Here is a 121,896-nt window from a genome sequence, read left to right as displayed (position 1 = left end):
TTTCGCGTTTAAAGATGTCAAATATTCTACGCCCATTGTCTGCTAAAATGCAGACTAATAGAAAAATGCATCACGTACTGTAATATAATACATGCTACAAGGAGAGGATAAAAAAAGATAATAACACACATGCATTTTAACAATAGTTTAATATAAATATGGATTGATCGAACCTTTATGATGATGATTCGACCACCAATTGAATAATTTAAATACATTTTGTAAAGCACAATTTCGTACATGTCTATCGCAACGCAAAGTAGCATCTAATTTATTTAAAGCAGGAACGTCATCATAGTCGTTATCCAATGTCTCGATAATAAGACCGATTCTTTCATCGTCTTCCAGTAAATTTGCCAATCATTCTCGTTTTTCATGTCCTTTGACGTACACTCGAGAAGATGCATCTTTCAACGTCACGGCGTCAGTGATTAAACGTTTGGCCTTGTAGTACGGAATGTTTCCATCTTTCCATTGCAGATTGTGATGTTTTCCAATCAACCATGCAACTTGAGATCTCTCAGATCTCGTGAGCAAACGAAATGGTGTAAAAATATAATGAGAGAGTACAGAGCCCTTTGTCAGAATCACAATTTCTTTCACGATAAACTTTCCTCCAACGATAAATCCTTGGAGATCCACAAACGTTGGCACAACCATAATGAAATGATATTGGCGAGAACTACGACGGACAACTAATATCGATCATCGAGTATCTCCAGTTTTATAATGTTATAATGTTATAACATTGGAGGAGATTATTCCTGATTCATGTAATTTTGCGGACAACATTTGTCAACGGGTTATATTCGACAATACGATCGTGCAAGATGAGGCAATATGCGGTAGTATTTGCGGGTACGTCTAGCTTACATTCAAATTCTATTCTTACGTCCACGGTAGCATTTTTGACAGACTCGTTTTGTCGTGAGTAATGACCGTGAGAGGACCGCACTCTAGAAATTTTGCCATGGTAAATAATACATTATCATTATTGCATCCATAATAAGATTTACGAAAACGTGCATACATGTCGAATAGGATAGCGTATCTCTTTTTATCAAAATCCAAATTTAAATCATCATACGGATAAAAATCAGAGTTTAGATAGAGTTTAACGTTTGTCAATTTGCAGTCATCGAATTTGGTAATATCTTTCGATGCGACATTTTTCCTATCAGTCTGTAGTGCAAAGATTACGTATCGCGGTTTCTTCAGCTGAGAGGCAGTTTTCACAGTCCACGAATGCTTAGTCGTACTGTGTAGCAAAAGAAATTCGTACAGATCCCACAAGCGGAAACTCATGTTCAAGTATCTACCGCTCTCCAACGCTCGTAGCAAGGACAGTTTACTAATTTCGTTCAATATTACGTGAGGCATACGCTATTGTATTTTGTGTAATTCAATCTCAGCTTCAGCAGCCTGAGCTCCAAATAGACAATTGTTGTCGTTGCGTGAACGTATTAGAATCAATTCATGACGAGCGTTAATCACAACGCGCTTATAATCCTCGCAAAATCCAAGCAACATGTTGAGCGGCACGCAAAAATTGAAGTAATCTTCGCTACCATTATTTGCAACTAAATTCCATGCAGCATTGTGCAAGATTTTACTTCTCTCGTGTGTAAGGGAAATGTAGTTTTTAATCGTGCAAGTTTTTCCAACGTTTCTGTTGCGATCAATTTCCACACCGTTGAGTTCATATCGAAGTTCATCAAACATGAATGCAACGCAATTATTTCCCAATATCATTAGTTTATCCTTTTTTCTTATCGTTAATTTTTCTTCGACGTAAAGGAAGCTTTCGCACGATAACGTGTACAAATCCTGATACTGTATAGGTATCCATATCTCATCGCTATATCGAAGTGTTGTATTTGCGTATGGATTGTACGTATGAGTTTCAATCTTTACTATACGGTCGTCAAAGATCGGTTCGCTTCCAATGTTCAAAATGTCAATCATTCTTTCAATTATTTCGTACGACAAATTCCAAAGACTTTAAAAATTCACAATTCAACGCGCTGAGCTTCTTTTTAGCGTAACCAGACATCTGATTATTGTCACCAGACACCGCTCGCCTCCTCGCATAAGTATTGTCCCTCGTAAAGATATCGTCTCTCGCGTGCTCCGTTTCATTCAACACGAGCATACTATTTTTGACATCGTCGTACGTGCAATCGTACGGTAATTTCCTCTCCTCGAAAATCGAGCAATCTACCCTCCTGAGCCACAACACGTATCGTTAAATCAGTAATGCTTTGCACGACGATTGGTAGATAAATGATTTGCGCGGGCGTTTCCGATATCTTATAGCCCGGTGGTACTCTCGGAGAAAATTCGTGTATCGTGTATACGCGCTTACTATTGCTATATGCACCAGCGGTCACACTGCATTCTATACAAATAATGTTTACGTTAATAATATTTATCGGCACCTGATTCGTACCATTTCCTCGGCTGCAATACACGATTTGAGAATCCCAACAACGATCCTATGTTGTTGGGCTTATTAAAATTTATTCTGTATATGCATTTAATTTCACTTTTCAACGTATTATGATTAGCGCGAATCACTATTGGATATTTCTCATCATTGTTATTAACATTGTTGTGGGAATCGTATTGTAAAATTGCATGCGTTAGATATTCATTTATACCATGCAATTCGTACGATCTTTCGAGAATCGTAATTTTCTTGTCGTCGTTGTCAAAGTAAAATTTATTATTCGAGGAATTCACGTTTGGTATCGTATGATAAGTTTCAAAATCCGTTAAACCAAGTTCGTAATCATCATCATTCAAATCTATAGCTGGAAAGTAGCTTACGGCAAGAACGCTACTCTTACCAGTCAACGTAAGTGTCATGTCGAATACTGAGTCACGACAGTAGAGTGTTAGGCTTTAAATTTAATCGTTTGAAGAAATTGTAGACACAATTGTCCGCAAATACTCTGATTATAATTTTGATAAGACGCATGATTGTATTCAATTTTTGTTACATTCTGTCCAAAATATTGCACCAATTCTTCAGGCGGTCGAAGATTTCCAAAACTGTCAAAATATACAACATTATCTCCCCTCTTTGCGTATGCTACCTAATGAGTACTAGGATCCTCAACGTTGTCCAAATTGACAATGCAGCTCTCGTTTCGTCGCACGCCGCTTATCGATAAATTATTGCGCATGAAAACGCCACTAAAGAAAGGTATGCGCATACGTCTTGCACGTTGTTCCAATTATACGTTAGTTGTTACACCCGCAGGCATTTTTAACGTTTTTCTTCTTAGCAGTCGTTGAGAACCCCCGTCCACGCTTGTATGGAGCGAAATAAAGTCCACGACCTTCCATAGCACGATTGTGACGTTGAATTTCTTCGAATTGGCGTTGCGCGGCTTTGCTATCGTTTACAGCCTTTGCGATTTCCGCTGCTCCACCAGCCAAAGAACCGACTACTCCCAACAGTAAAATCGGTAAAATACCACCACGCTTCGCTACTGGAAGTATTCGTTTTTTCAACATCTTTTTCTTTTTCGGTGATTTTTTCATCTTCATTCCCATACCAAATTTCGTTTTTGCCTTCATGGCCGTCCAAACAGCCGTAGCAGCCGCTCTTTCACCAAGAGTCGAATCCCTCGCGGTAATACGTTCCCGCGCCTTCACAGCTAGTATATGATCCGCAACGTGTCGTTCACCGAGATCGTTGCTTCGCGAGTAAGCTATATCGTGGTCGCGACACGCAGCGTCCAATGGATTGATACCTCGATCGCCTCTAGCCAATCGTTCTTTTAAACGAGTTCCCGATCCGCAAAACTGATATCCAGGAACATGTAATTCGATAGGAAGCGCGTTTATCGCACGATTCAATAGATCGCTACCTCTTATAATTCTCACTGACATTCGTAGTAATCTTTAATAAATGGTGCTGGACCATCGATATGTGTTTGCTGCCACGGTAAATTATAATGTCGCAAACATCTACAATACCGTTGTACTTCAGAATCAGCCTTTATATGTTCGGGAAGTTTGTCCTACAGTCGTTCCACGTAGCGGCTAAATTGTCTCAATAAAATAATCTTTGGTATATATTGCAACTGTTCAGAGGTAAGCTCGAGAATTTGACAGTCGTCCGACAGATGAAAAAACATTTTCAATACTGAACGGTTTCGATTCGATGCACATCTATAAATAGGTCCTTCCATGACTCATTCTCAAAATGCGGTTTGTGCGGCAAGCGACGATAATCAAAGTTATAAACTTTGATAATAGACTAATGCTTGAAAAAGAAATATGCAAGCATGGAAACATGTTATCAATTACTATACGCGGTATTATTTGCGGTCCTTCAAATTGTGGTAAGACTAATGTATTGATAAGTCTAATTGAAAGTCCGTACGGTGTTCGCTTTGAGAACCTGTACGTATACTCAAAATCGCTTCAACAACCGAAATATCAATATTTGGAAAATTTATTGACACCGATAGACGAAATTGGTTATTTCACATTCTCTAATAATAGTGAAGTCGTTGCTCCAAGCGAGGCGCTTCCGAATTCTATTTTTATCTTTGATGACGTGGCGTGCGATAAACAAGATACGATAAGAGAGTACTTTGCAATGGGTTGACACTCGAGCGTCGACTGTTTCTATCTTTGTCAAACGTATGCCAAAATACCCAAACATCTTATACGCGACAATGCGAATTTGTTGATTTTATTTCAACAGGATAGTACAAACCTGAAACATGTGTACAACAATCATGTAAATACTGACATGTCATACGACGATTTTCACGCATTATGCCAGAAATGCTGGCAGCACAAGTATGGATTCGTAGTTATTGATAAAGACAGCTCGCTGACCAATGGACGATATAAAAAAGGATTTAATGAATTTGCAATACCGTAGAGAGGTTAGTCGCTGTCGACACATCAGTCTAACAACGTCTACAAAATATCCATTATGATAAACAATAATGATGCTGATGATGAACGTGAAAATATTGTGAGAGAGATTGCAAAAACGAGCGAATCAATTCGCAAAAAATATCACGCTTTAAAAACTGGTAAAATTGAGGAAGACGTCGCTTTGGAGAGACATTTTAAGCCAATCACTGAACCTCTAAAACAAATTGTTGAGAATACTATCGATGTAGAATTTGATGCATTGAAAGTGGAGTCGTTTGGTATACCTAGAGAAGAACAAGAAAGCATAAAGCAGAAACGATCAAACATTTCACTGACTTATGAAAAAATATCAAATGGGGGACGGAAACGATCAAACGATTCATTGATAACTTCTACACCAAATCAATCAAAGCGAATGAAACAATCGATAAAAGCTGTACAACAACCTCAAATAATTCTCGTCTCTTTCCGTCGAAGAAATTTTTGAGACCACACCCGAAGCGGTTGTGACGTCGGTTCAACGTCAATTACAAACATCCGAGGGTCAGAATATGTTGCGAGAACATCTTGGTCCGCTCGGACAAAGATATATCGGAGCAATTTTGGGTCAAGATGTAAATAAGATGGATTACGTATACGGTGTTAAATTTTCCGACGAAGGAATGATGCTCAGCGATAAACATTTCGAAGTGGATAAGAATAATAATATAATCATCAATGGAGTAATATGCGGGGACGCCGGGTCTCTACGAATTAATTTTCAAGAGAATTCCCGACGATGTTGTATGTACAGAGAACGATATGCATAAATATAAAAGTATATTACTGGCGACAAACGCGCATAGACGTGAGAGTAATGTGCGTAATCCAGTATTAGGCAACAAAGGATACAAATATAAATATATAATCGCTTCATTATTTCCTATCAAAAGAAAAATTGATAAAGGTATAAACCCACCACGCACTATGACATTGAGTGAGAATAAAATTGAATACGTGCATTGGAACGATCCCAACGAATTGATAGATCGTTTGCGACTGCTGGAAGCTTCGCGTCGAGCAGGTAACAATGCTCATGACAATGAAATCATGTCAATTATCGAAGAGCTTCGCGAGGCGGGTCTTATTATAAATTAAACAACATGTTGACGATACTAGTCATTCTGTCAAAACATTTCGTATTGAAATGTCAATTAATAAATTTGGAGTATCGCTCGGTATGTCGAATAATGCATACTATGAATGGAACGGATTACTAAGAACGTATGTACAAGATAATGCTCTGTGTCTGACTAGCGCCGGCTTCGACGCAAAGTTGCGCAAGATACGACGTGTAGTGCAACCGGAAGATGATAACGATGCTGCTAACAAACGGTACGTTGAAACGAATGTTGAATTTTTAAAGAATAGACAGAAAGAAATTGAGGAAATAATTATTGCGCTCGAAACGCGCGTGCAAACGCTTCAGATAATGATGCATGAAATGCAGAAAATGCTTCAGACACGTGTGCAAACTACATCCGACTCAGGAAAAGATTCATAAAGATTTATACATGAACTTTTACATTATTATGAAATATGCCACGATCAAACACGCAAGAAAAGAAAAACAACTCTGAAAAGCGACAGCTCGTGGAAGAATTGCACGCTCCGGCGAGAAGAAATTTTCCGCGTAGACGCGTCATAGTACGCGGATACGACGACCTGTGGCAGGCAGAGTTGGTTGAGATACGTCTTTATGCACGAGTCAACAAAGGTTTCAATTACATACTCACTGTTATCGATGTGCTGAGCAAGTATGCGTGGGCCATACCGCTCAAAAGTAAAAGCGGAAACGAAATGTCTGAAACGATTGCGAAACTAATTCGCGATGGTGGAAGATGTCCGAAAAATTTTCAAACAGACAGAGGAAAGGAATTTTACAATGCAAACATGCAAAAACTCATGAAGAAACATAACATTAATCATTATTCAACGTATTCCATCATGAAAGCCTCGATCGTGGAACAATTCAACTGCACTTTAAAGAACAATATGTGGAAATTGTTTACGCTAAATGGTAATTACAAGTGGATGGACGCTTTATCCCAACTCGTTGCAGAATATAACGCGCGAAAACATCGCACTATCAATATGAGACCTATCGATATCACTCTAACAATCGCTGATAGACTTTTAAATACAGTATACAACAATGTAAAAATTGCTGCTCCAGCGAGATTCAAAGTAGGTGATTCGATACGTGTGAGTAAATTCAAGACCATTTTTGATAAAGGTTACACACCAAATTGGTCGGCCGAAGTGTTTAAAATTATCAAAATACAGAATACTAATTCCGCGACATATATATTAAAAGATTCGCGCGGAAATCCAGTAGCCGGAGGATTCTACGAATACGAACTACAACGCGTTGCTAACCCCGACGTATATCTCGTGGAAAAGGTGATACGTAAAAAAGGAGATGAAGTTTTTGTGAAATGGCTGGGACTTGAAAAATCGCACAACTCTTGGATACATAAAAATAATTTATTATAAACATAATAAAAATATACATAAATTTACATGAATGAATGTATATATATAATTTATATTTACAATAAATAAATAAATACAATTATTTACAATAAATAAATACAATTATTTACAATGGTATTTTATAATGTCCCCACGGTAACGTATCAGTAGTTGTAGGTACGATATACCGCTTGTCGTCGTACGGACTTAGAGCAATTTTTGTTTCGCGAATGGTGTATACCTCGTGCAATTTTGATCTTATACACGATTGACTACGCGTCATTTCAATCTCTTCGTTCAAACACCGCGTGTAATCGTCAAACGTTATCGTTCTCGCGACAACGTTACTCTTGACGCCTTTTATCTTTTTCGTATCCTTCTTATCATCCACCCGCAACGCATACATTTTTGCTCTAAGCTCGACAAATTCGGTCATTATGGTACCGTTGTTTTCATCCTTCATTAGACCCGGTACCTTTTTATTCACGAGCGGTATATCACATACGCATTGTCTATCGCATAGTCGCTCGTATCAAATCTGCTGATATCGCGTTTCATATTCTCGTACACATCGTCGCACTCAATGTGATATATAAGACTATCCGTATCGGTGTACATGACTTTGCATCTCTCCCGATACATGGGTACCATATAATCGTGGTGAAATTCGTACAAACATGTCTTGGATATATCGAGAATACACATACCCACGTAAATTGGTTTGTAGAATTTCCCCTCGAGTTTACGTAATTCCACAGCGATTAGATTTTCCGAAAAAACGCTCCTACTATGAAAATTTGGTTTTGCAATTAATGCCTCTGCACCGTACCTTCCGTCCCATTTTGTTAAAAGTTTAACATCTACGCGATTGCGCACATTTTCCATCGTTTTGCCAAACACGGCATTATTCATTAGTTTGTACAAATTTTTTTCAAATTCATTTTTCGCCAGTGTTCTAAATTTTGTGTTGAGTTCTATATAAGTACGGAGCCACGGAGATTGAGTGAATTGTAATATACGATAAATTTTTGCAACACGAAGGCCGTGACGGGAACATTGCTGCAGGTTGCGGTAGTGTATCACATAACGCTTCTTATCGTATAAGGTTGCGAGAAGCTTGTCCTCGCGCTTGCCAGGTGGTTTGTCGCGTGTCGGACAAAACGGTAGGTCAGTGTGCGAATCGTAAAGATGTTGCGGATACTCGAGGTCGACTTCGAGAATGTAGCCTGTAGACGAATCGAGCGCGATCGATGATACATCAAAATTGGAAACATTATCGACTCACTGAAAATCGGCATAGGGCAATGGTTGACACACATCCCATCCGTATAAATTATTAACATCGAAATACATCAAGTACGTTGATGGTTTCGATGAGTCATACGACTGCATGTACTTGTTATTAGCACGCGCTTACCTGTTGGAACATTGACTCAGACCACCGCGTATACCTCGTTCGATAAACATAACCATGTCAATGTCTGTGAGTAATTCAAATATAATTTTCATATGCTTTAACATGGTGTCCCATGTGTAGCCGGGAAGAGTATAGTAATACACGGGGTCGAGCCCATAACTCTTGATACAACTCTCGCGGAAATTTTCAAAAATGTCGGCTAGTAACAAGACATCAGTTTTGAGGTATAAATCGCTATATTCGCCTAGTGTTCGAATTGAGAATCGCTTCCACACAATTTCAGCGTGCGCGTAATCACCATCGGATACTGTGTTACCAGTCAAGGAGCTGTAAAATGATTCTCGTGATGGTAGACATGTAACTTACAATTTATCTACGCAGTCAATGTACTCGTACGGGAAGACACCTTTTCTTGTCAGTAAATTGAAATCCTCGGCGAATAAATTTTTAAATTCCATTTGTAAAATTTTGAGTTTGTCCTTGCTCAGAAAAGATACCAATTTGTCGAGACTTTTCTAGAACCCTGTTAAGGGTCTTTTGTACCCTTAACATGTTTTGTAAATGAAATATATTTTTCTTTTGTTATCGGAAGTAAATTGATTCCCCCTTCGAACGCTGTGGCTATTTCCTCGATTATAAAATGAGAATCATAACCGGATAAATTGTGAAATACCATTGGAATGCAAAAAGATTCTTTGTAATTTAGATTGCAATTTGAATGCGCGGGATCTCTGTATCGTCCGATCAAATGACAATAATCGCGTACGCGCGTATCATCTTCCACAAATGGTTTCTCACATATATGACACTGAGTCGCGCTTCGAAATTCTTTCCATTCATTTTGCGATAAATTTACCATGGGGACATTGGTTGTTAAAATATTTTCTACACGTTGTGCCAAATTTTTAAGTTCGTCGGCGAACCACGCAACGCAATTGACTTCGCGACGAGAATGATACGCGGATAACGAATTATCGTACGAACAATGTACATAATAAGCGATACTAAATACTTGGTGATGTTGATAAAAATTTTCTTCTTCTTTTTTCACCAAAACGCACTCCAGGTCGGTATACACGACGAAAGGTAGTCGCTCCTTCCTGTTGTAGTTGGCGAATGCGAGCCGCCTGTCCTTATCGCTCGGTAACCGGATAGCGCAATCGTTCATCTTTCCACAGTCTACTGTATGCGACTGTAGTTTCTCGTCCGAGTGAAAATAGTGCATGCATCTGTAAAATAAAAGTTAAAATTTTTTATATCCTTGTTTTAAATATTTTTAGATAGTTTTATTAAATATACATACCGATCGCAGATATATTTTTTAACCTTGCATTTGCTGAGTTGCATACTAACAAGCCTGGATAAATTCTTGATTCACGCGAAATGTCCGATATCTCGCGCATCTTGCACGTAGAGCAAGTTGACGTTCTTGTCCCTCTTTTGCTCCGTAAGGCATAATGGGATAATGTTTTCATTTTCGATGTTATACACATTGATTGAAATGTCATTATAAATTTCAAATTTTTTAATTTGATTAAGAGTGACTGGAAACTCAATATCTTGGAGATTCAGTACTGTTGTATAATGCGGGTACGATGATTGTCGGTCTGTGTGTCTTTCAACTGGATACAGAGCAGCCACCACCACTCACGCAAAACGTGCATTGTCTTGAGATTGCACGTTAACTACTGCTCGTTTCATTATTATCTTTCGCGGTAATTGCACGCAACATCCGGCGCGCATAGGATTATATTTATTTATATTTACTGTCAAATTTAGTATACGCGATAATGCCCATCCGCTATCGCGTTCCTGAAATTCTTCGAGCGATGCAAGGTTGGGCTTGACGACTCGCCGCTCATACCACTCGCGTAAATCGGATGTATGAAAGAGTTCAAAGTTTCTCGTATTGATTGATTTATTGGCGCGCTTATCGCCCGCCACAAACTCGCCGTTAAACACTGTATTCACTTTCATACTGCTGTGTTTTTGCATAACGTTTCGCGCGTGCTCGAGCACAATGTCGCTCGCGTCTTCCAAAAATTGATGAGGTTCAACATGATTATAATTTATAACCGCACCAGTCAAGATACGACCTTCGAACGCCGTATCGATCTCTCGCCAAATCAATCCATTTTCTCGCGAACTGCACCCGCGTGTACGAAACACTTGCGCAACACATTTTTCAGTCCTTCGAGTCGCGCGATTCGAGCAATCAGCGATTGTCGATTTCCGATCGATAATCATGGTCGTTTAATTCGACTTTGTTCTTCCAACGACTCGATACATTCGTTATATTGCGCCTCCCACGTAATGTACTCCTCCACTGAATTTACCCGGGTAAATTACTCCCACACAATTTGCTCAGCCATGTTTTTCAGACCGAACAAGATGCACGACTCGAAAATAATGGAGGTACACCTCTTTGCAGCAAATTTATATCGCGATTTATAGACGTTTCTATCACGCATTTCGCGATTTGTCATCTAACGATGTTACGTTATGTGACGTTATGTTGAAAAACATTTTTTTGCTGTATTTCGAAAATTAGCAGCTGCACATCGGCGCTCGAAAGTTTTGCAGTTTCAAATTACATGCAGCTACGGATTTGTCATATCTCGTTAGATTGTCACCTATGGGCCACGTCATCTCAAAGATTTGTCATATTTCGAATATTAGCAGCCGTATATCGGCTCTCGGAAGATCTGCGGCTTCAAATTACATATAGTTGTCATTTTGCGATTTTTCATGCACACTTTAAACATTTTAGTAAGATTCGTTAACGCATGGATAATTTGTAGTTTCAAATTACATGCAGCAGCGGATTTGTCATCTAACGATGACGTTATGTCGAAAAATTTTTTTGCTGTATTTCAAAAATTAGCAGCTGCACATCGGCGCTCGAAAGTTTTGCAGTTTCAAATTACATGCAGCTGCGGATTTGTCACGCACACTTTAAACATTTTAATAAGATTCGTTAGCGCATGGATAATTTGTAGTTTCAAATTACATGCAGCAGCGGATTTGTCATCTAACAATGACGTTATGTCAAAAAATTTTTTTGCTGTATTTCGAAAATTAGCAGCTGCACATCGGCGCTCGAAAGTTTTGCAGTTTCAAATTACATGCAGCTGCGGATTTGTCACGCACACTTTAAACATTTTAGTAAGATTCGTTAGCGCATGGATAATTTGTAGTTTCAAATTACATGCAGCTGCGAGTTACTTTTTGATAATTTGTCACGTACATTTAGAATATTCAGGTGTGATTTCATCAGAAAATGTTGTCGCACCTCGACGCATGCAAAATTTTAAGCGCATTCAGCTAAAATCTTTGGAGATGTAATTATTAATTAGCAGCTGTATATAGGCTCTTGGAGAAAAAAAACTTGCTGCATCAACAATCACTCTCTCCACATTACAATTTGTAGTGTTAAATTGTGAACAATAACCCCCTCCACATTGCAGTGTGTAGTGCTAAATTGTGTTTTAATACTTAAAATTTGGTATCGTGTCAATCGTTTGTGGTCTCCGCTAAAGGAAGCAACATGAATTATTACGTCCCGATTATGGACACTCTGCCAAAGAAAGAGTAAGTTTTATTTTTTTAAATAATATTTTTATTATTTATATTAGTTTTAAATAATATTTTTAATATTTATATATATTAATATTAATATTATATTTTTAATAACATTTTTCTAAAATTTTGTAGCATTTCATCCGAGTCTTGCCGCGGGGGTCGTATCTTGGGAAAAAGGTATGCTCTAACCCCGACATCATACAAATATTTGGAGATTGGAATAAGCGTCGGAGCTATGTCATATGTGGAATTACTTGTTGGTGATAACCGAGGCAATCAAATAGTATTGCCTATCGTTACCTGGCACTCATTGATGCAGAAACGTGCCGATATTGAACGACATGTGCAATCGACTGAAAGTGAGCTATTATGGATCTGCGATCTATCTATCCAAATGATTACATTGACTGATTCCAAGATTGTTAAATTAACATTATTTAATAATTCTTTGTATATGCATCCGCAAACATTGGTGCATTTATTCGATTTTGAAGACTGTATCGATCATATGCATTTCTGGCTGTGTCAGAATACATATATTGTTAATAAAAAGTTTAAACAATTTGTTAGCGTTTTGCAACGCAACAATATCACTGACGTTTACGATGCGGTGAAAGTGATACGTGAGAGTGACGCGTTTGACGGCAAATCACTCGTAGATTGTGAATTGTTAACATGTGCTGTAAATGATTTACTCTATGATGTTTGCAATAAATAAATTACCGTTTTTATTACTAATTTTTATTATTTCTTTCTTCGCCTATTCTTTATAAAACGTATGATGTATATAATTGGATCTACATTCATTCTGCTAAAGATGTTGAAAATGCTGATGTAGATGAGACGTGATACTCGAGTTAGAAGAAGATGAGACGTGATACTCGAGTTAGAGGGAGATGAGAGATGTGAGATTAAAATATATATATTTGGGAGGAGCGTGTGCCATAAAAGAGTTTGCGACCATCCTTGTGACAATTTTGTCGCATCTGATAAAGCGAGTTTGGAAGAAAACGCGAGTTTGCGGTCATCCTTGTGACATTTTTTCTGTTATATCTGATAAAAAAAACTTTGTGCTTATGGATGACTTGATGGACATTTCATCCGATTCGTTCGAGTCGTCCGATTCTTCCGAGTCGCCTGATTCACTCTTGGTGAACATTTCGTCCGAGTCGTCCGATTCGATGGACTTTTCGTCCGAGCATTCTGATTCGAATGTAGAATCCTTACACGATAGTGTTCTTGACGGTGATTCTAGTGATTTCAGTGATGTTGTGGAACCTATTATTCGTACGTTAGATGATGTACAAGTTCGTACATACAATGAAATGAAACGGCTGTGCATTATATCTTTTTTTTATAAACCTGGAATTTCTGTTAAACATTGTATATCGTGTTTCATGCGATTACCGGAGAGGTCACAGATTGGGAGTGATGTGGTGCGCACACATCAAAGTGAAATTTATCAACAGATCCATGATTTATATGAATGCGGTAGATGTCTGAGACCGCTGTATCAATTAATACCGTGCAATTTTTGTCCGTTTTGTACGAAAGAAGACTAATGCATGAAAAATAAAAACTATTATTGTGTAAGTGTTGCGATAAGATGCAGTGGAGAGAACACTCTGACGCCCTCGGCGGCTCTGTGACTTCTGTGGTGCAGTTTTTGCAAAATCGTGAAATTGGTTTGCCAAAAACTCATACGAGATCGCTAAAACTGTTTTTCGAGATTCATGATGATATAGACTTTTTATGCGATGTGGTCAATGAAAATACCGATATAGAACTTTTACAATTTGAAGATCCTGTTGTTCCGGAAATAAAGTGTCTTCGAAGAGTGAGGCTGCTACTGATAAAAAGATTAAGAAGGATAGATTTTTTAGAAGAGAGAAGAAAGCGACTTGCCTCTCACGCAATTAATTCACGCATGTGCTAAAAAAAGAAATTCTGCATGATTTGTGTATGTATTTATAATTTTTATAAAATTATAAAGATGTTAATAATGTTTTTTTTCAGCCACTGCGGTGCGCTCTCCCTCCCTCCTCTTATTTTAATTTTTTATCTTTTATATTATCTATTTTATATTGTATATTTTATATGTTTTATGCTATTCAATTAGAATTATCTGTATGAATGCCGTGTGGAGCGACAGTCCGCGTCAGCTTTTAATTTTTTTTATCAGCTGTGAAGAGTAAGCATTCGTACTAACTCTTATGTCATGTTCATTTCCTACCCTATTTTTTTTTCACCGAGACGTTACCTAGCCTCCACTGGAGCTGACATAAAGTATCTGACTGTGATCCAGTGAGTACATTTGTGAAGATTCTAAAATGTCGCAAATTAGATCATTTATGGAGGCGATATTTGAGACGGGGTACCGCCACCTACGGCTACCCGAGTGGGTTCCTTATCGCCGGTACCATCGCCGCGCACTTCGAAGAGCGCGAAATATGGCCCGCGCCCTATTCCAGGCACTACTGGAGGTCCTGTTTGGAAATGTAAGTAGTTTTTATTATTATTTTTATATGCTTTTTTATTTATAATATATTTATAAAATATTTGTTTTTTTTTTTTTTAGATTTTCGAAATAGGCGCCTATCCTGTGCCTGGGTATATAAGCATCGCGCACATGGAGGAGGTGCGCTGGGTGCGGGCCTATCGCAAGGAGTGCGCGGAATGGGAGAATTTGTGGGGCGATGGCCCCCACTCCCGAGAGTTAGACGCGGAGTATCCGAAAATGTACGTGGACATTTTCTGTCTCCGCAGGCTGTTCGGAGAGGAGCCCTATCGTAAGTATGTTCAAATTTTAAATATTTATTTTAAAATACTAATAAAAATGTTCATTTTCTTTTCTGTTACAGTCCCTGCTTCCGCTTTTTAGACGCGGAGTAACCGAAAATGTCGACGTACATTTTCTGTCTCCGCAGATTGTTCGGAGAGGAGCCCTATTGTAAGTATCTCTATATAATACGCTCAAAAGTTTGTGTATTTTTTTTTTAAGATACTACTAAAAATGTTCATTTTTCTGTTACAAAAGCAGCCGTCGCGCGTTCCCCCTCATCCTGCCGCCCATTATTTTTAGTTTTTTAAGTTTTATATTTTTATATTTTATCTTTTTTATATTTTAAATTTTATATATATATTAGATTTTTTATATTTTATATTTTATATCTTTTTATATCTTTTTATATTTTTCAATTTTATATATATATTATATTATATTTTACATTTTTTATATATTTTTTAAATTTTTAAAACGCACACACACACACACACACACTATATGTATACACATACACATTTTTATGATTAAAAAATTTTATTAATGATAAAATACGTGTGTTGTGTTTTGCGCCTTCTTCGTCAATCCCATTCTTCTTCTTCCTCCACTTAGTATTAATTAGATAATATTTAATATATATATATATATATATATATATATATAATTAGATGCAATTAGATGTAATTAGATAATATTTAATATATATATATTAGAATATAAAAAAGCTTAACTACAAAAATTCTCTGCGTTCTCGCGTACGCCTTAGCCTCCGTCTTATCGCGCTCCCGCTATCCTTTCCCCTCATCCTCCTTCTTTCTCTCTCACACTATCTTTCTATTGTGCTCTCCTCCTTTTTCCCGCCACATCATGTCCTCATTGTCCTACGCTATGTACAATGCGCATAGCGCTCTCCTTATCCTATCCTATACCGCGCGTCTCCGTCTACCGCGTTGCGAACGCCTATCGCGCCGTCTCTCTCTATTCATCTCCCTACTCGTGGACCCATCGGTTACGCCGCGGACCTCTCTCTCCTCTCCGCTGACCCCTTGTCTACCGGCTGCGCCGCGGACCTCTCTCTCTCCTCTCCGCTGTCCCCTCGTCTACAAACCGCGTCGCGGACCTGCGTGACGTCATCCTCCCCCGCGCCCGCGGTTCCCTCCGCCCCCGCACCTCCCTCGAGCACCTGGGTTAGAATCCCTACTATATCACTACTATAGATTTTGTTTTAAATGAAGATTATCTTCAAGCTATTGATTCTTTAAAAAACGCTTTAACATCTTATCCAGTTTTACGTCTTTACAATCCGTCTTTTGAAACTCAATTACATACGGATGCAAGTGCTTTAGGATTAGCCGGTATTCTCTTACAGAAACAAAGTTTAGGCTTTTGGGCTCCGGTGGCTTATTATAGTCAATCTACTAATGACGCGGAAACTCGGTATCATAGTTTTGAGCTTGAGATGTTGGCAGTTGTAAAATCTATAGAGAGGTTCCATATTTATTTGTATGGAATTCAATTTTCTGTAATTACTGACTGTCACGCTCTTGTATACGCAATCAATAAAGCTCATCTCAATCCGCGAATAGCCCGATGGACTCTAAGACTACAATCATATTCTTTTTCAATTTCTCATTGTCCTGGAACCAAGATGTCACATGTAGATGCACTTAGCAGAATCGTATCTTTAGTAACATTTTTACCTCTTGAACGAGAATTGGAATTCAGACAATTATTAAAGATCCCATTATTAAAGATATTGCATTGGATCTCGAATCATCAGAAAATACTAAATCAAACGAAAAATTTGAGATTATTGATGAATTAGTATTTAGGAAGGGACCAGACAAATCTCGTTTTTATGTTCCTGTTCAAATGAAAAATAATTAGAATTTATCATGATGACATGGCACATTGTGGTACGGAAAAAACTATTCAAGGCATTCTTGAAAATTATTGGTTTCCTTCTTTACGTAAATATGTAAATATGTATATAGAAAATTGCATTACCTGTTTATTAGCAAACTCATGTACAAATTCTCGCGAAGATGAAATGCAAATAATAGAAAGTCCATCATCTCCATTTTCAATTGTTTATATGGATCATTTTGGTCCAATTACAGAAACCGAACAAGGTTTTAAATATATCTTTATAATAGATTCTTTCTCAAGATTTACTTGGTTGTTTTCTGTTAAACATTTAAGTTCAAAAGAAGTTATATAAAACATTTATCTTTTTTTTTCTCTATGTTAGGCAATTTTAAGAAAGTTATTACGGACAGAGGAACAGCTTTCACATCGCAAGAATTTAAAAAATTTCTTGAAGAAAAGAAAATTATTCATACCTTAATACCTGTAGCTGCTCCTTGAGCCAATGGCTTGGTCGAAAGAGTGAATCGATTTTTAAAATCTTCTCTTTGTAAATTGACCGACGAACTTCAAGATTGGTATAATAATTTAAATACAGTTCAATACGTCTTGAACAACACATTTCATTCTTCTTTAAAATCTTCGCCATCTAAACTTCTTTTGAGTTACGATCAACGTAATCATGAGAATGTAATTTTAGTAAATAGTTTAAAGAAGATTGCCGAAAAAAAAATTTTATGTTGTAAAAATGAGAGAGAAACTTGCCGACAAATTGCTTTAGATACAATTAATAAGATCAAAAATTATAATAAAATTTATTATGACAAACGGCACATTAAACTCAGTTTACAAAGCGGGAGATTATGTCCTCATAAGAGACACCATAAAACCTGGCGTATGTAAGAAACTTAGCCTAAAGTACAAAGGTCCGTACCTTGTGGCGAAGGTTATAATGTTCCGTCTTTCCCGACGTCTCGGACAAGCTCGCCGGTTCCAGGATTCGGGAGAAGGACAGGCACGGCTGGTGATAGACTTCTGTCTCTCTTGTATCTCTTAATTGAGTTTATTGTGCTCGTACATGGTTTCGTCGATAACAGTATTCACAACTATTTACAATGGCGGGGGAAGGTATGTACACGGGGCGATATGTACACACAGGTGGGATGCGTCCCGGTGGTGGACGTCGTGGCGGTTCAGTCGGAGGCGTCCTGATGGCGGACGACTCGACGGTTCGGTCCGTGGCGTCCTGGCGGCGGACGGCCTGCTCTCTCTCTCTCTCTCTGGTCGCCCGGAGATGGGCGGGTCAGTGGTTTTCGTCCGGAAACGGACGGATGTCAACGTTATTCGCCCGGAGACGGGTGGTTTGCGTGTTGTCGTCCGGAAACGGACGGTTTTGATCTCGTGCACGGGGCCGGAGGCCGGGGACGCCCGGTCGGTTCAACGAGAACGCTCGTCGTCCGGAGGATCGTGGTAGGATAATCGATGGTGTCTGGAGCCTCGAGAGAACTCTCTTGAGGAAGGATCAGGACAGGACTAGATGCCGGCTCTCTGGCCGAGCCGGCTTATATAACCGCTGGTCAGCCTCCCACTCTCGGTTCTGGTCCGAGTAGGGAGGCGATCGAGTGGAGAGACTGGAAGCCCCAACGTTGTATTGACTGGTGGCGCCAAAAGGCGCCGATTATTTTGCAGGGACGGCTGTTCGGTCCCTGGTGACTTTGTTACACCCCCTTCTTTTATCGAGGGTGAGGGCAAGCGATGTGCTCTTCGTGGCTGGCCATCCTTGGTGAACTGGATGAGCCACCTCCCATTGGGTGTCCGAACCTTGTATCGGCGGGATGTGTGCCGCGTGGTACGGCACCTGGACGATCTGTCCGTCTCCCAGAGTTACGGGTACGGGTGGCGGCGGTAGGCGGATCGGAACAGGCGGTGGTGGCCGTCGTGGTCGCGCCGGTGGAGTTGTCGGTGGCCGAGTCGGTGGTGTCCGGGCTCCTGTTAGCGGTGCCGGTGGTGTTGGCGAGTGGATCGGCCGGGTCGGGGCTCGCGGCGGTAGCGCTGGTGGTTGCGCTGACGTAGTTGGCGGGCGTGCCGGCAGCATCCGAGCCCGAGTTGGTAGCGCTGGTGGTCGCGCTGACGGTGCCGGCCGAGCCGGTAGCGTACGGGCCGTCGGAGGCGTCCGGAGCGGGGCTGGTGGTGGCCCCGATGCGGGCGTTAAGCGGGCCCGTGGGCATGCGGATGGCCCTGATCTCTCCACGCGCTCGCCTCCCAGGAGGGAGATTGAATGTCGGCGTACGGGTGGAGGCTCTTCCAAAAATATCGCCCTCCTTTGGGCCTGCTGGTGGTCGGATCGCTGGATCCGGATTCCAACGCGGGGCACCGGGTCGTGGGTGCCTGGCTCGTAGGTCGCTCGAAAACGGGCGGATTTCCTCCTCAGAGTCGGAGCTCAAGGTTCCGAAGAGCATGGTGATTTCTTCTTCTCGAGGCATCTTGGCGTCGAATGATAAGTCGGGTTCAATGCCCGGCCTTTTATTTTTTCACTCGCGGTTCCTTATCGGTGGTTCGCGCCGGCCTTGCGATCCGTGCAGCGTGCCGGCGGGCGTGTGCATCCCGTAGGTCGACGATGACGGGTGAAATGAGGCGGCGGACGGTCATTGGTCCTATATAGCGGAGTGCCAACTTGGCGTTGAATCCGCGGGCTTTGTCGGAGAGTGGTCGATCCCGTTTCCACACTTGTTCTCCGATGCTCGGTTTCCAGGCCTGGCGTTGCAAGTCGTAATGACTTTGTTGTTGTTGAAACGCCCTCGCCAAGTGGACCCGGACGACGTCATAGGCCTCCTCCAGAAGGCGGTGCGTGGTCTCCGATGTGTTTGTGGTTCGGGTCGCTCGCCGGTCCGCCGGATGCGGCCGGACTAGTTCCCGTCCGTGAAGTAGATAGGCGGGAGTGTATCCGGTAGCCTCTTGTCTCGCGGTGTTGAATGCGTACTGCAACTGGGGCAGGAGTTCGTCCCACCGTTGCTGACGCTTGCCGACGTACTGGGCGACCATGGTTTTGATGGTCCGGTTGGCTCGTTCCATGAGGTTACACTGCGGTGCGTACACTGGTGACGTCTGGTGGGTAATCCCGTGGTCGGCCAGGAATTTCTCGAATTGGCGGGATGTAAACTGCGTCCCGTTATCTGATATCACGATGGTCGGACAGCCGTGGCAGTAGATCAACTGTTGCGTGAGCGCTTGGAGGATGGCAGTGGTGGTGGCTTTGCGCAGGAGTGTCAGTTCCAGCCACTTGGTGGACCGGTCTTGTACCGTGTGCCCTGCGGAGGAACGGGGCAAAGGGCCGATCAAGTCTATGGCGGCTTGTTGCTACAGGGCGGTTACTAGTCACGCGTGTAGTCGTCCGGCCGGCACCTGTTGGGAGGCCTTGTGTGCGGTGCAGTTGTCGCATCGATTGATGTAGCGGGTGATGTCCCGAAACATCCCGGGCCAGTGATACAGTTCGGCCACGCGACTGATCGTCTTGGCCACCCCCAAGTGCCCGGCCGCGGGGTCGTCGTGCAGCCATTGCAGTACTTCGGTCCGGCGGTCCGTGGGGACGCATTCTTTCCACTGCTCGTCCGTCGGAGTTTCGCGAAAGTCGAGCGAGTGCAGGATGTGCCGATATAGCTTCCCGTCTCGGAGTTGGTAATCCGGGAAATCTTGGGGCCATCGACGGACGTCGCGTCGGAGACGGTGGTACCAGGTACACCGGCGGGTTTTCTGTAGTGTACAGGCTTCGGGTTGTCACGACAGCGCGTCGGCGACTCGGTTGAGTGCCCCTTTTCGGTATCGGACCTCGAAATCGAACTGTTGTAGTTCGAAAAGCTATCGCCCCAGGCGCCCTGTGGGCCGGAGGCCGGGGACGCCCGGTCGGTTCAACGAGAACGCTCGTTGTCCGGAGGATCGTGGTAGGATAGTCGCTGGTGTCTGGAGCCTCGAGAGAACTCTCTCGAGGACGGATCAGAACAGGACTAGGTGCCGGCTCTCTGGCCGAGCCGGCTTATATACCCGCTGGTCGGCCTCCCACTTTCGGTTCTGGTCCGAGTAGGGAGGCAGTCGAGTGGGGAGACCGGGAGCCCCAACGTTGTATCGACTGGTGGCGCCGAAAGCCGCCGATTATTTTGCAGGGGCGGCTGTTCGGCCCCTAGTGATTTTGTCACAAGGTTTTGAGAAAGAACAGATACGTAATATCTGACATTCCTGGATTCAACCTTTCGTCAAAGCCTTACAATACGATTTTATCTCCTGATAGACTGAAACCTTGGGTTAAACCTGTCGAAAATTATGATACATGATAAATCTATCCACTTATGTATGTATATAAAATAAGGTTAATGTATTTATGAGTTTAGTTATAAGTTTACTTACTTTTATTTTTGTGAAATCATTTTCAAATAATTATTTACTATCAAAATTGTAACCTCAAATCACTTTAACTTTCAAATCTCAATGTTGATAACATTTTATTATCACAGCACAGTATATACATATACTTTAAAACTTTCGAATCGAACGTCGGCTCAGAATGGCCGAACTGTAAGATATCATCTATGATGTTGTATATTTATGTTCGCATTTACTTACTATTCTCCTATTGGCTACTCTAATATGTCTGTATATACGTTAAATTAAATAGTATTTATATATTCTAAGTACGTTGCTTAACAACAAAATAACAAGAGGGTTCGTCACGTCATTTCACGCTGCAGATTCGTCTTTTATCGATATCTGCGCGAGTGATCGGTTGTGTCTAAGATCCTTTCCGTGTTTTAATCGATTAAAGTCCTATAATTATTTTAAGAAAGTTGTGTTAACTTTTACTTTCTTTTTTATATAAATAAATACTTGTGTTTAACATTCTAAATAATAGTGAGTGTTATTTTTGTACAAGTTCAAAATATATTTCACGGAACATTATCGATAATATCTTTCTCCCGTGGAAACATCCTGACGACTTTATTAACAGATTGGCTTTAATTAAAAACTATCTTACATATATATGTGTGTGTGTATGTGTATGTGTATTTATACATGCACGAATATGTATACAAGCAATTATGTTCATCGCGCGATTGCTTAATATGGCTACATAAAAATGTTTCAATAATAACATATAACATGTTATTCGTAGTATATAAAAATATTGCACGCAATTACGCAATAACTAATAAAATATATTAATTAATTCATATATATGAAATTTCTTATCTATAATTTATAGATATAGCACGGACTTGAACCAAACGATAAGTTTACCATCATTGTCGAAAAGTGGATGTAGCAAGGACATAAACCAAATGAGAAGTTTTACCGAGAGTATCGAAAAATGGATGTGGCTAAGTGTTTCCAATGCCTAAAAGTGGATGCAATGGCACTGCTGCACAACATGTAGAAAGTGTTTTACAAAAAACGCCGACATGGCCACTCTCAGGTTTCTCTCAGCTCCGTAAAGTTAGCCGAACCACTTTGATTTTTTTATAATTAACATTAACTAATCGTTTGGTCATTGTTTGGTGATGATTGGTTATCCAATTAAAACGTTTGATCATTCATCATTTTTTTAAATTAAATAATTAAAATTTTGAAGTAAAGTTAGCCGAACATTTTTATTTTTCATCCAATCGAGTTAAACAAGAGCTTATTCGATGCAGAATCGTTAGACCATCACGAATAAATTCTTTACAACGTTTGGTGATCCATAGTTTATCCAAAAAATGAAAAAAATCATGTGCGATAAAATGACGACGGGCGACGTATAGTGACATGGGGTGCGTTCGGGGAGACACTGCCTAGCGCTATTTAATGCTATCACTGTTCAGGGAGTTAGCTAGTAGCACTACCAATCCTACCGTGACGTCGCTGATGATAGTGTTTTACGTCATCATTTTGCGCAATCAACGCTATTCCTTCCGAGATAGTGTGTCGATAGCGTTTGCGTTGGTAGTGCAATAGTGAGTTCCTCGAACGCACCAGTAGTATTCAGCATAACCAATTATTATAACTGACCGATATAATGCATAATAAAGAAAAATTCAGCGATATATATACATCAATATTTAAATAAATATGACAATCTCGACTATATTTATAAATTATTTACAAGATATTTATAATAATTATTTAAATATTTTATAAATATTTATATTAAGATATAACTTTTTTTCTTCCAAAAAGACAAATTCAATAAAGTCTTCAAGTGATATCAAGAATGATAATATATCTTTATGTTTGGGGAATATTTTAATCATTAATATTAGTAAATCATATCTAAAATGTGAAATAGTATTTGGTTAGGTTTGAAATTGGTAATATACTACGCTATTGCTATTCATAGAGCTTGCTACCGGTGTCACGCTATTGGCTCCGCGAACATTTTTGGTAGCGTTTGCGTTGATAATGTGTGATAGCGAGTTCCCCGAACGCAGTTCAATATAGTTAGCAGACAAATTCAATATTTCGCATTTTCTATTATTGCATTCGTTTGGGAATCATTTAGGCAAGTTTAGGAAAGCATTTTTATAGTTTGAGAAATAACAGTTTATTTATAATTAATAAAAATAAGTTCGGTGTATAGTTAACAGAAATAATTTAAAAAAATTTTTTTTTTAATTGACGTAGAATTATTTGGGAAACACTTCTGTAACAGTCCCATAGTTTGGGAAATAATAATTTCAATGTAATAAATAAATAAAAATTTCCTCTGTTCATTTTAGCAAACAAATTTTTTATTTTTCATTATTGCAATCTATTGGAATCATTTAGGAATTGTTTGAGAAAGTTTAGGAAAAGAGTTTTATAACTCTAGAAATAATGATTTACTTATAATTAATTAAAATTAATTGATTACGTATATAGTTAGCAGACAAAATAATAAAAATTATTTTTTCTTTAATTGACGTGAAATTATTTGGGAAACACTTGTGTAACGGTCCCATAGTTTAGGAAATAATAATTTCAATGTAATAAATAAATAAATCTTAATCAGAATATCCTTTTTCACCATATATGAAAAAATTTCTTATTTTATCGACTGCGTGCATTTGCGATGGTAATAACGCTTTATATTTTTAATGTAGTTCCGATTATGCATACTTTATGGTCTATGCCTGTTACTTTTTACATTTGGTACTTGGTACACAGGAAGTGTTTTACCCTCAAAATTAATATTTGTACGGCATAATTGTACGGTTTGTACTCTCACTTGTGAAGAAATATTATATGAAGCAATTCTCTCTATTTGCTTGGACACATGTTGCATTACTTATTGTTGTGACACAGAGCTATCTCATTATTCAAAATATATTTGAAGGATTAATATGGTATGTATTTACTCTATGTATCAAAACTATTACTACAATATATCTTTATACATATGTACATATAGATTTACTTTATCAATTATATCAATTGCCTTTAGGTTCATTATTCCCGTTAATATGATTATGGTAAATGATGTGATGGCATATATGTTTGGCTTCTTTTTTGGACAAACTCTTTTAATAAAATTATCTCCAAAAAAGACTTGGAAGGGCTTCATTGGTGGTGGTATCTCCACTGTCATACTTGGATTAATGGTAATATGTTTTTCATGCAAATAGTAAATGAAAACTAAAATTATTATGTGCTAATATGATATTGCTGTTTAGATATCTTATGTTATGTGCCAGTATCGCTATTTTGTCTATCCTATCGAATACAGTGAAGCTTTAGGAAGAATGACTATGGATTGCGAACCATTAAGTTTGTTCCAATTGCAAGAGTATACATTACCAAAAAGTCTTCAAGTGATATCAAGAATGATAATATATCTTTATGTTTGGGGAATATTTCAATCATATGATATGTAAGTACTCAGTTGTCATTTTAATATGTGCAGTTAAATGGAAAGTCCACTTTGACGTTATATCCATTTCTTCTACATTCATTATCAATGTCAGTATTCAACTTTGTAATTGGACCATTTAAAGGATTTTTTGCTAGTGGATTTAAACGGGCGTTCAAAATTAAGGTAATTTAAGGTTATATTTTATCAAACCTATAAGTTATGTATGATATCCCTTGTTTGACAATTACTGATTTTAATAATGACTATAGGATTTCAGTGATGTAATTCCTGGTCATGGTGAAATAATGGACAGATTTGATTGTCAGTATTTAATGGCAACATTTGTGAATGTTTACATTTCTTCATTTATTTATACTGCATCACCTCAAAAGTTGTTGCAGCAGATAAAGTAACAATAAAGTTTGTTGTGCCTCCAGGAGGGGGGCACAGGATTTTTCGGGATCCGTTCAGGTAAGGCCGGGGATACGGCGGGCAGTGGCCTCTTTTTATTTTAATATTTTTAATTGCTTACTTTCTTCGTTTTATTATAATAAATAACAGTTTAAAAGAAATCAATGGTTTGGTATTTTGTCACTGCTCCCAGCGTACGTATTTACACTCGTGTGTATTATTCGTTAAAGAGAGAGAGCGGTATCTCTCGTATACTCTGTCGTACAGGTAGTCTGATACGCGTCGGCTTATCTCAGGCGCGCGTATATCTCTTAGTTATTCGTGTATCTCGTTCTATTTAATAACTGTCCGTGACGATTATTCCTCGTTAGGATCTAATCAACGACTGCCCGTCGCTTCATCGCGGCGGGTGCTGAGCTTCCCTCCGAACTGCATGGTTTTTCGGAGGGGGTCCCTTAGCAACATGACCAAATATGGTTATGTTGCTGAATTCGCGTTTTAGTGCAGGCGAGGAAGTTCAAAGTCGAATTTCCTCGCTTGTACTTTTAGCAATTCGGCGACACCTTTCCGGTTTCGTGTTCGCGCTCGGTCTCGGGCGCGCGTGGCTCGCTGCGTCAGCGGCTCGCGCGATTATCGCTTCGCTCGCGATGCATTCCTGCATCAATATAATTATATGTATATATATAGATATTCATTAAATCTGTAGCCTTTTCTGGGGCTATAACACCCCTCCCCCGTTGGAAAAGAAAACGGAGGTACAACGTTTTCTGTTGTAGGGAATTTATCTCTTTTTCTTAAGTTTTAAATTTCCCGATATATATATATATACTATATGTTTTCTTTTATATTATTTTCTTATTCTAGTTTACAATTTTGTTTGTTTTCGCGTTTACAATATTTAAATATAATCGTTTTTCTTATCTAAAATCGCGTGCTTAGGCTACGTTTTAATATTGGTTTCGGGAGTCGATCGATCGGTTCGGATCGCTCCTCGTCGTATATCCTAATTAATGGTCGCTTTCTTCTTTTATTTTTGTTTCTTATGACTATGTAAAGTACAATTAATATTATTATTATTGTTATCGTGATTGTTCCGCTTGTCGCCATTGGATATACGAATTGTTTTTTCGCGAAGAAATTTTGTTCGTTACTTTTTAAATTGTTGTCTATTTCTTCTAGTTGTAATTTTAATTTTGTCAGTTCCATTCGGTGTTGACCTATGTCTTGTATCTTTTCTTTTCTTTTGCGTAGTGGATTTGTCTGATTTCTTCGAAGAATAACCCTGGATTATGTTCAAATTCTTGTATCTGATATGAGAGATTCGTTTCGTCGTCTTTCATGTGACCTTTGCTGATCCAGCAGGCGAATGTCCTGTAATATCATATTATATTTCATTTTATTATATTTTATCTCTTGGGTGTCGCTCGCCTTCTCTGACTTCGCGGGGTTCGCGCTAATCCAGCGGGTGATACACCGGTAATATTATAATGTTAGTTTAGTCTCTCAACGACTTTTGTTTGAGGCAGATCACACGGTTACATAGACAAGATGCAACAATTTCTATGGCACTGGAGTTTGCCAATGTGTCGCGAGTGTGATGGATATCGGGATGATATTCATTCCGATATCTGCCGCGATTGTGTTAGGGGTCGCCTACCGGTCGCGGGTCTACCGCCTCCGATAGACCACGTAGTGCGGGCGCGGAGCGCCGTTCTCCGAAGTTCCCGGGTCGCGGGGGGTACTTTGTCCCTCCGCGTTACGTTCTCGGTGCCTGGTGTGAGGTTGTGCGGGCAGTGGTGCCCGCTCTGGACCTAATGCATCCCGTCCGCATGGATCTGATGAAGGTCCACGACCAGTTTGACTTTTTCGAATTGAGATGTCGCCGGGGGAAGGAGGAGGAGGACTAGGACACGGATCCTTGAAGAAGGTGAGTACTAGTTTTCTATATATGGCTTAAGCTTGTTTACGTGTAAACGGGTGCTTTTCCTTCCTTTCATTACCGTGTAGTTAATATTCGAATGCTTTTCGATTATTATGTACGGTCCGATCCATAGAGATTCGAGTTTTTTCGATCTTCCGCGTCGTAGCGTTTCATCATAAATGAGTACTTTATCGCCGATTTTGAACTTTGTTTCTTTTGCGGTTCGATCGTAGTGTTCCTTCGATTTCAGTTTTTTCTCTGTGAGATTATCTTTTGCAACTTGATTCGTGGCGCGTAGTCTTTCTTTTAGCTCTTGCGCGTAATCGTCATAGTTGTATGTCGGTTGTGGTGGTTTCGTTAATGCTGTCGGTATTTCGGCTTGGTGTCCGTATATTAGCTCGAAGGGCGTGTATCCTGTAGCTGTATGTGGCGTAGTGTTGTAGGTGAACATCGCGAACGGAATCCATTCGTTCCAGTCAGTCTGATCATTATTAATATAATGTCGTAGATATTCTGTTAATGTTCTGTGCGATCGTTCTAACGCGCCGTTACTTTCAGGATGATACGCAGTCGTCTGAATTTTATTTATTTTTAATAATTTACACGTATTTTTAAATATTTCGCTTAAAAAATTTGTGCCTTGATCGGTTAAAATTTTTTCCGGTATTCCGTATTCTAAAATTATTTTCGTGGTAAATTCTTTACTCACGGTGTTCGCTTCTTGATTTGGTATCGGTATTGCTTTACTAAATTTTGTCAAACTATCTTGAAAAGTTAGTAAGTATTTATTTCCGGTATTAGTTATCGTTAATGGACCGATTATATCTAATGCACATTTTTCGAACGGTTTACTCGGTGTATCGGTGATAACGAGGGGTGCTTTAAATCGTCGCGATAATTTATTTTTTTGGCAAGTGTTACATTTTTTAATGTATTGTTCGACGTCTTTCGTTAACCCGGTCCAATTGTGCGTGAGGCGAATTCTGTTTATCGTCCTCTTGATACCTTGGTGTCCTCCTGTGGGTGCATCATGATATTCATATAATATTTGTTTCTTTTCATCTGCGCTATAGGCACGTGTCGCATCGTTGCTATCTTTCTCGTCCTCTTCTTTATCTCTTTCTTCGCTGCTGATATCGTCCATCTCTTCGTCTTCGGCGGTGAGAATCTTTTCTCTCTCTTGCTCGTCGTCGTCTCGCGTTACGTTGCGGCTTAGCGCATCGGCGTTCGCGTTCGCACGTCCGGCCTTATGTATTATCTCATAATCGTACTCTTCTAATTTTATTCGCCATCGAATTAATCGTGATCCTGGATCGTTCACGTTAAATAACCATATGAGAGGTTTGTGATCTGTAATGACCTTAAATTGTGTTCCGTACACGTAGGGTCTGAAATGCTTTACAGCCCATACAATAGCTAATAGTTCCTTTTCGGTAGTGCTATAGTTCTGTTCCGCGCGGTTCAGTACTCGGCTGGCGTAAGCTATCGGTCGGTCGCTGCCTATCTTTCCTTGCGATAAGACCGCTCCGATCGCGTAGTCGGATGCGTCTGTTGTTATATTAAATTGTTCAGCGAAATCTGGATATTTTAATACAGGTGCCGTTATTAATTTAATTTTAAGTACTTCGAAGGCATTTTGTTGCTCTGCGGTCCACACAAATTTTTCGGTTTTCTTTGTCAATTTCGTTAATGGTTTAGCTATTTTCGAGAAATCTTCTACGAATCTTCGATAGTAACCGGCTAGACCTATAAATGATTGGATATCTTTCACCTTTTTTGGCGTCGGGAAATCTCTTACCGCTGTTAGTTTAGACGGGTCAGGAGATATTCCATGTTCTGATATTATATAGCCCAGGTACATTACTTCTTTGCATAGGAATTCGCATTTATCCGGCTGTAATTTTAAATTATTAGTTCGAAGTCGTTGCAGCACTTCCTTGAGTCGCTTGTTATGATCTTCGAGGCTTGCTCCGTAAATGACGATGTCGTCTAGATAGACCAGGCATTTGAGTCCTTGTATTCCTGTCAATACAGAGTTCATTAATCTCTGAAATGTCGCCGGTGCGTTTTTCAATCCAAAGGGCATTCGGTTGAACTCGTAATGTCCATACGGAGTTGAAAAGGCGGTTTTAGGCTTGTCTTTTTCGGCCATTGGTATTTGATGATATCCAGATGCTAGATCTAATGTTGTGAAGTATTTTGCGTTTCCCAGCTGGTCCAGTATATCCGTAATATTAGGCAGAGGGAAGGAATTGCCGATCGTCAAGTCGTTGAGCTTTCGAAAGTCTATAACTATTCGAAGTTTCGGTTTACCTGATACGTCAGTCTTTTTTGGTACTACTAATAGCGGAGCATTCCATTGACTCGCGCTGGTACGAATTATTCCGTCTTCCAACATTTGTTGCACTTGTTTATTTACTTCCGTCTTATGTTTCTCCGGAAGGCGATACGGTCTTACATTTACCGTTGAGGCGTCTACGCGCGTATTTATCTCGTGCGCTACCGTCGCAGTGCACGACAGTGGTTCTCCGTTCAGGTGAAATATGTCGCTATATTCATCACATATCCTTGAGAGTGCCTGTCGTTCTTCAGAGTTGAGATGCTGTGTTCGCAACAATTGTCAGATACGCTCGTTACGTGGGGTATTTTTATCGTCCGTCCCCACGGCTATTGTATAGATACCGTGCGGGTTATCTTTATCGATGTCGTCTATAGTTACAACAGGTGTACGTATCTCAATAGTCTTGTCTGTTGTGTTGATAACGCTGATTGGGCAGAGAAAGATTTCGGTTCTACCAGACATCTTCCTATATATATTCCAGGGGCTGTTTCTTTCGCGCGTACTATTCCCGTTTCGTTTCGATTAGTCGCGGCTTGCACGATGGTTTCACTGCGTGGTTTCAAGATAATTTTATTATATGGTTGCATCTTGAGTACATCCGTACCGATTTTTAACTCTTTATTTTTGTAATCGCAGGATACCTTTTGCTTCCTTAGGAAATCGATTCCTAGTATCCCGTCGTATTCCATGGGGAAGTCGTCTTTTACTACGTAAATTGCATGTTTAATGTCTTGTCCGGTTAAATTAATTGTTGCATGCATCTTCCCTATTGTATATACTTTGTGTCCGGTTATTCCTATTAACGCTAATTTTTTATTGTATATCAATGTTTCGCCTTTTAAATGCTTTACTTTTATTAGTGATATGGTCGCACCGGAATCGTATAGCATGTTTATGCGCCCTGTCTTCATTTCGCGTATGGGCATCGTTACGACGTCGAGTCCTTGTTTATCTCGCGTCTGTCGTACGTGTGTCACCTGATATTCCAGCGCGCGCTTTGCCTTGCTATCGCTTCTTTCTTCTTCGTCGTTACTACGCTCGGAGTCGAAACTCTTTCCTCGCGTCTTATAACGCGTTCCTTTTGAATTATTTTGAATATCGCTCGATTTATTCGCCTTATTCGGGTTTTTTCGATCCTGTGGTTTTCCTTGCGGTCGGCCGTTTAAAGACTAACACTCGTCGCGATTATGTCCGCGCTTTCTACAATACTTGCAAAATTTTTCTACCACATTGACGCGTGGTCTTTCGGGTTTCGGCAGAGCGTATCTGCTCATTCGACAATCTCGTCCATAATGTCCTATCTTGCCGCATTTAAAACATGTTGCATTAGTATCTCGAGGCGGTCGCGAGTAATTCGAGTCGAGTTTATTTTTATTTTGATAACTGTTTGTTCTCGCTCCCATCGACTTGATAAGTTTTTCTTCCGAGCTTGCGCCGTTTATCGCCTCTTGCAATGTCGAGAAGCGTTGTGACCGTACGAATACTTTCAAGTCGTCGCGTAGTCCGATTTGATAATTAATTAACGCTTGGTCTCTGATAGTTTGCTGAATCGTGCGTTTTTGTTCTAGAGTATGCTCTTTTCCTTCGGTCATAGAGTCATATAATTTCATAGCTACTAGATCGACTCGCTGTCCAAACGCGTAGGCGGTTTCGCTTGTTTTTTGCTTTAATGAATTAAATTCGACTTGCAAGTGTGTCGTGCTTTGTTTCGTTTGATAACAAGCTTCGAGTTGCGTCCGAAATTCATCGAAAGTGCGTATATCGCGCGTTTCAAAATCTTGTCGCGCTCTTCCGCGTAACTTTGTATATAATATCGCCTGCATAAGAGATTCTTCGTCTGCCGGATTTGTATTTTGTATTGCGTATGTGCATGAATTCAAGAAATCTTGCAACTTGTGTCGCGACATTCCGTCAAATTCCGGAATCATTTGTCTCGCTTCCTTTAACGTCAGGAAATTGGGTGCCATACTACGTCGGTTTCTAACGTCGCGATCGGTCCGTCCGTAATATATGCTTTCGGAAAGTTCTTCTCGACGGCTTGTATTTTGATCGCGTTGCTATAGTTGAGCTACTTGCTCTGTTAAGAATTGTATTGCGTAGCGCATTTCTCTTAACATTGCGGACGTAGAGTCGTTTGTCGATTCTTCTCGCGGTTGTATCGGTTGATTAATTGTTCGTCGCAATCGTGCGATCTCGTCGTCTACCGCGTCATTAGACACGTTTGCGGACGTAGACGCGCGGGGATTTTGAGCTTCTGCCATCTCGCGCGTTCGTGCGTAGATTTCTTCGGGATCAAAAATCTCGCTCTCGTAAGATGTCAATGAAAATTCTCGCCAGAGTGATACCTGGCTTGGAGTTCGACTAAGATACGGTCTCGTTCGTCTGGTTGAGTCGTGTAAATCGTCAGTGGGGTCAGTCGGATTATTTTCAACAAGACTCGCGTCGAAACTCGTAAATGGAAATTCGCGTTCTGTTATAACATTGCTCGGTAGCTCTATGTCACTATCACTCGAGTATCGAGTTTCGAGGTTCCGTCGGACACTATCGCGTATGTCTCGGAGCGCTTCTACGGCTACACTCGCGGGACTTAATTCGCAATATTTTATAGTTCGATTTGCTCGTTCGCTAAGCAACCACGACTTATTTGCTATCGGTTTCGGTACGTTTCTTCCTTCCGACATTCACGCAAATTTAATTAAAATTAATTTGGTTCGGACTTACAGTAGTAGTATCGCTCGCATATTCGCTCACTGTCTCGGTTTTCGCTGACGTTGCGTCCTTCGCTCGGCGGCTGATAAGGCTGGCGGTCGCGTTCCGGCGGCGATGCGTCGTCGATGGAGTTGTCGTAGGTTTGGCTTGGCGGCTCGCGTCCTTGCTCCAATCCTGCGATGCTCTGTTTATCTAGCAGTCCGTAGTCATCTGCTCTGCATGTAGTTTTTCCTTGGCTTCTTGATGTCCGTCAGTGTTTGCTAACTTTCTGACGTGCCTGCCTGTTTACGCACTTTTTATTTTATTGCAGGTCTTGCACGACGGTCGAGGTGCCAACTCCGTGACATCCACCGGGGGTGTTCCCTGGATCCCACCGCTGCCACCAGATTGTTGTGCCTCCAGGAGGGGGGCACAGGATTTTTCGGGATCCGTTCAGGGAAGGCCGGGGATACGGCGGGCAGTGGCCTCTTTTTATTTTAATATTTTTAATTGCTTACTTTCTTCGTTTTATTATAATAAATAACAGTTTAAAAGAAATCAATGGTTTGGTATTTTGTCACTGCTCCCAGCGTACGTATTTACATTCGTGTGTATTATCGGTTAAAGGGAGAGAGCGGTATCTCTCGTATACTCTGTCGTACAGGTAGTCTGATACGCGTCGGCTTATCTCAGGCGCGCGTATATCTCTTAGTTATTCGTGTATCTCGTTCTATTTAATAACTGTCCGTGACGATTATTCCTCGTTAGGATCTAATCAACGACTGCCCGTCGCTTCATCGCGGCGGGTGCTGAGCTTCCCTCCGAACTGCATGGTTTTTCGGAGGGGGTCCCTTAGCAACATGACCAAATATGGTTATGTTGCTGAATTCGCGTTTTAGTGCAAGCGAGGAAGTTCAAAGTCGAATTTCCTCGCTTGTACTTTTAGCAATTCGGCGATACCTTTCCGGTTTCGTGTTCGCGCTCGGTCTCGGGCGCGCGTGGCTCGCTGCGTCAGCGGCTCGCGCGATTATCGCTTCGCTCGCGATGCATTCCTGCATCAATATAATTATATGTATATATATATATATATTCATTAAATCTGTAACCTTTTCTGGGGCTATAACAAGTTGTTTGTTTTACAGTATTGAGTTTTTTCCATATTAATTTTTTTCTTTATACTATTAATATAAGGAAATTAAAAAAAATTCTGTCATACACAGTAGTAGTAACAATTTACACAAAATTTCTATTTAATTTTCTAAAACATTTTTTATCAGTTTTAATTATTACAAGATGCAAATTAAGAATGCTATTTTTATGTACTCTGCTTAAATCAGATATCTTTGTAATAAGCAGATCTCAATATAATTTATATTTGTAATTGTGCATTTAAAATTATAATTGTGTCTTATACAATAATATTTATAGCAATTGTTATATATATATATATATATATATATATATATATATATATATATATATATACATATATATGAATATTTTTTCTTGTTTGTTTTCTATATTATTTATAATAAGTTTTATTTTGGCATACGCACACATTATGTACCCAAGAAAACATCTTCATTAATAACTGTATATATAATTACATTTTTTATTTTAATTTTTAATTATAGTAAGACTATTCATAAAGTTAAACTCTTGTAAGAAGGAGAAATTAACATTAGATTATGTTAAATTTTAGAAGATACAAAAGTTATGTGCATTTTTAAATCTTTTTTTTTCAGTAAATCAGGTAAATTTTAAAGTTGTTCAAAAATTTTTACACTTAAAGTTAGACTTTGTTGTTTATAAATCAAATGTCAAACTATTTTTTCACTAAAAACAAAAGATTTACGAATGCACATGACTTTTGTATCTTCTAAAATTTAATTTAATTTAATGTTAATTTCTTCTTTTACGAGATTCTAACTTTATGCATTATCTTACTATAATTAAAAATTAAATATGTAATTATTTATTACTGTTATTAATGCATATTAGGTCAGACAAAAGAACGACTAAAGACTAAAAACAAAAGACGGTTGAAATATGCGATTTCATCTGTTTCCTTCGTTTTTTTTTGTTTTAATTATTACACCTACCGGCTTAAATCTAACCTTATTTGACGTCAAGCCTGTCTTGTACAACAAAATTATAATTTTATTCATTAGCTATAATTAGAAATACAGTTGTTATTTGGTTAAGTTTCTTTTGTGAAATATTTGAGTACCAAAAAACATTTTATATGAATATATTACTGTAAAAGTAAATTTTCGTTAGAAAATGATGTAATAGTGTAGTTGTAATTATTTACAATTTTCCATCCTCATAACACATCTGCCATATATAAGTGCTTTCCACTTATACCAAAACTCAAATAATTCTCACTTGTGACATCATAACGTAAAATGCATGTTCCTTTTCATTCTGACATACGTGAGATTCAACTGAGTTTTGTATAAGCTCAAGATTGTATGCTTTACTGGGTCTTATTAACTCATATTAAAAGTGACATAGTGAACTTGTGTTGTTATATGATGATTTTTATCAAAATAAGCAAGTCGTCAAAATAATGACGTCATTGATCTGAGCATAAAATACTTATTTTACTTTAGACTCAGTCTCAGTTGAAAATGGAAAACATTTTATCTAAACGATAATTAGCTGGACCTTATTTAATGTGTTGTTTTTCTCATACCTGTAATGTTAAGAGTATAATATTTTTTCTTTATTTTTTTAAATGGTACGGCCTTGTAGTGTTTCCAATGAAAAAGCAATTTTGTTAATTCAAAAATATATCCAATATTTTAATACCAACAATTTTCCTTCAAGTTCTGCGAAAATATGGAAAGACATGAGCAAAGAGCTGAATGGAAAATGGAAGCCACATTCCATTTATACTCATGTGAGAGATAACAAAAATGGAAACTTTGAAACAGCGCATAAGAATTTGGATATAAATATCCAACCTCCTTCAAGACCAGTGATCAACATTATCGAAAATGATATTATTGACAGTTCAGTAGAGGATTATGAATCAGACGAATCTTATTATGGTGACGAGACTGGAGATTCTGATGTTGATACGTTTCCTTTAATTCTTTCACCAACTGAGTGGGAACAAATAAAACCTGATCAGACTTCTGAACATCAGCAAAAAAATTGAAATCTCGGGTTTGGCCAAATGTAATAACAAAAGCGTTTTGGAACATATACAAATTTCCATGTGCTTTTCTGGGTAAATGGTCGTACATACGCATGGATTATAAGGATGAAAATAATCCTGTTAGCTCTTCCTCTAGTTTCTATTTAAAATTTAAAGGATTATGTAAAAGTAAGAAATGTGGCAATAAAATTGTTGGTGTTACCAATGAAAAACCGGACAACAGAAAACTACATTTGAGAATTACAACATGATACTCGCAATGATTATCACGAAGAAGTCAAAAGACCATTAAATAGTCCTGAGAGGAAAATAATTGGACAACAACTAAAATAAAAAAGATCCGCAGGACATCGGCAGAAATTGCTTGCGGAGAACATGGAATTTGGAGAAAACGAACCTCCGTGGGTACAACAATGTCATATCTACAGACAAGTAAAAATGGAACACAACAAGGAAGAGCTTGGCATTAAACCAAATGTAAAAATGGACATGATAACAAGCATTCGCAATATGTTACAAGACATTCGATATGGCAATGCTATTCGCGAAATTGGAGCAAAAAAGTTTTACGTTTTTTACTGCAGTCCAGAAATATTTATTGAAAAAGAATATTGCCGAATAAAGAAGAGATCATCTCAAATTTGTCTAGATGCCACGGGTACAGTGGTGAAGAAATTTAAAATTTATCCAGGACGAATAACTGGCCACATATTTTTATACACGATTACCATTAATTTTGAGAATAAAACACTTCCTGTTTACCAAATGTTATCGGAAAAACATGACGCAGTCTTCATCACATTTTGGCTTCAAGAATGGATACGAGCATATAAGGCGACTATACCAGACGAAGCTGTGGCTGATCTAGGACGTGCTTTGTTGCTGGTCATGTGTGAAGCATTTAATCGCATGACACTAAAAGAATATGTTGACGTTCTTTTCAAATGGGCAACAAAAGAGAAACATAAAACACCTCGGCCATTTAACACTTTAATAAGAGCGGATGTGGCTCATCAAATGGCTGCTATCGCTAGGTGGAAATGTATAAAAAATTTGCGTCATCCTGTTATTAAAGGATTTTATCTAAGAACAATCGCCTTAATGATTGATTGCCAAACAGTGCAAGAATTTGAACATATATTTAGATTGACTTGCATTGTTGCATTGCATCCTGACCAAGACAAAACTATAACAGTTTCTGGAAAAAAAATGTCATGCATTGAAGCTAAACGCTTTCTGGAAGAGTACATGGCTGAACGTGGACAGATTATAGAAAAACTGGAGACATTGATAGGGAACATAGAAATTGATGAAGAGGTTGAAAACACTTTAAATTTGGCCGAAGAAAAAGATACTAAGAATTTAACCGTCACTCATCAATGGATCAAAAATCTAATTTCAATGTCTACACCTTTTGATCAGAAAAAGATAGAGCGCAAGACTGTAAACGGTTTTTATTTTCCGGAATTCATACAGCCACTTGAACGAATTGCGAAAGAATTTCCTATATGGACTGCAGCAGCCCTTCCTGGCAGACAAACGCATGCGTCAACAGCTTATCAAGAAAAATATTTTGCTGAATTAAGAAATAAAATTTTTGAAGGCATCTCTTTGCCATGTTCTGCAAATCGATTTTTGAAAGAACACATTGATGACTTGTACTCCGGTGCTAATGAGGTAGCAGCAAAATTTAAATATTTTAATCACAGACGGCCAGTACTATCTCCACATTCCCCACAGGAAGAATCAACATGTTCAGCAGATCAATGTTCACCAGGTTCCGTAAACGAAGGCTTAAAATTACCACAACAGTCACATGTAAAAATAAATTTGAACTCAAGTCTGTTGTGCAAAAAAGCACATATGATAAATGACTCTGATTTAAGAAGTGGTGAAGCATGGAAAGGTTATGTCAATGAGGACAGTTTTGTTGTTACGGAACTAAATTCTGAAAATGAAGAAGAATCAAAAAATGTTCAGAATATTTCTCAAATTCTTTCTGAATTACTTGACCTTCAAAGCGACGACATCATTGATCGAAACAACAATACTGACTTTTCTACAAATTATGAACAAGAAACCAAAAATGGATCCGCACTGATTACTGAATTGTTAACCTCAGAAATGCCTGTTTTTTCGAGTACGTTATTATCTGATCATGATTACACAAAATTATTAGATGAAGTATTGACTGAACTGCCTAAAGATGATCAGCAAAATTTGAATTTAAAAGACAAACCTGCAAAAATGAGTTTTTATTTTCAGTCATATCCACAAATACGATTTCTCAACGACAGACTTGATAATGGAGGAAAAAGAGGTTTTCTTTTGAAAAATGGATTAAAATTAGGAATTATAAAAGTTAATAATATTGCAGTAGATCTTCAAAAAACTTGCGGATTTGATGCCATCATCCATCTGTTGCAATTTGGTGCACTTCATGATTCTCAATATTATCTTTATGTACAATCGTCGAATAATCATGCATTGAAATTTGTATGCAAATTTATGAAGCTTGGTCCAACCATGGAAATACTTCGTGAACGCATCGTTATTTTAAATAAATTTTATCCGCTTGAAAAAAATCTTGAAGCTCCGTCTATCAAACCATATAAATTGATTGCAGAAGATTTGATTACTACAATATGGAAGTATCATTTTTTGTTCTTCCGAACCGACTGAGCCAAGTGCAATTAAATCATCAGAATGTAATAATCCGGAATGTGTTCTTTCATTACCAACGGATGTGGCATACTTTGAAATAAATATTAGAACGATTAATAACAAAGGTATTCAAACATTACAAGATGTCGTCTTATTCAAAGAACATTTTTACAATGTTAAATGTCAACAAAAAAATTGCCCAGGAATAGTCATTGAAACGATTCGTCCACATTTTCACATTTTTATTGATTTGGATAAGAACTCGACACAAGAAAACACATGGCCTCAAATGTCAATTAGCAGATGTTCTAGTTAAATTATATTTTGTAAAATAGTACCGATATATTTATAATAATATAGATAGATCTCTCTTATTAAGTATCGTTTTATTTACTTATTTTAAATTTGGTTATTATTTTCAGCTTAATAGGTATCATCGAACACATTCTTGGACACTTTATTGGTTACTGTCGAAAACCTTCAGGACGATGGCTGAAATGTGATGATATGGAATCAAATGTGGAAACATGTAACGAGACAACAGTAATTACACCGATTGGAGCCATTTATGTCGCGTCAACAACAAATAATTAAAAATAATTTAATATATGAATTTATATAACCTTTTGCCATTAGTTGCTGTATTTTCATATACAAATGTTATTACGTTTTGTATTGATAGTTAGGTTTGATTAGGATCTTTTTCAAGCGGCTAAAATCAATAGTATAAGTTGTCTCTAGATAGATATATAAACAGTTATATTTAGCCACTGTACATATTTATGTATGATAGTATGTTAAGTCACTGTATATATTTATATGTATGATAGTATGTTTAGTCACTGTACATAATAGATAATAGATAATAGGTAATAATAAGTATTAGGTATTAATGAAAAAGTTAAAACTGAGCTAGATACACCTTTTATATTAATCACTATATTTTCTTGTATGAATTTGTACATTTTCATGTACAAATATTAGTATATTTTCATATATCGTTCATTACAAAACACTTATATTTTTTTTTATTTTGTTTAAATACAATAGAGATTAAATGTAATCTGCATGTTTAATGTAATATATTCATTACAAAAATATATAATGTATACATGTATTTGTAATTGTTATATGTATTATACATATATATAAGAACTGCAAGAATTGTATTCGAATATTATATCGAATTAGATAAAATTTGAAAATTATTATAAAATGAACATAACTAAGTTCTTAAGTTACTTTTATATTGCATATTATATATGTAACAAAATATAATGAATAAAATTGTCTTATGATTATAGAATAAATTTAAGAAATTATCTTTTATTTAATTTGTGTACATTAAGTTTTTGTTGCTATATTATTCGGATAAATTTATCTTAAAAGTTATTACTAAAAAACGCACGAGATTGATCCATATGGAATATGAAAATCAAGACATTACAATGCTATATAAAATGATACATTTGTAGAGCGATTTATAATATTAATAAGATTTAATTTAAATTATAAAATACGAGGTTTTTATTTTTACTTTTTCTTGATACTGTTCCACTGCTAAATAGCAAGTTTCAAAGCATTGGTTTTATTTCTTTATAATCTTAAATTTATATACATACATATATATATATATTGTGACGTGACGTTTTCTTTCGTCCGTCACAAGGGCCGAAAGGATCGGGAAGGATTTTCACGGGGCCTGCGTCCTCGAAAATTAGAGAGAGCGCCCTGCGAGATCTACTTTTCTTATTTTCGCGCGTTATTTGTGAGTTTGACGGCAGCAACCTATAATCGACAGCTACGCGAGTCTGAGGAGCCTGATTGTGACGGCGAGCGGAGGCCAAGGACTGCGGAGAGATCACGCCCGGTAAGGACTGTACATTTTGCTTGATAATTTATAAACCGGCGGGAACATCGGCTGCCGTTAAAGGGTTCAACTCCGCAGGATCGTACCGAGAGCGAAGGACCGGAAAGGAACGGTCAAGGGGATGGCTACTTCCGATATATTGAACATCGGAGCCCCGATTACGGAGCTGGAGGGTCGGATTCAACCATGGGGTCTGGGGAAGCCAAGGGCACCGGAGCCGCCCGAAAGCTGCCGGCAAGCCGCACCGGGAAGTTGCCTCGCGGGAACCGAGAAATCATAAGATCGATAACTCGGATCGAACAGGCCGCGATAAGGAGCGGCCGTGATTGGCCCTAAGGACCACGATAGCGCCGCAGGTGGCCTGATTAGGTACGATGTCGCCGGCGTGTCTCCCGCAGGCCTCACGCTCGTCACTGTTCGGCGAGCGATCGAGGACGACAGGCCTGTCGACCCGACTAGCCAGGATCACCGTGCGAGACCGGACGACGGAAAAGACGAAGGATTGTAAGGCCGTCAAACCGGTAACTCGTATGATTCAGACGGACGCGCCCTGTTATAATCGTTGTAATTTTAGTTGTCGCGATTCACGGGGATATTATATTCCGCCGTCGCGTATTTGTGCCGTATCGTTGTCGAGATTTACGGGGGCCGCATTCCGTCTGAGTCGTAAAAAGGGCATAACGTCTCTCTCAATAATCGCCGCCGATAGTCGTTATTGTATTACCGTATCCCGTACCGTTTAGTTGTCGAAATTTGTTGTCGCGTGTTAATTTGTATCCGTTTGGGAGCGAGCTCGTATACCGCGTGTCGCGTGCGACTTTTCGCTCCGCGCTACTTATCGACTCGCGATCCGGGAACAATTACTGTACCGTCATTTTGTCAAATGTAATTTTGCGCACACGGACGTCGGATTTGCGTATTTCACTTGCTAGAGGTACTTCCTACGCCATATAGCACATACAATTAATACCGTGGCGATCGATGGCGGAGATCGATGCGTGCACACGTTTACATATTCCCGAAGTACTAGCGTAAATCGAGTAGCGCGATCAACGGGCGGTTCGTGGCCAAAATCTGATACCTATAATTGAATAAAATATTTCCCCGATCGTCGCGACCTTAATAGGTCGCGAGCGATCTACGAAAAAGTCGGAATTCCTACGGAATCACGCGTAACTCGATATCCCTCAGCCGCGACATCGCGCCGTCACGCGCCCTTCACATGTATCGGACGTGTGACGTGTTTGTCTAGTTGTCGCATTTAAGATAACTCGCTCGGAAAGACTTTCTCGTTCCACGCCGAGAATTGTCTTGTACGTTACACCCGTTATACTACTCTTTGTCAAATATATTTATTCTTCCAATTAATAATTGTGTCTGTTTTCCGGGAGAATCTCACCCGCTAAAAATCGATTCTCGATCCCGTTCAGCTCCTACGCAGCCCCCCCCCCTTCTGCCGCTTAAGTTTCGACTAGCCGCTTTAGTTGCCGTCGCGATCATAAGGGTTTTGCGATTTTGAGTGGATCAGGCGAATACCGTATCAATTAGAGACGGCGCGAATTTTCGCGCCTGGCGCCCAAACTTTATCGTTTCGATATAATAACTTGATGGTTGATTAAGCGATCGCGCCGAAGGTGTGCCGTAGGCCAGTCCACCGGCCCAGAATTCGTATGAAGGAGCATACGCGGGTTTCGAGCCCAAAATTAAATACACGGTCACAATTATATATATATATATATATATATATATATATATAGGGTGTCCCAGAACAACCTTCCGTCCGTAAAATGACGTATTTCTGACACAATTATAAGACAATTTTTCCTTTACCAAAATTTGATTTGAAGCGTAGTTTTTGTGTTATAAGCAAAAATAGTTAGCAAATCACGCGTCGAGTATAGAAGGCAGGCAGGAGCGGCGCGGCACACCGCGAGCGCGGGCGCAGATCGTTCGACGAGTGATTACCGCCGCATGAGTCGCTAACTATTTTATCTTATAACATAAAATTATGCTTTAAATAAAATTTTGGTAAAGAAGAAAATGTCTTATAATTACGTCAGGAATAAGTGTTCCTTAAAATAACGTTGGATGCTGCGATCAGCTGATTGCTACACGCGATGTGTCTCTCAGCTGAGCCGGAAAATCAATATATCGATCAGTCTGAAGTCGTTGACGACAATGTCGATGACAATCGAAGGAGCGTCGCCGTCGCGGAGACGGTTATTTCTCTCTCTCTTTCTCTCACTCACTCTATCCCTTCCTTTTACACACACTCAGACATACACACATCGCATCCGACGGCCGGCGATCCGAAACAACTTTTGGTCATTAAAGTAATGTTATTTTAAGGAACACGTATTCCTGACATAATTATAAGACATTTTCTTCTTTACCAAAATTTTATTTAAAGCATAATTTTATGCTATAAGATAAAATAGTTAGCGACTCATGCGGCGGTAATAACCCGTCGGACGGTCAGCTGCGCCCGCGCTCGCGGTGTGCCGTGCCGCTCCTGCCTGCCTTCTATACTCGACGCGTGATTTGCTAACTATTTTTGCTTATAACACAAAAACTACGCTTCAAATCAAATTTTGGTAAAGGAAAAATTGTCTTAGAATTGTGTCAGAAATACGTCATTTTACGGACTGAAGGTTGTTTTGGGACGCCCTGTATATATACTATATATATATATATATATATATATATATACATCTATAATTATATAAAAATATTAAATTTAAGCGTTATTTATCTATTAAACTGTTATGTTCACGCAGAATGTAAAAAAAGATACAGGTACAGGAAGAACAACAGAACTTGCGTCAAACTGTTGGCAAGAAGTTACAAAGTACTTTTATACTGATGTAGTACAAGAAATGAAATGTACTATAGTTAGGATGCAATTAATATAAAAAAACTATACAATTTTTATAAAATAGATATTTCTATATATTTATTTATTTATTCAATTTAATACATGTTATATCACTGACTAGTTTTTTTCTTAAATGGTTTCGCTTTATTTTTTCTCATTTTTTTGTTTTAGAATCAGATTTGTAAAAATAATATTATGCAGCTGCTGGATCTGTTATGTGTCATGCAGAATATAAAGATGCAAGTTCTTTCGCTTCTATGATCCATATTAAACATATTACCATTAATCCAAGTATGACAGTGGAGATACCACCACCAATGAAGCCCTCCCAAGTCTTTTTTGGAGATAATTTTATTAAAAGAGTTTGTCCAAAAAAGAAGCCAAACATATATGCCATCACATCATTTACCATAATCATACTAACGGGGATAATGAACCTAAAGGCAATTGATATAATTGATAAAGTTAATCTATATGTACATATGTATAAAGATATATTGTAGTAATAGTTTTGATACATAGAGTAAATACATACCATATTAATCCTTCAAATATATTTTGAATAATGAGATAGCTCTGTGTCACAACAATAAGTAATGCAACATGTGTCCAAGCAAATAGAGAATTGCTTCATATAATATTTCTTCACAAGTGAGAGTACAAACCGTACAATTATGCCGTACAAATATTAATTTTGAGGGTAAAACACTTCCTGTGTACCAAGTACCAAATGTAAAAAGTAACAGGCATAGACCATAAAGTATGCATAATCGGAACTACATTAAAAATATAAAGCGTTATTACCATCGCAAATGCACACAGTCGATAAAATAAGAAATTTTTTCATATATGGTGAAAAAGGATATTCAGATTAAGATTTATTTATTTATTATATTGAAATTATTATTTCCTAAACTATGGGACCGTTACACACAAGTGTTTCCCAAATAATTTCACGTCAATTAAAGAAAAAATAATTTTTATTATTTTGTCTGCTAACTATATACGTAATCAATTAATGTTAATTAATTATAAGTAAATCATTATTTCTAGAGTTATAAAACTCTTTTCCTAAACTTTCCCAAACAATTCCCAAACGATTTCAATAGATTGCAATAATGAAAAATAAAAAATTTGTCTGCTAAAGTGAACAGAGGAAATTTTTATTTATTTATTACATTGAAATTATTATTTCCTAAACTATGGGACCGTTACACAAGTGTTTCCCAAATAATTTCACGTCAATTAAAGAAGAAAAAATAATAATTTTTATTATTCTGTCTGCTAACTATATACGTAATCAATTAATTTTCATTAATAAGTAAATCATTATTTCTAAAGTTATAAAACTCTTTTCCTAAACTTTCCCAAACGATTCCAATAAATTGCAATAATGAAAAATAAAAAATTTGTCTGCTAAAATGAACAGAGGAAATTTTTATTTATTTATTACATTGAAATTATTATTTCCCAAACTATGGGACCGTTACAGAAGTGTTTCCCAAATAATTCTACGTCAATTTAAAAAAAAAATTTTTTTTTAATTATTTCTGCTAACTATACACCGAACTTATTTTTATTAATTATAAATAAACTGTTATTTCCCAAACTATAAAAATGCTTTCCTAAACTTGCCTAAATGATTCCCAAACGAATGCAATAATAGAAATTGCGAAATATTGAATTTGTCTGCTAAGTATATTGAACTGGTCCTGTCGACCCTTAAGAGTCGGCAGGCGACACGGTGGAGACCTCATGCGGAGACTTCGGAACTACAAATTCTTTTCGACGATATTTCGGCTATAAATTAAGAAAGAATCATATTTAATAATGATATTCTTATTTAGGAAGATTGCTCGCAACCCGCTAAAGAGCGATTTTTTGGAAAAAAGACTTAAAATAAATTTTCATAAAGTTGACATGAATAATGTATAGTGATCGTGAATGAAGTGTATAGACCATGTGCACCGATTGTAATTATTATAAATTTTTTAAAAGCCAAAATGCAAAATCCGGCTCTTTAGCGGAGTAATAAACTTTATAAGGAATGTAACAAAAAAAGTTTTATAAAGAAATATAACTTCTTCGAGGCAAAATATTACCGAATAGAATATTGTATCTGTACCTAAAGTGCAAGTACAGCTAATTGTAAGAAATTGAGTTGGCAGCACCGCTTGCTAAGGAGAGACAATGAAAGACAATAATGTCGTCTTCGTCTCTCTTAAAATGCAATGATGTTTGTACGTATACAGACATACACCAATACATTGAATATGAATTCATTTCTCAATGTTGGTGACAGTGACGCTGGAATTTTCTCGTCGGTCCTGTCGACCCTTAACTCGATTGGACGAAAAATAAAAATGTTCGGCTAACTTTACTTCAAAATTTTAATTATTTAATTTTAAAAAAAACGATGAACGACCAAACGGTTTAATTGGACGACTAATCATCACCAAACGATTACCAAGCAATTAGTTAATTTTAATTATAAAAAAGTCAAAGTAATTCGGCTAACTATACGGAGGCTTGTGCGTGTACAGACATACACCAACACATTGAATGAGAATTTATTTCTCAACGTTGGTGACAGTGACGCTGGAATTTTCTCATCGGCAGGCGACCCAGGCAAACTCCGAATTGATATTGGAGACCTCGCGCGGTGACAACGCGAAACTTCGGTTTCAGTGTTACCAACGTTGAAAAACCAATTTCAGGTTCTATGTAGTGGTGTATGTCCGTACACATACACACACCACTGAATTACTCACGCGGACGCACCGAAAGAGAGATACGGCCTGAAAATGCTTTTTGGCCTTCCGTAGCAGAAGGCAGTAATGTACCAAGGCTAATAAGCACCCGCTTTTTATAAATTACATATATTCTTATGCACACATGTGCGTATATATATATATATATATATATATATATATATATATATAATTTGTACCTAATTATTATGTGTACGTTTATAATTGTCTGATGACAAATAATAACAGTAGCATAATTGAGAATGTGAATTAGTATACATAGTATGTATTGATGCGAGTGCTTATTAGACTTGGAAATTTACTGCATTTTTTGCATATATTATAATTAGTATACAGGAAATAAATGAAAATATAAATAAATTTTGTGTTTTGCTGATGTATTTAGAAAATCCACAATAAACTTGAGTAATTTATCAAAATAATTTTATATCAGTGGTGCACGTATATATTTTTGTTGTTACAATTTTGCAGCGGTTTATTGAGATCCTGTATTTAAAAATTAGATGGATAATAATGTTGATTAAACATTCTGTTTTTTGTTGACAAAAAATTGTTACATTACTCGCATGATTACATTTGTCCCTGCAATCTGTGATGACATCAAGTTCTTTATTCTTATACCTCTCTAATCTATTAATTAGACAGTACCAATGTGTAAGATCAAAATTTAAAGCTACATATATCAATGAAAATTACATTGATTGTGAGTCATAAATTAAAGTGTTACGAGTTGTTAACATACTGTAAACAATTTATAAAGTTTGTTTTATATTACGTAACTGAATAAAAATCTTAATTATTTAATATCATCATGTTATATATAATAATTAAGATTTTTAATTAAGATCTTACATATTGGTACTGTCTAATTAATAGATTAGAGAGGTATAAGAATAAAGAACTTGATGTCATCACAGATTGCAGGGACAAATGTAATCATGCGAGTAATGTAACAATTTTTTGTCAACAAAAAACAGAATGTTTAATCAACATTATTATCCATCTAATTTTTAAATACAGGATCTCAATAAACCGCTGCAAAATTGTAACAACAAAAATATATACGTGCACCACTGATATAAAATTATTTTGATAAATTACTCAAGTTTATTGTGGATTTTCTAAATACATCAGCAAAACACAAAATTTATTTATATTTTCATTTATTTCCTGTATACTAATTATAATATATGCAAAAAATGCAGTAAATTTCCAAGTCTAATAAGCACTCGCATCAATACATACTATGTATACTAATTCACATTCTCAATTATGCTACTGTTATTATTTGTCATCAGACAATTATAAACGTACACATAATAATTAGGTACAAATTATATATATATATATATATATATATATATATATATATATATACGCACATGTGTGCATAAGAATATATGTAATTTATAAAAAGCGGGTGCTTATTAGCCTTGGTACATTACTGCCTTCTGCTACGGAAGGCCAAAAAGCATTTTCAGGCCGTATCTCTCTTTCGGTGCGTCCGCGTGAGTAATTCAGTGGTGTGTGTATGTGTACGGACATACACCACTACATAGAACCTGAAATTGGTTTTTCAACGTTGGTAACACTGAAACCGAAGGTTCGCGTTGTCACCGCGCGAGGTCTCCAATATCAATTCGGAGTTTGCCTGGGTCGCCTGCCGATGAGAAAATTCCAGCGTCACTGTCACCAACGTTGAGAAATAAATTCTCATTCAATGTGTTGGTGTATGTCTGTACACGCACAAGCCTCCGTATAGTTAGCCGAATTACTTTGACTTTTTTATAATTAAAATTAACTAATTGCTTGGTAATCGTTTGGTGATGATTAGTCGTCCAATTAAACCGTTTGGTCGTTCATCGTTTTTTTTAAAATTAAATAATTAAAATTTTGAAGTAAAGTTAGCCGAACATTTTTATTTTTCGTCCAATCGAGTTAAGGGTCGACAGGACCGACGAGAAAATTCCAGCGTCACTGTCACCAACATTGAGAAATGAATTCATATTCAATGTATTGGTGTATGTCTGTATACGTACAAACATCATTGCATTTTAAGAGAGACGAAGACGACATTATTGTCTTTCATTGTCTCTCCTTAGCAAGCGGTGCTGCCAACTCAATTTCTTACAATTAGCTGTACTTGCACTTTAGGTACAGATACAATATTCTATTCGGTAATATTTTGCCTCGAAGAAGTTATATTTCTTTATAAAACTTTTTTTGTTACATTCCTTATAAAGTTTATTACCCCGCTAAAGAGCCGAATTTTGCATTTTGGCTTTTAAAAAATTTATAATAATTACAATCGGTGCACCTGGTCTGTATACTTCATTCACGATCAGTATACCTTATTCATGTCAATTTTATGAAATTTTATTTTAAGCCTTTTTTCCAAAAAATCGCTCTTTAGTGGGCTGCGAGAAATTCTCCTGAATAAGAATATCATTGTTAAATATAATTCTTTCTTAATTTATAGCCGAAATATCGTCGAAAAGAATTTGTAGTTCCGAAGTCTCCGCATGAGGTCTCCACCGTGAGTCCTCTCGACCCTTAACCCTTGTAACGTAGAACGTAGTGTATCCAATTGGCTACAAGAGCTGGGACAGCTCGGAGCCATCAAACAAATAGAAGAAGAAATAACGTAGTATACACATACGCACACTACAAATCGTGAAATATTTGAATTATTTAAGATTTAAGAGTAAAAATTATTTATTTTATCTCTGGTTAAGAGATAATTATGAATGACGCCATATTTCTCGATATTGATGATTCTATCAAAATGAAAAATTTATTACTACCAGTAAATATATGATAAATATATATTTATATACATAAATACATAAAAAATGGCTAGAATGACAAATATTTATCTGTCCAACAGGATAAAGATAGGGATGTTTTAAATCAGCAAATGGATAAGTTAATGAAACAGTATAATTCAAAACCATTTATCTTTGTACAACCTACTCCTGGTTTGTATAATACTTTGTACATTGTTTATTAGAAATAAGAATTTTATCACGATGTAATTTATAGGTATCTGTGTAAAAACTAGAACGTCTGACAAAAAAAAGATTTTTGTGAATATATGTGTATCTGATAAAATTTTACCACCTGAAGATATATCTGATACCAAATTATTTGAACTTTTAAATGATGAAGTACCTAATTATATTATACCAATGAGTATATGTGCTGAAAGGATGGAGACTGATAAATGTAATAATAATCTTTCAGTTTTTTCAAATATTAGAATAATATTTACAAATCTTGTAGTAAATATTTGCAAATTTATATATTGTTTGCTGTTTTTCTTTTTTTTTATAGCTGGTACACACAGTGCAACATATGATGTCATGATAAATAAAGCATATTTTGAAAAATGCCAAGAGAAAAAACATTTTATGACATTCACGATATTAGTTATACTGAGTGGAGTGGCAGATAAATTTGACAAAATATTTGACATGGAAAATTATATTATATTTAAAAATCGAACAGTAAGTGTATATGAAAACTATATAAACATTTTTAAAGCATGTTAATAAATAAAATTACAGGTAATGGGAAAATTACAACAGCATCAAATAGAAAATCGTGAGCTTAAAAAGCCACAAGATCGTAAGCCATTGATTGAAGAAATTTCAGGTTCTATGACATCTACCATTAACACAATTACTGTACAAAACAATGATACAGCAAAAATGAATTATGTGATTTTAAAAAAACCATTAAAAGGTCCAGCTGAACATTTAATAATTTTATTTGACATGTCAAGTGTAAGTCACATAATTACTAAATATATTATTTTACAGATTGGGTATTATATATTTTTTCACTTGCAGATTTCAGTTAAAGATATAGTAGTACTGGTTAATTCTGATCGTATAAATGTCACAGATAAGAAAGCTTGTTTTTATGATATTTTAGTTCCATACATACTTGAAGCAAATAGTGTAAAAGCTTTTTTGGATTACAGTATTATGGTAAGAATTTATATATTTCTTTCTTTATATTGAATTCATTGTACATATTCTTTAATTTTTTCAGGTATTACGAATAGATACATTAATAAAACAAAACTAAATTAGTATGAATACTAAACAATGATTTTATTTCTGTGGTGACCTGTCTAAAAAAATTTTATTTTTTTCAAAATAATTAAAGTTTTATTATACTTTACAGTAAAAAAGTCAAAAGTTCTTTATTTTAGTTTATAACTTTAAATAATATATGTATATACATTTTTTGTCAAATATATTTCTATTTTTGGATCTAGATTTCTAAAATTAGAAAAATGCCCAATAAATAAACAAGATATAAAATATATTTCACAGAACAATATAAATTGAACAATAATTTACATATTAAGTTCTTCACATTTCTGTATAAAATGCTGGTCGTTCGATACCTATCATGCTAAAAACTTGTGGTAACAAATATACTGTAATTATACCTATCATAAAACATGCTACATATTTGTAAATTAAATCGACGAACACTTTATTTCGATTTTCACTATAATCCTGGCATTTCATAAGCTCTTTATAATTAATTCGTAATATGGCACATACTATAGTGTAGCTGAGGTATTTGCAGAGAACTTTTGTTGCAATAATAGTAGAAAAACCGAGTACAGTTCTAAGAATCAGATGACCAAACATAGAATATGTTGGCCAAACAATATGATATGGTGGTGAAATCAAAGATGCACTTAATATACCAGTATAATAACTAAGCCATGCACCCACATGAATTCCTGCTGTGACTGACACAACCATGGTAGTATCACTTCTGAAATAAATCAAAATTACATGTAAGAAATAGAATAAAATTTAGTTACTAGTACAATCATGTATAATATCAATAATTTATCTATACCTAGTAGGAGTCCATTTATTGCTGAGTGGATAATACACAATAACAGCAATACCGACTATGGTCAGAATTACTGATAAACAAAAACTGGTAATAATGTAAGAATTTGTTATATCTACTAAAGGTACCAATGGAATCATTAACACAATCGTTAATGTTAAACCAACTACAATATCTAACACAGTGTGCATACCTAAGTAGAGTCTGCTCATACTGACGAGTACACACCTAAAAAATTTTATATGTTGCATAATTCAATTATTTGATATTAACATTAATAATAAAATATTACAATATCAACTTACCAAACTAAAGCAAAAAAATAGCCGATTAAAGATGGATAAATATATTTGTTCATTGTAAATAATACTATGCTAAATGGAAGCGCAAAACCAACCATGGCATGAGTAGATGGCATTCCATATTCTTGTGACCATTTATTTTGTAATCTAACTGCTGGAGGACATGCTGGTCTGGGCCAACAAATTATATCTTTTAATGTCTGTCCTGAAAATGTATAATATAAATTTAAAAATAAATTATATAGCATATGTAAAGTATGAAATACTGCTTTATTCTTCATTAATAATAGCTTTTACCAATAGTCATAACAATGGCCCATACTAAGACTACTTTTCGACCAACAGCTGCATCAATATTCCACAATAAGAAAGGTATAAAAGATGAATAAAAAATTTCATCTCCTAGTTCAGTTCCAAACAAAAATAGATAATACCAAAATAAATTAGTGATTGCATAATGTGGAGTTTTTGAAACTGTTGAAGTTTCTTCTTTGTTTATTGATTTATTTTTTTGTTCTAAAAATTCTGCTTGTTCTATGCATCTATTGAATATTTTTGAACTATTTGTATTACAGCCATTTATGTTCTTATTATGACAACTCAAAATATAATTTTCTTCATTAGGATCAATACAAATTTGTTCTCTCTTCTTAATTTTTTGAGCTATTTTAGATTCAAATTCCTCAAAATGTTTGTTATAATATATTTTAATCCCAAAGAATTCTTGAATTGCTGCAACTAGTTGAGGATCCTTTAAGTAATCAATTAATTTTAATATCATGTTGACAGAAACTTGAGAGAAAAAGAAAAAATCTAATTAAATTTAAGTCTTCTTTTTTAAAGAATTATTAATATTTCTCTTTCATAGTTCTTAGTCAACAGCATTCCATCGAGTAATCTGTATAAATTTTATTAATGTTATATATAATATAAATATAAGATACTTTTTATACAAATAATATAATTTAATATATTGTAATAATTTAATATAATGTAATATAATTTATATAAGTCCGAAAAAATTAATTTTTGGTAAATATGCAAAACCTTTTTTACTCACCAATCTCAATGAAATTTTATTTATATATATATTTTGATATGTGGAATGATATAATGATGAAACCTTGTCACAATGTAAAAATAATACATATATTTTATATATATATAATTAATATATATAATATGTAATATATATATATATATATATAATATTTTATATATATAAAATAAACTATTGTAATTAATATCTTGTACAGTTAGAAAGTCTAACGACTGTCATATCGACTGAATTTTGGTTAGGCCAGTTCTACAATGGCCGCGTTTTCGAGGAGACGCTATTAGCAGAGAGTGGTCATCCCATCTTTATTTAATGGCTGCGTTCAGCAGAAAAAGCAAATCAGTGAGCGCTTAGTGATTCTTTATTGTGATTGGTTCTCGCAATTAGATCTTCGTTGGATCTAAGTGCAGAAACCAATCACAATAAAGAATCACTAAGCGCTCGCTGATTTGCTATTTCTGCTGAACGCAGCCAATGGATCGACAGCAAAAAGTAAAAAGAAACAAGCTCTGTAAAGTTAGCCGAATCACTTTGATTTTTTTATGATTAAAATTAACTAATCGCTTGATAATCGTTTGGTGATGATTGGTCGTCCAATTAAAACGTTTGGTCGTTCATTGTTTTTTTTAATTAAATAATTAAAATTTCGAAGTAAAGTTAGCCAAACATTTTTATTTTTCGTCCAATCGAGTTAAATAAGAGCTTATTCGATGCAGAATCGTTAGGCCATCACGAATAAATTCTTTACAACGTTTGGTGGTCCATAGTTTATCCGATAAATGAAAAAAATCATGCGCGGTAAAATGACTACGATGACTGTAAAATTAGCCGGATCAATACATTATTTATTGAGCAATTTTGTTCAAATTGGTCTTACATGATAGAAAATTGTTTGGTAATTGGTAGTCCAATTAAAACGTTTGGTGGTTAATTATTAGATTATCACGATTCCAAATTCTTTTAAGGCTGATTCACACTTTAGCAGAAAACAGACAAGCAAAAGCCAATCAAAACTCGCGTTGGTAGTAAGTTTACTAGATAATAAACTTAGTGTTAATAAACTTACCACCAACGCGAGTTTTGATTGGCTTTTGCTTGTCTGCTTTCTGCTTTTCTGCCAAAGTGTGAATCAGCCTTAAAAGAATTTGGAATCGTGATAAATTAATAATTAACCACCAAACGTTTTAATTGGACTACCAATTACCACCAAACGATTTTCTATCATGTAAGACCAATTTGAATAAAATTGCTTAATAAATAATGTATTGATTCGGCTAATTTTACAGTCATCGTAGTCATTTTACCGCACATGATTTTTTTCATTTATCGGATAATCTATGGACCATCAAACGTTGTAAAGAATTTATTCGTAACCACCTAACGATTCTGCATCGAATAAGCTCTTATTTAAGGGTCGAGAGGACTCATGGTGAAAACCTCATGCGGAGACTTCGGAACTACAAATTCTTTTCGACGATATTTCGGCTATAAATTAAGAAAGAATCATATTTAACAATGATATTCTTATTCAGGAGAATTTCTCGCAGCCCACTAAAGAGCGATTTTTTGGAAAAAAGGCTTAAAATAAAATTTCATAAAATTGACATGAATAAGGTATACTGATCGTGAATGAAGTATACAGACCAGGTGCACTGATTGTAATTATTATAAATTTTTTAAAAGCCAAAATGCAAAATCCGGCTCTTTAGCGGGGTAATAAACTTTATAAGGAATGTAACAAAAAAAGTTTTATAAAGAAATATAACTTCTTCGAGGCAAAATATTACCGAATAGAATATTGTATCTGTACCTAAAGTGCAAGTACAGCTAATTGTAAGAAATTGAGTTGGCAGCACCGCTTGCTAAGGAGAGACAATGAAAGACAATAATGTCGTCTTCGTCTCTCTTAAAATGCAATGATGTTTGTACGTATACAGACATACACCAATACATTGAATATGAATTCATTTCTCAATGTTGGTGACAGTGACGCTGGAATTTTCTCGTCGGTCCTGTCGACCCTTAACTCAATTGGACGAAAAATAAAAATGTTCGGCTAACTTTACTTCAAAATTTTAATTATTTAATTTTAAAAAAAACGATGGACGACCAAACGTTTTAATTGGACGACTAATCATCACCAAACGATTACCAAGCAATTAGTTAATTTTAATTATAAAAAAGTCAAAGTAATTCGGCTAACTATACGGAGGCTTGTGCATGTACAGACATACACCAACACATTGAATGAGAATTTATTTCTCAGTGTTGGTTACAGTGACGTTGAAATTTTCTCGCAGTCCTGTCGACCCTTAGGGCCAATTTCATTATCGCCGGTTAACTCTAACTACAGGTTAAACTATATCTTTGTCTTTTTCAGATAAGTTTAAGAAAAAGAGACGAAGATATATAGTTTAACCCATATATGTAATACTACTATATTGTTAACGGAAGTCGAGAAACTGTAGCCAATATTACGGTGCGGACGATACTTCGTGTCTCGCTTTAGTAAGGAATATTGTGCGATGTGCGCATGTGCTGATATATATATATATATGTGCCTATTCATATTTCTCGAACAAGCCGCGTATAATAAAGCCACGCCTCTATAGACGTCACGCATGCGCAGCACGGCAGAAATTCCTGCTATACTTGTCTCTTTTCAGCGTATCTTTTTTCTCTTTTCCTCTTATGGGTGTTAGCAATATAGTAGTATTACATATATGGGGCGCGTTCGGGGAGACGCTATTAGCGCTAACGGTGTCATTCTTTGTTATTCATCTTTGTTATTCATTAAAAGTTGAACAAAGATAGAACGACGCTGTTAGCGCTAATAGCGCCTCCCCGAATGCGCTCATGGTTTAAGGGTCGACAAAAGGCACTGTGGAGACTCCTATCAGCCGGCTGCAAACTACTATTTTGCAAAAACAGTATTACAGCCAAAATACAAAGAGAATCTTAATAAAATTGTGATATTCGTAATCAGTAGGATATTTCGCAGGTCGCTACAGAGCGATTTTTTGAGAAAAAGATCGAAATAGAATTTCCAAAAATGTGCTGCTGATCGCGAGAGTTACCACGGTCAGGTGTAGCTGCGCCTTGAATTCGAAATCAATTTATTATAAATTTTTTAGAGTCAAAAATGCAAAATCTGGCTCTGTAGCGACCTGCGTTATTATATAAAGAATATATAAAAAAAGTTTCACAAAGAAATATAACTTCTTTATGAGCTAAATATTGTAGAAGCAGATATCGCTATCTGCACCTAAGGTACAGCTAACGAATCGATGTTGGTAGCACCGCTTGCTAAGGAGAGACAATGAAAGACAATAACGTCGTCTTTGTCTCTCTTGAAATGCAATAATGTTTGTACGTATACAGATATACACCAATACATTGAATAAGAATTCATTTCTCAATGTTGGTGACAGTGACGCTGGAATTTTCTCGCGGTCCTGTCGACCCTTAACCTAAGGTTAGAGGTAACCGACAATGGTGAAATTGGCTCTTAAGGGTCTACCGGAGGCACTGTGAAGACTCCTATCGGCCGGCTGCGAACTACGGATTCGTTTTTGTCGTATTACAGCTAAAATTTAGAGAAAATCGCAATAAAATTATGATATTTTTAATCAGCAACATTGTCCGCAGGTTCGTAAAGAGCGATTTTTTGGAAAAAAGGTCGAAATAAAATTTCCAAAAATGTGCTGCTACCCGTGGATCAGGTGTAGCTACTCCTTGAATTTGAATTAAATTTAGTATAAATTTTTGAGAATCAAATTACAAAATCCGGCTCTTTATGAACCTTTTAATTTTTATAAAGAATATATTAAAAAAAAATTCATAAAGAAATATAACTTTTTCGAAGCTGAAAACGAAAAATTAGAAAAGAATTAGACTATCTGTACCTAAAATACAGCTAACGAATCGATGTTGGTAGCACCGTTTGCTAAGGAGAGACAATGAAAGACAATAACGTCGTCTTTGTCTCTCTTGAAATGTAATGATGTACGTAACAGACATACACCAATACATTGAATAAGAATTCATTTCTCAATGTTGGTGACAGTGACGCTAGAATTTTCTCGTCGGTCCGGTAGACCCTTAACGCCTACCTTTGGAGTGATCAAGGTCATACATTCTTTCTTTAAATCTTCTAACATTCGCATTTATTTTTTACCTCATTACTATGAGCTCCTTGTTTATTAAAGCATTGCAAACAGGAAAGTTTTGAACATCGAACTCGCTGTAACATAATTCCAACTCTATGATGAAATCCAACTAAATATAGAAAAAAAGGAATCTTTTCGACTAGTAGCACTTATTATCTATATCATTCTACATTCATTCCATAATCAGTTGATGGCCGGCTTTTAATTATCTTTTTAAACAAGGTGAGTCGAGGCCAGTAAATTTAGAAGAAGAAAAGAGACTAGAACCGGGATGACTGCTCTCTGTCTCTAAGTTTTATAATAGGTTAATGTTTTATCTATTTTGATGACATTTTTGACAGATTTCGAATTTGGCAACGATGCAGCGATACGATATTCTGATTCAGGAAATCGAGGGTATTGATGATTATTTGGGCCCAACATTTCGGTAAGTAAAATTATTAAATTGTAACTATAATCAGGTTACAGTATATACCTTCGAAAAACCATATCTTCATTTATACGAAATGCTGGAATTGGCATATATCAACATTGAAGGTTTTAAAGACAATTAGTAAATTTGCATGTATAAATTTTATTTTAAGTGAATTTTTAATAGAATAGTTAAGTTTACATATCAATTAATCATAAATCATGACGTTCAAACATACCAATATTATTTTAAATATGTGTGAAATAAAATTTATTGATTCCAGTAGTATTAACCTTGTTTTCAGATATTAAAATGAGAAAGTGATACTATGTAATATTTAAAAAATTCATATGATTAAAGATGATAAAAAAGAAAAAGTGTTATATTTGTTTTGTATTGTAGAGCAATTTATGATGGACATGAACATCAGAAGTTTATGGAAAAACTTGATGATTGTATTAAAGCTCATGACAAGGATATTGAGAGGATGTGTAATCATCATTATCAAGGATTTATTGATTCTATTCGGGAACTCTTACAAGTTCGCTCTCAAGCTCAGCAACTAAACGTTAGTTTTATTACACTTTGAAAGTAATAATGACTTATACAGTGTAATGTTAATTTTTAACATATATATATATGTATGTATATGTATATGTATATATATGTATATATATAAATAATATATAAAAAATATATTTAAAATATATATATATCTAATATATATATATATCTAATAATATGTTAAAAAGATTATCTTTTAATATTTAAAATACAGGCAGAAATATTAGAGCTCGATAAACATATTACTGCTACATCTACCAAAGTGATTGAAATGGGTGAAGAACTTGTGAAAGCTCGCAAAGTTGAGAGCAATATGGCTGCTGCTGTAAACAGTCTTACTATGTGCCTTCCTGTTTTAGCTGCATATGCAAAGTTGCAAAAGCAATTAAAGGACAAGCGTTATTATCCAGCATTGAAAACACTGGAACAATTAGAACATTATGATTTACCAAAGGTTACAAATTATAGATTTTCTTTTCAAATCACACAACAAATACCACAGTAAGTTTATTTAGAAAAATTATTTGCAAGTATTTTCCTGTTATACATAAAGTTGCAAAAAAATCTATATAATTATTTTTTTTGTCAGATTGCGGGAAAATATAAAAGATGCTTCTATGTCTGATTTACGAGATTTTCTAGAAAATATTAGAAAATATTCGCCAAAAATTGGTGAAGTTGCAATGAGACATGTGAGTATAATTTTTTATACTTGATATCTTCATTTTTATATTTATACAAATGTATGTATAATTTATTAACTTTGATAATTTTTTATATTAGACTGCTGAACAGTTAGCAACTGAAGCAGAAATTATTGGAAGGAAAAAAAGAAGATCTCATATAAACAATCAATTAAATGATGCTGAAGAGGAACTAAGTGCTCAAGACTTAATGGATTTCAGTCCAGTATATCGATGTATGCATATTTATACTGTGCTTCGAGAAGAAGAAACTTTTAAAATTTATTATAGGCAACAGAGAAAACAACAAGCTAGACTAGTTTTACAACCACCTATTAACATGGTAAATCTATTTATTAAGTATTAAAGCTCTAATTATATACTAATAAATATTTTGTCATTTTTAGCATGAGAGTACAGTTGGATATCAGACCTATCTACATGGTATTATAGGTTTCTTTGTCATAGAAGATCACATATTGAATACAGGTAATGGACTAGCTACTCGCACGTATTTGGATGAACTTTGGGACATGACATTATCCATAATAGTCGATGCTTTACGTACACATTCGGTAAATATATCATTATTCTCAATATGTTTATTATAATTAATATAATATGAAGAAATTTATGTCTTAGGCATATTGCACAGATGCTACACTTATATTAAAAATCAAGAATCTCATTATGCTATTTAATACTACTCTAAGAGTAAGTAACAAAGATTGTCTCATTTTTTTATACAGAACGTTCCCAAAATCGCCGAATATTTTTTTAATAATAGATTCTCTTAATTTGAGAATACTTTTTCTTCGATAAAAATATCAAAGCATCAATTTCTGGGTTATAAGCATTTGAAAAAAGGGCTTTTTACAAAGCTTTATGGAATTAAAAGATTAATAAAACTATTTCATCCAGTTAATTTCAGATAAAGATTTACTTTAATAGAATTTTAAAGTTTAGTTATAAAGATATATGATGGTAATAAATAGAAGTTACTAAAAAATAATGACCTTTCTCAAGATTTATGAAGAAAAATCATTTCTAAATTAAGCAAAAAATCTGTTATTGAAAGGATATTTGGGACATTTTGTACATATACATTTATACATACAATCGGACCTCTTATGCTATGAAACCTCTTATCCTACGACAAAAAATCCTCTCATGCTACGACCACGAAAGGGATTATACCCCCACTCTCAAATTTTTGTCGTAGCATCAGAGGTTTAAGGGGAAGATTCCGGACCGAAAATGTAGGATAAGAGGTCCGACTGTAATTATACATAATTTAAACAATTTATTTGTTTTAAACAGAATTATGGCTATTCTGTAGGACAACTTTGGGATTTATTGCAAGAAATTAGAGTGCATTATAATGAAGTGCTAATGAAGCACTGGGTTCCAGTGTTCAGAAATATTTTAGACGAAGACAATTTTTTGCCAATTCAAGTAATTATGATGTCAAAATACTTGTTGACTTTAAATTATTGCTTGATCTATGACTTCCTTTGAATTATTGCTTGGTCTATAACTTCCTTTAAATTATTTCTTGATTATTATGCTTCAGGTCACATCGCAGGCAGAATACGATGAAGTTCTTAATCTATTTCCTTATCATGATAAGGACTTGCAGAAAGCCGAATTTCCCAAAAAATTTCCATTTTCGGACATGGTACCAAAGGTTTATCAGCAAGTAAAAGAATTTATTTACGCTTGCTTAAAATTCTCGGAGGATTTGAATTTTACCCAAACTGAAATTGATGAAATGATATGCAAATCAACAAATCTTTTACTAACAAGAACTTTCAGCGGATGTTTATCATCATTATTTCACAAACCTTCCTTAGCACTTTTACAAGTAGTACAAATTATAATTAACACAGGATATCTAGAAAAATCTACAAAATACTTAGAAGAATTTGTGACTAATATCACTGGGTAAGAATGTAGTGTATCGTTTTTTTTAGCATTATGTACATGTATAACAAATCATATGGATATAAATTCTTTAGCACATCGCATCAAGGGCAATTGAGCGGTGTCGGCGTTGAATCTACTATGTTTCGAGTCGCACGGGATGACGCTGAAAAACAAATTTGTGATAAATTGAAAAAAAAGTTAGATGAATTTTTAGAATTGGAGAATTATGATTGGAACTTAGCAGAACCTCAAGGACATGCTTCAGGATTCATTACAGATCTTATAGCGTTTTTGCAGAGCACCTTCACATGCTTTACTAACTTACCAGTAAATATCACAATAATGATCATGTATCATGCATTTTTGAAGTATAATAATTGGTATTTAATAATTTAGGACGAAGTAGCTCAAGTGGCATGCAAATCTGCATGTTCTCACATTGCTAAAGCCATATTAGATATATTAATCAGTGAAGATGTAAAACAGATATCTATGGGTGCACTGCAACAAGTTAATTTAGATACAATACAATGTGAACGTAAGTTTTATTATGTTTTATCTTGATATACTTTTAAAAAAATTTTAAATTTCATTATAAAAACTTCCAGAGTTTGCTGCATCCGAGCCAGTTGTTGGTCTACCAGAAGGAACTTTATTGCAATACTTCTTACAATTAAGACAATTATTAGATTTGTTTATGAGTTGGGATTGGCCTACCTATTTTCACGATTATGGTCATGATTCTAGTAAATATAATTTAGTAACTCCAAATATGGCTGTGCTTCTGCTGGAAAAGTATGTGTTATATGTGTATTATTTACACCTTTTGCACTTATCAATATGTACAAAGTTTTAATATATATGTTGTAGGCAAATGGTTATTTTAGGAAAATAGTTTTTGACTAGGCAAATAGTTATCTGGCTCTACTGTCAGCCTTGGTAGTTTCTGCACTCTCAAGTTTTGTTATATTTTGTTATGGAGACGGGATGAAGTCTCGTTCCCCTATGTATTCTATCCCCCTATGCTTAGATGGGAATCTAAGCGTTCTTTTCCAAGATATACTTTTTAGTACATACACGCCAGATAGCATTTGCCTAGTCAAAAGCTGTTTTCTTAAAATAACCATTTGCCTACGACATATACAATAATAATGTATTTTTTAAATATTTTTATCTTTTAATAATATATATATATATACATATTTATTTTTTTAGATTGAAAGAGTCTGATAAAAAAACCATGTTTTCTGTGTTAAAGAAAAGTGAAAGGGATAAAAAAAAACTGCTTGAAACTGTATTAAAACAGTTGCGCCAATTGGCACAGACCACTCAACAGCAGTAAAAGTTGCAATCAATTTAATATGTATGTGTTCTAAGAAAATGTGTAAATATATAATTTTTATAAATAAGTATTACAAGAATTTGATTCTTAATAATATAAAAATTATTTCATATATTTGATTTTTCATATGAACATCCCATATTTTGATATATTGTATATTTTGCAAATATTCTTCGATTTTACAGATTATTTTTCAAATAGAAACTTTAAATGCATTGTAAAAGTAAGAGAATTCTACGAAAACATGAATTTGAAAAAAAAAAAATGTTTTTTAAGTTTAATCATTTCTTGTATATATGCCCGTTATTACTAATATGATTTAAACTTAATCATAGATTAATTTGATAATAAAATATATTAAAAAATTTTTATTATATGTAACATTCCAGCAAACACACATATCTCGCTGTTATATAGCTACGTTTGTATATCATAATCTTCAGAGAAATTTTGATGTTATTCTGCAAATTTCTCAATGATTAAATTTAAATTACTAGTAGAAACGGTTGAATGAAATAAAAAATTTTGAACATTTTTATTGCCTCAATTTATAAAGATTTTCTTGTATTAAAATATTTTGCTTCATAAATTTTTTGAAACCTTGTATACATTTAACTTTTGTGTGTGGTGGGGGGAGGGAAGTGTATACATGGATGTGCAGGAAGAACTAAGTGTAAGAATTAGCAATATTTTATTCCTATATACTTATTAATTTAATTATATCCTTTTATATTGGCATTGTTATATTACACGTAAAGTGAGTCACAATATCGTACAGTTATTGTACAACAAATTAAGTATGATGTATAAAGTTTCACAATTTTTATATCATACTTTGTATAATTATTCTTAGAATCAAATGTAAAATAATTAATGCAATCAATAAATTTACCTTCAAAATTGTAAGAAATGAGAATTTACGATTTATAATGAATAATGCCGAAACATTTCACGTGCATATTGAAATATAAGGTAAATATATAATTAGATATAGATGGTTGTATTGAGAAAATATTAAAATTGGATTAAATACAAATCAACAATAATTCCAATAAGCAATACCAAGAGTATAATGCCTGGAGTATAATGAATCCATACAATATTTAATAATGATAAAACAAATTATTAATAAAATGTATAATCGTATGTTGCATGTGGCACAATTTAGTCGACGATACAAATTAAAAGAATCGATTAGGACTATTCATCAATATTATCGGAATCCACATCATCAGGTAGCATGGAATATTTGTTGGAAGCTACAAAGTTCTGCAAGAAAAAAATATTAATATATAACATATCATATACATCATCATATACAGGGTGAGGAACCTTAGTGATGGAAACCCTGAAAAATTTCGAAAAATATAAGTTTTACAGAAAAATATTTCAGACAAAAGTTGTATGGTTTCGAGAGACATAAGATGATATTGTTGGTTTGATCTTGAATAGTCACTTGAAGGTCACCTTCAATTTCTTATATAGAACATCCTATTTTTAACTGCACATTCTCGTAGCTTACCTCGAGAGATTTTCAAAATACTATAATAAAACTTCTTTTGAAAAACTAAAAATTTCCTGAGATACTTTAAAGTCATGATACTTTTTAATATAAAATATGAAATAAATGAAAAAAATGAGTAGATCTTGCCTTAAGAGAGCTTCCTTGATTTTGCTTTAGATTCTTTTTCTAAAAACTTATATTTTTTGAGATTTTTTTGAGTTTTCGTTCTTTTTCGTCACCCTGTATAATAATAAATAATGTAATTTTATACAATAATTAAGTTTTCTCACCGGAGCTTGTTCATCCTTTGCCTTTGGCATTCTGCTAATTTCATCTTTCTCTTTGTCTTTACGGTCTCTATAAAAAACGAAGTAAATAAAGTAAATAAACGTATATAAAGTACGAAATACTTGTTATGTAAATATTGTAAATAGTATATTTTGTAATAGTATATTTTTCTGTGTCAATACCTTTCCAAAACCGCACGAGCATCTTTTTCAGTAGATTTATGAAATACTTTAAATGTTGGTGGTTCAGGACGCGAAATTAGCGATGCTTTGGATTCATTATGCTCTTCTATTTTGCAAATACATTTTAGTTAAATATATTTCAAGTCACATTTGTTAGAATTTTTTCCTAAAAGGATTAAAACCAGATATTTCATAAGTATTTGAAAAATAATATTTACCAGAACGCGCTGGAGCAAATTGAGTTCGCGGTGTAGATCTCTCAATTCGAGTACTTCTATCTTCTTCTGATCGCCAAGTCGGTCGGCTTCTCTCCTTGTCGTCGCGTCCTTCCTACAGACGACAATTATTTAGCCAGCGTTAACTCACATTTTTTTTTAATATTCCAAATGTAAAATTAAAATTTCAAATAAAAATTGAAACTTACGGCATTACGTCGACCCGTAGTACCATCTTTACGTTCCTTGCTGTCTCTAGGAGAAAAATTTCAGAATTTTTAATAAACGTAAAAGACGTTTTTTTATATGCAAATTTACAGTAGAATAAATAACTTTTCACTACAAAGCAAAAGTGGAAAATTTTTTATAAAATCGTTATAGAATATCTTTACTCAATCATTAAACATTTTGTACGGACACAATATAAAAATGTCAAACTATGTATACACATTTCTACTTGCATTTTAAGTATTACAAATTCAATTATATAAAAAATATGTATATATATATATATATATATATATATATATATATATATATATATACATATATACACAGGGTGACCCATTTTAATCTATCACCTCTCATAATTTTGCAGCGGTTATAACGAAAAATATTTCATACAAAAATTGTAGGGCTTTTAATGACACAATACATAATATAATTAATATGACCTTGGGCAGCATTATCAAGATGAGATCAAGGTCATTTTTAATTTTTTAAATGAACTCCCTACTTTTCATTGTACAGTCGGACCTCTTATCCTACGACATTTTCGGTCCGGAATCTTCCCCTTAAACCTCTGATCCTACGACAAAAATGTGAGAGTAGGGGTATAATTCCCCTTTCGCGGTCGTAGCATGAGAGGATTTTTCGTCGTAGGATAAAAGGTTTCGTAGCATAAGAAGGTCGTAGGATAAAAGGTCCGACTGTATATTCTTGTAGCTTATCTCGAGAGCTTTAACTAACAAACATTAAAATTCATAGATCGAAATTATTACAGTCTAATTCATTATAATTCACCTCTATCACACAATCTCTTTATAAAGATTAATCATATGCGATTATTAGTGTTAATTTATCTATTATTCATTATATTTATTGTTAATTATTTTAAAATTTCATACACGCACGCACGCACGCACGCACGCACGCACGCACGCACGCACGCACGCACGCACGCACGCACGCACGCACGCACGCACGCACGCACGCACGCACGCACGCACGCACGCACGCACGCACGCACGCACGCACGCACGCACGCACGCACGCACGCACGCACGCACGCACGCACGCACGCACGCACGCACGCACGCACGCACGCACGCACGCACGCACGCACGCACGCACGCACGCACGCACGCACGCACGCACGCACGCACGCACGCACGCACGCACGCACGCACGCACGCACGCACGCACGCACGCACGCACGCACGCACGCATATAGACATATCAAATCGTGATTACGCAATGTCGAAAAATATGACTAAATAATTCTAAATCTCAAAAGTGATATAATGGCGCTACTGTACAGAAATTGTTGTATTAAAAAAAGACTCGGTGTGATCGCTCTAATTTTATGTTTAGATGTTATAAATTATACATACATTTCTTCTCGGGATCGTGACTCGGCATATGACTTGGCAAGACGCTCTTCTATTTCTCGTTCGCGAACAGTAGTATCTACAGGTTTCGCAGCACCAAAAATATTGACTGCTGGTACGGAAGTGGGAGCAGGAGCTCGTTGAGTTGATTCCGATCCCGTTGTTGATTTCGATTCTACCGAACTTTCTTCAGTTTGATTTTCCGAAATTATAATAGGTTCCACAGGCTTCGTGCGAGGCTGCAGTTGCAATTTCGGTCTTTGTCGCGGTTCAGCTAAATAATTAAATTAAAATAAATAATAAATTACTTGAAAAATAAAACTCTTAATGTTTACAAATACGAAACTTTAAAATCTGAGCAACTAAGAGCCGAACGTGGATGGTAGTTGATTTCGCAGAAAATAATTTTTCTGCGAAACTGATAAATGCACAGGGCACATATTTTTCTTATTGCTAATGTATTTACCAAGACCTAATCATATTTAAATTCTCATTTTTGAGAATTTTATAAACCCCTCTTTATAAACCCCCCTAAAGAGACGTTAGAATAAATAACTCAAGTAGAAATACGTCCTTGTTGATTATCTTTTTACTTTCTTTTATACACGTCTTTTGTGCTAATTGTACACTTACGTTTCGTATCTCGGTCTTGTCGGCGTTCCCAATCGGAGTCGCCATAATTGCGACGAGGTGTCCAAAACTGCTGCTTCTGTCTCCGTCCCGATCTTTGCTTCTCCCTCTGTCGCTGTAACGATTCCAATCTCTATCCTTACTATCATCTCTGAAGCCACTTCTGTCTTTAAATCCTTTATCATCTCTTTCGCGCCATGCACCAGGTTTGTTATCATAATCATGTCCTGTTAAATACAAGAATATTTTTTATTGTAAAATTGATGCCTGAAGAATATATAATTTTTATTTTAATTTGTAAACGTAGAATTTAGAAAGACAGGGTGTATACTCAAATTCTGTAAAAAAATTCCCTGAGAATTCCAGGATCTTCCAGGTATTTTTGTTCAAAATTCCAGATAAAATAAAAATATTTTTAGATGCAATTTTAAAATAAGCTTATTTATTTTAGTATATCATTTTTGACATAAACAAAAAATATATATCTTAAACAATTTTATATAGACATAAACAAAAAATATATATTTTAAGCAGATTTTAACCTTAAAATATTTTAAATTTTTATAAAAAAATTTTAAAATAAGTACTTCTTTGACATTTTTTAAAATTCCCTGAATCCTAACGAAATTCCATGAGAATTCCATGATTTTTCAAGGTATAATAAAATTCTCTGAGAATACCAGGTTTTTCTCGGGGGTATACACCCTGAAAGAATATACATACTATCTCTGTCATCTCGTCGGTCTCTATTGTCATATCGATCTTTATCAAATCGGCTGCGATCTTCATCCAATAAATCTTCACGCGGCCCGCTTCTCCAATCGCCAGATGTACGCTCTGGATCATCATAATTATCCCTACGATTGTCTCTGCCCATTCTGCTGCCTCGACGGTCATCATTACTGCTATTTGAAACTTCGATTCTTACTCGCCTCGTCTTTATAGTCTATAAAGATTTTTAATTATTTAGTAAATAATTTCAATAGCTCAAATTTTGATATCACTAATAAGTATCATTAAATATCATCTGCTTACTGTGTTTGTCATAGAAAGAGCATCAATTAGACTTTGGCGGTCCTCAAATTCGACATATCCATAACCCCTAATTTTATTTGCGTCTTTCGGCAAACGCATGTTAGAAATCTGTGCAAAAATACATAAGGTGTGGCTAATTTGTATAAAAATCGAAGAATTATCAAATTTTTATATTTGATAATCGAAATAATTGAAATTTAGGTAAGCAAAATCTTATATTAATATAAAATATTTGTTTTGTACAAATCGACCTGCATATCTGCAAAAAAATCAGCTAGATCAGCTTCATCTACATCATAGGGCAGATTGCTTATATAGGCTACATATGGAGGACTTGTAGGGATATTTTCTTCATCAATTCCAGGTCCTCGTGCAGCTCGAGGAGCTGTTGGTAAAATAACTGGATCTTTACTGCTCCTTGATGAATATCCTTCTGTAATGTTTAAAAAATTAATACAATAAAAAAAAATTTTTATAAAGTTTTATGTATACTCAGGGTGTATACTCAAATTCTGTAAAAAAATTTCCCTGAGAATTCCAGGATCTTCCAGGTATTTTTGTTCAAAATTCCAGGTAAAATATTTTTAGATGCAATTTTAAAATAAGCTTTTTTATTTTAGCATATCATTTTTGACATAAACAAAAAACATATATCTTAAACAATTTCATATAGACATAAACAAAAAATATATACAAAGGTAGAAATATTAATAGTCGCCAGTAGTTTTTTTTAAAAAGTGAAAAAATCTTAACCGTCGACCTGACTGGCAAGGAATATTTATTTGATTCTTTATAAAATATTACATAACGTTTCGACCCTTAGTTTGGGTCTTCTTCAGATGTACGAGTTCTGAGGTAAACACCATTATATGTCAATTAAGCGCTACACAAATAATCATTATTTCTCGAAATTGAAAACTTAAAGCAAGTCGAAACATTATATAATATTTTATAAAGAATCAAATAAATAATCCTTGCCAGTCAGGTCGACGGTTAAGATTTTTTCACTTTTCAAAAAATATATATTTTAAGCAGATTTTAAATTTAAAATATTTTAAATTTTTATAAAAAAATTTTAAAATAAGTACTTCTTTGACATTTTTTTAAATTCCCTGAATCCTAACGAAATTCCATGAGAATTCTATGATTTTTCAAGGTATAATAAAATTTCCTGAGAATATCAGATTTTCCAGGTTTTTCCCAGGAGTATACACCCTGATACTACAATAGTACTATGTATATTAATATAAATTTATTATCACATAGAAACGTTCAAATATTTTATCCTTTATTACAATTGTAAATAGAATAATTTTTTATATAGTTTACACACATAAAGATAGAATATAAGTTTATGTAAATTATATAATTATATAGAAGAATATACATTATACATTATAAGTTATAATTTAGTAATCTTTGCACACAACATATATATATATATATATATATATATCCAAATAGCAAAATGCTAGCTAATAATGAATTCAATAATAATTTTGCAGCAGATTCCTTTTGCTGCATTCTTATTAATAATTTTTAGTAGTATGATTTGCTGATAGTATGACAGTGAAAAGCAGCAGAAGTTGAGTATTATTTGAGTATTATTATATTGAAAGCAGATATAGCAAATAATATGTAAAATATATCAAACACTGTAAATGTTACAAAAATGTAACAAAATGAAGTATGATTTGCTATTACACCATGACAGCAGAAACGTGACAAGAGTACAATACAATCTATCATATCAAGTACTAATGATAAAAATGCAGCAGAAATTGAGCATAGTTTGCTGCGACAATGTGACAGCAAAATGCAACAAAGATAAAACATGTCCGATAAATACAATTATATTAATGTAGATGCAATAAACTAAATATTACAAGTATTATTACTGCATATTACTGATAAATCACCAGTTGCTTATAATGTGTCAATCATAAATTTATAAAAATGTAATACTCAATATAACATGTTATATCATATTTATATTTTATATTCTATATAATATAAATTATTTGCATATAGTTAATTAAATAATAAAATAAATTTGATAATTAATTTATTAATAATTTATAAAACTCACGATCTATGGGGAATTATACTCTTATTTTGCATCTTAATTAACCCTTTGCGAACTGAGCCGCCCGACGAGCGAGAGTCGCTGTGAACGTTTGCGTTATAAAAACTAAAGCTTTATTTAAATACAACAAAAAGATAGAATTGGGCGGCTATATGCCGACACGCGTCCGCAGTTGTAAACAGAATTGGGCGGCTATTTGCAGACACTCGTCTGCAACGGTAAAAAGGCTTGGGCGGCTATTTGCCAACACTCGTCCGCAAAGGGTTAATCAATAAATTAATAATTTTTTAGTAATTTATCCAGTTTTCGAATAATTTAATATTTTAAATCTTCTATTGGAATTGTATCAGAAATTAAGCTGATAAAAACAAATATTACAAACTTTTAATCTCATTAGTTACAGTATATATCTCCCCCCAAAAATTTAAATACAAGATAGATGCATTGCATAGCAGCAAAAAGAAAAAAAAATTATAATCTAATATTACTGTAACATATTTTATATATCAGTATGTTTTTACCATTTTATGACAACAGATCGTGCTACCTTCCGACTGTGTTTTTGCTGTATTTTTACTATTATCTTTTGATATGTGACAGCATATGTTTAATTTCTGCTTTTTTATTGACACCGAGATGATAGATCATGATTAAGTTCTGCTCATATAATATGTAGTGTATAATTTGCAATAATCTTGGCAGACTTGGCTATTTGGATATATGTACAGATATACTTAATAATTAACAAGAAATTTAATTTTTACCATTTTTACATGAAAATTTATTAGTATTGCAATGAATCAATTAAACTGAAACAACAATAATTCTTTTGCCTTACCATGATCATCGTCTATCTCATCAACCCAACTTGAAGATTTCAGCGGTATATTAGGAGTTGGCCCATTTCCATCAGCCAAGAATGACCACAGGTTAACAGTCACTCCCTTCTTCTTCTTACCCTTCTTTCCTGCAAAATGCAAATTAGGACATATTATTATATCCCATTGCAAATGTACCACAAAGTTGGCATGGTAATAAAAAGTAACTGTATGAATTAGCTATGTAAAAAGTTAATAAAACTATACATTTTGACATAAATTTGACATTGCACAAAATACTTTTAGCTTTTTAAAATATAAAAATAATAAGTAATTTGGGAGTAAAGATTTGTAGAATTATTGTAGAATTTAATCTTAAAATCGTAAATATTAACTTATGTGGAACTTTTTTATAACTATACCATGAAATTTTATAATGACTATACATAAAAATTCATAAAAATAATTCTAATTTTACAGAATACAAATCTTTAACTTATACGTTATTAATTATTTTATATTTTATATTTTAAAAGACTATATAAAAGTATTTTGTGAAATATTAATTTATGAATCTTGAAATATATTAGATTTATCAACTTTTAACATAGCTGATCTATTTAGTTCTTCTTTAAAAGCATGGTGAGAGAGTCCACGTCACGAGCAGTTTGGTTAGGCACGTTACAAACGTGCAAGGTAAAAAGGTCAACGAAAAGAACATTTTCGGGATTATCTTTGCTTCTAAGGAATCATTTTCCTAGAATTACGATTATAATAAAACTTAAATAAATAAAACTTTACCTGAAGACATGATAACGACCCAAAATTAACGGAAATACGTGTTACTCTTTCACAGCTACGTGAACCGCACGATACGACCAACCTTACGACCAGTAAAGCATGAACTATATCTGTTAAACTATAAGTGAGGCGTACATAAAAGCTGGTTCTCAATGAACTAATGAACTATATCCTGTGACGGCCAATCAGCGCAAGGTGCATGCAAAGAGAAGCCTGAGAGTGGTCATCTCCCCGATTTAGAGCTCCGTAAAGTTAGCCGAACCACTTTGATTTTTTTATAATTAAAATTAACTAATCGTTTGGTCATCGTTTGTTCATGATTGGTCATCCAATTAAAACATTTGGTCATTTATCGTTTTTTTTAATTAAATAATTAAAATTTCGAACTAAAGTTAACCGAACATTTTTATTTTTCGTCCAATCGAGTTAAACAAGAGCTTATTCGATGCAGAATCGTTAGGTCATCACGAATAAATTCTTTACAACGTTTGGTCATCCATAGTTTATCCGAAAAATGAAAAAAATCATGTGCGGTAAAATGACGACGGGCGACGTATAGTGACATGGACGTGCGCTGCAGTCACGCGCGCATGCGTTTTAGTAACTTACACAAAATTTTAAATAAATCCTTTTTAATTTTAATAAATACTTTTTATGTTGCTATGCAAGTTGCAAACCCATGTGGAATCGTATATGCATTGCAAAGTACATGCTTAGATGGGAATGCATAGGAGGACGGGGCAAAGCCCCGTCCCCATAAAAAAATATATCAAAACTTGAGAGCGTAGAAACTACCATACGACTATACTCGACGTGTGAGTCAGAGGATAACACGCTATGTCCACAGATTATGGTTCTGTTCCGTGCTATGTTCACAATGTGTCGATATTAGTCGGAGTTGTCACAGTTATGTACACATATATACACATATACAGAGTGTCCCAGAACAACCTTCCGTCCGTAAAATGACGTATTTCTGACACAATTATAAGACAATTTTTCCTTTACCAAAATTTGATTTGAAGCGTAGTTTTTGAGTTATAAGTAAAAATAGTTAACAAATCACACGTCGAGTATAGAAGGCAGGCAGGAGCGGCGCGGCGCACCGCGGGCGCAGCTGACCGTCCGACGAGTGATTACCGCCGCATGAGTCGCTAACTATTTTATCTTATAACATAAAATTATGCTTTAAATAAAATTTTGGTAAAGAAGAAAATGTCTTATAATTACGTCAGGAATAAGTGTTCCTTAAAATAACGTTGGACGCTGCGATCAGCTGATTGCTACACGCGATGTGTCTCTCAGCTGAGCCGGAAAATCAATATATCGATCGGTCTGAAGTCGTCGACGACAATGTCGATGACAATCGAAGGAGCGTCGCCGTCGCGGAGACGGTTATTTCTCTCTCTCTTTCTCTCACTCACTCTGTCCCTTTCTTTTACGCACACACTCAGCATACACACATCGCGTGTAGCAATCAGTTGATTGCAGCCGACGGTCGGCGATCCGGAACAACTTTTGGTCATTAAAGAAACGTTATTTTAAGGAACACTTATTCCTGACGTAATTATGAGACATTTTCTTCTTTACCAAAATTTTATTTAAAGCATAATTTTATGTTATAAGATAAAATAGTTAGTGACTCATACGGCGGTAATCACTCGTCGGACGGTCAGCTGCGCCCGCGGTGCGCCGCGCCGCTCCTGCCTGCCTTCTATACTCGACGTGTGATTTGCTAACTATTTTTGCTTATTACTCAAAAACTATGCTTCAAATCAAATGTTGGTAAAGGAAAAATTGTCTTAGAATTGTGTCAGAAATACGTAATTTTACGGACGGAAGGTTGTTCTGGGACACCCTGTATAGAATAAACTAATATTTATTAAACATAATATTTATTAAACATTTCGCTTATTTACTTTCACTCAAAAATAATTTCTCACTTTGGCAATTATTTACTTTTAATATCAAATAACTATAAAGTAAATATTGTCAACATATTGTAATTTCGCCAATAAAAATAATCGAACTCAAAGTTGATCAAAGTGAATAAGCACTTAATTTTCTGTAAATCTTTTTCTTTTGTTAAACTCTATTTTTACATTCTACATTTTACGAATTAAAATTGCGATTTTATATAAAAAAATTTTCTTCCTTTCGACAATTTAATAATTTATAGTATTATATTTTATTTCTACAAATACAATAAATTTTAACTATCGATAGATTCAATTAAATGTAACAAAAATTATATATATATATATAGCTAAAATTTATTGTATTTGTAGGAATAAAATATAATACTGTAAATTATTAAATTGTCGAAAGGAAGAAAATTTTTTTATATAAAATCGCAATGGGGTTTCAAATATATATATTTGAAAATATATATATATATATTTGAAAACCCAGCAAACATAGATATATAATTATATCCATAAAATTTACGTAAATTTGCATGTTTACGTATACGTACATTTATGTTATAAGACAATTATATTATCTGATGTTTGCCGTGGGTCGCAATAAATTTTATATATTTAATTGCTCAAAATCCTGCTTAGATTGCGTGTGTGAAAAGAGAGAGAGAGAGAGAGAGGGAGAGAGAGGGAGAGAGAGAGAGGGAGGGAGGGAGAGAAAGAGGGAGGGAGGGAGGGAGAGAGAGAGAGAGAGAGAGAGAGAGAGTCAGAATATATAAAATATTAATTATAAAAAATAAGTAAATTTACTTAAAATATCAAAAATAATATCAAAAAAATTTGATAATGTAATTATAAACATTTGAATTTTGATAATTACTAGCGAGTATTTTTACGTTACAGTTTATGTATTATACTTATTCGCGTACGCATGATAAGACGAAAAATAGAGCGTCAGTCTCCGTAAAAACACTCGCGCAACAATCTTGCAAAGTACTTTTTCGAGACAAAAAAAAACTTGCGATTGTGATTTTAATTCCGATTTCGGTTTTAAGTATCGTGAATTAGCAATCGGTTTTTTTAGTTTTTAATCTTTATTTACAGTTTTTATTTTCTAAATTATCTATTATTATATTTTATTTTTTGTATTGTGAAGTGCAATTTGGTTTAAATAATAAAATAGTAAATAGTGAAATAAAGTACAGTTTTGAATACGTATATTAAATTATAAACAATATGAGTAATAAACAGTGCCGTGTAGAAACTGTTTACGACAAATGTGCTTATAAAAACTGTTTAAACGGACGATATTCCACAGGAACACGTTTATTTAGATTTCCATCGAATACGGATACAAGATTAAAATTGTGGATACGCAACAGCGATAAGTTTTTATATTTTTTATAAACTGTGAAATATGAGCATGCATATATGGCGATTTAAAATATAATTTATTCAAATATATACTTGATTTAGTTTTTAAATTTTTGGTCGAGATTTAATTTTAATTATTGTATTTATATATAATTTGTAGCTTGAAACGTGGGCGTATTTTTAAATCATACATAGTTCCACATATGATTCTTGTAAATTTTAATATTATAATAAACAATATTTTCATTAAATATCTGCGTCTTGTCGGAATACGAAAAATGCAATAAAAACTTAAGGTACTTTTTCCGCACGCGAGTATCAGATTACCGCGGCAGTGAACGTAAACAGTGATATAGTGATATTGTGTCTTCCCGCCCACCCCTCTTCTACACTCAGAGAACTCGGCCAATCGGCTAGCCTAGCTTGACAAAAATTTCAGTTGTTTTCAAACCGCAGCGGATGATAATCGTACAGTAAATATAAAAAAAGTTTGAAGTACTTTTGATTACTTGTGATTATATGCGTGTATGAATTAATAAATAAAATATATGTAATTTTTTATTTTTCAGTACGCAGATATTTTAAAATCACCATCAACAACGTCGGCGTCAGTGCCGATGTTGACGATGGGTACCTGGGACACTGCAGTGATAACAACGACGTCGGCACCGGTGCCAACGATGCCAGTGGTGATGCCGACATCGACAACAGTGACGGCCATACCATCGCGTCCGGGGACCTGATAGCGCACAATGCTAATTGGCCAATGAACATTAGAACCTTCTGATTGGCTAACCGTGCTGGTTACCCTAGGCATTGGTCAATATGTATGGTTGTGTGCTATCGGGATGTGTGCTAACGAGACTCTCCCGTCCTCGGCACCGGTGCCGACGATGCCGATGATGATGCCGACATGGACAACAGTGACGACCATGCCAACGATGTCGGCACCGGTGCCGACAATGCCGGTGGTGATGCCGACATCGACAATAGTGATGACCATGCCAACGATGTCGGCACCGGTGCCGACGATGCCGGTGGTGATGCCAACATCGACAACAATGATGACCATGCCAACGATGTCCGCACCGTTGCCGTCGGTGGAGATGCCGACGGAGACCATGCCGATGGAGATGCTGACGGAGACCATGCTGATGTCGATGGCGAGCACCGCAACAACACCAAATATATTTTTAAATGTAAGTAGAATTTTATTGTATAATGTTCCAAATTTTAAATTAATAAATTTATTTTAATAAATTAGTAAGCAGATTAAAACTTTCATTTTGAAAATAACATTTTAGTATATTGTAAATTGTTCAGTTAATATATAATAAATAATAAATAATATATAGTATACAATATAATAATATAATAAATAAAGTTTAAATAACTTTATAAATCTCTTTATATTTATAAGTGCAAAAGTTTATATGTGTTGATTTTTTAAATTAAAATTACATTAAAATTCTAGATAATAAGTTGTAAAAATTTTTCAATATTTTAAAAAGATGTAATTATAAAAAATATATGTATATATACAAATCTTATATATACATTTCTCTCATTTTTTGTTTCAGAAACAAGAATTAAAAAAACTAATAAAAGAAGTAATGTATGGAGGAAGAAGAGGAAGCAGAAGAGGCAGAGGCAAAGGCAGAGGCAGAGGCAGAGGTAGAAGCAGAAGCAGAGGCAGTGGAATTAACATTTTTGTAACAGTTATAATTAAAAAATTGAATATTAATATAATATACTACACAAACACATATATACACAATTTTACACAAACATACATATATACACAATTTTACACAAACATATATACAAATATACATACATACATATATAAAATTATTTAAATAAATAGTTAAAAATATATAAACAATTTTTTATTACAAGACCATTTCATTCTTTTTTTCTGTTCCTTATTTATCCTTTCCTCTGTCTTTCTACATGTGTGTGTGTGCGTGCGTGGGTGCGTGCGTGCGTGTGTAAGAAAAAACAATATTACATAAGAAATAAGCAAAATAAAAAGTAAATTAATTTCTTTTTGAAAGTTGTATATATATACAGGGTTGACCATTTTAATCCATCCAGTCGAATATCTCGAACTGATCATCTCGAGAGCTTTCCAAAACACTTATGACAAAGTATTTTTCATTAAGTATTTTTTGAGTTATAAGGCTTCAAAGTTGCAGTATTTTGACATAAAATACAAGATATCTCATAAAATATTCATTTTTTTATTATCTTACTCTAATACTTTTATGCACAGAATAACGAGACGAATCAATTGGCATAATTAAAACACATAATTATGTTAAAGTAAAAATGTGTAACTGTTAGTTGCAAATTCAGATTTTTACTTTAACATAATTATGTGTTTTAATTATGCCAATTGATTCGTCTCGTTATTCTGTGCATAAAAGTATTAGAGTAAGATAATAAAAAAATGAATATTTTATGAGATATCTTGTATTTTATGTCAAAATACTGCAACTTTGAAGCCTTATAACTTAGAAAACACTTAATGAAAAATACTTTGTCATAAGTGTTTTGGAAAGCTCTCGAGATGAGCTACAAGAATATGTAAAAATATATAGGGTGTTCCATTTGAAAAACTTGAAGTGACCTTCACGTGACCTTCACGTGACCTCCAAATGACTTTTCAAGGTCAAACCAGTGGTACCATCTTATGGCCCCCTCGAAACCATATAACTTTTGTCTGAAACATTTTTCTCTCCCGGGGTTGGTTTTCGAGATATTCGACTGGATGGATTAAAATGGTCCACCCTGTATATATACGGTATAGGTATCTTGATGGAATAATAATCTTCTCCCTTATTACAGTATGTTAAATGCCCGTGTATTTATTATAAAGATACATGAATATACTTCTAAAAGAGACACGCGCTAAACTAACGAGTATAAGATACTTGAGTAATGTAGTGAATACAGCGAAATTAGTAATAAATCAGTGTTAATTAGATGACGGCGAGAATAAGACTACTGCTTTTTCTGCTGCGATAGTTTCGATAGCCCTTTCTTTGCCTAACGAGGTGGGGATTTTGGCCTATGGAATGCTGTTGCTCTCTCTCTTTCTTTCTCGCTCGTGTAATACCGATTGTTCCGGTGGTCCGGTATGCGATTCTCCAATTTCGTTTGTAGAAGATTCGGCCGTTGGTTGATAAGAAATTGATAAGCGTTCCTGCTCGGTTTAAGAGCGCCTTATAGCTTCATATAATATTCAGCGTACAATTTTGGTAGTCAGATAGATTTTTCTTTTCTTACAGTTTAATGAACAAAGTTATTAGTGAATCGGTTGCCGGTCGATGTAAGTCGTAATTATTTGAAATAAAATTTGCTTATTCCTTACATTATTCGTCGTTAATATTAAAATTCTTATGACTAATATATATATATATATATATATATATATATATATATATATATATGTATATTTATATTTACGGTATTAATAATGTAACTGCTTCAAGCTTGCTCTAATAGATAGATTTACGCAAATTTCCTCATTCGGTAATAATTAAATTTAAAAATTTTTATATTTTCTACTTGGCCGTCACACCTCTCCCCTTAAGAACAAATACCGATAATACTTTATTGAGGGATTTGTTCATTTCTATCTAATCTGGTCCTCAAGTCGCGAAGAGTGTAAACTATTGGTACGGCTTGTGTTTGTGTGGATTGCGCGTTTATGTCTATTAGCGATACGTCGGATGCTGTAGCATTCTCATTTGATTGTGTTTCCCGAACTGGGTTCAGTTGCTCTTGCCTTCTAGTAGCAAGGAATAACAGTAGGTGTGTGAATGAACTCCAAATTGCTGCTATCAGATGCAGGCTACATCCGTATGCTGCATGTAACGTAGCCATGAACTAAGGTGTCGAATATAATTTTGATTAACCTGATTATGATGAATATTCCGAATTCTCCAGCTGTAGCGGCTCCGAAAGTGGTGAAACCGTTCCATATTTTTGTTAAGGTATTGTTATATATCTTATTTAAGGAGTTTTCATCTAGCAAGTTTTTCAGAGAGACGGTATCTGACGGGATTGATTGTCCTGTGAAGCCTCGAGCGATGGTATTCAAGACAACACTCTTCTCTGCAGGGAACATGATGTGATCTCTTAGTTCGTCTAAATCTTCCTGAGAATAAATGCCACTGGTAGCCAAGGATCTAGGTGTCATGTAATTCCAAGTGAGCTTTGTCAGTGGTTTGATTTCTCGCGATAGAAGGTGTTGGATTTAATTGTATCCATGTTTCATCAATGTTGTAAAGTACAGGAAGTAATGAGTTACAATCTCTAATGGTATAGTGTTTTGTAATTATTCTGGATTTCGGGGTCATGTATTAGGATGTGTTTCTGAATGAAATTGGCAGCTCTGTATGGCAGGTGTTTGTTTTGTGGATAGTGACTTCAATGAGTATACACTTGATTACGTGTATCGCTTCGCCTGCGGTGACAGCCATGTAACCAGGCGTTTTCATTAGTCTGTATGCAAATTCATCTGACAATATTGCCGCTAAAGATAGTGTTCTGAATTACTTGTTTCTCCAGTTCACACTTTTGTTGTATTATATCTCTGTAGAGGTTTGTTATTTGATTTTTGATGTGTTTCTCCACGTATATGAATTTTGAGTTTACATAGGTAAACATATCTAGATTTGTTACAGCAGTTTTCGAGGCTGTCTTAAAGATGTTTCCTTCCTGAGTCTCGAAAATAAATAATTTAGGATGCTCTATCCCAATTAGAGTGTATCCGCAAACGATATTTTTACGTGTCTGTGTCAGGGCGAAAGTAGTATCTTGTGTTTCGAGAGTGATTATTGTGGTGTATTGTGTTTCTAACAGTCCTTGTAGTTTAGTAGCAGTTCCTTCAAATAAGACATCATAGGCTTCAAATCCGCAAGCTGTCATCGGCACACTCCGCCAGAAAGTATATCCATCGTCCGAGTTTACGCAGGATTCTTCATTTAACTTTAACATTATCCTTCCTGTACTTAATTTTACTGGCACATAGAACGTTTTCAAGGTTATCTTTACGGTAGCTTGTACAATTACGTCATTTCATGTGCCGTAATAGTCAGAGTATTGGACGCCTTTGCAGGTCCCATCTACTTGAATTTTCCCTGCTAAGGTAACGCTACGATAGTATGTGTTATTTGGTTTTAGTCCGTCTATTATATTTGAGTCTCCTATTTTCAGAAGTTCTTCTTTGTGCATTTGGGAGTATCGGTTGCGTGATGTTTCTTGTAAATAATTTGCGTATCCATTATGTGCCACCGAGATATGAGAGTGCATACCGCAATGGTATATGGTTCGCACAATTTCTACTTTGCAGTGGGTTACTTCAGTGTGTGTGTAGCTCGAGAGTTGTAGTAGCTATATGTACGTACTTGAGGTTATTGGTGCCTCTAGGTTTAAGCCGCATTCGCCTGATCTAAGTTACTGTGATTACTGTTACGTCCAGACTCGGAAAAAGGATGAAATAACGGAAGGACGGAACTTACCCTTGTCGAAACGCGTAAAAAATCTTAACGTTCTCGACTCGAACAAACTGTGCAAGGCCGGATCTGGTTAAAGACCTCGAGGATCTCTTTTACTGGGTCAGTAGGCCGTTCGTTTGGTGGTTCCTTTTCGGTAAGGGAATTTAATTCCTGTTACGCGGGACGAGACCTTGTACGATCTGGGAGTCAGGGAATGGATTTTTGAAAGGGTTAATAAATTTGTTATAGCCCCAGAAAAGGCTACAGATTTAATAAATATATATATATATATACATATAATCATATAGATGCAGGAATGCATCGCGAGCGAAGCGATAATCGCGCGAGCCGCTGACGCAGCGAGCCACGCGCGCCCGAGACCGAGCGCGAACGCGAAACCGGAAAGCGCTCTCAGAAACGCACCGGAAAGGTGTCGCCGAATTGCTAAAAGTACAAGCGAGGAAATTCGACTCTGAACTTCCTCGCCTGCACTAATACGCGAATTCAGCAACATAACCATATTTGGTCATGTTGCTAAGGGACCCCCTCCGAAAAACCATGCAGTTCGGAGGGAAGCTCAGCACCCGCCGCGATGAAGCGACGGGCAGTCGCTAATTAGAACCGAACGAGTAATAATCGCCACGAGCAGCTACTGACCAGATTCAACAAAGTCATACTCGCATGACTGAGAGATATACGCGCACCTGAGATAAGCCGACGCGTATCAGACTACCGGTACGACGGTGTATACGAGAGATACCGCTCTCTCACTCTAACCGATAGCAAGCGCGAGTAGTATAACGTTCGCTGGGAGCAGTGACAAAATATCACACCATTGACTTTAATTAAACTATCATATATTTTTGCGAGATATAAAAGAATTACACAAGTTGTGAAAGTAGTAGAATAAAAAGATTACATTTAAAGGAAAAGCGTAATACAATAAAAAAGGAGGAAACCGCCCGACGCATCCCCGACATTCCCAAACGATCCCGACAAATCCCGTGCCCCTTCACGGAGGCACAACAAATTATATTAATCGATTAAAATTTTAATTTTATGCATTTATTAAAATAAAATAAAAATATATATATAAGATTTAAAAATTTATTAACATTATAATTAGGTTAATCTAACTTATTAATGGGCTGAGTGTGTGGGAGTTCACGGGTGTTACATTAATTCGGAAGGACGTCAGTCAGATAAATTGGAAGTGGGCAAAAAGGGACTTATTACCTGACTGGTATTTATACAATCATTCTTAAATTTTTAAGGGAAAGGGCAGGGAAGGAATTATAATTCCTGAAAACTAATTGTGGAAGGGGGAAATTTCTTCCAGAGAGCCTCTATTGGAACGGCGAGAGGATATCTATAACCAGGGAGAAACCACGGGATAACGGATTCCGCAGGGTTGGATGTAAGGACGGAGTACAGAGTTTCTAAGTCAACGAGACCAGGCCTGATTGTATACGAGCCGTCTGGAAGAGGATGTCGGATCTCTGGGAGGTTATTGAGTAAATATTGGAGAGGATCTAAAGGAGAGGGGCGAAGAACTTCTTGATGTTCGGAATTATTGTGTTGTTCCCTTTCGGTGGAACTTGCGTTCTCTTTCTCGAGGTCGACAACAACCTCGGCAACCTCACGAAGGGTCTCCCAAATTTTATCTGATTCTTCTTGAGAATCAGGTGAATTTTGGGGGGAAGATGAGGGTGAATCACCCAAGGTGGAAGCTGATGAGGGTGGACGTGGAGGGAGTTCAGAGGTAGAGGGAGTTTCCTTGGAAGGGCCCGGTAAATCGAGAGGAGATGGGGAGGGGTGTTCGTGCGAGGATGATACTAAGGGATGTGAAGGGGGAGATCGATGGTGGTGCGAAGAGAAGGGTCAGGTGAGCGGGATGGTCCCGGCTCTCTTGAAGGAAGAAGGGGAGGAGGAATATTTATTGAAATAGGAGGGGAAGTGTCAGTGTTAGTTTGTGAGTTTGTTTGCTTAGCTATAAGTAAATTAAGTAACTCTACATTTATTTTTGAAAAATCTACTATGAAATTTTTATCTGCTAAGGCCCTGGCCGCGACTATATTTAGTAACTTGAGTATGAACCCCGGTATACATAAATACAGGTATGAAGAGAAAAATAGAAGAATTACCTTTAAATGAATTTAGTAACCTGGCGTGTAAATGCCGGTACACATAAATACGGTGGTAAAGAGAGAAATAAAAAGATTACCTTAAACTGTGCTCAGTAACCTGACGTGTGAATGTCGGTACACACAAATACAGTGGTAAAGAGAGAAATAAAAAGATTACTTTTAACTGTATCAGTAACCTGACGTGTGAATATCGGTACACATAAATACAGTGGTAAAGAGAGAAATAAAAAGATTACCTTTAACTGTACTCAGTAACCTGACGTGTGAATATCGGTACACATAAATACAGTAAGGAGAAAAATAAAAAGAGAGTGAGATAAAGGAAAGAAGGAGAGGACAATCAAACAAAAATTGAAACTTAAATCATTTACTGATAGGCCAAGAACTGCTTTTTCAAATGATTTTTAATCTAAGAGGGGTAACAATCAAATAAAATTATTTGCTAGAGACTCACTACTTATTGCGTACGTCGCTGATTTTGTTATTGAAGAGGACCTCGGCAGCGGATCTCGTGGCGTCGGTTCGAATTTGACAGCAATCTTACGTCTATCCCTTTGTGTTGGATGACACAATCACTTGAAATGTCTAACACTCGATACTGTCTTGAAATTTTAATTCACATTCAACCACTTGACGAAGAGTCTGCGTTAAATATCAGCCGAAGCACACGTCACGGAATCGAAAATATTAATACCCGAAAGTGTTAACACTCGAATAATTAACAACGAAGATAGAGTAATTAATTCCGCGTCTCGAAGCCGAGGTCGAAGAAAATAATTAGTACCGTGGACGAGAGATAGAACCGTAGTAGTGATGTCGCGGCACATTGTTCTTCGCATTAAATACTAGAATTCGTACCTGCTCTCCATTGGACAATTGGACGAATTAGAATTTTAATTAACGCCCCCATATGTTTAGGGGGTGTTTCTTTCGACTTCGAGTCTCAAAAATTTCTTCTCCATTGGTTCAAGAGATTTTTCCGTTTGGCCAATGGAAAGTTTGGTACCGTTAGAGTCGCTTATCGCTATTTAGAAATTTATTATAAACAACTGTCACTTTAGGTGGTCCGTCAGGTGAGCTCTCTTATCGAATGCTTCTTAAGTTTTCGTCGCCGTTTCAAATTTATGATTGCAGTTCTAAACAACTGCTTCGAGTTACGGTGACTCTGTTTTATTTAAAATTCTTTTGGAGTTTAGAGAGCCGTTCAAGTGTTTATGCTCTATTCGATTTCTAAGATTTCTTTGGTTGTCTTATTTAAAGTTGGTCTCGCCTTACGGAGGTTTGTTAAAATTTTATTATCCACGTAACGTATTCGTGGAGTGTGACTAAAGTGACAGCTCTCACGGTTTGGTATTTCGCCGTAGAGCGTTCTCAGAATCACTATCTCTAAATGTTTATGCATTCCTTTCGAAAAGAAAGAATCGTGAAGTCTACAGGACGTAACATTACATTGAAGTACGTTCCTCTACAGTCGTACGCAATAATAGCTTTTGCGCCGTAGAGCAAGATTGAAATGGTTATGATGGCGACAATTGTCTATGAGTAAAATGTTTTAATTAGTATGATTAATAATCAGTATTCATGATATCATATAGTTACTTAAGACAAGACTTAAATGATAGACTAATATGTGGTGTTCAATATCCATATACGTGCATGCTCTCAATGTACCGTTGTGTATATAAGACAGTATTACTTATTATTAAGTCAATGAAATCCTCATCATTATTTGCCTATTCAGCCTTGAATTTGGGAGTTTATATATTGGTCAAGACAGAAATCACAGAGGTATATAGGACGTTGGGCTTCTAAAGAATTGTAATAAACCCAACATTGGCTCAAGTTATAGCTAGTTTCATCAGCTCAGTGATGTGAAGTTTCTTCTTTATAATTTTTCTTAGTTGTCTCCAAAAGGTATTTATCATAGCATTTTGGACAAATAATAATATTGGATTTCATTCTCTTATAGAGGTGTGTTTGCAACTTAGCGTATCTAATAGCTGGATTGCTTCTTCTATAGAGGAGGAGGGGAGAACTTTTAACTCATTCTTTACAACGGAGTAGCACATCTTGGTTATTTAGTGCGAGTGACCTTCACCAGTGTTTTCAACCTGGAGCGATAGGTGGATGGTCGGGTGTTACTTTAGTATATCGGGCATCAGCTAATGGGAGTCAGTTGAGCGACGTGACGTGATACTGGGTAAAGAGAGCCCGAAGTTCAGCTTAGGTGCTTATTTCTATAAAGAAAGAACCATGCTGATACTAAAAATATGGGTTCTCGAGGAGTATTGTGTTATTGGTAGCTGACAAAATTTATACGTATATGGATTTGAATACTCAGATCCGGGAATCTAGGTTGTGTTTACAGTTAATTTCCCAATTAATGGCCATATCCCTTCATCCTGGTTCTGTGGTATTAGCGGTTTTAGATAATTTCAATTTGTTAGTGTATACTACGCGCTGTTTTCCTTTAAAGAGGATCTTTACGTTATTCATGGGTAGTATCTCAAGAATTTCATGTGGAGCCGAGTATTGATCTGAAAATTTGCCCTTTATGAGTTCTTTTAGTAGATAAACTTTATCTTCAACCTTGAATTTTTGTACGTTTAATTTCTGATCATAATAGCGTTTACTTTTTTCTTTGGATCTTAATAAATTGCTTCGTGCTAAGGTCATCTTGAGATGACCTTAAAATGTTAAAAAGGTTGGTTAAATAATCCTCGTAAGATACTTCCATGTGTTCTTCCAGAATGGTAGTGGAAGAAGGCGTTCTAGAAAGATGCCCGAATACCAGGACATACGGAGTGTAGTTAATACCCTCATGCACAGAAGTATTATAGGCAAACATGGCAGGCATAATATGTTCATCCCATTCGCTATTGTTATTAGTATACATTTTTAAATATTCCGTCAGCACATGGTGCGATCTCTCGATCGAACCATTAGATTGAGAGCGATAGGCAGTGGTTCGACATTGTTTAATTTTGAAGTTAGAAGCTACTGCTTTCATTAAGGAGGTGAAAAAGGTGGGAGCTTGGTCGGTCAAGAGAGCTCTAGGCGCTCCATAAATGCAAATAAAGTTTTTTACGAATGCGTTCGCAATTGAAAAGGAGTCGGCTCCCTCTAGGAGTATTGCCACTGAATACTTGGTTAACGGGTCTTGTATAGTTAAAATATATGAGTTATTATTTCGCGTAGTAGGTAGAGGTCCCACTATGTCCATTGAAATTTTGTCGAAAGCTATCTTTGGAGTGTCCGTTATCAACATAGGCTGCTTAGTCTTTACTCGCGTTAGATTTTTAATCTGGCAGTCTCGGCAGTTCTTAATGAAATTTTGAATGTCTTGTTTCATTGTAGGCCAACAGAAATTTTGACGGAGTCTATTATATGTTTTATTCATGCCTTTATGTCCCCCTACTTTTGTTGCATGTTTCTCGTGTATTAGGTTTCCTCTATTCTTCATTTCGGGACAAAGTATCAAGGATTTATAAATGGTTAACGTTATTGGCTGGTCGAACAGAAACCGTTTCAACCGTTTGTGTACAAAAATCCATGGGATACTGGATTTTCGAAGATGGACTCGAAATGGTCTGTCTGTGCTATGCTAACGGAGGTGAGTCGCAATTCTTGTATTACATCAGTTAAAGATTTTATGCAATTTATAATCCCATCAGGTTTAATTAAGGTATGTCCATTTGCCTTAATTGAGAGAGCTATTGAGGTTTTGCCCTTTATGTCAGTTACGCGGGCTCTTTCAAAAGTTAGATTATCGTATTCCGGTAGTCTATTTGCTTTTTGGTAATCATTCGCGCCTTTGTCAAAAGGGGTTCCATTCAATTTTATAAATATAATAGGATTGTCCTTTTGTGTCAATAATGAGTCGCGGGATTCTTTTAGTCTTAAAAGTCGTTCGTCTTCGTCATTGTCGTTAATGAAGTTTGGCCCTGAGTCTGTGGACTGATCATCGTCATCTGTATATTCAGAGTGTGATAAATTATTGATATTATAGAGTCCGGGATAAGGCATTGGTAGAGCGTTTTCTAGGTTTGCCTAGAAAGGAATGGAGTCAGAAGCGTTGGCAAGCGATAGGATAGGGATGTTAGGATGTGTTGGAATTACAGAAAGCTGAGAAAGAAACGACGATTTACAAGACTCATGGTTAACTAAGATTATGGGAAGTGATATCGAATTAGGAGGATTTCTGGACAAAGCATCAGCAACCACGTTAGTTCTCCCAGTTTTATAATTTATCTCAAAGTCATACTCGGATAACTTTAGTCTCCATTTCTACAACCGTGAGCAGGGGTCTTTAATAGAGTGCAGCCAAACCAGTGGTCTATGGTCCGTTAGAATAGTGAAATGGCGTCCGTATAAGTAATACCTGAAATATGATACACAGTAGACGATTGCAAGGCACTCCTTCTCTATCGTTGAGTAATTTTTCTCTGCACTGTTTAGAATTCTGGAAGTGTATGTGTTATTGGCAAATCTCTTCCGATTGGTCCTTGACTCAAAACTCCACCGATGGCATACCCACAAGCATCTGTTGTCAGAATAAAAGGCTTATTAAAGTCGGGATATTGGAGGATAAGTTCCTTACAAAGTTCGTGTCGTAACTGCGTGAAGGAATTTTCCTGCAATAGAGTCCATAGAAAGGAGGCATCTTTTTTCAGTAAATCAGTCAATGGTTTAGCAAGTTTTGAAAAGTCCTTAAAAAATCTATGGTAGCATCCCGCTAAACCTAGGAATTGTTTAATATTTTTTGGGTTCTGTGGAATAGGAAAATTTTTAACCGCAATTATTTTATTTGGATCTGGTTTAACGCCTGTTGAACTGATGACATGGCCCAGCTATATAACTTCATGTCTCAGGAACTGGCATTTCTCAGGTTAGAGTTGTAAATTAGCTTCTCTTAACTATTGCATTAACTTCTCTATCTTTATTTTGTGTTCCTCAAACGACCTGGCATAAACAACTATATCGTCTAAATATTCAAACAATTCGATTCTCTGAACTCAGTTAAAACATAATTATCCATAAGTCTCTGAAATGTATGCATTCTTAAGGCCAAAGGTCATTCTTTGATACTCATAGTCCCCATACGGAGTAGGGAAGGCTGTTTTTGCTCTATCGTTAGGATTCATGGGGATTTGATGGAAGTCCTGCGCTAGGTCAAAGATGGAAAAGTACTTAGCGCTTCTCAATTAGTCTAGTATTTCAACAATATTAGGCAATGGGTAAGCATCTCCGATAGTTTTTTCATTTAACTTTCTAAAATTAATTACCATTCTCCATCTCTTTTCTCCTTCTCCTATCGATTTCTTTGACACAATCCAAAGAGGCGCATTATATAGGGAAGTAGAAGGTCTAATGATGTCATTTTCTAAAAGTTTGTTTACTTGTTTAGTAATTTCCTCTCTATGAACAGGCGGATATCTATATTGACATGGATATTATCAGTGATTGGGATAGAGTGGCTGGCAAGGTTAGATTATTTTAACTTGTGTCCCGGCAAAAAGAAACAGTCTTTGTTTTCTTTTAGTATGCTTTCTACATGATCTTTTTCTTCCTCGTTTAAATGACTAAGCTCTATTAAATTTTTTAATGTGTTATAACGATCTTTGACCTTAGCGCTATCTGATTCGTTATAGTGAGAAATAGCAACAGAACTAGTAAAATCAGCGAAATCAATGGAATTAGGAAATTCAGTGGAAAAATCAGTGAAATCAGTGGAATCAGTGAAATTAGCATAATTAAGTAAATCAGTGGATTCATAATCAATCAGGTGCATGGGCTTCAGTATTATTTCGTGGTCACTCTCGGTGGCGTTGTATACTTTCAAATGCCCTTTGCCCTATGAATTAGCCACAATGGCTTTACCCAGATATAATCCTTTGACGGGTTCCTGATATGGGATGTATCCGTCCGCGCTTTCGGGATTCGTAACATTAAACGAGACCGGTATCACTGTTCGGGCCGGTATCTTTAATTTCTTATCTTTATGAAATGGAATTGTCATCTCTCCTATCTTTAGACATTCAGTGTTATAATCTAACATACCGTTGTTCTCTCTTAAGAATTCCGAGCCAAAAATCTCATCACTAGGGAAGGCTATATCGTCCTCTGCTACGTAAAATTTTGTTATTCGTCCTGCTATTATAAAAGTTACAGACCCTGACGTTTGGACAGGATTGCTACTAATGCCTCTTAATATTATTTTATCGTTTAAAGCTATGGGAATATCATTTAAAATGTGCAACTTAACTACATTTATGGCAGAGCCAGTATCAATCATAAAGGTACAATATCCCTTTAAATTTTCACAAGTTAACATTATTTTAGGCAAAGAAGTAGTGGTCCCCGAATTTGTCACTACTACCGTTGCATCTGGAATAGATTTGGAACCTAACCCTGATTATTCACAGTTATTTTCTTCATCCCTCGACTATTATCGGTTCTGTCTCCGCAGAGATTAAGTGCGCTGTGGCTTGAACCGTATCCCGGGCCACGCTCGTCTCTGGCTTTCGGAGTTTCCCGAATGTTGCACTGCGTTTCGAAAGACTAGTTTTTCACAAGCAGATATTTCATGTCCCGGGAATTTACCATATCTACATACATTGAGGGAGTTTGGATCCGGTTGGCCCGGAATCAAAGGTTTAATCCATGATTGTGGAGCACTTGGATTTTTTAGGATTGATTTCGGTGGTTCGGGGTGTGGTGCCTCTACACTTAGTATGTCCGAGCGTAATAAAGGGGCGGCCTTTTGGAAAGATTGTCGTTCGTGTAATTTTTCCGCTTCTAAATTCTTTGAAATTTTTACAGCCCACTCGATGGCTTCGTCCAAATTTAATATTTGTCTGTGTTCCATGCGCGTTATTATGCTGGATGGCAATCCGTTAATAGAAGCTTCTAAGACCTTTTTGTCTATTTCGTCCGTAAAAGTATAACTTAAATTCTTTCCCTGGCGTCTATGTCCGTCTAATATAGCGAGTTTCAGATCTTTAATTCTTCCAGCGTATTTTAAAATTGTTTCATTTGGCGATTTATAGATATTAGTGAGTTCGCTTCTATACTGCGCGGTTGATTTATTCAGTGCAAAAATAGTCTTTAGTCTATCCAAAAGATCGACGACTCGAGTATATATACTTCCTTCAACTAGTTGATATGCATCCCCCTCTAATTTGTTAATGATGAATTGAATCAGCTGTGGTTCTTGAACTGAGGATATTAAATCACGTGCGCGTTCGCAGGCACGAGCGAACTCAAATATTGATATTTTATAACCATCGTACGCGGGGATGTTAGCAACAACATCTTTTAACTTTAAGGTAGGTAAGGGCGCCGAAACGTCCTCTAAAACTGGTAATCCTGAGGTTTCCTCAGGGTGAGGGGTTGCTCGCGACGCATTATTTACATGTTGTTCTAATTGATTTATTTGATTCGGCAGATTTCGTAATTTAGAAAGCTCGTTTTGAATTTGTGAAAGTAGCTGTATAAGAGATTCTGCCTCTATAGCTTTGCCACAATTTCCGGCGCGTTCGAGTAATTGTTTTTGCATTTTGTTACGTTCGCGTTGCATAGTTTGTTGCTGCTCGCGTAATTGTTTTTCCATTTCGTTACGTTCGCGTAATTGCTTTTCGCGTTCTTCAAGATGTTTTTATCTAAATTCGAATTCCTCAGCAGTACCGTATGAACGGGTCGAATATGCCATTCTGAATTTTAATTAATTGCCTAAATGCTTCATAAGGATCTTAATCGTTAAATCGTACATAATACAGAGGGTTATGCGAATTCATTGAATGAAAACAATTAAAGTGCAATATTAATATGCAATACACACATATATATATATATATATATATATATATATATATATATATATATATTAAAATCATTAAACGATATAATTATTAAACGGTAGATCACTATCAAATCCCACCGCTGCCACCAAATTTTATATGTTACGTCTGATGATAATTTTAGAACAGAAATCTGTAAAATTCTCTATAAGTCTAAGATTGGGTAATGTAAAATCTGAAAAAGCTTATTTTAGATATTCTTAGTACTTTACTAATAGGTATTATTTATGCTTATGTTTAATTATTACATTTAAATTTATATATTAATAATGATTATATGATGTTCTATAATAAAAGCAATGAGAATTTCTCCTTTAAGAGTCTCTGATGTGTAACACATATAAATATATATTTTCTTGTGTTTTTTGTCACCCTGTGTTCACCGGGTTTACTGGGATCCAGGAGTTAGTGATCTATCGTGGTAATTTCTATAAATATAATAATTCATTACTCACTCAACTTTTTAATAAAGTACAAACTTATTTCATATCTTCAATCCTACTCCTGAGGGCCGTCCTTAGTTGTCGAGTGGATCTGAAATAAAGCCCTCAAAGTCCTCTGAGATAGTCGAAGAAATTATGTGCGTATGTCGTATGTATATATATATATATATATATATATATATATATATATATATAGGGTATAGGTATCTTGATGGAATAATAATCTTCTCCCTTATTACAGTATGTTAAATGCCCGTGTATTTATTATAAAGATACATGAATATACTTCTAAAAGAGACACGCGCTAAACTAACGAGTATAAGATACTTGAGTAATGTAGTGAATACAGTGAAATTAGTAATAAATCAGTGTTAATTAGATGACGGCGAGAATAAGACTACTGCTTTTTCTGCTGCGATAGTTTCGATAGCCCTTTCTTTGCCTAACGAGGTGAGGATTTTGGTCTATGGAATGCTGTTGCTCTCTCTCTCTCGCTCGTGTAATACTGATTGTTCCGGTGGTCCGGTATGCGATTCTCCAATTTCGTTTATAGAAGATTCGGCCGTTGGTTGATAAGACGAGCGTTCTTGCTCGGTTTAAGAGCGCCTTATAGTCATATAATATTCAGTGTACAATTTTGGTAGTCAGATAGATTTTTCTTTTCTTAGAGTTTAATGAACAAAGTTATTAGTGAGTCGGTTGCCGGTCGGTGTAAGTCGTAATTATTTGAAATAAAATTTGCTTATTCCTTACATTATTCGTTGTTAATATTAAAATTCTTATGACTAATATATATATATATGTATATTTATATCTACGTTATTAATAATGTAACTGCTTCAAGCTTGCTCTAATAGATAGATTTACGCAAATTTCCTCACTCGGTAATAATTAAATTTAAAAATTTTTATATTTTCTACTTGGCCGTCACAAACCAATGACCTGTATTATTATGGCATCGAAAGTGGATGTGGCCATTTAGTTAGGCGCCGTAAAATGAATGTACGCGATGCTAGTGTCCGATCAGGTCCGACCTAGAAAAAGCGTTTCAAGGAAAATGGCAGCGTGTAGAGACCCTCTAATAAGAGTCTCGCCATAAGGCAATCTGGGCAAAATTCTGGGCGAGAGAAAGATATATATTCACTATCCTCTTTCTTACCTAACCTAACCCTAACCTCTTTTAACGCGCTGACCGCTGATGTAATGTTTGTGATAGTAGTTTATGTTTTCTCATTAGATATACAAATATTATATATTTTAGGTTTTTATAATGCTTGTGATAACAGTTTGTTTTCTCATGAAAATAAAGCAATTTATCATTTCATTTTGGGACAATAAAGAAATTGTCAATTAACTCGGTCCTATGTAGCTGTTGTCAGGAAATACGATGGATTCTTAAATAAGTTTTTTAGTGTTGCGGTTGCGTTGTAACATAATATGATCAAGATTTATGCTTCATTGTAGTTATTGTACTTTGCGTTTGCGTTAATACTGAGGAAGGCTGCGTACAGCCGAAACGTTTATGTAAAGAGTCTGAGATTGAGTCGGAATAATAATAAAGATTGTTTAAATAACACCCGATTGAATTTGCTCGTTAGTTGACCTAACTTTTGTTTATTTATTATTTCATATTTTATGTGTTTATTTTTTTTTATTTTTATTTTATTTTGTTAATTTTTATGCAATTAATAAGGATTAAATTTAATTAGGATTTTATTTAATTACTAAAAATTAAATATAAACAGTTTTTTATTATATATATTATTTTGATGTTTAACATAAAAAGATTATAATATTTAGTTCTAAAACGTTTATTTTTTATTTATGTTACTGAAATATAATGTTTATGCTAATAGTAAGATTAATATGATTCAAATATGAGCGGGAATTGCTCAGATACAGAGGACCAATCAAAAGTGGATATCATATGGCGAGTCTCCTATTAGAGGGTCTCTAGCAGCGTGACCTCTCTCATGCTTCTCTCTGGTAATTGTAATCACTCGTGTAAATGGTCTCAGTGAGACCATTTTCATTATGTTGATAATGAATTTTCATTACGTTGATAAATAAATAGTGAGAATACTTACGTGTCAATTAATATAAATTCGTTCTTAATTTTTTGTAATACGATTCACTTACAATAGTAGAACCGGCTATAATGAATTTATACTGGTGGCTATGTTTATGTATTTAGTATAAATACTTATGTGTTTAGCGGAATGGCTGTGACTGGTCGCGCTGCTTCCGCGCGTTCCGTTCCGTTATGGATTTCCGCTCAATGGGACGTCAGCCTTAAGATCTCGCGCCTAGAAGGAAAAGGCGCCTGTGCCTAGTGGTAATGCGGTGGTGCTGTTGTCATGCACCAGAGAGAAGCCTGAGAGTGGTCATCCCTCCGATTTAGATGCGACCGCAATTCAAGACGCGTCTATGTCCATAAAAAATGGACATTGGAACTACATAGCTATGTCCACGAAATTTCTTAGAGGATAACACGCTATGTCCACGAAATTTCTCAGAGGATAACATGCTATGTCCACAGATTATGGTTCTGTTCCGTGTTATGTTCACAGATTATGGTTCTGTTCCTGTGCTATGTTTACAATGTGTCGATATTAGTCGGAGTTGTAACAGTTATGTACACATATATACACATATATAGAATAAACTAATATTTATTAAACATAATATTTATTAAACATTTCGCTTATTTACTTTCACCCAAAAATAATTTCTCACTTTGGCAATTATTTACTTTTAATATCAAATAACTATAAAGTAAATATTGTCACATATTGTAATTTCGCCAATAAAAATAATCGAACTCAAAGTTGATCAAAGTGAATAAGCACTTAATTTTCTGTAAATCTTTTTCTTTTGTTAAACTCTATTTTTACATTCTACATTTTACGAATTAAAATTGCGATTTTATATAAAAAAATTTTCTTCTTTTCGACAATTTAATAATTTATAGTATTATATTTTATTCCTACAAATACAATAAATTTTAGCTATCGATAGATTCAATTAAATAGAATAAAGATCATATATATATATATATATATATATATATATATGTATATATATATACATAATTTTTTTAATTAGAGAAAAATGTTAATTTTTGCTTATTTAAGTAAAAATTATCCAAATTATATCGTGTTCAATGTCATAATCGTAAAAATCTCATTAATTCTCATTACATATTATTTTAAAAAAGATAAAATAAAAAATAAAAGTTTTAATTTTTAGTTGACAAGCATTCTAATTTATATAGATAAAGCATTAGAGTTAAAAAAAGGTCCTCGATATCGTGAAAAGCGAGAGCGCGTCAAGAACGAATAAATTTTGATTACATATTAATTAAAAATAATCCGATTTATGTCGTGTTTGGTTTCATTTTAATCGCAAAAATCTCACTAATCCATTACAATTATTTTCAAACTGATGAAATGCGAAATAAAAGTTTCTATTTTTATTTTATAAGATGTTTATGTTAAGATTAGATAAGATCTCCGTGTGACTGGTTAGTCGTTGAAAGCAAGAGAGAGAGAACGAGTAAGGAGCAAGCGAGATGGTCAACATCAAAGGGAGTTCCGAGGTCTCGTTCGCGAGTCTTCCTTTATCTCCAGTCTTTTGTATCATATTTCATCTTTCCACAGAAAATAAAATTTTTTTATTTCGCATTTTATCAATTTGAAAATATTTTTAATGGATTAATGAGATTTTAGCGATTAAAATGAAACCAAACACGACATAAATCAGATCATTTTTAATTAGAAAGATAATCGTAATTATGATTATTAATTAATTAAAAGTAACCCGATTTATGTCGTGTTTGGCTTCATTTTAATCGCTAAAATCTCATTAATCCATTAAAAATATTTTCAAATTGATAAAATGCGAAATAAAAAAATTTTATTTTCTGCGGAAAGATGAAATATGATACGAAAGACTGAAAATAAAGAAAGGCTCGCGAATGAGACCTCGGAACTCCCTTTGATGTTGACCATTTCACTTGCTCCTTACTCGTTCTCTCTCTCGCTTTCGACGACTCACCAGTCTCGCGGAGATCTTATCTTATCTATAATGTAAATATCTTATAAAATAAAAATTGAAACTTTTATTTCGCATTTCATCGGTTTGAAAATTATTGTAATGGATTAGTGAGATTCTTACGATTACAATGAGACCAAACACGACATAAATCGGATTATTTTTAATTAATATGTAATCAAAATTTATTCGTTCTTGACGCGCTCTCGCTTTTGACGATACTGGGGACCTTCTTTCAGCTCTAATGCTTTAGACTTTAGTTATTTAAATTAAAATGCTTGTCAAGTCAAAATTAAAACTTTTATTTATTCTATCTTTTTCAAAATAATTGTAATGACATCCTGCCGGATATACTGTATAATTTATTATTTTTTTTTTTTTTTTTTTTTTTATTTTTTATAGAGGGGAAAATGCTTTTACGCATACCCCGCCAGTATTATGTTCCGGTGGGGTTATGTGGAACTCACCAGTGGAAGTAAGCATCCACCGAAATATCCACTAAAAACCCCTCTTTCGATCGCTTTCGATTGTACACCGGAATTTTTTAAGCCGCATTAAGATATAAACAATTAATAATTGATTATTCACAGAATCACATAAATTTCATATAAAATATGTAAAAAATAATTCATTTTTACAGATTTTTTTGTAATTTGCATATTAAACACTACAATTACAATTATATATTTATATGATTTTTTTATTAAATTTAATATTATTTTAAATTTCTTTTCATTAGTTTTTTTTCTAAAAAAATAAACATATAATTTTTAAAATTATCTTTCTTAATTCAATATTCATATTCACAAATTAATATTCAAAATTGCTATGATATGTAGAAATTTATTCATTATACCATTATGTCATTTGAAAATAAGTTTTGTTAATAGGCTATATTGATAGATAATATATTTAGGCCCGATTGCACCAACATTATTTTGGATTCAAGAGAGACAAACATGTGTCTATCTTTATCTTTCTTTCTAAATAAATAAGGATAGACATATATTTAAATTTGGCTTAAAGTCAAAATAATGTTGATGCAATCGGGCCTTATAGTTTAATATTATTTTTCATGTAAAACATATATTTTTTTAAAATGAAAGTTCAATAATAAAAATGTATATAATTTGTACGTATGTACACACACATATGTATACATATTTTTATTATAAAACTTTTATTTTTGTGTACACGCACACACACGCACGCATGCTCGCACGCACGCACGCACGCAGGCACGCACGCACGCACGCACATACATACATACATACATACATATATGTGTAAGATTTCTCAGATAACTTTATAGATTTAGGAGTTATTAATATTATTTATTTAATTAATGATCGTGCAGCCGGACAGTTTAGCTCGAAAAATCAATAATCTATCTGTCTCCATAACAACGAAAACACACACACACACTTGTATCTAATGCACCTTCACACCTCATGCAATATACCTAAGCATGCTAGTTTCTCTCACAATTCGGCCTTTCCTGACCATTTGTCCGGCCTCGGACACAGTAATACAAGTATAAATACACAAATTTAAAATTAAACTTTACACATACTTACAAATAAATACGAAATCGACGTAACGCATAAATAACTGCAAGTGTTTCTAATTCAAAACTATGATAACGGCTCTCAGTATCGGTTGTTCTTTTCGAAAAATACGAAATAGGATGAAATTTCATATCCACTTTCTTTTGCATAAGAACAGCGCCAAAACCGTGTGAGCTTGCATCTGTATGGAGCTCCGTTTCATCATGAAGACTGTATATACTAAGTACAGGTGCCTCTTGCAGCTTTTGTTTAAGTATTTTAAATGCCTTTAACTGCTCTTCCCCAAACTTAAATTTCACATTTTTACGAAGTAATTCATGAAGCGGTTTTGCAATTACAGAGAATCCCTCAATGAATTTTCGAAAATGCGAAGTCATGCCAAGAAAACATTGTAAACTTTTTAAATTTTGTGGAGTTGGATATTTTTCGATTGTTTCAATTCCTTTTCTATTCGGTTCAACTCCGTTTTCAGAGATACGATAACCTAAGAATTCTATCTTTGTACACAAAAATTTGCATTTATCAATTCGAAGCTCCAACAGATTACTTACTAAACATTTAAAAAAATGTTTTAAGACCTTAAAATGATGCTCTAAAGTAGCGGTTGCAATCAATACATCATCCATATAAACAACAATATCTCCTGTTCTAATTAATTCTGCTAACGCTTTGTTAACAAATCTCTGAAACCTTGATGGTCCTACCTTGAGTCCAAAAGGCATTCGTCGATATTCAAAAATCCCGTATGGTGTCGTAAACGCAGTATACTTTATTGATTCGTCAGCGATTCGAATATGAAAAAATCCGTCTTTCAAATCAAAGATACTAAAATATTTTTTATCTTTTAACACATCTATTTGATCTTCTATTATTGGAAGAGGATAATTATCGCGACGTAAAACTTTATTCAATACACGATAGTCAACACAAAATCGGAGTTCTCCATTCTTTTTCTTAACTAAAATTATAAGAGAAACAAACTCGGATTTACTTGGTTGAATTATTTTTCTCTCTAAAAGATCATCTAATATTTTCCTTAACTTTTCTTTTTCTAAAACTGAAACTCGACGCGGATTAAAATGAAACGGAGTTTCGTTCATAAGATTTAATTTTAACTCCATATCAATTTTTGGGTTATTAGGCCTTTCGGGCTCAATGTATTCCACCTTAAACAATTTCCGTAAACTAGACTGTTTCTCATGAGACATTTCGGGGTTAATATAAAGAGAATCTAATATTGTGTCATATGGATTGTTAATCTCTACATTTAAAAGTTCATCTATTACTTGAATCTCTGGTTTTCTCAAACTTAAACCAAATTTCTTTAATACATCACGACCTAATACTACCGGACTTACCATAGTCTTATTCGGAACGACCAATAAAGACAAATTATTCTTTGTTTCATTATCGATAATAATGTTCAAATGTATATAACCAATTATTTGCAATGACGATTTATTTATTCCATGAAAATTTCCCGGGTGCAAATTAAACGACTCTACTGCTTTACTTAATGCAAAACTTTCTTTAATGAAACTAACTTTACTACCTGTGTCCATTAACGTATTTAATCGAATCTTATGATTTATATCAGAACGACTTATCTCGTAATCGACGTCTCTAAAAAACGTTTCTTCTTCCTCATCCTGAGACAGAGTAGACCTGATTCTCTTCCTCGTTGACAACTGCTACCTCTGACATTGGCGTAGTCTTCGTTGTACAGTCCTTAAATATGTAGCCCATCTCGCCACATTTGAAACATGAGCCCTTTTCGCGCTTAGGTTGACGACAGTCGGCAGCCACATGTCCCAGTTTGTTGCAATTATAGCAGCGAAAATTTTTGAATTTTTCTTCGTCATTTTTCGACTGCTTTTCTTCTTTTTCCTCACTATCCTTTTGTGAATCAACTGATTTTACGTCGTGCTTGCCTGTAAATCGTGAATCTCTTTTAAAATTATTTTTTACTGATGTTTGTAACGACACTTTCTCAAATACTCTTAACATATCTTCTTTCTTCTGAAACTCCTTCAACCTTGCTAAATCTTGTAGACGGTCGCTTGGAATTCAATCAATTAAATAATCGACTATTTCTTCCTCGTCGATAGGAACATCTTTTGCTAAAATTATCTTATCGTGAAAATAATCTGCAAAAGTCTCAGAAGGTTTCCATTCTCGTGCCTCAAATTTCTTCCTCAGAGCGACACGCAACGGACGATGATCATACATTTTACGAAAGTCGTCCATTATTTCGTTGAGATTCATAGCGATCGTATTCTCCGCCTGAAACCAACTCTTTGCCTTACCTTTTAATTTATTGCTAACAAGAAATTTTGCACGGTTGTCATCGAGGTTATAAGTTGTACATAATTGACGGACTTGTTGTTCCCATTTTTTGAACGTACCAGCACTTCCATCGAAAAATCCTATTAATTCCAGCATGATAGTGATATTTTCTGTTCTACGTGTCGTCGTCGGCTCGGCTGCAGACGTTGTAACTTGTCGTAACTGCTCGTTTTCTCGTCTAGCAATTTCTAATTCTCTTCTCAAGAGTTCGTTTTTCCGACGCTCAAATTCGAGTTGCATTATTTGATACTGACACGCTATTTCCTTACTATTTAAGCGGTCACTGTTTCTTGCACGATTTCTATTTTCTTCTGAGCATTCTATCATCGTCCTTTCTTCCTCACCAAAATCTTCCTCTTTGTCTGTGGTCGCTATTGCTTCGTCCAACAGATCTTTTTCTGAAGTGATCTTCGGATCTTCAGCACAGGCGATAGAATTTATCCATTTACCACTCGAATCGTCTTTATCCAAAGGAGCAATGAGATCTACCTTACTTCCGGAAATTGACAAACCTCGCCTTCGTAATTCGGCCTCAAGTTGAGCTACCGAAAACTTTTTCGGATCCATTATGATTTAGTTTTCACGTCCGGATTTCTTCAATGCACGTATCAATGACAATAGCTTGTTCGAATCCCACTTCTGATTTGTAAGATTTCTCAGAAATCTTTATAGATTTAGGAGTTATTAATATTATTTATTTAATTAATGATCGTGCAGCCGGACAGCTTAGCTCGAAAAATCAATAATCTATCTGCCTCCATAACAACGAAAACACACACACACTTGTATCTAATGCACCTTCACACCTCATGCAATATACCTAAGCATGCTAGTTTCTTTCACATATGTATATTGTTGGCATTGTAAAAAAGCAAAATCATCTATTTATAATATTCATATATATTTCACGGTATTCCCGTATGCTTTTTTCTTTATAATCAAGAGACACGATAGTGTCTGCTTGCAGAATACCGTGCACCAACAATTTTGCGTCTTATCAATTTATGGACGTCTTAAAATTACTTTATGGGCAATTTGTTAAAATCACTTACACACACACACACACACACACACACACACACACACACACACACACACACACACACACACACACACGCACACATATATATAAATGTTTAACTCTAATGCTTTATCTATATAAATTAGAATGCTTGTCAACTAAAAATTAAAACTTTTATTTTTTATTTTATCTTTTTTAAAATAATATGTAATGAGAATTAATGAGATTTTTACAATTATGACATTGAACACGATATAATTTGGATAATTTTTACTTAAATAAGCAAAAATTAACATTTTTTTCTCTAATTAAAAAAATTATACACACGCACACATTTGTGTGTGCGTGTGTGTGTGTACACAAAAATAAAAGTTTTATAATAAAAATGTGTATACAAATGTGTGTGTACATACGTACAAATTATATACACATTTTTATTATTGTGCGTGCGTGCGTGCGTGCGTGCGTGCGTGCGTGCGTGCGTGCGTGCGTGCGTGCGTGGGTGCGTGGGTGCGTGCGTGCGTGCGTGCGTGCGTGCGTGCGTGCGTGCGTGCGTGCGTGCGTGCGTGCGTGCGTGCGTGCGTGCGTGCGTGTGTGTGTGTGTGTGTGTGTGTGTGTAATATTCATATATATTTCATGGTATTCCTATATATATTCTCTTATAATCAAGAGACACTTGTTAGTGTCTGCTTGCAGAATACCACCAACAATTTTATATAATATATTTCACATTAATAAAGTCCTTAAAACATTAGACGTGCAATATTATTCGTTATAATACAGCAATAAAAATATTTCTTTCTATGACAAAAAATACAAACAATAATAATAATTTATAGAAAATATATCATTATATTTATTTGATAAAAATTGAGTTATTTTTTAAGAAACATGCGTTCTACATTATTTGATCGTTATTGCTTACCTTTTTATAAATATCGATTGTTATTTTTTTCAGTCTTTGTATTCTGCTTTTTTCACTTTGTGAGTTTTGTATTCTCTCTTTCTTTTCTCTTTCTTACTATTCATAATTTCATAATATCATAATATTTCGTCCTATCACTTTTTTCTTTTTTGTTGCAAAATATGAAATAATATTTAAGAGTAGTTTTCCTTTTTAGTTTTTCTTCTGTAATCACATTTCAATTTTATTTATTTGAAAAGTTTTTAACTTTTCTACGGGATGCAGTGACTATTTTATTAGCACGATTATTGTATCTTGTACGAGAATATAGTTTTACGTTGATCATATATTTTAGTGCTTGCAACCGATGATTGTAACATGCATCGTTCTTATCTAACCATTCAGGATGTATTTTATTTGTTAAATCTATGCACTCATTTGTTATTTTATTCAAAATTTGTGTGGAAGACCAATAATATTTCCAACTTCGATTAAATGCTACTAATTGCGTTTCGACTACTTTGGCAAAAAGAGTTGTCGGTCGTATTAATTTTGTTACAGTAGGGGCGTCTTCGTCTATGTTTGGATATTCTCTAAATGCTATATATTTTTCATTTTCTGTCGCGTCATCCATTGGCGGTTTCATTATGATATTGCGGCAATTGTCACAATTTGTTTTTGCAACACTTCGTCGTGCTACATAACCAGCAAAAAATACAATAGCATTTTGATCGTAAATGTTAAGCGAATTTATATTTTCAGAATCTTCGATATGAATATCTTCATATTCTTCGAGAATTTTTGTATCTCTCTCAAGTAATTCATCTTCAGGATCAATATCATGTTGAACAACAGTATGATTTTCATTCGGCAAATTTTCTATAGTCTTTACAAATTGATTCGGTGGATTAATAAGAGATTTGGTTTCTGGGCACTGAACATTACCCTTTTCGCTTGTTTGAATATATCCTGTACAAAGTATATGCCTAAAAGAGAGTTGGATCATTCTTGCTGTAGGATTAGGATTGAATCCTCCGCGCTGTCTTAATTTGGAGAATAAATGTTCAACGGAGTCTTGATTGCATAATCCTGTAGCAAGTTCGAATGCTTCATATTGTCCTTCGAGATCTTTGTATGTATGTAAAATAGCCTGTATTGTCATATTAAATCCGTTTAAACAAGGAATTTTCAATATTCTTTCTGATGATGTAGACTATCTTGAACACCATGTAACAAAATCTTTTAATAAATCTTCAATGTCAGGATTTTTAGAGGATAAAAGTCGTTTCCCACCAAATTTAATATTAAGACTGTAAGAATTACAGGCATTGATTATTTTATTCATACGCTCTGCAAAATCAGCTGTTGCTTCCCATGTGTTTGTCTGTAACTGTTTTCCGTAACCGGCTGTTCTCATTGCGGCTGCAAATTTATTACTAAATAATTGGAAAGCTCTTTTTACATTCATTGCTTCAAAAGCATTTGGACGAATATGCGCTTCCGTTATGAGATAACAAATTTGAACCTCCTTTTGCACTGTCATCAATCGACCATGTCAATTCAAAATCACCATATGATGCAATTGTTTGTCCATCGCAATATAAATATTTGTGTTTTCTTAGCAAACTTGCCAATCTTTTTACTAAATGTGGAAAATCGTACGATGCGTAATATTTTTTTTCATTATGTATAAAGAATGGCTTATCCGGATGCACGCCAAGTTGAACATAAGCGCTCTGATTACATGTGCCCTGATCACATGTTACAAGTCGTACATCAGCACCTGTTTTGCTCAGTTTATCTAAGTACTCTTTTAATAAGATTATTATTTCTTCCGCTTTCACACATTTTCCTGGAAGGAAATATGCCAACGATTGACGCCATGGATGCCGCGCATTTATGCTATCTAAGCAAATTACGAATATACATTTTGCTCTCTCATGTTTTCTTCCTAAAGGCCTAGATCAACGAGCCCTCCTATTTGATCAAGCCTGAGCGAATATTCTTCGTACGATTTAATATACATTTCGTCCCATTTTAGAGCACAAACTCTTTCTTCTGCAGGTAACTTTAAGATTTTGTCCTATAATTTATCAAATATAAAATCACAAAATCCTGGCATCATATTATATTCTTCATGCCACTTTCTAATAGTTCTTTCTGCAGGAAAATTGCAACCTGCTTTTCGCAAACGACGCAATGCAGCAGCTGAATAATAAAAAAATTGTTTTGCAAGAGTTTTTTCTTCTTCTGTATATGGTGCATGTGGCACATGTAATTGTAAATTTATCATTATTTTTGCAATAGGATGCAATTTTTGTTTCTTTATTAAATCTTGTATTATTTTCTTTTGACTCTTTTTACTTGTTCGCTTTTTGGGTATTTTTTGGTCTAATTTTTAAGCGGAATTTTAAATATTTTATAATTCGACGCAAACGAATATTTTCCTGTTTTAAAGATTTAATTATTATCACTGAGTGAATTTTTTCTTTTTCATTATTTTTTTCCTTTACCATACATGGTTGATTGGGTGCAGAGATATTTTCATATCTTACAGGTTCTAGATGCTTCCATTCCATTATATCTTCTTGTTCGGATGGAATATTAAAACTTAATCGTGGCGGACAATAAGTTCGCAATGGAAACTGTTGAAATAATTGTTGATCTATAATATTGTTTTCACAAGCTAACAATGACGGTCCTGCTGCTGTACTGCTATAGATATTTTGAATTTCTCCTCTTCTTTTTGTTTCATTAATATCTGTCGTTTGCATTCTTGTCATATCTATTTCAGGTTCTTTCTGTAAATTATTCAAATTTTTTAATGGAATGGGCACTGCGTCGCGTTTTATTTTTTTTTTTATCTTCTCCTTTAAAACTATTTATACTAAAATGATCCGCACATAAACCAGCCCGACGAACAGACTTAGTCGACCATTTCTCCAAATTAATATTTCCTGTAACAAAATTATAATAAAGTATATTAATATTAAATATTGTACAAAATTTTAATTATAAAATTTTTTTATAAAAAACACTAAAAAAATACAAAAAAACTTTACAAACTCTACAAATCTTTATAAAAATTAATCTTTATAAAATCGTTAAAAAAATTTCAAATTTTTATATTTTTTTTAATAGCAAAAATTGTTATGACGCCATAATAGCTCCATTATGTTAATAGATGAAATATATACTGATAATTATACAACTTTTCAGAAAAAAGTAAACAATTTTTGAAAATAAATCAAATAATAATAATAAGTTAAATTAAAATGTAAAGGTATACTTTGAATGTATATAATATGATAATAATATATATGCAATCAATTAATTATTGATATAAAATTGATATAATAATTAATATATATGGATAATTATATACCTATAAATACTTATAAATATAAATGCTTATAAAATAATTCTAATATAAATAATTGTTACGTCCGGTAGACTTCACGATTCTTTCTTTTCGAGAGGAATGTAATACAATCAGAGATAATGATTCTAAGAACTCTCTACGGGAAATATCAAACCGTGAGAGCTGTCACTTTAGTTGCACTCCACGAATATTACGTTACGTGGATAATAAAAATTTTAACAAACTTCGTAAGGCGAGACCAATTATAAATAAGACAACCCAAGAAGTCTTAGAAATCATATAAAGAATGAACATTCGAACGGCTCTCTAAATTTCAAAAGAATTTTAAATAAAACAGAGTCGCCGTAACTCGAGGTAGTTGTTTAGAACTGCAATTATAAATTTGAAACGGCGACGAAAACTTAAGAAGCATTTGATAAGAGAGCTCGCCTGACGGACCACCTAAAGTGACAGCTGTTTATTATAAATTTCTAAATAGCGATAAGCGACTCTGACGGTACCAAACTCCTCATTGGCCAAATGGAAAAATCTCTTGAACCAATAGAGGAGAAATTTTTGAGACTCGAAGTCGAAGGAAACACCCTCTAAGCATAAGGGGACGAATTAGAATTAAAATTCTAATTCATACAATTGTCCAATGGAGAGGAGGTACGAATCCTAGTATATAATGCGGAAGCAATGCGCCGCGACATCAGTTTTTCAGTTCTTTTCGGTATCAGAATCAGTATCAGTATATTCATCATCATCTCCATCACTATTACTCGTACGGTACAAACTATTTTCTTCTACCTCGGCTTCGAGACGCGGAATCGATCCTCGATCTCAACGTTTAACCCTTCGGGTGTTAACAAGTTCGAATATTAATACTTCCGATTTCGCGACGAGTAGTTTGCCTAATATTTAACACAGACTCTCTGTGTAGTGCGAATTAAAAATTTAAACAATAAAAGACGTCAAACATTGTAAGTGATTGCGTGCGAATTAAAAGTTTAAAACAATAAAGAGTGTTGAACATTGTAAGTGATTGTGCCATTCAACACGAAAAATTCTATCGCTAACCAGGGGCACCTGTGAAATTCAACCCGACGCCGCTAAATTCACTGCCGAGGTCCTTTTAAAACCAACAGCGTACGCAATAAGTAGTGAGTTCCGACCAAATAACCTATTCTGTTGATTTCACCTCCCCCATTTAAAATTCGGTTATAGTAATTATAGTGAGACAGTTCTTTATTTTTGTTGTCTTTCATTTTATTATTACTGTTTGACCAGATACTTCTCATTTTACCTTTGTCATTATAATTAACTCCCCTTTTCGTTGTTTATGTTTATTTCTCATCCTTTTCATTTTCACGTAGCCTTTCAATTTTCTCTGCAAGTACCTGTGTATTTCGCGGAACCGGTATCTCGTGTACTGGTATGGAATGTAACTAGGTCGAACTTGCAAATTCTTTCTATTTTCTTTGCAAGTACCTGTGTATTTTGCGGAACCGGTATCTCGTGTACTGGTACAAAATATAACTAGGTCGAACTGGCAAATTCTTTTTGTTTTCTCTGTAAGTACCTGTGTATTTTGCGGAACCGGTATCTCGTGTACTGGTACAAAATATAACTAGGTCGAACTTGCAAATTCTTTTTATTTTCTCTGCAAGTACCTGTGTATTTCGCGGAACCGGTATCTCGAGTACTGGTACGAAATATAATTAGGTCGAACTTGTAAACTCTCTATTTTCTCTGCGAGTTCTTGTGTATTTTGCGGAACCGGTATCTCGTGTACTGGTACAAAATATAACTAGGTTGAACTTGCAAGGTCTTTCTATTTCTCTGCGAGTTTCTGTGTATTTTGCGGAACCGGTATCTCGTGTACTGGTACAAAATATAACTAGGTTGAACTTGCAATGTCTTTCTATTTCTCTGCGGGTATCTATGTATTTTGCGGAACCGGTATCTCGTGTACTGGTATAAAATATAATTAGGCAGAACCTGCAAATTCCTTCAATTTTCTCTACGGAAGCAAATTTCTCCTGAATTCCATTTTTCCTCTAGTCCTTTAATTATTTATTACAATTTATTCATTACCTCTTTCCTTTTGTGCTATTCCTTTTTTTTATTTTATTTATTTCTTTTCCTTCTTTTCTCTCCACTTCTTTCTCCTTCTCCCTCCTCTCTCCTCTCTATATTATGCATTTTAAATAATATAATTTCCTGACTTAAATTATATTAAGAACATTATAAATTGTACTAATTAGAACTGTCTCGCCGAAAATAAACGATAAGTTTTCTGAAACATTTGCGTGGGTTCATAGTGGAGTCCGTTCATCCGAAACGCCTAAAGGCTAAAGCGAAACGTCTCCGCAACCGTAAGAACCGACGTGCCCCAAGAGTTTTGGCTCAGGCGACAGTAAATTATAATTTTAAGAACAATATTTCTAATCTTAAGATAGAATTAAAGGGTCAAATTTTCCGCGAACAGTCATCACACACACACGCAGAGTCCCACCCCCCCTTTCTCATTCAAGAGAGCTAAAACCACCCCTCTCACCTGACCCTTCTTCTCGCACCCCCACCGACCCTCCTCCCCTTTTACATCCAGTAGTATCATCCTCGCACGAGCAACCCTCCCCATCGTCTCTCGATTTACCGGGGCCTTCTAACAAAACTCGCTCTACTTCCGAACCCCCTCCGCGTCCACCCTCACCAGCCTCTACCATCGTCCTGGGAGATTCACTCCCATCTTCCCCTCGCAATTCACCTGATTCTCAAGAGGAATCGGATGAAATTTGGGAGGCCCTTCGTGACATTGCCGAGGTCGTCGTAGACCTCGAGAAAGAAAACGCGAGTCACGCTGAAAATTCTAAACACCAACAACCTCCTCGTTTTCCGCCTCAAGATCCTATCCAATATTTAATAAATAATCTCCCAAGGATCCGACATCCCCTCCCAAAAGGCTCGTATACAATCGGGCCTGGTCCTGTTGATTTGACAACATTGCACTCCATCCTTGCAACCAACCCGTCGGGATCCGTTATCCCATGGTTCCTTCCCGGTCTTAGATATCCCCTCGCCGTTCCGATAGAGGCTCTCTGGAAGAAATTCCCTCCTTCCACGATTACCTTCGAGGAAGCATAATTCTTTTCCTGCCCCTTCCCTTAGAATTTAAATACTGTTGTATAATTACCAGTCAAGTAACAAGTCCTTTTATTTTTCCATTTCCAATTTACCTGACTGACGTCCCGCCGAACTAATGTAACACCCGCGAACACACACGCACACACACACTTAAGTAATTAATAAGATTAATTAATTTAATTAAAATGCCAATTTTTTGAATCTTATACATATATATATATATATATGATTTTTACTTAATAAATGACTAAAAATTTAAAATATTAAAAATTCTAATCAAATTTATTAATCCTTTCTAACATATTCCCTGACTCCCAGATTGTACAAGGTCCCGTCCCGCGTAACAGAGATTAACTTCCTTTACCAAAAAGGGACCACCGAACGAACGGTCTACTGACCTAGTAAAAGAGACCCTCGAGGTCTTTGACCAGGTCCGGCCTTGTACAGTTCGTTCGAGTCGAGAGCGTTAAGGTTTTACGCGTTTCGACAAGGGTAAGTTCTGTCCTTTCATTATCTCTTTCTTTTCTTTTTTTTCGAGTCTGGACGTAACATAATTAATAAAGTATATTTTAACAATATATATTAATTATTATATCATTATATATATATATATATATATATATATATATATATATATATATATATATATATACACATACATGTCGTATGTATATACATACGACATACGCATATAATTTCTTCGACTATCTCAGAGGACTTTGAGGGCTTTATCTCAGATCCACTCGACAACTAAAGACGGCCCTCAGGAGTAAGATTGAAGATATAAAATAAGTTTGTACTTTATTAAAAAGTTGGGTGAGTAATGAATTATTAGATTTATAGAAATTACCACGATAGATCACTAACTCCTGGATCCCAGTAAACCCTAATGCGATGAACGCAGGGTGACAAAAAACAGGAGAAAATATATATTTATATGTGTTACGCATCAGAGAATCTTAAAGGAGAAATTCTCATTACTTTTATTATAGAACATCTATAATATAACCATTATTAATATATGAATTTAAATATAATAACTAAACATAAACATAAATAATAAAATATAAATAATACCTATTAGTAAAGTACTTAAAATATCTAAAATAAGCTTTTTCAGATTTTACATTACCCAATCTTAGACTTATAGAGAATTTTACAGATTTCTGTTCTAAAGTTATCATCATATGTAACAGGTTCATGTCCGTATTACATCCACAATTTAGTGATTCGTGTCCGTGCTACGTCCACAATTTATATAGATGATAAATAACGCCTTACATATAAATAATGAATGCATTTCGTTAGCTGCGCGATTTTTTTTCTTTCAAGTATATATTATAAACATTAAATATATGAATATTATAAATATAAATGTTATGTACGATAAAATGTTAAATATATTTTTCATATATAATATACAAAAAACTGCATTAAAAATTGTTTTCCCCTTTTCCAGCCTTAAGACAAGAAAATATGAATTATGAAGAGTGTAATGTTAAATAATAATTTTAATTTAGAAGGGAATTTACACAGTTTTGTGCAAACAGTAAGAATATCTATAGTATTTGTATCCACTAAAAGAATATGCCAATGGAGAGCGTTCCAGTTTCTCACGTCGCAGACCAGAGTTCGAATCCGAGATTTTTAGTTTTTTTTAAATATTTTTTAAATTTAATATTTTAATATTTTTATTTGTTTTTAATTAATATTTAATAAATTATTTAATATTTTAATATTTAAAGTTTTTGATACATCATTATATACATACATTTATAAATGTAATATTTTACAGAAGAGAGATATTTAAATTTTATGTTTAAAGTTATTATAGCAAATAATTTAATAGCATTAGAAATGTGATTAGAAAATATATTTGTATGTTTCTTAATGTTATTTATATAAATATGTTATTTATGTAAATATCAAGATTATATTAATTTAAAAAGCCGACAGAAGCATTATTGCAGTATATTAATCGCACAGTGAAACAAATTCTCGTGCACATAAACATACATATATACGTAACAGCCATTATCTAGTAGTGTGTTAAGGAAAGTTCTAACGCCGGAGCTCGAGGGGGGTTCGGGGGCAGGGGGAACCGCGGGTGCGGGGGGGATGATGTCACGCAGGTCCGCGACGCGGTTGGTAGGCGAGGGGTACGCGGAGAGGGGAAGAGGTCCGCGACACAGCCGTAGGTCCGTGACGCGGTTGGTAGGCGAGGGGTACGCGGAGAGAGGAAGAGGTCCGCGATATAGCCGTAGGTCCGCGGAGCGATTGGTAGGCGAGAAATTTGCGGAGAAGGGGAAGTGGTCCGCGATGCAGCCGATAGACGAGGGGACAGCAGAGAGGAGAGAGAGGTCCGCGACGCAGCCGGTAGATGAGGGGACAGCGGAGAGAGGAGAGAGGTCCGCGGCGCGACCGGTAGACGAGGGGTTTGCGGAGAGGGAAGAGAGGTTCGCGGCGTAACCGATGGGTCCGCGAGTAGGAAAAGAGATAGAGAGAGACGGAGCAATAAGCGTTCGCAACGCGATAGAGAGAGACGGCGTGATAGACGTTCGCAACACGATAGAGAAAGACGGTGCGATAGAGTAGCACCTACTTCCGGTTTATACCAGAAGTTGGAACTATTATCAATGAATACTTTGGGTTCCTTTTAGTAATGAAAATTTTTTCCCTAACTTCCTATGGTGTTCCATTACTGACAAAAACGGCTGGCACAAATGGTCTGAATCACTCTGTATATATTACTATTATATATATATATATATATATATATATATATATATATATATATATACATATATATATACATATATATATACATATATATATACATATATATATACATATATATATACATATATATATACATATTTATATACATATATATATACATATATATATATATATATATATACATATATATACAGGGACCATTTTAATCCATCCAGTCGAATATCTCGAAAACCAAGCCCGGGAGAGAAAAATGTTTCAGACAAAAGTTGTATGGTTTCGAGGGGGCCATAAGATGGTACCATTGGTTTGACCTTGAAAAGTCATTTGAAGGTCACGTGAAGGTCACTTCAAGTTTTTTAAATGGAACACCCTATATATTTTTAGATATTCTTGTAGCTCATCTCGAGAGCTTTCCAAAACATTTATGACAAAGTATTTTTCATTAAGTATTTTTTGAGTTATAACGCTTCAAAGTTGCAGTATTTTGACATAAAATACAAGATATCTCGTAAAATATTCTTTTTTTGATTATCTTACTCTAATACTTTTATGCACAGAATAATGAGACGCACGCACGCATGCACGCACGCACAACTACACATGGGATCTGATATCTGCCACGTCCTCGTCGTAGATCCTGGGTTATGCCGAGAGCAGATAACGCAAAATGTTATTTTCGCCAACACACATTTTGAAGGTTGTTTGAAGGACATAAATGACATTTTTCGAAAAAAATGTTTGGTAAAAAAGTTTTATATTTTTTCGCATAGAATTCGAATCTGCAATAAAAAATACCATGTTTTATTTTAAAAAATGCACTTCCGGTTAAAATCTCCTGTTTCCGACCGGAACCAGAAGTTGAAAATATCACCATTCGATAAAGCGCACCCGATTTATAAAGAAAATGTTTTTACTTTTTTAAAATAATCACTTCTCTAGTTTTCAAATGGGTGGTACGGGTGGTCTGAAACACCCTGTATATTACATGCTACACGTAACGTTTTATGCGCATAATGATATTGTTACGTCAAGCGGGGTCGCGGCTCCTAAGAGTACTCGGACCTTTCGCCTGACCGGTCGCGTGTTTCAGAAGCTAAGCTTCTGGGGATTCCCCGCGACTAGGGCTATCCGGACGATGAATGTTGTTCCTTACCAAAGGCGATGTATTAGGGATATGGCGGTGGTGTTACCGTGTATATGATGATGCGGCAGTGTCAAACAAAAAAGGAAATGGCGATTACCGAATTAAGGGAAGTCACGCGATGTGAACCCCTCGGGAATGGTCCCGCTAACGAAAACTTTAATAAGATCCGCTAACGAATAGTAAGAGATGTTTCTATTTCTTAAACCTCTGAGGAAGTCGGCGTCAGCGTTAACGCACCGTTCGCAGTCGAACGGGAAAAATGCTAGATTACGGAGGCAGGCCGTGCAATACACGCCGGTGTAGCGCGTGCTGTCGATCGCGAGGTGTACGTTGAAGTACGCGTAAGAATCTCTATCGATATTGTCGGAATTTACAAAGCAAGATGCGCAATACGGGGTGAGTTCCAATTTGTGAGCGAATCCCGAGATGTAAGTGCAACGGACGTTTTCTAATCGGTGACGCGCTTCGAGGCGGGAGGGGAGGGGCAGGAAGCAAAAAAAGGGTCGGTCGTAAAAAGTGTCGGCACGAGAAAACTCTGCGTTTTCCAAGTTTCGTATTTTACGTAACGCTACTACAAGATATTATTATGTTTCATTCCGCGTGATGTTAATCTATTATTATCGGTTGTTCCGTGGAACCCCAGTGCTCGGGGGTGGAACACCCGTAGTTTAGGTATAATATCTCGTCGCGTATCTGGAGGTAGCAGGTCTTCCTCGGATCTCCCGGTACGTAATTTGCGGGCGGTAGAGGGGGAAACAGTAGCTGCGTGTCTAACGGTATTAGTTTGCGCGGCCACGGGAAGTATCTCATAGACGTTATGCGGATGTCCGTCTTCAGAGGTTTGACCTGCTTCGCTCGTAACGCCGGGTTAAAGTACGCCTCGTATTCTAAGTCAAAATATAGGCAATCCGTCCCGAGGAATTCACTATCCGCTTCACTGACGGGGGCGTATTTGAATTCGTAGTATAAACGTCGCGCGTGGAATTTGTGTCCGCCTCTTTTTATTTTTGGCATCTACAGAAAGATCAAATTAGTTTCGCGTGTTCGCTGGGTTCGACCATTGGTTTTGAGGTAGGGAGGTGGCATGTGCAGAATGTTAGCACGATGCTATCAGGAGAAGTTGTAAGCTTTGGTCTTAGGGTAGGAGTGCCGTATGTGCAGAATATTAGCACGATATCGGCTGGGTAAGGATAGTAACGAGCGTGCAATTGTCTGCACCGCCTACGTCGTTGGTTTGGTTAATGGTTGAAACCAGGTCTGTTGAGGGTCGGATTGAAACTTAATATGACGCCGAACGTAGAAAATGCGGACTGGGTTCAGATATGTTTCGGTATTAATGCACAATGAGATTTCGTAAATATATGTATATTTTAACTAAACTTACATTGGATGGTTACAGTGGTGACGCGTGAATATAAATCAGAGAGCTATCGGCACGGAGAACTGACGCAGGGTGTACGGACGTAGTATAATGAAGTATCGATATAATATGGGCTCGTGTGAGGTAGAATGACGTTGAAGTGGAACTGTATGGAATAGGATCGCGTACTGAAATGGAAACGAATGTGCATATGGAAAGCGTGTTGACTTGGAACAGGGTTTGGAAATGGAATCGCGTATCGAAATAGAATTGCAAGGATGAGGAGCACTTCTAGGGAGAGAAGTGCATCGCTCAGAGTCTCGAATTGATGTGCCGATTTTTGGGACTGTTTCGAGGTCCTTCGGTTTGTGCGGGTCAGAGTTGAAGAGTGAGGTGGACGCGTAGGAAGGGTTATCTAAGGGTTCGGATTAGCGGGGGAGTCCTATGGTGGTGGAAAGGCGGCTATTTTATGATTCACGTTTCGGACTATCGGCTAGAGTCGGTAACGATTATAATGGGTAACTTGTCCAGTGAATAACTTATCGGCTAAAATGTAGTCGATAACTTATTGTTTGGGTTTATATTATAAGTTTGGTGTTTCTTAAAAGTAAATGGAAAAAATTTTGATGCTGGGACGTAATAATAAAAATTATATTAAACACATATATATTCCTTATTTGCGCCTTCTTCATCAATCCCATCCTTCTTCCTCCATATATTATATAATAAATTAATATTTAATATATATAATAAGATATAATTATATAATTAGATGTAATAAATTAATATTTAATATATAAAAACTTAACATAAAAATAAATATATTTTCTCGCGTACGCCTTAGCCTCCGTCTTATCGCGCTCCTCTAATCATAAAAATATTTATGATTAACGTACTTTAACTTAAAAAAATTGTTTTTAAAAATAATATATTAGAGACTGTGTCTTTTGTAATGTACAATAAAATATGGCTTAGTATATACAGTATATTAAATTTATTACAATATAAATGCAGATATGAGTATCTACTAATGCATATGCATGTAGTAATAAGTATAATATATATATATATATATGTACATATACATGTAGCAGAAGAGAAATATAAATTTAAAAATAAAAACTGAAATATATAAAATTATTATTTATTTAGCAATTAGAAGACGTCAAGAAAACAACAAATATACATTGACTCGTCAGACTGAAGACTAAAAACTGAAGACTGAAGACGCGACTCACACACGCACACAACCAAAGAACAATTGACTCGTGATTCTCATGTTTCATTTTCTCGTCTTTACTCTATCACATACTTAAATGTTGATGAAAATTTTTTAAGATAAAGTAGTGTGTTAAGGAGAGTTCTAACTCAGAAGCTCGAGGGGGGTGTGGGGGCAAGAGGGAACCGTGAGTGCGGGAGGATGACGTCACGCAGGTCCGCGACGCGGTTGGTAGGCGAGGGGTACGCGGAGAAGAGGAAGAGGTCCGCGACGCAGCCGGTAGACGAGGGGACAGCGGAGAGGAGAGAGAGGTCCGCGACGCAGCTGGTGGACGAGGGGACAGCGGAGAGGGGAGAGAGGTCCGCGGCGTAATCGATGGGTCCGCGAGTAGGGAGAGGGATAGAGGGTGTGTTCCGTTTCACGCATAGACTGCATGGACGGAAGCGCATCGCATGACCGCATGGGTGCGTTCCGTTTTTCCCATGCGCTTACTGCGTATAGAGAAACAGAACGGTTATGATGCACGTTTCGTTTGACTTGAAAACAGACATGGTGGAATAATATGGTATTAGTTCATTGTCATTCTTGAGTTCTTGACACGATCGACTGTATTGCGCGTATTTTTGTTTGGATTATATTTGTAGAGTTTTTGTCCTCTCTATAAAATCTAATCTGATCCTGATCAATATCAATAGATCGGGAAATTCATTAAAACTATTTAAAAAAAAAGAAAAAGAAGACATGGCGAGTGATGTGCTCTTTGTGATGTCTTCTATTTTTAACCAGATTGATGAAGATTTTCATGATGAAACCTCTTCATCATCTAGCAGTGAAGAAGATTGTTATCAAGAAAATGATGACATGCCTACTTTGTGTGCCATATTAATGGTACATGAGACGCGGGGTGAAATTTCTGTGTTAGAAAAGTTGTCTGATTATGTGGAACGAGTTGTTCTAGGATACTCCAAAACAACTTTTAAACAACATTTTAGGTTTGTACGAATGTATTTTCTGTCAATGATTGATAAATAACAAATCTGCCTTGTATTTGACTTTGAGTTATGTTGCAGGGTATTTCCAGAGACATTCCAACTAGTTTTGATGCTTGTAAAACCAATTTTGAATGGCATCAATGCTTGCGGAAGAAAACAAATATCTGCAGAAAAGCAACTTTTAATTACGTTATGGTTCATGGCTACTCCAGATTCATATCGGTATATGTAATGTTTGACTATACTAAAAATCCAGCTGTAAGGATCTATCCAAACGTAAAGGCCGCCACACACACTTTTACATAACGCATAATGCACATACATAAGTAAACTGATTGGTCTATAAACACATGCATAAGGAATTCAACCAATCGAATTCCTTATGTATATGCATTATGCGTTATGTAAAAGTGTGTGCGGCGGCCTTTACATAGACACATAACCATATGCATAAGGAATTTGATTGGACTATAAGCAAAAATAAAGAATTTGACCAATCAAATTCCTTATGCATATGGTTATGTGTCTATGCAAGTTTGTCTGGATAAGCCCTTAGTCTGCAATTTCATTTAATGTTTGTCACCGTTGTTAGATGTAACGATCGAATAAAGAATTTTTAAAGTTTCTATCGAACCCACTCAGCATATAATATTGAATGACAGCAATGTTTCAGAAATATTACATGCTGAGTGAGATGATTTTAAAGGTGCATTGAGACCTTGGCGACAGTTTCTAGTTCTATCATTCTGTATTTAGGTCTATCTGCGTCAAGTTTGGTGTAGGAAAAGCTACTGCATGGCGTGCTGTGAAACGTGTAACTTACGCTCTCCACTGTCTAGCGCCACGTTTCCTAAAATGGCCAAGAGGAGAGGAAGCTACTCGCGTGATCGAAGAGTTTCAAAGAGCAAAGAATTTTCCAGGCGTTATTGGGGCAATTGATGGTTCCTTTATAAAGATAAGAGCTCCTAAAAAAGATGCAGCTTCTTATATCTGCAGGAAAAGTTTTCATGCTATTCACCTCCAAGCTGTGTGTGATGCTCGAAGTCTATTCACTCATTGTTATACTGGGCATGTAGGTTCTGTGCATGATGCACGAGTTTTTAGGAATTCTCCTGTAGCTGATTTTATCCAGAGGTCATATGAATATTTTCCTGCAGATTCTCATCTTATTGGAAATGCAGCTTATACACTTCATTCACATGTTATGGTACAATTTAGAGATAACGGACATCTTACTGCAAGGCAAAAGAATTTCAATTACTGTTTATCGTCTACTCGCATGGCCATTGAAAAAGCTTTTGGGCTTTTAAAAATGCGATTTCGCATTTTACTTGACTGTTTACCTCTCACTGATGTCACCAAGATACCACAGTTTATTATTGCATGCTGTGTAATGCATAATATCTGCATACTGCAAAATGATATTATAGACGATGTTGTTGTTTGTCCCAATGATGGGAATGATGTTCCTGATGTTATAGCAGCAAGTACAGATTTGGGTAATCAAAAAAGGGTAAGAATTATGAATGAGTTGAGAATGAGCCTTGGAAACGAAAATAATTAGACGAAGAAATGGTATCAGTGACATGCAGTGAATGTGTAGATTTTCGTAATTATTTGTTACATACATTATCTTATACATATTATTATAAAAAAATAGTTTTTTTTATCTTTTCAAATACTGTAAATATTGTAAATACTTTAGTGAGTAGTTTAATTAGACTATTGGAGCTGTCTTTGTATATTTTCAATTTTTCTTGCACAATATAACTTGATTCTGCCTACCTACCTTTTTTTAGCATACCTCTTCTTTCAACATTTTGTGAGATTTAGTAGTAAAATTCGCAACTATGTAAAGCTAAAATTACATTATAATTTACAAAGTGATGAGATGTTACTATACTATATCTAATATATTGTATTTTGAAATATTTGAACTATATACGTATAATATATACAATAAAAATATTTGTTTTATAAACACTGTATATAAAAATGTAAATTGTACAAATTATTTATAATTTAATCCTTCCTATAAATCATAAATATAGATCATTATATTTAATTTAAGTTATAATATAATATAGCAGTTGGTTTTGACATATTATAATCTCACAAGCTTATAAAAATTCTTTGTACTGCTACAAAAAAAATGATTAAACATGGGTATATGCTCAAGACTGCACTGCATATATATTAAAAAAACTGATATTCAATAAATTATGTGATAACTTTATTAACATATTTTTTGAATGTATAATTTTACAATATATACACACGTTTCCTATATTAAAAAAGAACAGTAAGGAACAACTTGCTTTGGGATTCAAGAATAACATAATAACATTCAAGAATAACAAGCCCTTACAATATAAAAGTACAGACAACATGAACAGGGAATAACACGAGCAAGATATAGAGAGCTCTCTCTTCTTTTTGTCTGTTATTTCTTGTTTATATTGCTTGTACTTTTGTATTGTGAGAAGAGTTTTAGGCTCGATTATATTAATGTTACTTTGGATAAGTTTTCATGTGATCCGAGAAAGTAAGAAACAAAGTGGCAATGATTGACAAAGAACTGTAAGCTGATAAATTGAAAGAGCCTGCAGATACATTTCAAATAAATAAAGCAAAAAAGGAGTCCTTTATTTAGCTAAAAAGGTAAACACATTTAAGACTTAAATGTGTCTATTTCTTAATAATGAATAAAGATACATATTTAATTATAAATCTTGTTTACATATATGTAAATATAAAACCGAAATAATATTGTATTATTACAATCGAGCCTTAGTCTTGCTAATACAATGTTCAAATTAAAGAGAAATCACATATCAGTTCAATTCAAATAAATAAACTCTATAAAATTAAACTCTATTAAACTTATCTCAATTATACAAAAGCTAAATAAAATTTATCTTGACTAGGATAAGTCATGCAGTCTGTAAGAAAACTCTGCCGTAGTAGCAATCACAATTGTTATTAATTGAATAACAGAAAACTTAAATAATGTATGATCAAAACTTTTGATTGAAAAAAAAAAACAATAAGCACATTCAAAGTTTTCATCATGTGCCTCTAACACAAATGCATTGCAAAATAAATTAATATTGCTTGAAATAGCTTTAAAATTACATAACACTTAATTAATATAATAATAATTTTTGATAGCTACAATATTGAATTTAAAAAAAACATTAATCTTTTTCGAATTAAATAAAATTATCATGACATGTTTATAATTTGTATAAATAGCTATTTTAGTAAAATTTTTAAATAAAAAACATTAATAAGCACATACATATTTTAAGGCTACTTGCGTTCTGCGATCTTGCTGAATATTTCAAGGAAAGACTGTTGAAGTTGCATTTTGTCTTTGTGCATTTGATTTTGTCTTTCTACCTTTTCTGCTCTACGTCGTTCTCTATCTTCTCTCTCCTTTTACTTTTCTTCTTTTATTTCGGTAATAAATGACTCTAAAATCGATTTTACTCTTCTTTTTTTCGGTTTTAGTTCATCTGCTGCCATAGTTGAACTATTTAATAAGTGAAAACTTAAATTAATCAAATAAAAAATTATAAACTGTTAATTTAATTTAGTTTAGTTAATATTGACGTTAATTTTAAACATATTAACTTTTAATTAGAGCTATTAACTTTTATTTAGAGCTATTGAGCTTCTGCCCACAGGACGCGGAAACGCCTGCCGCGCGGGAAAAACTGACGCGGTAGTCAATAAACGCCAGGACAACAACACGTTGATTGGCTATTGCGTCGTTTTTGCCGCGCGGCAGGCGTTTCCGTGTCCTGTGGGCAGAAGCCCATTAACTTTAATCTTAATTTATTTAAAAAAAATAAACTTACCCAATTCTGTCTGCAGTTGACTTCTCTGATAAAGTTGATGATAACTTTTCTGAGAAAGAACCTGGGGAAGGTGGATTATCACTGCCGGCTAGTGACACCGGGTCTACCCATGCTTTTTCTCCGAATATTGAGTCCATCGTCGAGTAAAAAGCCCAAGAACTGGAATGATTTCCTGACTTTTTATTACTATCAGTAATATTTTTGTATGTCCTTTTGAGTCCGGACATTTTGTTTTGGCACTGAGTACCAGTCACATTATAGTTTGCCTCCTTCATTTCATTTGAGATTTCATTCCATATTTTGTTGTGACGTTTTAAACCCGCAAATTCTGATTCTTTATTTCGATAGATATCGAGTAATAATAGTATTGCTTTATCTGGCCATGTAAAGAACTCTTTCTTATTATTAGCTTCGTTGTTTATTTCAGATGCAACTACAGGCTGTTCGTTGTTTATTTCAGATGCAACTACAGGCTGTTCGTTGTTTATTTCAGATGCATCCACAGGTTCGTTAGCTTCTAAGCGTGGAACAGAATGCAGCTCTAGTTGTTCGATCATTACAATACTTCTTCTTTCTCTTTCTCTTTCTACTAAGAGCTTGATAATTTCTTTATCTGGTAAAAGAAAGCAAAACTTTAATTATTCACAGGGCATCTTACAGAGAATGAGTGTTATTTTCGACTGGAATTTAATATTTTACACATGAAGAAATCTGTCCCGCATATATTTTATGTATGTATATATTTCTTTATATATAAAATATTGAATATTAATTGTATATATATGCATATACGGGACATATTTCTTCATATATAAAATATTGAATATTAATTGTATAATAATATAAATAATGAATATAATTGGTTAATTTTTTATGGCTTAAGGCTTACTACACTTATTGTAGACCCAGTCTTACAGCTTGTAAAAGTTAAATTTAATGGGTATTTGGAATAAATATATTGTTTTAAAGAATCGTGAAATTTGAGGTTACAATTAAAATTTTTTATATTAACACCTACTGCCAGTCGTTGCTCCTAGGAATTCAACTTCGGATACGTTAAATTTCCATAATTCATCATTTACATAAACTTGTAACTCTTTTTCATTAGCCATGTTATAAAATACTGAAAAAACTTATTTTATCCGAACACCGCTACGTTCCGTTTCGCGCATAAAACACATGAAACGTATACGCGCATGGATCACGCATGGGCTGCCTCACCTCGGGAGCTGAGGCAGTTCATGCGTTCTTATGCGCTAAGTGGTGGGAAAAAGCATTATGGTGGGAGATCGTTCTCATGCGCGCATGAATCGCGTATGGAGTGAAACGGAACGACCTCCGAGCTTTCCATGCGATCCATGCGTGAAACGGAACGCACCCAGAGAGAAACGGCGCGATAGGCGTTCGCAACGCGATAGAGAGAGACGGCGCGATAGACGTTCGCAACGCGGTAGAAAGAGACGGCGTGATAGGCGTTTGCAACGCGGTAGAAAGGGACGGCGCGATAGACGCGTGGTATAGGATAGGGTAAGGAGAGCGCTGTGTGCATTGTACATAGCGTAGGACAAGAAGAGCGCGCGTGGTAAGAAAAGGAGAAGATTACAATAGAATATAATTAGTGTGAGAGAGAGAAAGAAGGAAAGTGAGGAGAAAGGATAGCGGAAGCGCGATAAGACGGAGGCTAAGGCGTACGCGAGAAAATATATTTATTTTTATGTTAAGTTTTTATATATTAAATATTAATTTATTACATCTAATTATATCTTATTATATATATATTAAATATTAATTTATTATATAATATATGGAGGAAGAAGGATGGGATTGATGAAGAAGGCGCAAATAAGGAATATATATGTGTTTAATATAATTTTTATTCAAACAAAAGGTGTGTCTATTTATATATATAATGTGTGTGTGTTTTAAAATTAAAAATGTAAAAAGATATAAAATTAAAAATATAAAGATATAAAAATTTAAAAATGTAAAATCTAATATAAAAATATGAAAATAAAATCTAAAATCTGAAGTTTAAAAACATATAACTAAATATAAAAATATAAAATTTAAAAAACTAAATATTCGTAGGAGAGAGGCGGAGGGGGAACTCGCGACGATTGCTTCTATAACAGAAAAATGAACATTTTTATTAGTACTTAAAAAAAATATTTAAAATTTGAGCATATTTACAATACGAGGGGCTCCTCTCCGTATAATCTGCGGAGGGAGAAGATATCCGCATACATATGCGGATACTCCGCGTCCAGCTCTCGGGCACCGGAGCCATCGCACCAGAGGTCCTCCCATTCTGCGCACTCCTTACGGTAGGCCCGCACCCAGCGCATTTCCTCTATGTGCGCTATGTTGATGTATCCAAGGATCGGATCGGTATTTATTCGGAAAATCTATAAAAAATTAATAATTATAAATATAAATATATTATAAATAAGAGCGTATAAAAATAATAAAAATTACTTACATTTCCGAATAAAACGTCCAGCAACGCCTGGAACAGGGTGCGGGCCAAAAACTTCACTCGTCGAATTGACCGGCGGTACCGCCAATGAATTCCTTCAGGTAGCCGAAGGCGTCGGTATCCCGTCTCGAACATAGCCTCAATAAATGCAATTATTTGTAACATTTTAAAAACTTTAGAAAATGCACTTTACTTCACTGGATCACAGACAGGCACTTTATGACAGCTCCAGCTTCAGCTAGGTGACGTCTCGATAAAAAAAAGGGTAGGGGATGAGCATGACATAAGAGTTAGTACGAATGCTTACTCTTCACAGCTGATAAAAAAATTAAAAGCTGACGTGGACTGTCGCTCCACACAGCATTCATACAGATAATTCTAATTGAATAGCATAAAAATATAAAATATAAAAAGATAAAAAATTAAAATAAGGGGAGGGAGGGAGAGCGCGCCACAGCGTCTTCTGAAAAAAAAAAACATCATTCTTAACATCTTTAAAACTTTATAAAAATTATAAATACACACAAAATTCATGCAGAATTTCTTCGTTTACCACATAAGTGTATTAATTGCGTGAGAGACAAGTCGCTTTCTTCTCTCTTCTAAAAAGTCTATCCTTCTTTCTCTTTTCATCTGTAGCAGTTTCTCTTTTCGGAGATGCTTCATTTCCGCAACAACAGGATCCTCAAATTGTAAAAGTTCTACTTCGCTATCCTCATTGATCACATCACATAAAAAGTCTATATCATCACGAATCTCGAAAAACAGTTTTAGCGATCTCGCATGAGTCTTTGGCAAACCAATTTCACAATTTCGCAAAAACTGCACCACAGAAGTCACAGAGCCACCGAGGGCGTCGGAGCGTTCTCTCCACCGTATCTTATCGCGACACTTACACAATAACAGTTTTATTTTTCATGCATTAGTCTTCTTTCGTACAAAACGGACAAAAATTACAAGGTATTAATTGATACAGCGGTCTCAGACATCCACCGCATTCATGTAAATCACGGATTTGTTGATAAACTTCACTTTGATGTGTGCGCACCACATCACTCCCAATCTGTGACCTCTCCGGTAATCGCATGAAACACGATATACAGTGTGTTTAACAGAAATCCCAGGTTTATAATAAAAAGATATAATGCACAGTCGTTTTATTTCATTATATGTACGTACTTGTACATCATCTAACGTATGAATAATACAACATCACTAAAATTACCGTCAAGAACACTATCGTGTAAGGATTCTACATCCGAATCAGAATGCTCGGACGAAAAGTCCATCGAATCGGATGACTCGGCAAACTCGAACGAATCGGACGAATCGGATGAATCGGATGAAATGTTCATCAAGAGTGAATCAGGCGACTCGGAAGAATCGGACGACTTGAACGAATCAAATGAAATGTTCATCAAGTCATCCATAAGCACAAAGTTTTTTTATCAGATATAACAAAAAAATATCACAAGGATGACCGCATACTCGCGATTTCTTCCAAACTCGCGTTTTCTTTATCAGATGCGATAAAATTGTCACCAGGATGGTCGCAAACTCTTTTATGGTACACGGTCCTCCCAAATATATATTTTAATCCCACATCTCCCTCTAACTCGAGTATCACGTCTCATCTACATCAGCATTTTTCAACATCTTTAGCAGAATGAATGTAGATCCAACTATATACATCTTACGTTTTATAAAGAATAGGCGAAGAAAGAAATAATAAAAATCAGTAATAAAAACGGTGATTTATTTATTGCAAACATCATAGAGTAACATTTACAGCACATGTTAACAATTCACAATCTACGAGTGATTTGCCGTCAAACGCGTCACTCTCACGTATCACTTTTACCGCATTGTAATCAGTGATATTGTTGCGTTGCAAAATGCTAACAAATTGTTTAAACTTTTCATTATTAACAATATATGTATTTTGACACAGCCAGAAATATGATCGATACAGTCTTCAAAATCGAATAAATGTACCCATGTTTGCGGATGCATACATATACAAAAAATTATTAGATAATGTTAATTTAACAATTTTGGAATCAGTTAATGTAATCATTTGGATAGATAGATCGCAGATCCATAATAGCTCACTTTCAGTCAATTGTACATGTCGTTCAATATCAACACGTTTCTGCATCAATGAGTGCTAGGTAACGGTAGGCAATACTATTTGATTGCCTCGGTTATCACCAACAAGTAATTCCACATATGACATAGCTCCGACGCTTATTCCAATCTCCAAGTATTTGTATGATGTCGGGGTTAGCGCATACCTTCTTCCCAAGATACGACCCGCG

At 35.3% G+C, this 121,896-nt stretch overlaps 10 protein-coding genes, 2 long non-coding RNA genes and 2 pseudogenes across 13 annotated transcripts; 7 read left to right on the top strand and 7 right to left on the bottom strand.

Moving 5' to 3' along the window:
* Positions 1-1,383: 1,383 nt before the first annotated feature.
* LOC140667220 (uncharacterized) lies at positions 1,384-1,965 on the bottom strand. Its single transcript, XM_072894961.1, has one exon. It carries the CDS (start codon positions 1,963-1,965, stop codon positions 1,384-1,386), a length of 582 nt encoding a protein of 193 aa, XP_072751062.1.
* A 1,516-nt stretch (positions 1,966-3,481) lies between these two features.
* Positions 3,482-6,709, top strand: LOC140667219 (uncharacterized; annotated as a pseudogene).
* A 5,928-nt stretch (positions 6,710-12,637) lies between these two features.
* Positions 12,638-15,536, top strand: LOC140667031 (uncharacterized). The gene is made up of 3 exons (XR_012046902.1): positions 12,638-15,207; positions 15,280-15,368; positions 15,456-15,536. It is a non-coding gene; the product is annotated as an uncharacterized lncRNA (long non-coding RNA).
* An 8,709-nt stretch (positions 15,537-24,245) lies between these two features.
* Positions 24,246-25,994, top strand: LOC140667218 (phosphatidate cytidylyltransferase, photoreceptor-specific-like). The gene is made up of 5 exons (XM_072894959.1): positions 24,246-24,415; positions 24,514-24,670; positions 24,743-24,910; positions 24,973-25,104; positions 25,191-25,994. The coding sequence occupies exons 1-5, from the start codon at positions 24,315-24,317 to the stop codon at positions 25,332-25,334; spliced, it is 702 nt and encodes a 233-aa protein (XP_072751060.1). The 5' UTR covers positions 24,246-24,314; the 3' UTR covers positions 25,335-25,994.
* A 16,913-nt stretch (positions 25,995-42,907) lies between these two features.
* On the bottom strand, positions 42,908-43,574 carry LOC140667132 (uncharacterized). The gene is made up of 2 exons (XR_012046957.1): positions 43,393-43,574; positions 42,908-43,294 (listed from the first exon to the last, which is right to left on the bottom strand). It is a non-coding gene; the product is annotated as an uncharacterized lncRNA (long non-coding RNA).
* Positions 43,575-48,119: 4,545 nt separating this feature from the next.
* Positions 48,120-50,610, top strand: Pih1d1 (PIH1 domain containing 1). Its single transcript, XM_072894615.1, has 7 exons — positions 48,120-48,434; positions 48,516-48,606; positions 48,671-48,853; positions 48,962-49,134; positions 49,195-49,413; positions 49,480-49,620; positions 49,685-50,610. Exons 1-7 carry the CDS (start codon positions 48,372-48,374, stop codon positions 49,718-49,720), a joined length of 906 nt encoding a protein of 301 aa, XP_072750716.1. The 5' UTR covers positions 48,120-48,371; the 3' UTR covers positions 49,721-50,610.
* LOC140667002 (sphingosine-1-phosphate phosphatase 2) lies at positions 49,944-52,131 on the bottom strand. The gene is made up of 5 exons (XM_072894614.1): positions 51,875-52,131; positions 51,112-51,712; positions 50,818-51,019; positions 50,516-50,740; positions 49,944-50,428 (listed from the first exon to the last, which is right to left on the bottom strand). The coding sequence occupies exons 2-5, from the start codon at positions 51,593-51,595 to the stop codon at positions 50,011-50,013; spliced, it is 1,329 nt and encodes a 442-aa protein (XP_072750715.1). The 5' UTR covers positions 51,596-51,712; positions 51,875-52,131; the 3' UTR covers positions 49,944-50,010.
* A 3,793-nt stretch (positions 52,132-55,924) lies between these two features.
* On the top strand, positions 55,925-62,090 carry Sec15 (exocyst complex component Sec15). Of its 2 annotated transcripts, XM_072894136.1 has the most exons (15): positions 55,925-56,262; positions 56,382-56,467; positions 56,855-57,020; positions 57,231-57,517; positions 57,606-57,708; positions 57,800-58,042; positions 58,107-58,274; positions 58,342-58,413; positions 59,020-59,154; positions 59,273-59,643; positions 59,718-59,952; positions 60,022-60,163; positions 60,234-60,420; positions 60,841-60,988; positions 61,153-62,090. In XM_072894136.1, exons 2-14 carry the CDS (start codon positions 56,400-56,402, stop codon positions 60,965-60,967), a joined length of 2,304 nt encoding a protein of 767 aa, XP_072750237.1. In that variant the 5' UTR covers positions 55,925-56,262; positions 56,382-56,399; the 3' UTR covers positions 60,968-60,988; positions 61,153-62,090. The 2 variants fall into 2 exon arrangements, with proteins under 2 accessions (XP_072750237.1, XP_072750236.1); XM_072894135.1 differs by lacking the exon at positions 61,153-62,090 and having other exon boundaries at positions 60,841-61,046.
* Eif4b (eukaryotic translation initiation factor 4B) lies at positions 61,479-70,233 on the bottom strand. Its single transcript, XM_072894137.1, is given in 13 exon segments — positions 61,479-62,236; positions 62,762-62,828; positions 62,942-63,047; positions 63,160-63,271; positions 63,366-63,411; positions 64,770-65,040; positions 65,400-65,457; positions 65,460-65,623; positions 66,120-66,342; positions 66,432-66,539; positions 66,683-66,864; positions 69,356-69,484; positions 70,137-70,233. Coding segments are annotated over 13 exon segments (1,545 nt in total). The 5' UTR covers positions 70,147-70,233; the 3' UTR covers positions 61,479-62,167.
* A 3,780-nt stretch (positions 70,234-74,013) lies between these two features.
* LOC140667217 (uncharacterized) lies at positions 74,014-75,288 on the top strand. The gene is made up of 2 exons (XM_072894958.1): positions 74,014-74,628; positions 75,010-75,288. Exons 1-2 carry the CDS (start codon positions 74,278-74,280, stop codon positions 75,286-75,288), a joined length of 630 nt encoding a protein of 209 aa, XP_072751059.1. The 5' UTR covers positions 74,014-74,277.
* Positions 75,289-77,047: 1,759 nt separating this feature from the next.
* Positions 77,048-88,695, bottom strand: LOC140667216 (uncharacterized; annotated as a pseudogene).
* A 10,826-nt stretch (positions 88,696-99,521) lies between these two features.
* Positions 99,522-100,307, bottom strand: LOC140667330 (uncharacterized). The gene has a single exon (XM_072895156.1). It carries the CDS (start codon positions 100,281-100,283, stop codon positions 99,522-99,524), a length of 762 nt encoding a protein of 253 aa, XP_072751257.1. The 5' UTR covers positions 100,284-100,307.
* A 12,375-nt stretch (positions 100,308-112,682) lies between these two features.
* LOC140667215 (uncharacterized) lies at positions 112,683-114,549 on the top strand. The gene is made up of 4 exons (XM_072894957.1): positions 112,683-113,239; positions 113,318-113,461; positions 113,996-114,311; positions 114,397-114,549. The coding sequence occupies exons 1-4, from the start codon at positions 112,989-112,991 to the stop codon at positions 114,547-114,549; spliced, it is 864 nt and encodes a 287-aa protein (XP_072751058.1). The 5' UTR covers positions 112,683-112,988.
* A 1,930-nt stretch (positions 114,550-116,479) lies between these two features.
* LOC140667014 (uncharacterized) lies at positions 116,480-118,291 on the bottom strand. Its single transcript, XM_072894642.1, has 3 exons — positions 118,121-118,291; positions 117,103-117,715; positions 116,480-116,774 (listed from the first exon to the last, which is right to left on the bottom strand). Exons 1-3 carry the CDS (start codon positions 118,212-118,214, stop codon positions 116,681-116,683), a joined length of 801 nt encoding a protein of 266 aa, XP_072750743.1. The 5' UTR covers positions 118,215-118,291; the 3' UTR covers positions 116,480-116,680.
* Positions 118,292-121,896: the final 3,605 nt, after the last annotated feature.

The sequence above is a fragment of the Anoplolepis gracilipes genome, chromosome 6, assembly GCF_047496725.1.
Source record: "Anoplolepis gracilipes chromosome 6, ASM4749672v1, whole genome shotgun sequence".
NCBI classification, from domain to species: Eukaryota; Metazoa; Arthropoda; class Insecta; order Hymenoptera; family Formicidae; genus Anoplolepis; species Anoplolepis gracilipes.
The sequence above is the reverse complement of the archived record's forward strand: the minus strand, read 5'-3'. Positions and strand labels throughout refer to the sequence as shown.

Bases quoted from the DNA above. Each gene is read 5' to 3' on its own strand.
- LOC140667220 (XM_072894961.1), bottom strand. From the start codon at position 1,965: ATGATTGACATTTTGAACATTGGAAGCGAACCGATCTTTGACGACCGT.
- LOC140667218 (XM_072894959.1), top strand. From the start codon at position 24,315: ATGAAGCAATTCTCTCTATTTGCTTGGACACATGTTGCATTACTTATT. The intron at 24,911-24,972 runs GTTTGGGGAATA...TAATATGTGCAG, and splicing joins GAATGATAATATATCTTTAT to TTAAATGGAAAGTCCACTTT. The intron at 25,105-25,190 runs GTAATTTAAGGT...TAATGACTATAG, and splicing joins AACGGGCGTTCAAAATTAAG to GATTTCAGTGATGTAATTCC.
- Pih1d1 (XM_072894615.1), top strand. From the start codon at position 48,372: ATGAATGACGCCATATTTCTCGATATTGATGATTCTATCAAAATGAAA. The intron at 48,435-48,515 runs GTAAATATATGA...TCTGTCCAACAG, and splicing joins TGAAAAATTTATTACTACCA to GATAAAGATAGGGATGTTTT. The intron at 49,135-49,194 runs GTAAGTGTATAT...ATAAAATTACAG, and splicing joins TTATATTTAAAAATCGAACA to GTAATGGGAAAATTACAACA.
- LOC140667002 (XM_072894614.1), bottom strand. From the start codon at position 51,595: ATGATATTAAAATTAATTGATTACTTAAAGGATCCTCAACTAGTTGCA. The intron at 51,020-51,111 runs GTAAAAGCTATT...ATACATTTTCAG, and splicing joins GGCCATTGTTATGACTATTG to GACAGACATTAAAAGATATA. The intron at 50,429-50,515 runs GTATAGATAAAT...GATTTATTTCAG, and splicing joins AATAAATGGACTCCTACTAG to AAGTGATACTACCATGGTTG.
- Sec15 (XM_072894136.1), top strand. From the start codon at position 56,400: ATGCAGCGATACGATATTCTGATTCAGGAAATCGAGGGTATTGATGAT. The intron at 58,275-58,341 runs GTAAATATATCA...TTTATGTCTTAG, and splicing joins ATGCTTTACGTACACATTCG to GCATATTGCACAGATGCTAC. The intron at 60,421-60,840 runs GTATGTGTTATA...TTATTTTTTTAG, and splicing joins GCTGTGCTTCTGCTGGAAAA to ATTGAAAGAGTCTGATAAAA.
- LOC140667217 (XM_072894958.1), top strand. From the start codon at position 74,278: ATGTGTGCTAACGAGACTCTCCCGTCCTCGGCACCGGTGCCGACGATG. The intron at 74,629-75,009 runs GTAAGTAGAATT...TTTTTGTTTCAG, and splicing joins CACCAAATATATTTTTAAAT to AAACAAGAATTAAAAAAACT.
- LOC140667330 (XM_072895156.1), bottom strand. From the start codon at position 100,283: ATGATCCAACTCTCTTTTAGGCATATACTTTGTACAGGATATATTCAA.
- LOC140667215 (XM_072894957.1), top strand. From the start codon at position 112,989: ATGGCGAGTGATGTGCTCTTTGTGATGTCTTCTATTTTTAACCAGATT. The intron at 113,462-113,995 runs GTATATGTAATG...TTCTGTATTTAG, and splicing joins GCTACTCCAGATTCATATCG to GTCTATCTGCGTCAAGTTTG. The intron at 114,312-114,396 runs GTAGGTTCTGTG...ATTTTCCTGCAG, and splicing joins CTCATTGTTATACTGGGCAT to ATTCTCATCTTATTGGAAAT.
- LOC140667014 (XM_072894642.1), bottom strand. From the start codon at position 118,214: ATGGCTAATGAAAAAGAGTTACAAGTTTATGTAAATGATGAATTATGG. The intron at 117,716-118,120 runs GTAGGTGTTAAT...TTCTTTTACCAG, and splicing joins CCTAGGAGCAACGACTGGCA to ATAAAGAAATTATCAAGCTC. The intron at 116,775-117,102 runs GTAAGTTTATTT...CTTATTAAATAG, and splicing joins TCAACTGCAGACAGAATTGG to TTCAACTATGGCAGCAGATG.